This window comes from Lontra canadensis, unplaced genomic scaffold, assembly GCF_010015895.1.
Source record: "Lontra canadensis isolate GAN:19392208 unplaced genomic scaffold, GSC_riverotter_1.0 scaffold176, whole genome shotgun sequence".
Lineage (NCBI taxonomy): Eukaryota > Metazoa > Chordata > Mammalia > Carnivora > Mustelidae > Lontra > Lontra canadensis.
Genome location: NW_022631170.1, coordinates 544,276 through 683,630, shown reverse-complemented (window position 1 = coordinate 683,630; position 139,355 = coordinate 544,276). Strand labels below are relative to the sequence as shown.

The 139,355-nt window shown below is 53.0% G+C and overlaps 5 protein-coding genes and 1 pseudogene across 7 annotated transcripts; 1 reads left to right on the top strand and 5 right to left on the bottom strand.

Moving 5' to 3' along the window:
• Window positions 1-25,709: 25,709 nt before the first annotated feature.
• Window positions 25,710-50,475, bottom strand: TNKS1BP1 (tankyrase 1 binding protein 1). 2 transcript variants are annotated; one of them, XM_032846577.1, is made up of 14 exons: window positions 50,348-50,475; window positions 47,272-47,380; window positions 45,607-46,240; window positions 44,089-44,158; window positions 39,661-39,845; window positions 38,382-39,630; window positions 37,130-37,210; window positions 34,359-36,487; window positions 28,444-28,810; window positions 28,071-28,221; window positions 27,822-27,958; window positions 26,890-27,047; window positions 26,660-26,732; window positions 25,710-26,182 (listed from the first exon to the last, which is right to left on the bottom strand). In XM_032846577.1, the coding sequence occupies exons 2-13, from the start codon at window positions 47,363-47,365 to the stop codon at window positions 26,672-26,674; spliced, it is 5,316 nt and encodes a 1,771-aa protein (XP_032702468.1). In that variant the 5' UTR covers window positions 47,366-47,380; window positions 50,348-50,475; the 3' UTR covers window positions 25,710-26,182; window positions 26,660-26,671. The 2 variants fall into 2 exon arrangements, with proteins under 2 accessions (XP_032702468.1, XP_032702469.1); XM_032846578.1 differs by lacking the exon at window positions 37,130-37,210 and having other exon boundaries at window positions 38,382-39,845.
• Window positions 50,476-51,455: 980 nt separating this feature from the next.
• SSRP1 (structure specific recognition protein 1) lies at window positions 51,456-61,512 on the bottom strand. 2 transcript variants are annotated; one of them, XM_032846441.1, is made up of 17 exons: window positions 61,398-61,512; window positions 60,783-60,935; window positions 59,727-59,912; window positions 59,070-59,175; window positions 58,599-58,789; window positions 58,263-58,493; window positions 58,026-58,129; window positions 57,794-57,922; window positions 57,293-57,514; window positions 56,493-56,565; window positions 55,939-56,077; window positions 55,768-55,813; window positions 53,735-53,864; window positions 53,141-53,311; window positions 52,891-52,979; window positions 52,168-52,354; window positions 51,456-51,939 (listed from the first exon to the last, which is right to left on the bottom strand). In XM_032846441.1, exons 2-17 carry the CDS (start codon window positions 60,834-60,836, stop codon window positions 51,868-51,870), a joined length of 2,130 nt encoding a protein of 709 aa, XP_032702332.1. In that variant the 5' UTR covers window positions 60,837-60,935; window positions 61,398-61,512; the 3' UTR covers window positions 51,456-51,867. The 2 variants fall into 2 exon arrangements, with proteins under 2 accessions (XP_032702332.1, XP_032702333.1); XM_032846442.1 differs by having other exon boundaries at window positions 60,783-60,918; window positions 61,398-61,496.
• Window positions 61,513-63,278: 1,766 nt separating this feature from the next.
• On the top strand, window positions 63,279-88,335 carry P2RX3 (purinergic receptor P2X 3). Its single transcript, XM_032846512.1, has 12 exons — window positions 63,279-63,397; window positions 70,222-70,357; window positions 70,770-70,841; window positions 71,078-71,141; window positions 71,837-71,930; window positions 72,236-72,313; window positions 73,031-73,172; window positions 73,652-73,788; window positions 85,865-85,958; window positions 86,258-86,323; window positions 86,906-86,983; window positions 87,446-88,335. Exons 1-12 carry the CDS (start codon window positions 63,279-63,281, stop codon window positions 87,557-87,559), a joined length of 1,194 nt encoding a protein of 397 aa, XP_032702403.1. The 3' UTR covers window positions 87,560-88,335.
• Window positions 88,336-92,794: 4,459 nt separating this feature from the next.
• LOC116860479 lies at window positions 92,795-96,171 on the bottom strand (annotated as a pseudogene).
• A 5,234-nt stretch (window positions 96,172-101,405) lies between these two features.
• On the bottom strand, window positions 101,406-104,502 carry LOC116860401 (bone marrow proteoglycan-like). The gene is made up of 7 exons (XM_032846457.1): window positions 104,387-104,502; window positions 104,032-104,066; window positions 103,739-103,808; window positions 102,814-103,133; window positions 102,381-102,512; window positions 101,791-101,902; window positions 101,406-101,532 (listed from the first exon to the last, which is right to left on the bottom strand). The coding sequence occupies exons 3-7, from the start codon at window positions 103,794-103,796 to the stop codon at window positions 101,474-101,476; spliced, it is 681 nt and encodes a 226-aa protein (XP_032702348.1). The 5' UTR covers window positions 103,797-103,808; window positions 104,032-104,066; window positions 104,387-104,502; the 3' UTR covers window positions 101,406-101,473.
• A 12,532-nt stretch (window positions 104,503-117,034) lies between these two features.
• On the bottom strand, window positions 117,035-138,022 carry SLC43A3 (solute carrier family 43 member 3). Its single transcript, XM_032846451.1, has 13 exons — window positions 137,952-138,022; window positions 137,003-137,370; window positions 136,634-136,763; window positions 129,986-130,032; window positions 128,082-128,158; window positions 127,763-127,855; window positions 125,512-125,651; window positions 123,928-124,025; window positions 122,842-123,015; window positions 122,354-122,473; window positions 119,297-119,483; window positions 118,541-118,664; window positions 117,035-117,449 (listed from the first exon to the last, which is right to left on the bottom strand). Exons 2-13 carry the CDS (start codon window positions 137,184-137,186, stop codon window positions 117,348-117,350), a joined length of 1,476 nt encoding a protein of 491 aa, XP_032702342.1. The 5' UTR covers window positions 137,187-137,370; window positions 137,952-138,022; the 3' UTR covers window positions 117,035-117,347.
• Between the last annotated feature and the right edge of the window lie 1,333 nt (window positions 138,023-139,355).

Below are 139,355 nucleotides of genomic sequence, written 5' to 3'. Positions count from 1 at the left end.
AAGAGAGCCCTGCTAAAACCCACCACCCCAGGGTGTCTGAGTGCATGTCTCACTCTGGGAGGAGTAACATCAGAGGCTTCATATTAAGGTGGAAATATAATTTGCTAAAATAGTCCAGCCGAGTCACTAAACAAACACATGAGCAACAACAGAAACAAATCAAAGAGGGAGAGAATATCAGTCTCCAGAATTTCTACAATATATCATCACCTAAAATGTCCAGATTTCAAGAAAAAAATTACAAGACAGGCAAAGAAACAAAAAAGTATAGCCCATGCAAAGGGGTTGGGGGCAGGGAGGGTGGGGAAGCAGCAGCAGAAACCATCTGTGACATAACCCAGATGTCAGATGTAACAGACTTCACAATAGCCATTATAAATATGATGAGAGAAGTAAAGGGAATCATGCTTAAAGAAGTAAAAGATGGTGATACAGTGTTCCATCAAAAAAAGACTATCAATAAAGTGATAGAGATTATATATATATTTTTAAAAGAACCAAATGGAAAATCTGAAGTTGAAAAGTGTAGTAGCTGATATGAAAAAATGCACTAGAGGGATTCAACAATAGATCTGAACTGACAGAAGAAAGAATCCATAAATTTGAAGGTATGTTGATAGAAACTACATAATCCAAAGAACAGAGAGAAAAAACAATGAAGTAAATGAACAGAACCTCAAAGAAATGTGGGACACCATTCGGCACACTAAAATATACAAAATGGGATTACTAGAAAGGGAAATAAAGGAGAAGGGGGAAATAATGCAAAGAAATAATGGCTGAAAACTTTTGGCAAGAGTGCCAAGACAATTCAATAGGAAAAGAAAAATCTTTTCAACAAATGTGAGGACAACTGAATATCCACATGCAAAGAAATTATGTTGAATCCTTATCTCACACCACAGAGAAAAATTAACTCATAATGGACCAAGACTTAAATGTAAGAACTAAAACTATGAAACTTCCAAAGAAAACATAGCCATAAGTCTTCATGACCTTGGACTAAGCAACAATTTATTAAATATAACACCAAAAATCACAAGCAGCAACAACAAAAAACAGATATATTGAACTTCATTAAAATCGAAAACTGTGCTCCAAAGAAGACAATCAAGAAAGTGAGAAGACAACCCACAGAACTGGAGAAAATGTTTGCAACCATATACCTGATAAAGAACTTACTGTGTCTAGAATATATAAATAATTATTATACCTCCATAATAAAAAGACAAATAACCCAATTAAAAATTGGGAAAGGAAGGGGTGCCTGGCTGGCTCAGTTGGTTCAACTCTTGATCTCAAGGCTATGAGTTTAAGTCCCACGTTAGGTGTAGAGATTACTTAAAAATAAAATCTTTTAAAAAAATTGGCCAAGGATCTTAATGGACATTTTTCCAAAGAAGATATACAAATGGTTAATAAGCATGTAAAAAGATGATTAACATCATTAGCTACAGGGAAATGCAAAGCAAAATCACAATGAGATGCCATTTCACAACCACAAGGAGGGCTGTAATAAAAACACAGACAAGAGGGGCACCTAGGTGGCTCAGTCATTAAGCATCTGCCTTCAGCTCAGGTCATGATCCAGGGGTCCTGGGATCGAGTCCCGTGTCAAGCTTCTTGCTCAGCTGGGAGCCTGCTTCTCCCTCTGCCTGCTGCTCTCTCTGCTTATGCTCTCTCTCTCTCTCTCTGTCAAATAAATAAAATCTTTTTAAAAAAGACAATAACAAGTGTTGGCAAGGATGTGGAGAAACTGGAACTCTCACACACTGCTGGTAGGAATGGAAAATGGTGCAGCCACTTTGGAAAACAGTCTGGTGGTTCCTCAAAAGTTTTAACATAGACTTACAGTCTAACCCAGCAATTCTACTCCTAGGTATATACCCAACAGAACAGAAAACGTGTCCATGCAAAAACATACAAACGTTCATACAAACATTCTTAATAGCCAAAAAGTGGAAACAAACCCAAATGCCCACCAAATAAAATGCAGTACAGCCACACATCGTATATTATATGACAGTTTAAAAAAAAAGTACTGATATATGCTACAATCTGGATGATTCTTGAAAGCATTATGTTAAGTGAAAAAAGTAACAAAGAATCATACGTTGTATGACTCCATTTATTTTAAAGCATCTAGAATAGGCAAATCTACAGAGACGGAAAGTGTATTAGTGGCTGACTAGGGCTGGGTGGGGAGATGAGGTGGGAAAGGGAATAATTGCTAAAGGGGGGCAGTGAAGAGTTATAAATATGTTCCAAAATTGATTGTAGTGATGACTGCATAACTCTGAGTACATTAAGAACCATTACATTGTTACACTTATGTAGGCAGATTATACGTATGGCATGAGAGGTACATCTCAATAGAGCAGTTATATTAAAAATAAAAGTCAACAGAAAGGATCTGGTTGAAAGGAGTGAAGCAGATAAAGGCAGAAAGGGATAAAGGACAGTCTAGGTGAGGGAGCAAGCAAGGCAGAGTTGGAAGGATTCACTTTTAGCAGCAGGACAGCAGCCCCCCTCCCTGGGGTTGGGATCAGTGCCATTGTTGGGAAGTCTGAAGACCTGGGTTTGAGAATATGTCTCCTATCTGATGGATAAACAGGAAGACTGAAGGGAAGCAGGTCAGAGGTTTGAAGGGAATGGAGGTTTGACATATGGTATCTCTGAACAGTTGCCATGGAGACGTTACCTATAAGCAAGTCCGGCTTCACAGGTGCACACCCTGTACAACTGCATAGTGCCTGCACTTAAAAATGCTCTGTCAACTCCCTTCTCGAACCATGAGAGACTATGGACTCTGAAAAACAATCGGAGGGTTTTGAAGGGGCGGGAGCTGGGAGGTTGAGGGAACCAAGTGGTGGGTATTGGAGAGGACACGGATTGCATGGAGCACTGGGTGTGGTGCAAAAACAATGAATACTGTTAAGCTGAAAATAAATTAAAAATTTAAAAAAAAAATGCTCCGTGTGTGGTTTTCTTCTTTGCTGTCAGTGTCTTGAAATTCTTCATGATTTTTGAACAAGGGGCTCCACATTTTCACTGGGCACTGGGTCCCACAAATCAAGTAACATGTCCCACCCTATAAAGAACTACCCAGAACCCAGTCCAGAATGGCTACACGCATAAAAGTGGCTTCTATTCAGCTGAGAGTCAGAGGGGAAATTACAAAGCTCAGACTTAGATTAACCCCAGAATGAATCCCCAGATCATTTCTCTCCCTACTACTATCTATCTCCCTGGCCTGCTTGCTCTTACTTTACACAGAATTTCAGTGAGAAACTGAGGTTGTGTTACTGTTCAAATCAATTTCCTGGGAAGGAGGAATGAGGCTTCCCCACCCCACTGACGTCTGGCTTGGCCATGTGACTTGCTTCAGCCAGGAAATGTGTCACTTCTAAGCAGAAGCTGAGACCCAGCACATGGCTTACCAGGGCTTATTTTCCTGTTATTAAAGCAGAAATGCCCCAGATAATGGGCTGCCCTTTCGGCCAGATCCTGGGATGAAGATACCATGGGGCAATGCTCCAACTGAGCTAGAACTACAGCGTATGCAAGAGATAGATCTCATTGCTTTAAGCCCCTGGGATTCTAGAGTTATTTGTGACTGCAATGTCACCCAACTTATCCGGACCATTCAGAGTGGCCTCTGTTTTTCAGGACCACATCAGCTCAAAAGCAGCATATTAGGAGATGCTCCAGGGCTTTCTTTCACCTCTAGAACTTGACAATTGTACATATTTGTGGCATTCACACTGGGGAACTCCTGTCTCCTCTGAGTGCTATCCAAACTCCTTCGTCTGTGTTCAGAACTCCCCAGGGCCAAACTGAACATCTTCATCTCCCACGAACCATCCCCTCCAACCCACAGACACCCCCCCCCAACGACTGATCTGCTCACTCACCTTTCCATCTACTCACTCATTCATTCCTTTCTCCAATGTATACTGTTACCCACTTTGTCACAGGGACTGTGTTAGATGCAGAAATGTTTACCAGACGGGGTCTCCCTGCCCCAGGAATTGAGTCCCCAGACCTTGGCCATGCTGTTTCTCTCTGCCAGAAGCATCATTCTGACCCCTCTCTCCACCTTTTGAAGCTGCAGACCCTCCTTCCAGACACAGACGGAAACCCCACCTCCATCTGCTAGCCTGCCCATCACCCCATTTACTCAGGAACATCCTCTCCCTCTTCTCAAATCCTGCACTCATCATTTTCTTATAAATTACTTGGCAATCAGTTAGATCCTGCCTAATGGCCTCTCTTTTCTTGTTCTTTGAAGGGCTATTTAAATCTCATTATTAAAACATTTATACTTTTCTTTTCTCACGTCCTTAAATAGATGCATAGAAGCAGCACATTGCTTAATGCAGACTTAATTAATTAAAGTCGAGTCAAGTGGCCTTATTTATTTCACACGTCTTGCTTATATTCGGCCAACTTTTGACCTAGAAAAATGGCATCCCCCAACCTAACAGTTCTATGGAAAGTAACCTCGTTGGCTTTGGAAGCCTTTCTCTTGCTTTGGTTCCAGGGAAGAATGCACGCAATGGGTCCTGGAAAGGGGACTGCTCCCTGCCTCTTCTGCTCTCATCCTAAACCTCAAAGGCCCCAGCAACCTGAAACTCTACACGACACAGAAGAGTGTTGGTAGGTATTAGGGGAGAGAACTGTTCTGGAAAATCAGCACTTTCCAACCTTCCAACCAAGCCTTTCCCTCTCATCCCAAACTGGGAATGTCTCCAATGATCCAGCAGAAAGACAAGAGAAACCCAAAGAGGGGTATTTGGTGAGCGTCCTCTGTGTGCTGGGCACTTGGGCCAAGAGTTGCTTGTACACATGCTCACTCGATCCTCCCAGACAGCCTTCAGAGGTTGGGTGTCCTCCATTTTCTAGAGAAGGAAGCCGGCTTGCAAGACATGCCATGCCCAAGGTCACTCAGCAGCAAGCACCAGTGTCCCTTTGTCTGGGACATCCTTGTGGCCTGCCCAACTGCAGTTCTTTGGGAGCACTTTCTGCTCTGCAAGGCCTCTCACTGACTGCTCACAACCGTCCCACTCAGTGGGTACGGTCTCTGTCCTGCAAGATGTTGAACCTCACTTCTCCCAACAAGGAGAGAATCACTCCAACAGGGCACCCTGGAGTCATCCCACTCAGCCTGGCCAACTTGGCACAGCCGAGCTGGCAATGGGATGCGCATGTCGCACAGCTGAATTATCAGAAACGGCATGGCCTCTGCTTTACCACTATCATTTTAAAGATTATTATTCAGTTATTTCAGCTAATTAAGCCTTGAATGCTGGCCAGCTCAGCTTCTAGCTCAGAGAGGAAGTGCGGAAGCTTGTGGTCAGCTTCCCCTCCAGCTTTTCTCTCTCTCTTGCTGGGGCAGGAGAGCTCAGGGCCTGCACGGTACGGGGTCAGGGGAGCAAGGGAGGGCGCTCAACCTTCCCTGTCACCACCCATCCCGGGGAGCAGGAGGTCTGGTGTCCACCGCAGAAAAATCCCCTTTTCTCAGGAGTGGGCAGCCTGTTCTCTCCAGGTCCAGCAGGGAAGAGCCTGGACCGGCTTGAAGCCTGGGTTTAAGGCCAGGAGCCATGCACTGCAGTCTGGCTTAGTAGTAGCTGGGGGGTTGCAGAATCCCCTCTTCACTCACCGGCATGCCATGTGATATGTCTCCCAAGCATCTCGAGCAGGAGACGGCAGCCTAGTGCTGTGCCCGTCTAATATGGTAGCCAGGAGCCATGGGGCCCTATCTAGATTTTAATTTCAATTAGGTAAAGTGTAATTACATTACAAATTCAGTTCCTCTGTCACACTGGTCACATACGAGAGCTCTCGGGCTACTGTATCATATAGGCACCTGTAGAACATCTCCGTCACCACAGAAAGTTCTACTGGACAGCCCTGCCCGGTGATGAAGGTGTGAGTGCCCATGTTCGGCTCACGGAGGCGAACCCCAGCACCACAGCTTACTGGGAGTCTTGGGCAAATTGCTTAATCTCCTTATCCTCAGTTTTCCCATCTATAAGATGGGGAATTACAGGGTCAAGCTCACAGAGCCGTTGTAAAGAGTAAATGAGAAATATACGGGAGACGCAGAGAAGAATGCCAAATAATGGTAAAAACCCCATTGTTGGCTCTTATTACACTGAGATGAGGCTCCGGTCTTAGAAAGTGATTTCATAAATGCTACTTTACGAGAATTTTACGATGAGTCGGAGGCAGTCAGGGAGATGAGGAGTCAGCTGAGCCATTTTACAGAGGCAAACTGAGACACAGTGGTGACATGACTTCTCCAACAGATGCCAGAACCAGGACTTAACCTAAGTGAATAACTCAACAGCTAACAAGTGTGGATTCTTTCACGTCCAATATCCTAAAATATCTTGTCACGTCCTGTTTCAGCTTTAGCCTAATCTCATGAGGCCAGGAACATTCCTTAGAACGTTCCTTAGAACCTCTCATGAGTGAGAGGCTCTGCTCTAAACATTCATTTAATCTCCACAACAACCCAATGGAGGAGGTATGCTTATTAGTCCCATTTCAGTGATGAAAAAGGTGAAGAACAGAGAGGGTCGGCAACTTTCCCAAAGTCACACAGCCAGGAAGTGGTGGAGTCAGGACGTGAGAACCCAGAAAGTCTGACTCCAGCCTAATTGGAGAGAAGTCCCACTTCACTCACCCACATCCCAGCACAAGTGAAGGAAGTGGGAAGAGGACAAAACCCCTTTGTTCCCAAAGTCTCTCTCCAGCTCTATCACCTGTGTCCAAGGGGAGAAGAGTGCAAGCTGCTCTCGAAGCCTCAGGGGCCGCGGGTGGGAGACAGAAGGTGGAGAATACAGGAGCCTGCCTCGAGGTATATGGCTGTGACGTGTGAGCCCAGGTGCCTTTCTTTCTGACTTTCTTTCTGTGACTCTCACTGTGCCCTTGTCTCGGTCTGCTCAGGTGGCCGGGACAAACACCATGGACTGGGGGACTCAAACAACAGACGTTTATTTTCTCAGCTTGAAAGGCTAGAAGTCGCTGGAAGCCGAGGTGTCAGCAGGCTCGGCTCTTTCTGAGGCTCCTGTCCTTGGTTTGCAGGTGACTGTCATCCTGCGTCTTCCCTCTGTGCCTGTGTCCAAATGTCTCCTGCTTGTAAGGAGAGTCATATCTCCGGTTAGAGACCTCCCACCCCCAATGACCTCGTTTTAACTTAGTGACCCCTTTCAAGACCCCATCTCCCCACATTCTGAGATCCAGGCCATCAGGACTTCAGCGTGGATTTGGGAGTGGCGGGGGGTGGGGGGGGGACACAATTCGGCCCATGACACACGCTGTCTCGCTCCATGCTGCCTGACCCGACCCCAAAGGTTCTTGGCCCCCGGAGGAGCCCATGGGAGCAGGTTCTGGAGGCAGAGCTGCGGGGAGCAGGTGAAGGGGGGGAAGGTTCCCAGAAGGAAAGAGAAAAGTCTGGGAACCAAATGGTAGCTGAAAGCACCAGGGGTGATTGGGGTCGAACCTAAGCAGGAGGAGGACGTTGGTAATCATCCCTGTTCACTGACTGCCTTCAACACTTCACCTCCGTGAACCCCTTGACAAGCCTGCAAAGTGGGTGTTGTTACCCCATTTCACAGGTGGGAAAAGTGGTACTCCGCTGGGTTTAAAAACCACTGAGCTGGGTGGCTCAGTTGGTGAAATGTCTGCCCTCTGCTCAGGTCATGATCCCGCGGTCTGGGGATCAAGCCCCATATCGGGCTCCCTGCTCAGCGGAGCCTGCTTCTCCCTCTGCTGCTCCCCTGGCTTATGTTCCCTCTCTCTCCCCCCACCCCCATCTCTCTCCCCACCCTGTGAAATAAATAAAATCTTTAAAAAAAAAAACTCACCTAGTGTGAGAAAGCCCTTGGAGTTAAGGATCATGGGTCTTCCCTTCTCAATTAAACAGCCCAATAATCTGTTATGTGTGTCTGGTTGTCTTGTCCCTTCCCACCACAGAACGTTCGTAGATGCTGTTCCCTTCTGCCGAGGATGCCTCCCCATCCCCACTCATCCTGCTTAATTCCTGCTCCTCCTTCCTCTTCGGAGAAACCTCTCCTACATCCCAAAGCCAAGTCCTTGGTTATTTGTTCTAACAGCACCCTGATCCTGCCTGGGACCCAGGTTATTCTGAGAAGTAGGGTCACCTGCTCCCATCAGACTGCCAGCACCTTGAGGTCAGGTTCCATGTCCTTACAACCCCAGTGCCCAGCAGAGTATATGGCATAGAGCCCCGTAAATACCTGTTGAAAGGAATGAATATTACCTCCTCTCAACGGCCTTATTTAACACGCCTTTCCCGCTGAGAACCAGGCTTCCTTTCTCCTCTTAGTTCCCATGACAGTTTTCATTTCATCTCAGCATCTCTTACACTGAACGTTCTAGTTATATTGGTCCCCCTCTCTCAACTACGAGTCTTTGGAGCTAAGGCTAGAGTCCTTTTCATGTTTCTATCCCGGAGCCCAGCTCACAAGCTGGTACAGAGTAAGCAACCCACTGTGAACTGAGAATGGAAATGCCTCCTGGCAGTGAGATCCCCCACCATCCTATAGTGTTCAGACAACCAAGGATGCTTTTTGGAGAACCGGTATAACAATCAGGACTCTCAAATAATTGAACCGTTCAGGTGGCCTTCAGGCATGGTCGGATCCAGGGGCTTGCACACAATGGCATCAGGCTGCAGCCTCTGTTCTATCAGTACTGTGTTTTGCTATATTAGTCTTGGGCAGATTTTCTCCTTGGACTCACTAGCTTCCAGAAGAGCCAAACCCATATCCTCCTCGCTGTGAGTCCTGTGAAAAAAGTGGTTCTTAACTCAAAGGTTCAAATAAAGGTTCATAAACGGAATCCTACTGGGCCAGTTTGGCCACAGACCTATGCCTGAACCAGTCACAGCAGCCTGGAAGAATTGATATTGTAAGTGGTCAGGCCACAGAGCCGGACATGAAGTCACTCCTGCTGAATGGACATATTTAGAGCTAGCTCAGTAACCAGGAGACAGGGAAATGGAAGCTGGATAGACAAGACCCACCACCTTCCCTCTGACCAGGCTTTCCGACACCATTCACCTGTGTGCCCAGGAGGCTGCCGGAAATGTTGCTACAGACTCTTCGATGCTGCTTCCGGGCCTGTGGCTCTGAGATTTCAGTAAATCACCGCTCGGCCCCCCAGACCTGGTGGACTACAAGCCAGAGTCCACCCCTCCCCGCCAGACCACAGTGCCCGGGATAAAGAGCCCACCACCCCTCCCCACCAAACTCCTCACACAGGGGAGAACAGGGCCCCAAGGAGAGGCACTTAGCCTTGATGTGGTTTCCTGTTGCTGCCCTTCCTACCAAGACGTCACTGGCCTTGGCTCCCTTCCTGACTTTGCTATTTTTTTCTAGCTCCTATGAAGGAGGCAGCAAGACTGGGAAGGCCTTCTCCAATAACCCAAGCCTTTCAGGCTCTCTTGCTCTGTTGGTTATAGACTCCCTCACATTCAAAGAATGACTTTTTTTTTTTTTTTTTTTTAGTTTGTTGGATGGGTGGAGGAATCCATCCTAGGTGCCCTCAGGACTCCATCTGTCCTCGTCTCCTACATTTTACCATCTTGGGCTCCAGATGATTGTGAGAATGGGAAGCACTTCTCGTTGCCCTGAAATCGGCCTCCTAGTCCTCACTTAGCATAACAACAACCGAGATTGAACATAGCTACATTTTATCAGACACTTACCCTAACTCAGGCACTGAGCTAAGCACTCACTCGACCTTTACAGCAGCCCCATGGGCTGGTCTGGGCACTATGATCACCTGCAACTTATAGTTAAGCACACCAAGTCTTGGTAGTCATGTGCCCAAACCACACAGCCCATCGATATCAGAGTCGGAGCTCAAAGGATGTGACTCTGACCGTGATGTGATAGGGCCCTGTGGGGAAGTACCCTCAGCCCTATCCACACCTACGTTCTCCTTCTCCCATAGCATGACCCATCTTTACTCACGTTGCTCTGCCTGGAATAGGGTCCTCCCTCCTCCCCTCTGTGTAGACCAAAGGCAGGAAATATATTGGTGGGGGCATTGCTAGGCTACATTGCTTCACCAATTACCCCCCAAATCTCAGGGGCTTTATTCCAACAAAGATCCATTTCTCGTTCATGCCATACACTGCTGTGGGTCAGGTGACCTACCTCTACCTTCTAGATGGCCTCCAGTGGGACAGGAGACACAGAAGGGGAGCACTAGCTCTTAACTGCCTCTGCCAGAAGAGACACATGTCATTTCCACCAACATTTCCCTGACCCCAACCAAGAGCGTGTGGACGTTTGGTGAACACATCCTGTCTTTGGCACAAATTTGCCATGCAGCTCCTGCCAGGGGGCAAGCAAAGGGTAAAGACAGTACAGATGGGAACAGGGGTGAAGGCCAAAGGGCCTGGGTCCAGGCTGGTGGTGGGGAATTGGGGACAGGTGAGTAGGATCTGGGGACTAAGCACGTATCGCACAGTCCAGACCCCAGCTCCAGGTCGTGCTACATTTCTACCATCCCGCTCAGAAGTCAGCTCACTCGTGCTCAGAAGTCAGCCACCACTGAACTTGGCTGAGACTCCTCTCTGGGTCTGGGACTGCTAATGACAGGATTTGACCTGAGCCAAGGGAACAATGTAGTAAGAATAACAATTCCTGACCTTCCAAACTTTAGAGTTTACAAGTCAGACTCACAGCCAAAATCTCATTTGACCTTCACAATAACCTTGTGACGTGGGTGTGTTATCTGCACTGTCTGGTAAGGAAACGCAGAGAGAAAAGAGGTAACAGACCCAAGTGGCACAAAGCCCATGCGTGCTGGAGTCCTCCGTGCCAGCTTTCTGGGTCCATGCTCAGGGCTCTTCCGCAGCTCCACTGCCTCCCATGCAAATTTCGATGGAAATTGACCCCATGAAAATGAACATCAATAGGATTTGGACTCAAGAGCGTGGGTGCTCCGGGCACCATGAGGAAGTGCAGGTGTTGGAGGCAGACAGCCTGGCACGGATCACAGCTCTGTCACCTGCTAGCTGGGTGAGAGGTGGCACGTCGATCCCTCGGGGTTCACTGTCCTCCCCTGGAGAACAAAGAGGAACGGTACCTAACTCTTAAGGTTATGGTGGAGAGTTAACGAAATAAGGAATGTCGAATGCTTAGCACAATGCCTCGCTCAACGTCAGAGCTTCAGAAACACTGAATAAACCCTGAATGATGCTGACGATTCTTCTAAGAGAGAAAACGATGTCAGTACCCCTTCCTTCCTCCCTGGGGCACGATCACGTGTCACTATGTTACACTTGGCTTCTGCCAGAGAGCCCCATAACCGAGCTGCACGTGCACTTCCTGTAAGAAGAGAACATTCTTCAAAAACAAACAAACAAACAAACAAACAGGGGATCAGTCGCTTAGGCCTCGGACTCTTGATTTCCGCTCAGGTCATGATCCCGGGGTGGTAAGGTTGAACCCTGGTGGGGTTCCATGCTCAGCAGAGTCTGCTTGTGATTCTCTCCCTCCCTCTCTCTGTCCCTTCCCCCATCCCCCCTAAAATAAATAAATAAATCTTTTTTAAAAACCACTTTATTTAGGTATGATTGGCATACAAAATGCCATACCTGTTTCAAACTTGATGAGTCTGGAAATAAGTATACACCCATGAGACCATCACCACAACCTACATAAGCCATAAATACCTTCATCTCCTCCAAAATCTTCCTGCTGTCCTCATTGTGTGTGTGTGTGTGTGTGTGTGTGTGTGTGCATGTGCACGAGTGTGTGCTTGTGTGTGTGTGTGTGAGAGAGAGAGAGAGAGAGAGAGATGAGAACACTTAACACTAGATCTACCCTCTTAGCAAGTTTTTAAGGATACAGCAGAGTGTTACTAGCTATAAGCATCACGCCATACAGTAGATGGCTAGGACTTACTAATCAGGTATTAATCTAAACTCTGTACCCCTTAATTAACATTTCCCCATTTACCTTTCCCTCCAGCCCCCTGGCCGCAGGTGCATACCATTTGACTCTCTGCTTCTCTGAGTCTGACTACTTGAGATTCCTCATGTAAGGGATACCATGTAGTATTGACCTTCCATGTCCAACTTACTCACCTAGCATAACATCCTCCAGGTTCATCCATGTTGATGCAAATGGCAGGATCTCCTTCTTTTTCAAGGCTGAATAATATTCCATTGTACATATATGCCATATTTTCTGTGTTTTTACAGATTTATCTTTTTTATTTATTTATTTATTTGAGAGAGAGAGAGAGAGAGAGAGGAGAGGCAGAGGAAGAGGAAGAGGGAAAGCATCTTAAGCAGACTCCCTCTGAGCACTGAGCCCAACACAGGGCTCAATCTCACAACCCTGAGACCATGCCCCAAGCAAAAAATCAAGAGTCAGAAAAACAAAAAAAAAAAAAAAAAACAGAAACAGAAAAACAAAAAACCAAAATCAAGAGTCAGACACTTAATAGTCTAGGCCATCTGGGTACCCCATATATCATATTTTCTTTATCCATTTGTCCATCAATGGAAATTTCAGTTGTTTCAGTGTCTTGGCTATTGTGAATAAGGCTGCAGTGAACATAGAGGTTCACAGAACTCTCTGAGATCCTGATTTCAGTTCCTTTCGCTGCATACCCAGAAGTGGGATTGCAGAGCCATATAATAGTTCTCTTTTTCACTCTTCCTAACTTTTTGAGGAACCTCCATAACGTTTTCTTTGGGGATTTGCCCTGGGCACTGATGCCAACCCCTGGCCCTTCATCTCAGTTTTGCTGCCACCCAGGGGCCATTTCACGCCATGCAGGGTTGTCTCCAAGAATCCCTTTTACGACAGTGGTTCTTGAAAAGAAAGTGGAGGTGGAGGGAAGAGGAAAGTATATCTAAGGATACGGTCGGGGAGCCAGGAGACTATGAGTTGCAAAAGTCCCACAGGTGATTCTGACATGTGTGCCTCCACCCTGTGCTGTCAGGGACCCACAGACTGAGGCAAAGCTCCAGAAACAAGAAAGAGGTGGGAGGGGGAACTAGGACAATCCTGTTTTCACCAGCACCAAGAATGCATGTGAGCTATTGCTTCCAAAGTGTTTCTGCTCCGCCTTGTGGATGAGCCAGTGTTTTGTTTCTCACACAATTCTCCAGCCAGTAAAGCCAGGAACAGGGAAGTTAAGAAATGGCCTTGCCTAAAAATTCATACAGAAAACCACGAGGAGGGACTTGTATCAAATATATATAAAGAACTCTGAAAATGCGATAATAAAAGACAAATCAGAAAAGGGTCTAAACAGACATTTCTCCAAAGAAGATATACAGAAGGCAAATGTGCAAATAAAAAGATGCTGAACATGAGCAGCCATCGGGGAAATGCCACGCAGAACCGCAAAAACATACCACTTCGGACCCACTAGGACAGCTAGAATCAAGAAGACAGGTGTTGGCGAGGATGCAGAGAAACCAAAACCCTCACAACAACACTGAAACATGATGCAATCGCCCAGGAAACAATCTGGAAGTTTCCCAAAAGGTTAAATATCGAGTTCACCTATGACCCAGCAATTCCACTCCTCGACAGAGACCCAGCAGAAATGAACCCCATGTCTACAGAAAAGTATACACATGTATGTTCATGAGCATTCCTGGCAACAACCAAAAAGTGAAGGCAGTCCCAGTGCCTATCAAAAATAATGTGGTGTCACCATACACGAGTGTTACTTGACAATAAAAAGGAATGGGGCACTGACATATGCTATTACACGGATGAATCTTGAAGACATTATGCTAAGTGAAAGAAACTAGTACCTTGTTTGTCCTTCTTTCTTTTTTTTTTTTCCTTTTCTCATTTGTTTTGTTTCTTAAATTCCACATGTGTGAAATCACATGGTATTTGTCTTTCCCTGGCTGACTTAGCATTTTACTTTCTAGCTCCAACCCTATTGTTGCAAATGGCAAGATTTCCCACTTTTATATAGCTGAGTAATATTCGTGTGTGTGTGTACACCATATCTATACCACATCTTTATCCATTCATCTTTCCATGGACAATTGGGCTGCTTCCACAGTTTGACTATTGTAAATAATGCAATAAACATCAGGGGACATGTATCCCTTTGAATTAGTGTTTTTGTATCCTTTGGGTAAATACTCAATAGTATGATTACTAGGTCATAGGGTAGTTCTATTTTTAACTTCTTGAGGACTCCTCATACCATTCTTCAGAATGACTGCACCAGTTTGCATCCCCACCAATGGTGCAAGAGCGTTCCCCTTTCTCCACATCCTCATCAACACTGTTATTTCTTGTCTTTTTCATCCTGGCCATTCTGACAGGTGTGAGGTGGTACCTCATTGTAGTTTTGATTTTCATTTCCCTGATGATGAGTGTTGTTGAGCATCTTTTCTTATGTCTGTTGGCCAACTGAATGTCTTCTTTGGGGAAATGTCTGTTCATGTCTTCTGCCCATTTTTTCATTGGATTATTTGGTTTGGGGATGGTGAGTTGTGTCAGTTCTTTATATATTATGGATACTAACCTTTTATTGAATATGTCATTTGCAAATACCTTCTATGATTCAGTAGGTTGCCTTTTAGATGTGTTGACCATTTCCTTTGCTGTTCAGAAGCTCTCCATTTTGATGTACAAATAGTTTGGTTTTGCTGTTGTTTCCCTTGCCTCGGGAGACCTATCTAGAAAAACGTTGCTATGGCTGATGTCAGAGAAATTACTGCCTGTGTTCTCTTCTAAGGTCTTTATGGTTTTAGGTCTCACATGTAGGTCTTTAATCATTTTTGTGCTCAATGTAAGAAAGTGGTCCAGTTTTATTTTTTTGCATGCAGCTGTCCAGTTTTCCCAGCACCGTTTTTTGAAGAGACTGAGAATGGAAGTGCTTTTGCTACAAACATCTCTTGAATGTGCTGGGGGCTGGATTACACCCTTCCCTTACACATACTGGAGACCATACTCACAGATATTCTATATGCTCCCTGCTTCAGGAGGCTTTGATAGGGAGGCAAATGTGTGTGTGGCATCTTACAGAAGATGCCTTTTTCATTTTGGGGATAGAAGAGGAAGAGAATTAGTTGACAACCAGCCTAAAACAGATCAGGGCAGGTCTGAAGAAAAGAACAAGGATAAGGTCATGGCAGGGCTGGGGAGCATGGTAGGTTCAGGAAAGCAGATTCTCTTGCCAGTTCCCAACCAGTAAGAAGGCTTAACTCTACCTTCCCAGGCCCAGCTGCTTCTCACCCCACGTTTAATTATTATTGGGGGAACAAATTATCCCAAAACTTAGCAGCTTGCAATAGCCATTTTATTAGGCACCTGTATTCTATGAATCAGGGATTTGGACAGGGCACAGGGTAGACAGGTGACCTGAGGGATGACTCGTTTCTATTCCATGATGCCTGAGGCCTCAACTGGGTAGAGGTAGAGACACAGGGCAGATTTGACAGCTGGAGGCTGGAACCTTCTAGCATCCATTCCCTTGCATGTCAGGTGCCTTGCCTGGGTAGACTCAAGATGGACTGACAACAGAGTGCCTACGTGTTGGCCTCCCCATGCATCTTGGTTTCCTTGGAACATGGCCTGAGGGTAGGAAGCAGTCTTCCGAGGTGGCCCAGTGCTCCAAGCACTGGTATTCTCACACGTCAGGCAGAAGCTGCATCACCATTTATGCCTCAGCCTGGGAAGTCCAAAGCAACCTCCCCACCTGCTCTACTGATAAAGATGGTCACAAGCCTACCTGGATTAATGGGCACAGATATCCCGGCAGGAGGAAAGTCAAGAAATTTGGGGGTCTTGTGTCAGGGAAGAGGCAAGGTCAGGAGTATACGTAGACAGACTCTTTGCAGAGGATCTTCCCTGTTTCCATTAGAATCCAGGGAGAGAAACTCTCAGGTATAATACCGAACAAAAGAAGCTAGACACAAAAGAGTGCATACCAGGACCTGAATAGACATTTCTCCAAAGACAACATCCAGATGGCCAGCAGACCCATGAAAAGATGCTCAACATCACTCATCATCAGGGAAATGCAAGTCAAAACTACAATGATATATCACCTCACACCTGTCAGATAAAAAAACACAGGAAACAACATGTGTTGATGAGGATGTGGGAAAAGGGGAACGCTCTTGTGCTGTTGGTGGGAATGCAACCAGAAAGACCAGGGCACCTGGGTGGTTCAGTTGGTTAAACGTCTGACTCTTGATTTCAGCTCAGGTCACAATCTCAGGGTCATGAGATCAAGCCCCGCATCGGGCTCCACACTCAGCTTGGGGTCTGCTTGAGATTCTCTCTCTCTCTCTCCCTCTCCCTCTGCCCACCCCTCCCCCCGGCTCATGCTCTCTCTCCCTAAATAAATAAATAAAATCTTTAAAAAAGAAAATGGAATTGCCATATAATCCAGTAATTCCACTCCTGGGTATTTACCTGAAGAAAACAAAAACAGTAATCTGAAAACATATATGCACTCCTATGTTTATAGCAGCATTAGTCATAATAGCCAAAAATATGGGAGCAACTCAAGTGTCCATCTATAGATGAATGGATAAAGAAGACGTGGTCTAGGGGTGCCTGGCTGGCTCATTCAGTACAGCATTCCACTCTTGATCTCAAAGTCATGAGTTCAAGCCCCACACTGGGCAAAAAGCTTACTTTAAAAAAAAAAAAAAAAAAAAGGAAAGAAAGAAGATGTTGTATTCCACAATGGAATACAACTCGGTCACAAAAAAGAATCAAATCTTGCCATTTACAACAACATAGATGGATCTAGAGGGTGTTATGCTAAGTGAAATAAATCAGACAGAGAAAGACAAATACCATATGATTTCACCTCTACATGGAATCTGAAAAATCAAATAGACAAAACAACAACAACAAAATAGAAACAGACTCGGGAGCACCTGGGTGGCTCAGTGGGTTAAGCCGCTGCCTTCAGCTCAGGTCATGATCTCAGGGTCCTGGGATCGAGTCCTGCATCGGGCTCTCAGATCAGCAGGGAGCCTGCTTCCCTCTCCCTCTCTCTCTGTCTACCTCTCTGCCTACTTGTGATCTCTGTCTGTCAAATTAAAACAAAAAAATCTTAAAAAAAAAAATAGAAACAGACTCATACATATGGAGAACAAATCAGTGGTTACCAGAGGGGAGGGAAGGTGGCTGAAATTGGTGAAGGGGGAGAGGACTAAGAGGTACAAACTTCCAATTATAAAATAAAGAAGTCACGAGGATGAAACACATAGCATAAGAAATATAATCCGTAATACTATAATACCATTGTGTGGGGGCAGATGGTGACTCACTTATCGTGGTGAGCATTTCATCATGTATATAATTGTTGAATCGCGATACTATACCCCTGAAACTAGTAGGTCATACTTCAAGTTAACATCTTTTTAAGAAGGTGCGTACTGTATGAGTCTATGTATGTGACACTCAAGGACAAAACTGATGGCCAGAACAGTGGTTGTCTGGGGGTGGTGTGCAAAGGGGTACAAGGAAGGGAGCCTTCTGAACTCTGGTATGTTCTCTATCTTGATCTGAGTGGTGGTTACACAAATGTGTTCATACCTAAAAAACCATCAAGCTCTACACTTAAAATTCATGCACCCGACACACTAGGTCAATAAAAAAATCTTGAAAAGAATTATGCGGCAGGGGCACTCGCCCTCCATTCCTGTCGCCGCCAGCTTTAAGTGTTGTAGATAAGCAGTTTCTGGGGCATCTGGGTGGCTCAGTGGGTTAAAGCCTCTGCCTTTGGCTCAGGTCACAATCTCAGGGTCCTGGGATGGAGCCCAGCTCTCTGCTCGGTGGGTGCCTGATTCCCCCTCTCTCTCTCTGCCTGCCTCTCTGCCTACTTGTGATCTCTCTCTCTCTCTCAAATCAATAAATAAAATCTTTAAAAAGAAAGGAAGGAAGGAATGGAGGGAGGGAGGGAGAGAGGGAGGGAGAGAGAGAGAGAGAGAAAGGAAGAAAGAAAGAAAGAAAGAGAGAGAGAGAAAGACAGACCATTTCCCAGGCGTCCCCTTCCATCTGGGGGGGTGGAGTCGGGGAGGCTCTCTTCAGGGGCCAGTCGGTTCCAGCCCCTGCTTTCACCCTGCTGCCCCTACTTCCTTCCCAGTTTCAGGACCCCAAAGTCAGTGCTGGAAGGGCCAGGACCTTAGGGAGTTAATTTGCCCCCCTTTTATGGAAGAGGAAAGCAGGGGGCAGGAGGGTGGCCAGACTTGGTGTGTGCACTGAGAGAGGCAGGCAGCCTAGGATGACAGACCTCCCATAACTCCCAGCCCAGGGCGTCTCACACCCCAGACACAGAACCCCGCTCCCTCCCCTCCCTGGGAAGCTGAGCTCTCTGTGACCCATCAGCCAGCTGCAGATTAGTGAGGTCTTTGTACAGCCCTGCCCGGCCCCCTAGATGGGAGTTTCTGGAAAGCAGGAAGGTTTATTACTAGATATGATGCTGGGACGCACCCAGCTGGGTAGGGCTCCAACGGGGTAGGGCAGACAGCCCCCACTGGCCCCTCCTCGGGGTTCTCCCGGATGACCAGGCCCTCAGCTCACCACTCCCAGAATTTCCGGGGCTCTGGGAACAAGAAGAGGAGATGCTTTTGCTTTCCATCGGGACTGCGGAGGCCAGAGCAGGTGCCAGCATCTTTAAGGACTGAAATGCAAGCCTCAACCTGGACAGTCAAGGCCTTTCCTGAGCTGACTCAGCCCTTCCCAGACCATCTACCCACCCAGGCCCATTTACCCGTGTTCCACAGTCAACTCCTGTTACCGGCTAAACTGTGTTCCCTGCCAAAATTCATATGTTGACATCCTCATCTCTGTACCTCAAATGCAGATACCTATGTTTGGAGATAGGGTCTTTAAAGAAGTAACTAAGTTAAAACGAGGTCCTATGGGTGGGCCCTGATCCAATAAGACCAGTGTCATTATACAGAAGGGTTTAGGACACAGACTCTCACGGAGGAAGGACCGCGTGAAGACACAGGGAGATGGCGGGACTGTCTGCAAGCCAAGGACAGAGGCCGGAAAGGAAACCGACCTGCCAGCACCTTGATCTCAGACTTCCAGACTCCAGAATGGCGAGACGTTGTAGTTTAAGCCACCGTTGTAGTTTAACGTTGTAGCCAGCGTTGTAGTTTAAGACAAGTTGTATCTTGTCATGGCACCCAAGCAGACCAAGTCCACGCTCATCATCGTGAGTATCACATCTTCGCAGACAGCCTTTGCCCAAGCTGACCTCCCCACCCCCGCCGGGGTGCGGTCCCTTCCCTCTTCCTCCCAGACTCTGACCAACCAGTTTCCCTGTCTAGCTACCTGCTCAGTGCATCTCCCTTCAAGATCCCCGAGTCAGCAAACTGCTCTGCACAGTCCAGCTCTGTCCACATGTCGCCATTATAATCTCAATGACACCATCCTGGGGGTTATTGCCAGACTTTTACCCCGAGACAGGGGCTGTAGCTGCCTTTTCGCCACATGCCCAGCATGAACAGATGGCCTGATAAAATGTCTGTTGGACTAAACTGAATGGAGGAATTTGCTGAGGGCCTTAGCACAGCTCTGACGGGGTCTCTGGCTACAGGCCCCATGGCTCCCCTTCAGTGCCTCTGCCCTGCTCGCTGCTGCACAAACTCTAAAGAGGCCTCAAAGTCAGTAGGAATTAGCACTGCCTTAGAGATGTACATTCTAAAACAAAAGCTCTGGGGGCAGGGTGGGACCGGGTGTGGGGGGGGGTTGGAGTTTAACCCCCAGATACGGGTCATTAGTGATGACAGCACAGGCTACCAGGGGCTGCCCACCGCAGACTTGAGGGGAGGGAAGTCCTTTCCCACTTTCCGAGTACCCCAAAACTTGAGTCTGTTGTTCCTTCCTGGATCAGACCAGCCCTAACGTGAATCTGAAGGGGTGTGTGTGTGTGTGTGTGTGTGTGTCTGAGGCGGCGGGGGGGGGGGGGGGGGGGACGGTTATGTGTGGATCCTGGGGTGGAAAAGACCCCAAACTCCGATGCATGGGAAAGCAGGGATAGAGCCTTCTGCTACACTGGAGAAAAGAGCATCTGAAGCTCAGACAGGCCTGGAGCTGGACATCTTTGCTGATTCAGTGAGCCAGCAAAGCGGACGTCTGGCTGGACCCAGTGCTGAGCAGGGAACACAGAAGGATCCTGTTTGGGGCCAGACTGGCAGGGGTTAACAAAGAACGGCAGGTTGCTTCTGGAAAACAAAAGCCTGGGTCAATAGACCTGCAGTTGCAGTCTTTGATCGATGAGGGCAAAGGCTCCAGGGGCAGACGCTACCAGCCAGTATCTCTGAATCCTCTAGAACAGAGCAATTCAGGAAATCCAGGCTGAGGCTTGAGAGGCCCTGTGGTCTGTCTGTCCTGGGGCCAACATCCTCAGAGCCCCAGGCTCCCTCTCCCCACCCAGAGGACCCCAGGGGATCAGACTGGAAGGAACCCCAGGCATCCTCCACCTCAATTCTTAATCTGGGGTCCCTGGTTAACAATTCAGCCATCTGTGAACTTGGACTGAGGGGAAAAATGGTCACACGCCTATAACCAAAAATTAGCATTTTTTTCCTATTGTGAAACCAAGCCATCAAACCACAGTAGAATCTGGAGTACCTAGGGCTTTGTCACTAAGAATAATGGCAGGTTTTTTTCATAGCTCATTAGTCATTGCAGTATTCTTAAAACGTTGTTAATATTACCACCTCAAAATTGTAGTACGATTGGACCTCCCACCAGATCTTGTTTTGTGTTACTAAATATATATACCACAAATTTGTTTTTTAATATTTTGATAGCTTTATTTCAGTATCGTTAGTTTCCTTTGTGATACTATGTATTTTATTTTACCGGCCCACCAGAAGGGTCCATGGCACAAAAAGAGCTAAGAACTCCTACTTTTGTTCCATACCCACCATAGATGGGAACTGGGGCCCAGAGTAGGCAATGCTTTTCCCGGATGGATGGATGGATGGATGGATGTGTGGATGGACAAATGATAAAAATACCATTGTAATAACAATAGTAATAACCCTCTCTGACTGCCTACCCTGAGCCAAGCACATTTTTATTTATTTATTTTTAATTTACTTATTTGACAGACAGAAATCACAAGTAGGCTGAGAGAGGAAAGGAAGCAGGCTCCCCACTGAGCAGAGAGCTGGACGCAGAGCTCAATCCCAGGACCCTGGGATCATGTCCCAAGCCGAAGGCAGAGGCTTTAACCCACTGAGCCAACCAGGGGCCCCCAAGCACATTTTTAAAGTAATTTAAGCCTCGGGGCGCCTGGGTGCCTCAGCTGATTGGGCGTCCAACTCTTGATTTTGCCTCAAGTCATGATGTCAGGGTCATGAGATCAATCTCCATGTTGGGTTCCACACTGGGTGGGGAACCTGCTTACGATTCTCTCTCCCTCTGCTTCTGCCACTCCCCATGGCTCACATTCTCTCTCTCTAAAAATAAATAAATCTTTTAAAAAAATTAAGCCTCATGACAGCCCCATCTGGAAGATGTTATGTCCCCACTGCACAGACAAGAAAACTGAGGCATAAAGATGTGACTTACCAAGGCCACTCCATTAGCAAATGGAAGAGCCAGAGTTGAAACCGGCGAGCCCACACTCTGAACCTCCCTGCTCTGTGACTACCCAGGCCAGATAATCATGGCTTGGGGCTTAGCTCTGGAGTCAGAGACCAAGGTCTCAATTCCAGCTCTGCCTCTTGCAAAGCTGCATGACTCCGGGCAACTCACTTCCACAAACATTTTTCTCATCCATAACATAAAGACAGTTACATCATCTCCATCACTGGGTCATCTGTGGACTCACAAGGCATGGAATGCACTTAGCACAGGGACTGGTACACAGTAAGTGCTCAACAGTTCAGTCCTCATGGAGAAACTAAGGCACAGACACATTTAAAAGGGTAATTGGTGCCTCCATGCTAAGAGTTCCAGAAATTATGAAAATAAAAGGCTCAAGGCTAAGAACCTAGATCTCAGCTTCTAGCAAGACCCCTAGTGATCAGGAGTTAGCAAGTGCCCATTGGGACTGGGCTTTTGTTTTGGGGGTGAGGGGAAAGGTTGAGACGGCAAGCACATCTGCAAACATGCCAGAGCTAGGGTCTTCCTTCCAAAGAGCACAGTATGGAAGGGGGAACAGAATACCTTGATAGCAGAGAACCCTGACAGACACTGCCTCGGCCAGCGGGGCACGGCTAAAATGAACAAATGATAGGGGCACCTGGGTGGCCACTCAGTCGGAGCATCCTACTCTTGATTTCTGCTCAGATTGTGGGATCAGGCCCCGCATCGGGCTCCACGCCCAGCAGGGAGATTGCTTCCCTCTCACTCTCTCCCCTGTGTCTACTCCTCCCCTGCGCTCACTCTAATATAAATCTTTTTTAAAAATGACCAAATGACAGGTCATACTCACAGCATGCACCTTCAGTAGAATGAGAATGGCCCTTGACTTCTCCCTCCCGAAAACCTAAAATCCCTTTCTAATCACAGGAAAAACATCAGATACTCTCACATTGAAGGACATGCTACAAATTACCAGACCAGGCCAAGGTCACCAAACTACACCATGAAGGTCATCAAATACAAGGAAGGTCTGAGAAACGGTCCCAGGCTAGGGGAGCCTACGGAGACGTGACAGCTAAATGTTAATGGGGTGTCTGGGATGGGATCCTGGAACAGAAAAGGGGATGCTTGGTAAAAGCTAAGGACTGTGAATGAAGTGTGGACTTGAATAAATAATAATGCATCAATATTGCTTCGTTCGTTGTAGCAAATGTACCATACGAATGTAAACTATTAAAATTAGGGCAAACTGGGCGTGGGCTTAGAGCAACTCTCTATACTATTTCAGCAACATGTCTATAAATCAGAATCCATCCTAAAATAAAAAGAATTCTTTTCAAAAAAATGTTAGTGGTACATCTGGGCGGCGATGTTCCAGGCAGATTTCTGAGTCTTACTTCTCCATGTTTTCTCGGTGGCCCACCAGGAACATTCTGCTTTTGACATCATAAGAAAATTCAGTAAACTTTGTTTCAAAAAAATGAATGAACGGGTGTTTGGCCCTTTGGAGACAGAGCACTACATAAATAAAAGTATAATTAGAGGCGTTTCTCCAGCAGCGATTAAAACCCACTTTATCATTCTGTGCCCAGGAGGCTCTAGCCACGAGGGCCTGGCCCGGAGCCCTCTGCAGGGCAGGGTGGTGTTCCTCTGAGCCCCGCCAGCACTTTTCTGTCTGCGATCAATCAGCGCTTACTGGCAGAGGAAGAGAGGGGGCCAGGCAGCCGGTGCAAAGGTCAAAGGTCTCGTCCCAGGTGAGCTGAAGCTTCTGGCTCAGTGAGACACTAGAGGTAGAGAGATCCTGTCCACCAGCTTCGGCCTGCTCTGGGCCATCGGCCAAGGAATGACTGTTCCATCAGACTGGCCTGTTTCCCTCCAGTCCCCTCGGGACAGGCAGTGACCATGGTAGATGGCTGGACCACATTTGGGGACAGGACACTGGAAGGAGGAAGAGCTAAGTGGGCAGCAACCCTTCAGAAGACTCCCCCCAACACGGGCCATACCACCCAGACCCCAAGGGCACCAAGGGCAAAGGCCAGCTTGTTCTCAGGCTCAGCCCAATCCCCGAACACCAATTCCAGCTCCTGGATCACAGGGAATATGAGGCCACTCCCTCGGATCCACTCCTGTTTGGTTCCCAAAGGCTTCCTCTGTAGTCTGGTATCCAGTTCATACATGGCCGGGCTCTTGGTGACAGCCTCAGGAGCACGGAATAGGGGAGGGATGGTGTTGAGACATTTCTAATGGTGATGAGAGAGGGACAAGGTTCTCTGAGAAGGGATACCTCAGCTTTCCTAACATGTAGGAAAAGGGTTAAGAAAGAGGCTTGATTCCTTTATAAACACACTGAGCTATTGCCTTCAGCCCACAAGGCTGCACATTTATTCTGGTTACTCTTCCAGAGCTCATTCAACTCTTCAGAAAATGCCTTCAGGGCCACCTTTGACCAAAATTGATCAGCTTCCTTGATTGCCCAAAGTATTCCCCAATGCAAGCATCCAAGTGACTTTCAGCTGTTTCCAAAATCCAAATCCAGGCAAAAGACCAACACCACCTGCCCCTCTGAGGACACTCCCGAGAACCCCAGGCATGGCCTGAGAAACAGCACCACCACAAGAATGTTACAATCTCCGTAGTGGTATTTGTCACACACCTGCCTTCACACTCAAAGCTGGAGTGGGTTGCCCTCTCTCCGGGGCTCCTGACAAAGGCCCTGAACCATTCCTCAGGCATCAGAGGAGTGTGGGACACCCCGACCACACAGCAGATCTGCCTCTGCCTTCCCTGAGAGCGGGCCCATCTTGTCTCCCTCCCAGCAGAGCCCAGGCACTGGGACAGCCCCAGGCTCCATTTGTGCCACTAATGAGTCTTAAGTGTTTGGCTTGGGCTCCTGCCAGTCCTACTCCTACAAGGGAAAAGAGAATGGGAGAGAACAGGAAAAAGATCACACCAGCTCAGCTCTGCTAGGCCCCGGGAGGGCTGGCACAGGGGTTGCCCGGCACCAACCCACCAGGGGTGCACCCGGGCACTGACTTGGGGCCCCTCCACCTTTCTGCCCCCTCTACTTCAGAGCTTCTCAAAATGCAGATTCCTGGGCACAACCACTGGATTGAAGGCCTGGAGGTAGGCCCAGGAATGTGCATTTCAGTAAGCACCCCAGGAGACTGTGATGCCTGGTGAAGGTTAAGAACCACTGCTCTAGGGGGGTCCTTGATGGAATTTCAGGCTGCTGTGTATATATGCATTTTACTAGGGAGTCCACAGCTTTGGTCAAATGCTCAAATTAGGTCAATAGCCCCCCATGGCCCCTGAAATAATATAACATAATGTAACATAACATAGCAAGCTAAGAAACGCTAATGGATGGGATGATTTCCCAATTCAGGTGTAGCTCTGATCTGTGACTCAGCTCAGGCCCCACCAAGGAGAGGTCCACAGGGGGCCTCTCTTCTCAGCAAGCATCAGGGAAAGAGGTTGGTGGGCCTGGGGAACCAAGGATGACAGAGAAGGCCGAGGAGGATGTCAGGGCCCAGTGGACATTTCAGAATGCACGGGGAAAGGGCCCTTAGAGATCACAGAAGCCAAACTCCCCGGCAAGAAGGGCTGACTCCCCACCAGCACCCGGGGCTCCTGGGCCACACAGCTAAACGGCACTTCCCAATGCATCCCCCCTGCAGTTGGTGGGGGCCGTTGAACCCTGGCCCATGGAAGAGTCTCCCGTCCCGCGGTCCCTGTGGGAAGGGTCTCCCACGGGTCCTCAGAGGACTCCAAGGCCCTTGCAGAGAGCCGAGCCTCCACAGGGAAGAAGCTGGGTTCTGACAACTGTGAGGCACAGACCGTACCCACCAGCAACCTGCCCCGGACCGCGCCGTGAATGGAAAATAACCCTTTGTGTGTTCAGTTAGAGGGATCTGGGGCTGGTCTGAATCAGCAGTCAGCCTCCTGTCCCCAGTACACCCTCCTCAGGGACACGGAGCCCCCGGGTGCAAGGAGGCAAGCATTCGGTGTCACAGTGCGCTCCTGCTGGGCCAGCGCGAACACCAGCACTTCCCCCCGACGGCCTTGCACAGGGGACGGGGCGCCAGAACCACACACCACAGCCTGGGCAGCACCAATTCCCAAAAAACTTTATTGTTTCAAGTGGCAAAATGTAATTGGTCTCTGTGGGGGCACCTGGCAGGGCGAAGGGAGGCCTGGGCTGGGGCTGGGGCAGGGCTCCGCCCATTACAAAAATCAAAGGCTTTTATAAAAAATGCTATAAATTGGTATCAAAAGAAAACCCGAGGGAGGCTGGAGGAGGAAGCAGAGAGGGAGGTGTGAAGAGAGCGAGGGAGGAGGGACCAAAACCTTCAACCACAAATGCCTGAATCTGGTCAGGAGGGAAGGGGGTGGGGGTGGGGGGGAAACGTTGGGAAGGGAGGGGATACAAAGTGCATAAATGTGCCTCCCCAGACGCTCCTCAGACATGGAAGGGGACAGAGGCTGCAGCCTGGGGCCTGGTGGGGCTCCAGCCATCTCCTCGCCGGGGACCCCACAGGAATGGGCACTGCCTGAGACTGCCAGATGGGAAGGACCTGCAAGGGGGAGGGGAGGGAAGAGGTCAGGAGGGGACACCATGGCAGACAGAGGACCCGCCTCAGCTTCGGCTTCCCAGGCCGGCTCCCCCAGCTGAGCTGAGGGGTAGGAGGGTCCCACCTGGGGCCCTTGAGCCTGGTTAGTACCTCAAGGGGTCCCAGACCAGAAGGACTGGCTGACCCCACTCGGGCCAGCCATGGAGCCAGGACCACATGGGGACCGTCCTTGAGCCCAGGGAGGAAGGCAAGATGGAAGCCCTCCTCCTTGTCCATCCCAGCCCAGACAACACCTTGTTCTGTGGACAAAACCTAAGGGGAGCCAAGGGACCCATCAGTTCCTAGAGCTTAGCTCTACTGAGAGAGAAAGGAGGACAGAAAAGGCCTAGAAGGTGGTACGGGGTATCCTGAACCTTCCAGGTCAGGCCCTGCTCACCCGTGAGCCCCAGACAGAGCCCCAGCCCAGGAACCCGCTCTTACCTCGAGGACTTCTCAGACCTTCTTCTTCTTCAGCTTCAGGGCTTGTAGCCAGTTGGGTGATGATCCTTCTGACCTAGATGACACAGAACAAAGGTCACAAGGCAAACCTCAGGAAAGGTGAACAAAGTGAGGAAGTGGTGGGGAGGGAAACCCACCTTCCAACCGGAAGAAGTGTCAACTTCACACAGTTAATTGAGGCCCACCCGTGGAGGCCAATCGAGGTCACCTACCCTGAGGATTTCTCTGGCTTAGGAGGTAACGCAAGGGGCTTCCCCAGCCCAGGGACCTTGCAGGACTTGGAACGCTGCACCGCGGGCTCCTTCTGGCTCGGCTTGCTCTCTGCAGGCTCCCCCTCCTCAGCCGAGCGGTTCCGGGGGCGCAGCTTAGCCTGGGAGACGAACCCAAGCAGAGAGAGACATCAGAGGAACAAACAGGAGGATTCCCAGAGGGCAAGGCCTTCTCCCAAGAGTACACCATCCCCAGAATCCAGCAAAGACCCCGCTGGAGTCCTTTCACCCAGATGGATAGGAAGTCACTTGAAAATAAGCCTCCAAGAGTTGAGCCACACTCGGCACAGAGCGGGTGCTCAGGTAGATTCTGCTACACTGAATTAAGACTACCTAAACTGGACAAAGTCAGCGGTGAATTACCAGCCCTGTGTCTGTTTACTCCGTTCCCTCTGCCAGGAACACCTCCCTGTCATCACCCCACCATCCACAGCCAACTCCTACATATGCCTCAAAGCCAAGATCAAATAGTTACATGAGGCCGTCCCCAATATACCCTCCCATCTCACACCACATGACCATTAGGAAATAACCTCCCCTCCCCCGCCAACAGGCCTAGCCCTTTCTGTACCTCCCCAGTGACACCTAAGCACCTCCCCCACCTCCACCAGAGCTAATCAGAGACATGGCTTCTGTCCCCACCCCCCACCGCCCTCCGCCCCACATGAAGCTCTAGGACACAAGGCCTTGTTACTCCTTCCATCCCACTAAGCACACAGCACAGGCCAGCAGGCCCCCCAGTGGAGAGTAAAATGACAGGAGGAATGAGAAGAAGGGCCCATGCGATGGAGGGAAGGGTGGAGAGATAGACGGAAAAAAGCGCTGGACGCAAGGTGGCTAGAGGCTGATACGCTGGCTGAAGGATTAGATGCTACCTTTAGGGCTGATGGACTCAGGCCAGGGAAGAGGTTGACTTTCAGCCCCTTGGTGCCCAAGGACATCCGCGTCCGGCGGTTCTGAGGCTCCTCCACCACCTCCTCGTCCGAAGACGGCACCCGAGAAGCTCGTGGCTCTGCAAGGGCCCAGAGAGGGGGCTCAGCACAGAAAGCAAGCCCGACCAGCCCTCCCCTGCACGGCTCCCAGACAGCCGCCACGGACATCACCCAACAACACAGGGGCCCTACCCGTAGAGTCCTGGAACAGGCGCGCATCTGAGTCTGCGGCCTCGGACAAGCCCAGGGTGCCCCCAGGCCGGATGGCCGGGGCCCGGTGTCCTCGCTTGCGCCCCAGGTTGGCGCGGCTCCGGTACATGGCACTGTCAAGGATCTCGGTGTCCTGCTCGGGACAACAGCAACGTCACTCCATTGCCGTCCCGTGGCCCTGCCCCATCCTGCAGGAGCCCTCAATAGCAGCGGGCTGCCTGGAGCGCCCTGTTCACAGGACTCGCTTCCTGCCCCCCGATGGACACGGCTCAGGGCCGAGGGCCGAGGCTCCAGCTACATCACCCACAGGCCCCTCAACAGCACAACCACTGGCCTGGGCTCTCCCTGCACTGACCTCAATGAAGGAGAAGTCCTGACTGGGAGAGCGGGGAGGAGGGCCTTGGGGGGGCCGCCGAGGGGGCCGTGTCGGGCCCTGCTCGCCCTGCCCGACCCCTGAAGGACTCCAGGTGCCATCCACCTCTTCTGTCTGGCTGGCTTCACCATCCGGCTGCGGCCTCCAGGAAGGCAGCGGGTCCCCGCTAGGCTCCGGGGGCTCCCCTTGGTCAGCACCTGCTGTGGCTCCTTCCTCCTCCAACAGGCCCCTGAGGCCCGAGGCTGCTGACTCCCTACGGGCTGCTGCCCTGGAGCTGCTGGCAGCCAGCATCTCCTCCAGCAGGCCCTGGGAGCCAGAGGGCGGGGAGCGGGCCAGGCACCTGCCAGGACTGCAAAGGAGACCAACCAGAGCACAAGGTCACCCGTGAAGCCCCATCTCTCTCCCGCAAGCCCACTTCACAGTATCCATGCCCCCCCCCCACTTTCCCCACCCTTGCCCTCTCCCACATTTCCAGGCTTTCCCAGACTCCTTCCTGAAAGACATAGGGCCCAGTACAGCACAGCACGGAGGGAACAAGGTAGGCAGCCTGGCAGGTTGAAATCCTAGGTCCACCACTTACTGAGGCTTTGGATGAGTCCCTCCACCTACCAAAGCCTTGGGCTCCTCTAACTCTAGAGTCACTGGGAAATGGAATGGCAACCAAAGCACAAAGCCCAGTGTCCAGCCCCCAGCGTGTACCCATCACTAACAGCAACTGTTACCACTGCTACACTGCTACACTGTTACGGGGCTGCTGGGGGCTGCCATCAACGGCCCCCTTCTAGGGGCACCTGCCCGGGTGGTCCCCCTCCCCGGGATGAGCCAGATACTGGCCCATCTGGCCACGCAAGCTCTTGGGCCTTTGGCCCCCACAGGAGCCCTCCCCATGCCCCAGGCTCATGAAAGAGCCAGGGACTCCCAAACATGCCGGGCCTTCGCAGACCACCGTGTGTGTGGACAAGCTGTTCCTGCGCCTGGAAAGCTCCCACACTGCCCCTCCACTCACTCTCCCTGCAGCTCAGTTCCTCTTCAGAAGCTGGCCCGCTCCCCTCGGGCCCACTCCCCTCTGCAGCCCTGCATGCCCTGGGCTCCCACCTGGACCAGTCCCTGCCTCAGAGCCCGTCTGTGAACAACTCAAGGGCAAAAACGGGCCCCTTTTGCCTTTGTGTCCCCAGCACCTGCACCCAGGGCCTGGCCAGGAGGAGCAAGACTAAGCAAATGTTTACACACTGAGAGGCTGGGTCACCTTGCACCTCAACACAGCCTGTGCATCTCCTGCCCGCCAGTCCCTCAAACACTACACGAACACACGCGGCACAGCACACACACTACTCGCACGCCTCACACTACGAGCTGGTGTGCTGGCCAGCTGCCACCCCGAAGTAGGGACACACCCTGCACACACCATAGACCTCCCTCACGGACCCAGTAGGACCCTGCCCCCACAGCACAGCAGAGCCCCCCCCACCCCACCCCACACATGCACACTGATGCCGCGCAGGGGGGCGGGTGGGTGGGCGGTCGTGGGAAAGGCTGGCAGGGCCAGGGCCCGGAAGCCAGGCCTTCGAGAGTTGCCAAAGGGACTGGAAGGGGAAGGGAGTTGGGCAGGTGAGTCAGTAGCGGGCGGAAGGGGGGAGGGCAGGAGAGAACATGTGTCAGTCTGTCCTTCCACAAGCTGCTGACAGATGGAAATGAAAGCGCTCTGGGTAGGGAGGGAGGAGGTGGAGGTGGCAGCAAGGCAGCCGAATGGAGCAGCCTTGGATGGGGGCCAACGCCAGCTCACCCTGCAGCTTAAAATCAGGGAGACCGGAGGGAGGGGGCAGGGGCGGCACCCCCACCCAGCCCACGGCCTCTCCTTGGGGTGCGGCAGACACAATGCCAAGGGCTGGCCTGCAGAGTTTAAGGGGATGTGAAACAGCGGATGGGTGGATGGAAAGATCCACACCCAGAGCAAGCTGGGCTCCCAGCCACGTGGGCAGAGGGCAGCAGATGAGCTCAGTGGGCCCGGGGGGGTGGCCACCACGAGGGGAGGGTGGGAAGAGCACTGGGGAATGAGGCGTGCATCGCCCCTGCTGGTGGGGCTCAACCCCAGCTCAGGAGAGCTTGCCTGCCTCTGAGCTCCCAGAACACCTATAAGCTGAACTCCTCCCCAGCAGGGAAGCAGGAGAGCAGCACAGTCAGGAACCTGTGCTGGGTGCGGCCACTGGCACAGATGTGGGCTCCCTGTACTTGTCCACTCTGAGCCTCAGCTCCTTCCCTGGCAAAATGGGGACCATAAAAGACCCATTCTTCACTGAGTCTGTTGGCAACAAGCTGGAAATGTGTGCCCAGCACACCCATTAGCACCGTGCTCCATTTTTTTAAGTTTTTAGGATAATCGGGGCACCTGGGTGGCTCAGTCAGTGGAGTCCAACTCTTACTTTTGGCTCAGGTCAGGATCTTGGGGGTCCTAGGATGGAGCCCCACGTCCGGTCCCACACTCAGCAGGGAGTATGCTTGAGAATTTTCTCTCCCTCTGCCCCTCCCCCACTCATGCCCACACACACTCTCTCTAAATAAATAAATCTTTTTTTTTTTCTCTTTAATCTGTTTTTAAAAAAATAATCATTGGGGCGTTTGGGTGGCTCAGTGGGTTAAACCTCTGCCTTCGGCTCAGGTCGTGATCCCAGGGTCCTGGGATTGAGCCCCACATCGGGCTCTCTGCTCGGCAGGGAGCCTGCCTCCCCCCACCTGCCTACTTGTGATCTCTGTCTGTCAGTAAATAAATAAAACCCTTAAAAAAATCATCATCATCATCATCATCATCCCCAACACAGGTTCCTGGCCTGGGGACTTGCCCTGTCTTGCACCATCTACACCCCTCACCCATCTGGACTTAGGATCTCCTGAGGGTCAGGACTTGAGCCAAGCCCACCCCACCCCCACCACCATTCCAGGGACAGAGCTGGGGAAGGGCATGAAGCAGATGTGCACACAATCAGCTTGCTGGTACTCAAGGCTCCAAGACCCAAAATGAGGGAGGCTTAGGCCTACAGCTGGAATGATGTGCCTGAAGGAGCACCAGCTGGCCTGGACCAAGAGACACAGGAAATGTGCCCAGAGAGATGACAGCAAAGCTGGGGCCCAAGGGAACATGAAGGAGCCTATAATCGCCAGCTGCGGACCTTGTGCAAGACACACTGCCTCCCTAGGCCTCAGTTTCCCCACTCATGAAATAAGGGGGCTGGCCTCAACCTCTGTGGAAATTCCACAAAGACCCCAAAATGACTGAGAGGTCTCCACGTCACGGGGCCCAGGGGAGGGGTAGAAGATGACCAGGAGGCCATAGAGAGGAGAGGTCAGTCCATGAGCTCTCGGGAGAACCAAGAGAGCAACTCCCATGAGGAAAAGGTGGCCCTAGACACAAAGAAGGAGCCTGAGCTCTCCCCAGGACCCACCCACCCCCATGCTGTCCTTATCACAACTATGCTGGACAGCATTCCAGCCAAGGACCGCCTGCCATCAGGGATACCTTTGTCCTACACCGAGATGTGACAAAAATGTCCCCATGGGCTTCACTTCATGGACAGCTCAGATCCATGCAAATTGGCCAAACATATACAATTACAAGTAGCAAGCATTTTTTTTTTTTAGCAATCACCACATGCCAGGCAGGTTTCTAACGCTTTATGGGTGTCCGCAACTCTTAACCCTGTGAGTAGGGGTAGTAAGTTACTCCCGAGGTACAGACAAGAAATAGGAGTCCCTGAGAAAGAGAAGGAACTTGCCCAAGGTCACAGAGGTGGTGGCTGAATCAGGACCCAAACCTGGCAGCTGGACCTAAACCCAGACTACTCTGAGTTATCCTCAAGGACTTCCCCAGGGGAGCCTCCAAAATTTCCCATCAAGAGCAATTTTCCAGGGCGTAGAATTTCCCTAAGTCAGATGCCCAGAACACCAGCTTCTTGGATATTAGTCAAATAAATCTGGTAAACCTTGCCCTAGAGAAAGGTCAACAGGTTTCCTTAGTCCTGTGCTTTCACCTGCCAGCACGTACTCATGCACAAACACTCGAGGTCTCCTACGTGGCCAGAGTCGGGAGCTTTCCCCAGACTGATGACACAGAAACCAAGAGCGTCTTAAAGGCAGGCTCGAGACAAGCTCAGCAGGCTGAGCCCTGAGGACTCCTTCTCCACTCCTAACTTCCTCCTCTTCCCCAAGCCGGTCCAGCCGCCTCCTGGAAGCCCCCACCCCGGTCCTGAACAAAGGGAAGGATACTCCTGCTCTCTCCTTCTCAAGGGCCACCCAAGCAGAGGGGAAAGGCAGACCAAGGGGTCCCACTCCTTGGCAGTCTAAGACTCTCAAGCACTGTGACCACACCGGACAGCGTTTAGGACGCTGCAGCCAGAAAGCACTGCTCTGTGACCTTAAGCAGGTCACACCCCTTGTCTATGTGCAGACTGGAGATGGTAAAAATCCCTTTCCATAGCACAGGGCAGCTGAGAAGGCCAACGAGGTAAGGGAGGCAGCGGAGCAGTGGGCCCAGCGGAGCAGGGGCCCGGGCACTAGGAATGGGAAAGCTTCCTGAGGCTAATGTTACGAAGTGAGACGTCCAGGAACTCGTCCAAGATCCCAGGAGCCTCCGGGCTCCCCATCCTGTGAACCCGCAGCCTTCGGCACCTCCCTGCGCTCTGCCTGCCTTCCTCTCTCTCGCTCCTTCTCCTTACCCAATGCCTCTCCCAACCCATTGGCTGACAACCCCCACCATTCCCTCTAGACCCTTCCGGGTCCGTCCCACCCCCCTGCCACTACCATCAGCTCCTTCCACTCACCACACGGCCCCCACTCAATGCCTCCCTTTCCCCCTCCCTTGACTGCCCAGTGAGAAGCTCTAGCTTCTTCTTCTTCTTCTTTTTTTTTTTTTTAAGATTTTATTTATTTGACAGAGAGAGATAACAAGTAGTCAGAAAGGCAGGCAGAGAGAGAGGGGGAAGCAGGCTCCCTGCTGAGCAGAGAGCCCGATGATCCCAGGACCCTGAGATCATGACCTGAGCCAGAGGCAGAGGCTTAACCCACTAAGCCACTCAGGCACCCGCTCTAGCTTCTTCTGAAAGTTATAACTTTCTACCCAGTCAAGAGAATAACACCAAATCTCAACCAACAGGAAATGTTAACAGAACAGACGCAACGTCTTTCTAGCCCCCTTTCCAGGTGTGAGATCACCTCAGCTGGTTCCAGAACATAAAAATCCCTGAGACAGGCCGTGGTTGGCTCGTAAAACCACTAGTCTGTTCCTCTGGAAAGTTCCCTTTCAGTCACTCTGTGCACGGAGGCCAAGATCATGGGATGGGGAGCCCTATGACCTTCAGGTTTTTAAACTGTTGCTCTTCTGGGACTGAAGACAGGGCAGGCAAGAAGCACTAAGTTCCTAATCTCTGCAAGAAACAACAAGCGCCACTGTCCTCCACTCCTAACCTGGAGCGGCCCAGGCCAAGTGGACAGAGCCCAGTCCTCCTGCCGACGCCTGTGAAAGCATCCATGTTCCTGGCCCAGGAAGCCCCTCGGCTTTGGGCCAAGAGACCGGAGGGACAGATGCTGTGCACAGTGATCCACCCCAAAGATGGGATCCACACCCTTCCAGCAAAGTGGTGATACACAGCCACCAAGAAAGCCTAAAGCATGGGCAACAAACAACACCTCAAACATCCCCATCTTCAAAACAAGAATCCACCTGTATGTGTATCACACTCCACTTAAAAAAACATACAATTAGTAATCCACAGTCCAAACCATCTTAATTTTCCAAGCCCCACAAGTCCTTGGGGGAAAGCGGTTTCTTCCCTCCTAAAAAAGGCTACACTGTTTCAGAGAGCTGCCACTCCTCCCCCCGCCCCACCCCAGGGATGGGGCTCCCTTACCTGGTTCCAAAGCCAGGGGCTTCTCCTGTCTCCATCCCAGGATCTTCAGGACGGGTCTCCAGGGAAGGGGTGGAGCGGCCTTCACCCTGGGTCTCTGGCCCACTTGTTCCTCCAGGCCCCAGCTCTCTGGCCTCCAGGCCCGGGGACAAGACGCTGTGGTCCCTGAGCCCTGGCTCCGGGCACTGGCTGACCTCTCCCACCCCATGCTCCCTGGCTTCACTTGGGGCCCCCGAAAGCTCCACGTCCCGGAGACCCGAGTCCTGGGTCCAGTCCATCTGGCCCACTCCACATCCCCGTGGGTCCCGAGAACCTCCAGACTCTAGGTCACATGGCACCTCCAAATTCCTTAGGCCCAGACTGCTGCCCCAGTCCACCTGGCCTGCCCCAAGCTCTCTGGGGCTACAGCCTGCCCCCGGGGCCATGCTCCTCAGGCTGAGGTCTGGTGTCCAGTCTGCCTGTCCCACCCCACGCTCCCTTGATTTAAGGAACTCTTCAGCCTCCACGCCCGACCAGTCGGTCTGTCCCACGCCGCTCTCTCTGGGCTGGCTGGGGCTCCCTACCTCCCCGACACCAGCCAGATCTCTGCCCCTCCCCCCGACATTGGAGGTCCAGTCCTCCTTCTCCCCAACCCCAATCACTCTGGGCTCCTCAGACCCTCCAGACTCCAAATGGCCAGCCAGGCCCACATCTCTCAGGCCCAGCTTGTCTGACCAGCCCATGTGCCCCACAGCCTCCTCCCTGACCTCACTTGAGCCCCCAGAGGCCACACAGCTGGACACTTCCAAGTTCCTGAGGCCCAGCTGGTCGGTCCAGTCCACAGGCCCGGCCGGGGTCTTCTCCGGAGGCACAAAGGGGCCACCTGCGATCTGGCCAGAAGGGCTGAGGACAGCACCGCCCGCCCGGTCATCACCGATGATGCCGAACTGGAGGCCTCTCTCAGAGGCCTCCACGCAGAAGTCGCTGCTCCAGTCGCGCTGCCCTGGGCTGAAGGTGGCCTCCGGCTGGGGGACAACGCCACGGCTAAAGTTGTCCGCCCAGCCTCGCCGGCCCACCTCCCTGTCTTCCTGGCCAGCATCGGCCGGCCTCTGGCCCCCTGCCTCCTGGCCGGCACCGCCACCATGCCAGCTGCTCTGGTCTCTCTGTCCCAGTGCCCCGTCCTGGGACTGGGAGGTGCTGGGGCTGAAGAGGCTCCCTGACCCTCTCTCTTCAGGCTGGCTTGCCTCCCTGCTGGTCTCGCCCAGACCGTCTCCACCACTCGGGACCTTCTTCTCAAACTCCTCGTCCTGCTGTTGGGCTTCTTCAGGGCTGAAACCGGCACTCAGGGCTCTCATCCCGAACCCTCGGTCCTGGGGGCTGCCACTGCTGTAGTCCCTCATCCAGGCACTCTTCCCAAAATCCTGATCCGGCTGCTCTGCACCCCGGCTGCTAAAGGTGCCAAGTGAAGAATTTCTCTTCCCAAACTCCTGGTCCTGCCCGTCTGCATCCCGGCTGCCGAACCTGCCAACGTGGTCCTGCCCGTCTGCATCCTGGCTGCCGTACCTGCCGACGTGGTCCTTCTTCCCCAACTGCTGGCTCTGCTCATCTACATCCTGGCTGCCATAAGCACCCAGAGAGTCTCTCTTCCCAAATTCCCAGTCCTGAAGGCATACATCCCGACTGCTGTAAGCACCCAGTGAATCTCTCTTCCCAAATTCCTGGTCTTGGAGCTCCGCGTCCCGGCTAGAGTAAGTGCCCTGGGAATCCCGCTTTCTGAACTCCCAGTCCTGAACATCTGCCTCCTGACTCTGCTGAGTACCAAGCTGGGCTGGTGTTCCGATCACCCGGTCCTGGGCGGAAAGGCCCCCCGGGGCAGACACTCCACTCCCATCCCGGCTGGCGACCTCATCCTCCTGGCCAATGCCACACCTGTTGGCCCACTCCCTGGCACTCCCTTCCCCTGCTGCTTGCCCTCGCTTGCTAGTCCAGTCTCCTTCTCCAAGGCCTGGGTCCCCTCGAGGGCTTGCACTCCTGAGGCTGTAGTTCTGAGAAGTGTCCTGGGACCAGCTGGAAGGACTAAAACTGCTGGGAGGTGGGTCTGCCGCAATCCCAAATTCACTCTGCAGATCTTTCTGGGCCCAGCCAAGAAGTCCCTAGGAATCAGGAAAAAAAGACACAAACACTGCTTAGAGTCCATCACAGTGGGAGTCCAGAATGAGACTCAGCACTGCCCAGTGTCTAAGAACCCCACTCTGGCAATAGAAAGCCTGGGTTTAGATCCCAGCTGTGTGACCTTGAGCAAAACACTTCACCACTCTGGGCCTCAGGGTCCTCACCCTTGAATGGGAAGAATTTCTACTGCATGGAGTGGTTTGGGAGAACGAGATGGTTTAAACCAAACCTCAGCATAGTGCCTGGCTTGAAAGGGGCACCAGATAGGGACAATCAATGATCCCATGGTCATGTTTACAGCCCTTGGGCAACACTCAGCTAACTGCCAAGCGAAAGGCAGCTTACAGTGGTCTTCGCAGGGCTGTGAAAGGCGTCTGCTTGCTATTAGAAGCAATCAAGAGCCAAAGGCCCTCCACAACCTCCTTTCCAAGGAACAATCTGACTCTGCCCCTGGCCCTACTCACCCCTTCCTCCCTACGAAAAGCACCCTTCTGCCTAGCCCTTCCCAGAAAGACCTTCTAGCCCTTGCCTTCATCCCTGGAGAGGACAGGAGGGACAGCCTCTGCCATGGGAGAAGAGCCAGCCCAGGGCTCCCTGCACCCCGCACCCCTACCCCGACTCACTCCTTCAGGCGGGGGAGCCCTGGGCTCCGGGCCGCGGAGCCGGCCAGCCTCATCCCTCAGCGCCACATTGGCTAACAGCCTCTCCAACACAGACATGCTGGGCTCCCGGTCCCCAAGCCCGGCCATGGCCCCTGCCCCCAGCCCGCCCTGGGCTGCTGGGTGCGGCTGGGCGCAGGGACAGGGCTGGGCCGCTCCCCTCGCCCGGACCTGTCCAACGACTCCGGCTCCTTCTGACTCCCGCTGGCACTGGCCCCAGCTCCCTCCACGGCAGCTGCCGCTCTGGCAGCCCCGCCCAGAAGCTAGTTGAGTCACCCAGAGCCCGGACAGACACACCTCCCAGGAGCCAGCCGGGTCTTAACTCCTTCCTGCTCCTCCTCCTCCTCCACCTCTCCGCCCCTACCCCTAGAGGCAGCCTGGCTCCGCCTTGCTTCCAGCCCCGCCCCTACCGGCCCTGGCTGGCCTTGAAAAAGAGGTTTCAAAAAACCACCTAGACCCAGCCCTTGAATTCAGAGCAGCCTGGCAGGGGAAAGGGCACTGGCCAGGAAACTGGCCCTCTGACCACCACCCAGCCACCAACTCGCTGGGTAACCCCGCACGAGGTTCCGCCTCCTCTGGGCCTCCGCTTACTGCCTAGAAGGCCAGTCTTGAGCTCAAGGATAGCGGCATTCTTAAAGCCAACACTTCCTAGACACTCATGATGAACTCTGTGCCGTCCTTAGTGTTTATGGCTTCTCTCGTCTTTGCCACGTGAGGGAGAGTTCATCGTCATCACCCCAATTTTACGGACGCAGAAACCGAAGCACAGAGAAGTAACTCATTCAAGGTCACATGTGGGCAAAGAGCAGGGAACCCAGGCAGTCTGGTTCCAGAGCCCGCACACTGAATGTCTGTGCTAGGTTGCCTTCCACAATCCCATCGGTAAAGCCAGACCGAACACTCAGTGTGGGTCAAGCACTGGGCACTTTGCACACCTTGTTTTACCTGTGGTCCGACCCTAAAAAGCAAATGGTCTTATCATAAAAGGTCTCTGAAACTCAGAGGTTAAGGCACGTTAGCAGGACGGCTCCCACGGGCCCATAGCCTCTGGTCCCCCAGCTCTGCCAGTGAGGCTGGGAGGGACACAGCCCTAGGGGCCTGCCTCATGGTCATATCCCAGCTCTTGACACACAAAATCCACACACTGGAAGAAAGCCCACCCAAGCCCTGGCTTCCACCCCAAGGCCCCCCGCCCTCCCTGTGCCCCCGTCCTCACCTCAGAGCAGGTTGCCGGGGTCTCAGATCCAGCTCCCCGCCTTGTGCTGCCCGCACTAGGTGGTGGCGAGGCCAGGAGCTCATCCAGCCAGCGGGAGCTGCTGTCAGGGCCTGCAGGCTCAGGGGACACGCTACAGGGGTCTCGACGTTCTGTCCTAGATTGGGCGGCTTCAGCCTGGACCAAGGTCATGGCCTCCTCCTCAGCAGGCAACGCCTGCTGGGGGTCCGGGGTATCAACAAAGAGGACACAGGGCTGGTCGGGGGGTGCTGGCTGCTGTTGCCCCAGGGCCGGCTCCAGGACGGGCAGAGCGGCCCCCCTGGTGGCCAGAGGGAGCACGGACTCCTGTCCAGCCAGGGGCTCCCGCTCCTCATACCTCTCCTCTGCCTGCAACAAGGCCACTCCAGGTGTGCCCCCTGGTGTTGGTAAGGGCTTGAGGGGAACGGGGGACTGTGGCTGACTCTCCCCATCCGCCTTCTGGGTTGGGGAGATGCCCGGATCATCCACCTGCACCCAGGAACCAGGCCTTCCTGGCCCCTCTGGAGCTGACCGGGCCCCTCGCCCCTGCTGGGACACCCCTTCCTCTCTGCTGGATGCAGCCCAGTCACCAGCCTCGGCGGCCTCGGCGGCCTCAGTGGCTTCAGTGATGGGGGAGGGAGGTGGGGAGTCCAGACGCCACACCCCGAGACCTGAAGGCCGCGTAGGGAAGGTCCATTCAAAGGACTGTGACAAGCTCCAGTTGGACTCTGTCCCACTCCCAAAGGGACGATCCAGGGCAGACTGGCTCCCCTGGGATTGGGGCAGGGCAGCCAGCGAGCCCCCCAGCTTCTCCTGGTCTTGGCCAGGAGGCCGGAGCACACCTTCAGAAAATCGGCGCTGGGCCAGGCCGATGGGACGGTCTAGGTCACCCTGGGCCACCACATCCCCAGATGGAAACGTCCGAGGAAGATCCAGCAACTCATCCCCCTCCATCAGGGGCTGGGCAGAGGTAGCTGGGGGCTGCTCCAGGCCTGAGACCTTCTCAAAGGCTGGACTGCCAGGTATGGGGGCCTCTGGGGCTTCCACCACAGGGAGCCCTGAGCTTGGGGGGCAGCAGGAGCTCTGACCCTCATTGGGCAGGGTTACAGTTGGGGATGCTGGGGTCATAGGGAGGCAGGGGGAGGGCCCAGAAACCACAGGTCTCTGGGCTTCTGGAAGCTGAGAGTGCCAGGGCAAGCTCTCATCAGGTGAGTGAAGTCGGGGAGACCCCTCCTGGGGTGAGTGAAGTTGGGGAGACCCCTCATTGGGTGAGTGAAGTTGGGGAGACCCCTCCTTGGGTGAGTGAGGTCGGGGAGACCCCTCATCAGGTGAGCGAGGTCGGGGAGACCCAGGGGCTAGGTCTGAGACTTCAGCGGGGAGGCCTGAGCTGGTGGAGCCTCCCTTCTCTGAGGCAGGGCCTGGACTTGAGGGATCCCAGGACTTGGAGATCTGCAAGAGAAAGGTCAAGAGCCATTACTCACTGTCCAGCTGGGGAGGAGGCCCCTGCCAGCCCCACAAAGACCCCAGGTCAGCTGCTTTCTCGCACTCTCACTCCACAGACCAGAGAAGGAAGGCGGGCCTCTCAGGACAGCTAGAAAAGATGCCAAAAGTGATTTACAGTATCTTATGCTTCTAAGATTCACAGACCCACCCCAGGCCCTCTCGCCAGAAAACATGCATAGCCTCACTCATACCATTCCAAGTGGTTCCTATCTTTCCTCCCACCCACCCCAGAGCTCATCTCTGGATCAAAGGTCTGTGGTCCATGGGTCAAGAACCCTGGCCGGACAAAGGGAGAGGGAAAATGGAGAATCTGCCATCTGGGCAGGCGGGCGTTTGCTCAAGCAGGTCTGCCAGCCCAGGGTGAGGGCAGACCACCAGTGGGCGGAGCAGCTACAGGGAGGCGTGTCCACAGGTCCCAGAACTATCCACTACCCCAGGAGGCAGGCAGGCCTTCACTCAGGATTCAGGAAAAGGCACCAAGGGACACGAAAGCACAGGCCTTGGAGTCGCTGGCACTGCATCTCCTAAGCCATACGCCCTGCCCACGGTGGTCACTGGGATCTCAGAGCCTCAGCTCTCCCCTCTGTACGTTGGGGCTACAACATCCATCTCAAAGAATTAGGTCAGAATTAAATAAGATCTGTACACATGGCCTCTTGGGATAAAACTTACAGAAATAACGGAAGCTACAGGACAGAGGTCCGGAAGAGGAGGAAGAGGCAGAGGGGGCACCAAGCACCTGGCATCCCCGCATCCCACCAGTCCACTTGGCCTGTCCCTAGACAATGAAGGAAGCCTTGCTCCTTCTGACCTTTGCCCTCCCCGGGGCTCACACTTCTCCTTCCACACTCTCCAATGCAGTGTTTTCTCTCACATCCCTCAGACTCAGCCTGGGCAGGGGAAGGTCCTGCTTTCTTCTCAAGGCCCCTTCCAGTCCCTCCACCCTCCCTCCTCTCTACAAAACTCTGGATAGGGGGACATCTATCTGGGTGGCTCAGCAGATTGAGTGTCTGACTCTTGATTTCGGCTCAGGTCACGATCTCAGGGTCCTGGGACTGAGCCCTGCACAGGGCTCTGTGTTCAGTGGGGAGTCTGCTTGGGGTTCTCTCTCTCCCTCTCCTTCTGCCCCCCCCACCATGCTCTCTCCCTTCTCTCTCTAAAATAAATAAATCTTAAAGAAAAACAAGACAACAAAAAAACGCCTCCAGTGTTCAACCACACGCTCCTAAACCCTACCACCCACAACCCCTCCCACATTGCCTCCTGAAGAACCCTCGGGCCCAGATCACAGCCCCCTTCCCCAGCACTAGCCACCCATCATAATACGGAGTGGTTTCAATGGCCACACAGGCAACACTTCTGCATCCTGGCTCTCTGTTCCTTGATATCTTCTTGACTTTGTGACCCACCCATCCGAGACCTCCACCTCCCTGCCCTGCAGCCACACCTGGGGCTGGACGTGCCTGGAGAAGAGCTAGCAAGCAGAAGGCTGGGTCTCACCACAGCCTGACCCTCACTCGAACCTCCAGGACCTCAGATGGGTCTCGAGTGCCCAGCAGTCCCCCAATACTTCCCCTCCCCTGCCCACACTCCCAAGCAATGCTTCTGCTGTCCCGCCTCAGCTGCCAGCCCCTACACCTCACCACCTGCACGTGAGCACAAGCACTGTAGTCCCCTTCTATGCTCGTGAGCTGTCCCCGCTCAGAGCTCTCCGTCCTGAATCACAGATCTTTCCTTCTCTACCGACTCATTTCCATCAGCACACAAGCTGCTCTCATTTCTTCTGTCTTAAAAAACAGTCTTGACCTCACCTCTGTCTGAAGCTACCACTCAGTTTCCTGAACGTGCTGCCTACATTCATTAATCTATCCAGAGAGCTCCTCTCGTTCCATTCTCTCCCGAACCCATTCCCAACAGCCTTTTCCCTTCACCATGCCAGCTCACGCTCCTGTCATGGTCACCAGTGACCTCCCTGTAGCTAAATCCCATTCCCGGGGCTCACCTGCCTTGACCTGGCAGCAGCATCCAAAAGTGGATCACACCCTTGTCCAGCCCCAAAGCTGGGTGCTGGTTCCGTGTGACCCCTCCAGGTCTCCCTTGCTATGCCAGGGGCCAGGGCCCTCTGCCCTCTCTACCTCTCTTGCGCCTCTGGTGACCTTAACCTTCCTAGTGACCTTAGGCATCTTAACTGCCACCTGTATGCCAACAACTACCCAGCTGTCCCCCCCTCCATGTTTCCATTTGGATGTCCAAGAGGGATCTCAAATCAGCAAATCCAAAAGCAAACTCCTCATATCCCCCCATCCTGCTTCACCCTTCCCAGTCCCCGTCCCAGCGAATGGTCACCCGACCCTTCCACTGCACAGGGCAAACGCCCTGTCGTCATCTGTGACCCCATGCCAGCTCACTCTCCTAGCAAGCCACCTGAAACCCCGTCCACATCACACCTCTCAACCCCACCAGAGTCGGCCCCCAGGGTCCAGCCACATCATCTCCCACCTGGATTATGCCCCAACTGGCCCTTGCTGTTGCTCTTAGCTCCCTACTACCAACACGACTCTTTACAACTATGCCAGCAGCACGTCACTGCTCTCCTCCACAGCCCTCAATGGCTTCTTCCTCTCCCCAGAGCCCACGCCCTTCCAGTGCCTTGTGAGGCTCCAAGCCATCTGACCCATCACCTGTCACACCTTGCTAGCACACAGCCACTTCCTCTCTGACCGTGATCCAGGATTCCTGGCTTCCCAGCCAGGAAGGTGCCAAGTCCCTCGAACCTGCAGTTCCCTCTGCACAAACACCCAGGCAGCTCACTCCCTTACCTTCGCGGCAAGGGCTCCCCGGTTACCCTCAGCCCAGAGCTCTCTGCCTCTACAGGTCTCCCGCACTTGTCTGACACACAACATCTGTAGGTTCCCCGGGAGGCCTGTGCTCGTGTCTGCTTCCCCTAGAAGGTGAGCTCCCTGAGAGCAGGACAGTGTGAGCCTTGTTCTCTGCTATGTTCCCGGCACACAGCTCACAGCAGGTGCTCAGCAAACATTTGTTGGATGGACAAGGGAATGTGGTCAGGTTTCCATTGTGGGGAAGACGAAACAGCCTTTGACTAACAAGGGCTCTGTGAGCAAGAAGGGATATCAGTTACGTAGGAAACCAGGCTGCGGGGTGTCTGGGTGGCTCAGTCGGTTAAGCGTCTGCCTTTGGCTCAGGTCATGATCCCGGGGTCCAGGGATCGATCCCTGCATCTGGCTCCCTGTTCAGTGAAGAGTCTGTTTCTCTCTCTCCCTCTGCCCTTCTCATGCTTGCTCTCTCCCTCCCCCTCTCTCTCAGATAAATAAATCAAATCTTTTAAAGGAAAAAAAGAAGGAAAAGAAAAGTAGGGTGAGCCTGACTACCCTCTCAGCACACTGTGGGGAACAGTGGGGATGAAACAGGAAACCCCCTCTTCGAAACCCCAAGAAGGCAGCCCAGCCTGGGAGAACAATGGAATCAGGGACCTCAGAGGCTGCTTCAGCCCATGGGCACCTAACCTTGGTGAGCTGTGGCATCGGCACACCTCACACGGGACCAGGAGCGCCCACTAGCCCGAGTCATCACAACAACTAAGTTAGTCACCGATCCTGCGACATGTCTGACACGTCCGGGTAGACAGCTCATCAGTTATAGTTATAGATACTGTAACTGTTCGTAACAACCTGTCTCACGACACGTCCGGGTAGACAGCTCATCAGTTATAGATACTGTAACTGTTCGTAACAACCTGTCTCACGGCCTGAACCATACCTAACCACCGCAGTGATCGAGAACGCTGGCCTGGGAGTCAAGAAATCGGAGTCCCAAGCTCCACAAGGACTCCACGTCGGAGTCCTCCACAGGCCTCAGTGTCCCCATCTAAGCTATAATGAGCTTACACAAATGATCTCACGTGACCCTTCTAGCTCTAAAATACTAGGATTCTGGGGCACCTGGGTGGCTCAGTCATTAAGCGTCTGCCTTCAGCTCAGGTCATGATTCCAGGATCCTGGGATCGAACCCTGCATCAGGCCCCCTGAGAGCCTGCTTCTCCCTCTCGCTCTCCTCCCCCTGCTTGTGTTCCCTTTCTAGCTGTCTCTCTCTGTGTCAGATAAATAAATAAAATATTTTAAAAATACAAGACAATACTAGGATTCTGATTTGTAACAGGAGGCTAACTCACATCAGCAGGTGGGTCCGAGCTGGCTGCCTGAACTACGTCACCGTTGAAGGCCACGTCCAAAGGGGCATTCCTGTGAGGGAACAAGACAGGAAATGAAGGCACAGAATGGAGCAGCCCCTCACTGAGGACAAGGGGAGGGTGGATCAAGAGTCTGCATAAATGACTTTACCACCACCCAAAGTTAGCCCCCTGCCCCAGGCCATTTATTAGTGAGCCCTACCTGGAATCACTGAAGACTAAAATGCTGTGCAGTTTCCACAGAGAAAGCGCCCAGAGAGACAGTCCCCATTCCCCTCCCGCACGTCAAGGGTTAAATGACCCCCACATCAAGGGCTAAATGACTCCCACAACCCACTCCTTCAGGAGAAGCACCCTGCATACCCAGAACCCTCATTGGTTCCCCAAAAGATAACTCCTCCTGCCCCTAGCCCCTAAGGGGTTAACGTCCTCCTCCAGCCAGGGAGAGTACAGCTGGTCCCAGCCACCCTGCCAATACTTCCTGAAGGATTGCAGGGGGAGGCTGGGGGGTGGGGGGAGTGATTTTCCAAAGCTGAAGTTGTTCCTCTTAAGTTATGCTTTGAGCAAGGAAGGGGAGGAAGCCAGAGAGCAGACCGGGGACACGGGTGTGACCTCCCAGAAGCCTGGAACAAAGAAGGGGGAATTGGGGCCCCGACCGACCGTCCAGGCAGGCTCAGGTGAGAGAAGGGCAAGGCTGGAGGGCAGGGTAGGGCCAGAGGCCTTCAGCTTGGGGCTCAGCCCACAACACAGCAGCCCTGCCCTTCAGAGCAGCAAGAGGCAGAGGGGAGCCTCTTCCTCCAATGCCCAGTGCCCACCACCCCAAGGGGCACCTCCCTGCCAGCCTTCCCTTTACACTGGCACCAACTCCAAAGAAGGGAAGCCTACACAACAGTCTACAACCCGGCCGTGACCTCTGCGCCTTGCCGCTCGCGGGCCAGGCATCACGGTGTGCTCACGTCTTATCTGGTCCGTCAGACTCCTCCTCACAGGCAGAATGCCCGCCCTCCGCTCCCCTGCAACACGCACACCAGCACCTGCACGCCGCTCCACCCACGGTGGGAGCCACACTTAAGACAACACGCTGTGGTCTCAAAGAGACCTAAATTCAAATCCGTCCTGTCTTGTACGTGCTAAGGAACCCTGAAAAATCACTTTAGAGACTCAGTTTCCACATCTCTAAAACAGGTCTAATGTTCTCTTCGCTAACTAGCGTGGCTGTTAGCGAGGCAAAGTTCAACTCTCAGTATAAAAACACCTAAAAATAAACTTCCCCGTGCTACACTTGAACTCCGCAGTGAACGTTCATCCACTCTGTAAACAGCATTACAATTATAAAAGGAACATCGTTAACGATGACACCGTCTACAGTGGGAGTGTTTTGTGACTGAGACTCGTCCGTCTGTGCTCACAGAACACTAACCTGAACTAACCTACACGTGAAGGTCACAGTCCCAGATAAGGCTACCCACGTGTCCCTCCAGGCTGCCTCCCACCCCTTACCTCTCCTCAGGGGTCTTGTGATACTCTTCCTGGCACTGGCTGGGAGACTTTGCTGGTCCCTCCTGGGACCACCCCCTGGAGAGGGTCCTACCATCCTCATCCCTGGGACCTGTGGCCACACCATAGGTCCTGGAGCCGTATCTCGAGCTGCCATCATGGTTAAAGGTGAGGCGGGAGCCCCAAAGGCGATCAGGGCTGGCAGGGACCTCCTTCCGAGGCTGTTCCATCTTGGCCAGGATCTCTTCCACTGTGGTGGCTGCAAAGCGATCCGAGGCTGGACGGAAGGGGGCAGGGGCCTTCCGCACACCTCCTGGGGCAGCACATCGGGCTGGGGGTGTCAAAGGGGTCACCTCTTCTTTTGCAGCCTCCTCTTTTCCAGTCTCTCGAGTGGCTTCTCCTCCAGTAGAGGCCTCGGTTGTAGGCCTTGGTGCAAAGGGAAGGGGACGCTTGCTGCCACCGTAGGGCTGGGGTCCTGCCAGCATATTCATCTTCCGGGCAGAAGGCAGCTCAGCCAGGGGACCCCGGGGAGGCCGAGGCCCAACAGGCACCAGCAGACTAGGCTTGGCAGGCAGGGCTGGCTTAGCAGGCAGGGCCCGGGGTTTGGGCTTGACAGGAGGTTTAGCCCGAGGGTCACCTACCAAAAGGAAAGGGTTGGTTGGGGAGCTGTTAGAAGAACCAGGAAGCAGAACTTCATCTCCCACCCTAAGAACTCAGAATGTTCACAACCTTCTAGGTGTAAGTCAAATGTCACCTATTCCAGGAAGCCTTCCTTGATTTTCCATACACATCTCAGAAGCATTTTCTCCCAACTCCAAATTTCAAAAATGTTAGTCAATTCCCTTACAAGCTACAGCTACCTAAGGGCCCAGCTGGCATGTTATTTCTCCTTGTACCCCATTTTGCACCCTCGCACGTGTTCTTCTCAAATGAACAAACAAATGAATGAACAAGAGCCAATAAACAGATGCCAGCCTGCCCACATCAAGCAGCCAGGCCACCATGTCCCCAGTCCAGTCCTCTCCTCTGACATGATACTCTACTATGCCACCACCCCATAGTAAACGACACTCAGCTTCCCCACTCTGTCTCCCCACCACCCCGCTCACCAGAGTGCACACCCAGGCCACCACCCTGCTGTCATCTGCCGTGTGATCAGGAATGCAAACTTACTATTGACCTAAGCCAAAGAGAAGTAAATCTGCTACAGGAAAAAAAAAAAAACAAGACCAGAAACCTACCTTCTACATAAGGCATTTCAATGCCAAGTAAAAGACTTGGAATTACTCATGTCCACGGCCCTTCTCATAGAATCTTGTATCACCCACTCATTGGGTTCAGCCCAAGAAAGGAGTCTAGACAGAGCCAGGAGGCCTGGGTTCAAACCCTCCCCTAGATGCAGGCCATTTCTCCCCAAGACCTCACTGTCCTCCCCCGCTAAACACATGGTTTAGCAGAGAGTCTGCTCTCCTCTGCTGGGGATCTAGGATTGCAAACACTTCCGAAAGGTCTCATGAGGAGTGGACAACCTTCATAACTCATCCTGCATATCCTCAGCATGCCCCCTGCCCTCACTCCCCCACCCCCTCCAAGACAGAGCTGGGGTTCAGCTGCTGCCCCTCCCACACTCCGCCCAGCCACCCTGCTCCACCCTGCACCCATAGGCACCTGGCTCTGAGCCAGCAGATACCAGCTCCTCCTCCATCTCCCGGGGCGGTGGGGAAGCCATGGCTGTGCCTTCCCTGAGAGCGGACACTTTCATCACATGCGGCAGAACCTGCATGAGAATTGGGGAGCAGAGAGGTTGTGAGCTGGTTGGCTGGAGACCCAGGAGGAGAGACAGAGATTGAGAAGGCAAAGGGGCTGGGCACTGGCAGTAGGCTTAGCTGAGAGAAGTCTCCTACTTCTAGCAGAGACAGAGTGTGGGACAGGAAGCGGGAACTTCAGAGGGGGTTGGGGAAGGTCAAGGGAGGTCCCCAGCAGCTGTAGCCTCCTCTCTTCCCAGACTACTCTCTAAACTCCAGGCTCCTAACCCCGAAGTCCTGGAGCTTCAGGGACCCGCCCGCTGCTCCCTCTGGCAAGCTAAGACACCCCACTTACCCAAGGAGCCGGCAGCGCTGCCTGAGGTATCTACTCAGGCGCAGAGCAAGAGGGCCATGAAGTCTGAGGTCTCTCCGTGAATCACCTCATGGGAGACGGGAAAAACCCGCTCCTCCCCAACCTGGGGCTCCGCCCCACCGCCTGCCTCCCCATTCCCGCTCACCCTCCTTCCCCCCTCCTGTAGCTAGGAGTGGTTCCCTCTCCCCCTTCTTTCCCCCTCCTCCTTCCACATCCCTGCCCCACTCCCGCCTTCCCTCTAAGCTGTCTCATCCAAACACGGAAAAATAAGAAATAAAAAGTAAACATCTGGAATACATTTTTTTTTCTTTAATTTCTCAATCGCTTTGGCTTCAGCTTGGAATTTGATGAGGTAAAGCCAGGGCCTAGTCCTGTTGCCATAGCAATGGCCTCCCACTGGATTTCCAGAGCCTCGCCAAGAGGAAGGAGGAGCCGGCCCAGGCCTGGGCTGGGAGAATGGGACAGGACTTGAGAACATCCGGGGGGTGGGGTGGCTTGGGGGAAAAACTCCCTGGGGTTCCCCCTTCTAGGCAGTCGGGGTGAAATAGCCACAGCCTACAAAATGGGGATACTGGGCATCACTCGCCTCAGGGTTGGCCTGAGGGATTTGGAAGGGGACAGAAGAAATTTTAAACCAAGCAACACAGCCCTATGGCAAGGACCAGACGGTGCCCCTTCTCTAAATCTGTATGTAGCAGGGGCTCTGTGGTCTCATACACCAGGATTCAAATGCTGAGTGGCCCTACCACTTTCCAGCTGGTGACCTTAGGCACACTGCTTACTTCTCTAAGCCTCAGTTTCCCTACATGAAAAACGGTGTACCTGAGGCTAGTGGGAGGCCTCTGTGAGACAGTGCATACAAACAGCACAACGCCTAACCCGTAAAAAGTAGCCAGCAAATGTTGGCCAGTGTTAGCATGATTCCATTCAGTGTCACCAATGAGCTAAGATCCTTGGTAACTAACTACCTCCTCCTCTCTCCAGGCCACAGGCTGCCAGCATTCCAGACCATTCCTTCACTCCTGTGGGCCCCAGTCTTGTCACCTGCTCCTCAGACACTCCACCACCTCCTCAGTTCCCATTCTGGCTCCATCCCACCCACGAGACCCCCCCCCACCCCCAGGCTCCAGAGACCTGCCCCTCTCATTCCAAAGGCAGGAGGAGGTTTCCCATCACCTGGTATGCACACAGCCCTAAGGACAACCCAAGCCTCTCCACCTGCAAGGGGAGTGCCTTCCTCAGCACCCACTCCAGCTGGCCTGGGGAGACTGTGCCAAATCCTGAGACAGGACCCCTGGGGCCCAGCCCTGGAAAACCCACCCACCCCTCACGTTTGACCCTGCCCCAGCTTGTTTCTCAGACAAGAGAAACCTCGAAGAGGATAAAGAGAAACCCAGGACCGTCAATTCCTTGGTCAGCCAACTACAAGGGAGCACTGCTGGCTGTGGGTGGGTGATAACTGTGCAGAGCCAGTCCGAGTGTGCATGGGGGAGGGGCACACGCCAGGGAAAAAAAATTTTTTAAAACACAAGATTGTTTCCTTGTCCTTGAACATTATTTCAAGGGACATGGTGTGGGTGGTTAGAAATGGGGACAAATTGGTCGAGAACCGGAAAACCCTTTCACCTGGAGGCCTGCTGGGCACCTCTGCAGTATGAGGGGCTGTAGCAATGAAGTGGGGGGCTCAGTTTCCCCAGGTGAGAGGGGCTGCAGAAGCTCAGAGGCCCCAGCCCGGGAAACCCAGGTGACCAAGGCCGTAGCCAAAAGGTGTAAAATCGCAGCAGCACTGAGCACTCCAGACCCCGAACAGTCATGGGGAGACTAGCTGACCCCCCCCCCCGGGAGCAAAGGCCGCCAGAGGAGCTGGGGAGAGGCTGGGCAGCACCAGGCCGGGGAGGGGGGGCAGGGGCTCTGAGCGCTATCGGCGTAAACGGAGTCTCCCCTATGGACCCTTAGATCTCCGGCGGGATCCGGGGCCAGAGAGGTCGGCGGGGGCAGCACGTAAACTGCTAGAGGAGGGAGGGCCAACGGGAAGACGGAACAGCCCGAGGCTAGGGGCCGTCTGGAGGGGCCCAGTGGGGAGCTCTGGACACAGAGGGGACGCCGGCAGCCGAAGAGGAGGAGGAGAAAAGGGTGGAAGAGGAGGAGGAGGGGGCGGCGGCGGCAGAAGCGGAGGACCTGTGCGCTGGCTGTGAAGCAACCGGCGAGCAGACGAGGGACTGGGGACGCGGACCGGGTGGGAGCGGACTGGGGTGGTTGGGGGCGTGCCGAGGGACCCGGGGGAGGGGGCGAGCGCGGGCCCGGGGAGGGGGAGGCGGGGGTCCCTCCAGCAGCTCCGCCCGCCCCCGGCCCCGCCTCAAGCCCTCGCCCCCTCCCCCCTTTCTTCTAGCTCGGCCAGCACGAGCTCCAGACCGTGCACCCTCCGCCCCCGCGCACACGCGCCAGCTCCCCCGCGACCCCCGCTTCCTCCGCGCCCCCGGCCCCTGCAAACTTTCCTGGTGACCCCCACCTCCACCTCAACCCGATGTCCGGGCAGGATAGCTCCCACTCCTTCCATGCCTCTCCCCCGCCCCCATCCCGGACCCCGCCCCCTCCTTCGCCCTCCTACCCGCCCCCGCTCACTCACGCGCTCCCCCGGGATCCGGCTCCGCTCGGCTCGGGCTCTGCGCCCCGACGCCAGTCCCCGCCGCTGCCGCTACAGCCGCTGCCGCCGCCGCCGTCACCGCGGGACCAAGCCACTGCGAGTCCCGGCGGGGCCCCGCCCCTAACTCCGCCCATGGCCGCGCCCCCAGAGCTCCTCATGAATATCCATGAGCCGGTGGAAAACGGGAGTGGGAAGTCCAGGCAGAACAAGCCGAGCCGTATGCAAATAGGCGCAGCCCCGGTACTCAATTATTTATGAGTCTTGCAAATAAGGGCCTGTCCCGGGCTCGGACCCAGGCGAAACTGACGCAACTCCGCGGCTGAGAACGCTCGGGCAAGATGGCCACCGAGACGACTGCCTAGAGAGGCTACCTGAGGCCAGCCCGCTCGTGCTCGGCAGCCGGCACTGATTGCAGCACCATAGAGTCAGGGCGAGAAAGAAGGTCACCGTTGGCGGACTGGAAAGGCTTCCTGTGGCAAACACCTGAGAACGCACGCGACGTGGCCGCTCCACGTGTATGAGTTCCGACGTGGAGCCACAGTGAGGACGACTGGAAGCTCTGCTTCGCTAGCTGGTCCTCACTTATTTGCTATGTCCCCTTCCTGGACGTAAATTCCTCCCACTCCCCCACAACAAAAGCTTCGTCCACACTCCACACCTTTCCTGCACCCCCATCCACCCCACCCACTCGTCGTCCGTGTCTCATCTCTCCAGGCTCAGGTTTCCATTGCCCCGCGCCGCAAGGAAGCTGGTCAATCCTGATTCCATTATCTAAATTCGTGCAAGACCCTTGACTCACAGGTGATTAAGGGCTGGGCCAGAAGCGGCCTCCCTTCAGCTTGGCTAATGGAGTGGAATTGTGAGAGTGGCTTCCTAATCAGATCAGCTCTCATTTCTAGCCTCTCAGGTGGCCCATCCCGGCAGAGAACTGTGAAAACCAATGCTCGTCCAACCGGGAACAGAACAGGATGTACCTGGAGGCTTGCTTCCCGGCTGGCCGGCAGGGCCCTGCCTGGTCACAGCAGTATGGTAAGCACCACCCTCCGAAAATGGGGCGATACAACAGGGCTAGAGAGAAGGCATTAGGACATGGTTTCCAAAGTCAGTTCCCTTTATTAAATGTTGATTTTTCACAGACCAGAAATACAAAATAAAAGTAGAAATGGGCCCCCGTTAGGAGCTATAGGCCTGACCTCACATGACCCCTGCTGCAGCAACTTGAACAGAAGCAGCAGCCCTAAGGTGGGGAGAACAGGCCCAGGATTCCACCCTGCACCGCACTGCCCCACCCAATCTCTGCCCAAATGATAAAGAGCCACCCTTGGGAAGCAGAGGAGGATGCCTCCCCTGCTGCCTCAGCGAAGTGCATTCCACCAGGAGAGCCTGTCAAAATGGCACAAAACCCGAGGACTACATTTCATAGGAGAAACTGGTACAAAACATGGGTGGGGAGACCGCAGGTGTCACAGAGCAAGCCCAAGGAGAGAGAATTTTCCTCCTCTCTACTCATCAGATCCTGATGCCGAGTCTTCTGAGCTGGGGGGAGTACTGGCCAGCTCCTCTTCTTCAGAGTCCTGAAAATCAAAGGTCTCTTAAGGCCCCTCCCAGGGAGCCACTTTTCAGTGGGGAAGGACCCCTAATCCCATACCCACCCACCCCCAAATGCAGCACTGGCCTTCAGAACCTCCCATGTGCACCCTTCTATTCCACCTCGTTACTCTTACAGACCCACCAACCCACAACCCGACCCTAGACATGCACCCCTCTGCCTCAGGTACCCCTCACCCCCAAATGTGACACACCTCACTCCGCCTTCTCTTCTTTTTGCTCTTGTTCTCTCCAGAAGAGCTCTCATCACTGGACACAAACTCCTTGCTCTTGAAGCTCTCACTTAGCTGCCTTGATGAGGACTTGGATGATGAGCCCCTTGAGGGTGTTGATTTCTTTTCCACCTTCACCTTTACCTTCTTCTTCTTCTTTGACTTGTCCCTAAAGGAGCAAGAGGGGAAAGGGCCTGGACCTTCAAGTTCACCCACCAAAATCAATCCACCCCTAACTTTAACAGGGCTTCTCTCACTCCCAGCCACACTGCCCATCTCACTATAAATGCAAACCACCAGCCGGGTGAGCCCCAAGTGCCCCAAGGGAGAGCCTCCTAAGTAAATAACCAGAAAAATCAGAGGCCAGAGCTTTAAGCGGTCTCATGTGCAGAACTTATTTGACATCCATCCCTTGCTTCATCTCTAAAGTTTCATGTGAATTATGTTCCATCATAATTTTTTGTTAATTCCTCCACACCTTCAAATAAAACTAACTCTCTAGGAAAAGGGCCCCATTTATCCAGTGACCTTAGGAATTCTCTAGCACATTACCCATACTTGGGCAATTGCCTACCCAGACTTGAGAAGCACTGCCCGACAGCAGTCAGAGGTACCTATTATCTTTAACACCCCAATTCTCAACCTAGACCCACATAAATAGATGTCGAAAAACACTTACTGGGCTATTTTGTTCCCAACACTCACCTCTTAGAAGACTCACCCCGGCCCCCTTCATATTCTTTCATGGCTTTTTCATATTCCCTCCTGGCATCCTCAGCCTTCCGATCCCACTCCTGTCACACACAGACACACACACATACCCACGAAAAAAAGAGAAGAATGAGCCCTCTTCCTGATGCAGGCAACATCTAGACAGAAAAGGTGCACCGATGGCCCATCCCTGCCCCCTCTATCAGTTACTAAGTCGCCACCCCTCATTTCTGCTGCCATTCACCTCTTTCTTCTCTTTGGACATTCCCTTCCAGATCTCGCCCGCCTTCTTGGAAAGATCCGTGATACTGATGCCGGGATGGTCTGACTTGATCTTCTCTCGGCTGGCATTGAGCCACAGCATGTAGGCAGACATCGGCCTCTTGGGGGCATTGGGGTCTTTGCCCTTCTTCACCTACATAAAAATCCAAATGCCTTGAGCCATCCATTTCTCACAGACGTCCACCCTCTCCAAAACAAATTATTTAGATCACCTGCTCAGGGAAAAAAAGAAAATGAGAGGACTGAAGAGGCATAAAGCTAGACTGAGAGCTCCCAAGGCCAGGAACCCTGTCTCCTCCCCCTGCACCCACTACCTCACTCACTAGGGAACCCTTGCCTCAGGCTCCTGGGACAGAAGCTGGTCTCCTAATTCAGATCTCCCAGAAGCTAATTAGTCCAAAAGCCAGAGAGAAAAATTTCCAAGATACTCCTCAAGGTCATATTCACTGGCTACACAAAGCAGCCCCAGAAGGACCACCTGACAGGCCCTACTGCTGGTAGACAGGAAAAGGTAAAGGGAATGGCTCCCCACCACCCTTCCACTCTGAGTGTGCACCTCCACAGGCTTCTTGCGGCTTTTTCGGTCCTTGGCCATCTTGGCCTTTTTAAGCTGCTTCCGTTTCTTTTCATCCCGGTCACTGTCACCCTCATTACTAGAGGAGCTAGCTGAGGCGTTGCTGTCAAACCTGCCAAGGAGAGGGGGCTTAGACCCAAGGAGAGCACCCCATGGCCACAGGACAGGAGGGAAACAAGTCTAAAGCGACCTGCCCAAAAAAGGGGAGGTGGGACCACAGGACAGCCTCCTGGCCACTAGTCCCCATCCTGCTTCCTCCTCACAGCTGAAGTGGCTTCAGCTGTCCCCTCCCCACACCTGGCCCCTTCTCCACACCCAGCCGTGGCATCAGTCAGCCAATAGAAGACAAAATAACGAGTGGGCTTCAGCTGCTCTCTTTGCTCATGGGCTGACCCACGCCATCCCATACTCTTGGGGACAGGCACTTGGGTCTTATCTTGCCTGGAACACGACCCAAGTACTCTTCACCACTTCCTTTGAGTTAGCTGTCTTAATCCACCCCAGAGTCTTTTCTGATAAAGAGATAACTACTATAGAAAAGGGAAGGGTCGCCTGGGTGGCTCAGTGGGTTAACCCTCTGCCTTCGGCTCAGGTCATGATCCCAGGGTCCTGAGATCAAGCCCCGTATGGGGCTCTCTGCTTGGCAGGGAGCCTGCTTTCCCCTCTCTCTGCCTGCTTCTCTGCCTATTGTGAGCTGTCAAATAAATAAATAAAATCTTCAAAAAAAAAAGGGGGAGGGACGTTTTTAAGATAAATAATATAATAAAATAAAATCTAGGGGCACCTGACTAGCAGTTGGAAGAGCATTCAGCTCTTGACCTCAGGATTGTGAGTTCAAGACCGCTTAGGTATATATATTACTTTAATATATATATATATAAATACACATATATAAAACGGGAAACCGATCTCAGTCCAAGTCCGTCCATACCCATATAATTAAGTTCTATCGGATAGGCATGGAACTCCTCAGAAGACAGACAGACCTACATTACACCTGTATGGTGCTGGATGATTTTTAAGGGATTTTTGCAAATATCTGCTCACTGACCTTCATAAGTATGTGGCAACCCGAACTAGCAAACTCCCATATACATATGCTAGGCCTATATATATATGTATATGTACGTATATATGTGTATATATATACACATATATATATATACCATGTATCTACATATATAGCTCTACATATCTATTTGGGGTTGCGGGAGGTAAGTTGGGTTTTTTGGCTGCCCAACATTCATTTCCAATTCTTCTGGATAAAGAAAAATTCTTCCTAATTTTCTGTGGGAACCACCTTGCCCCCACTCAGGAGGGGCTCAGTCCACCCCCAGAATTTAAGGGTGGGTACATGCCTAGTTCTAGCACATCAGCACACATCCTGGTAAGGGGCAGTGACCATGCTGTTCACTGCTGCCCTGAGAGAAGAGGCACTTCTGGGTGTTAAACCAATAGCATTAAGCCTGCCCAGAGCTTCATGTGACACTGCATGGGCCAAACTTACCTAAAAATAAGAAAATCAGAGGAAGTAAAACAGAATCCCCACAACTTTTGAGCATCTGGATCCAGGTACCTGAAGCCCACTATATCCCTGGACTCTCCAGTTAGGTGAACTTACAAAACTCCCTTTTATGCTAAAGTCAGTTTGAGTCACGTTTCTGACTTGGCAATCAGGAACCTTGATCAATACAGCAAGGGGGGGGAACCACCTGAGGTCCTAGGTGAGGACACAGAGACTCAACAACTCACCCCAAAAATCACAGCAAGGAAGTGGGCAGGTGCTGGCTCTTATTCCTATTTTCTCCCCACTTGTTTTTTTGGTTTTACTATATGCCTTAGACTTGCAAAGCCCTTGACAACTTCCAAAGCATTTCTGGTAACACCTCAGAAGAGGTCGCTCTTCCACCCTGGGTCAGTAGCTAACATTAAGACATGAGAAATGTTCAGCTATCTTCTGGCCCCTTAAGCTTATAGGCCTCCACCTCACCCCTGTGAGTTGAACCAAAACTCACTCCTCTGCCACGTCTTCCTCCTCTTCACCTGGATTGAATGACTCATCTGAAAAAGAACAGGATGCATCAGCTTTGCCCCAGAGACCCTGCCCCCCTCCCCTGATGCCCAGCTCTGGCCCCAGGCAAGAGCTTGACCGCCCTCGTGCCCCAGCACTGCTGAGGCGAGCCCACCGGTTTCTTCTCCTGAGTCATCGCTGCTGTCATTGGCATTCTCTTCCCGGATCTTGCCCTCTTCCTTCATCCGCTCCAAGTAAGCATCATGCTGGTCCTCATCAGAGTCGGCGTACTCATCGTAGCTTGGGTTCATGCCCTAGCCAGGGAAGAGATGCGAGTGAGGGCCAAATCACCCTGGCGCCAGAACCCTGCACACTCAAAAGCACCCCCCAACCCATGCCTGTGAGTAGGATCAGCTCCCAGAAGACCCTGGGGCTGCATGGTCCACACACAGCGCCGTGCAGGGCCTATGCCCGAGAACCTCCTGCCAACCAGGTTAGTCCAAGCCCCTCCCTCTCCCAGCCCCACTGTGGGGGCTCCTGAGGCAGCGAGACTGATCTAAGGTCATGCTGAGGAAACCTGCACCGGGAAGGGGGGAGGGTCACACGCACCTCTTTTTTCTATAAGGGTAAGAAGAAAAGACAGAGTGAAAAAGAAGGCAGAAGAATCCCCGCTCCCGGCACACCCCCGACAGATCAGAAGAGGCTCATCCTTCCCTCACACACAGGTACCTCTTTGAGTCCTCGGTTTTTGATGTTGAGTTTTTTGGCATTGACAAAATCAAACAGCTTCCCATACTCCTCCCTGTGAGGCGAGATGCACCAGGTTACTAGACAGGCGGGGCCCATGCCCAGGGTGGGCTGCACGCTATCCTAATACCCACAGGCCAGGACAGGTTTTTGGGTCGGGAGGTGCTGACCACGTTACCCAAGCTAACAGCTCGGAGAGCCCCCAGAGGACTGTGGTAAAGAAGGGTCAGACACTAGTCGCAAAAGGAACACGCAGAGTCTCAAGCGTCTGGGAAAGAAAAGGTGGGGAGGGTGTGTACCTACCCACCAGATATGCCCAGAGCAGGGGGGAACGTCACGGAAAGGGACATTTACACCTCTGTGCTAGTCTGAATTTTGTACTTCACAGGGTTGTCGTGAGGATGAAGTGGGAAGACGTTTGAAGACTTTTGGCCCACAGTGAGCACTCAATAAACATTAGCTGCTGTTTTCTCAGGCACAGAGCTCATTCCAGGAAAGGGAGAGATAGCATTTCCTTCATGGGGGGAGTGAAGAAGGGCTAGTACTGAACACATTATATGGGAAACAATTTAAGTACAAAAAGCAAGCCAGGGAGAGGCTTTCAAGGCTGACCACTCCAAGAAGGACCAAATCCCAAGGAAACAAAAGAAAAGTTCTGCTCAAGGCCTGAAAAATTGGGGAAGAGTCATAGGCCCAGAAAGGCTCCCACGCCATGCCAGGCTTCCCAGTAGAGGCTCGGTCCAGACCAGGATTCCCAGGAAGCGACTGGCAGAAGCTCTCACCTCTCAATGCTACTGAAGGTATACTGGGTGCCCTGCTTGGTCTCAATTTCAAAGTCAAAGGAACGAGTAGTGGTGGTACCACGGGCAAAGTTGACAAAGGAGATCTCATCAAAGCGGATGTGCACAGGTGGCTTGTGGACGTAGATGAAGCCCCGCTCCAGAGGATAAAGCAGTCCTGAGCTTGCCTTGTAGGAGCAGGTGATGCACTGAGCTCCTGAGTGCCTGGTGGAAGAGGCGGGGAGCCCAGTCAGTGTCTCCCCAGGAGCAGGAGGCAAAGAGCCAAACGCACATTTCTCAGCAGTGACACACATGTGCTCAGGCCCTGAGGGTAAAACCCACTATGCTGCTCTGATGGAGACAACTGACACCCGTCATGCTCTGACCCAACCAGACCCCTAGGAGACTGTGTTCCCGGCCCAGGAGGGGTTTACCGAGAAGACACAGCATAGCGCCCCCACTCCTGCCCCTGGTCAGGCCAGGATGCCAGGCCGGCACTCTCACCCTTGGAAGTTGCCTGGCACTGTGATCTTGCGGTTGACCAGCGCTTTCATGACCCGGCTAACCATCTCGTACAGGGATCCTGACATGTTCTTAGTGAGCCGGCCCTCAAAGCGCTTCTCCACCTCTTCCCTACAAAGAGAGGAAGGCAAGGTCACCGGTGCTGCTGCCTTCTAATGGCATACCAGTCTCCTGCCTGGACAGTGGAAGGACATGAACTCAAGGACATACTCACTCATTCATGTTGAGAGTCAACGAGATGTCCTCATCCTTGGAGAAGAGGAGGATCAGGAAGTGGTAACGGGTTTGTCCCTGCTTGATGGGGGGATCTAGACTGATCTGGTAAGGAAGAGCCAACAAGGTTTCACAGCAATCAGGGTTCCACAAGAACTGCTCATTAACCAAACACCGGCAAGATGGATCTATTGGGCAAACACCAGGACGAGATCCAGCCCCCATGATTTCTGCTTACCACAAAGAACATCTGGCGCTGGTCTTTGTGGGGAAGCAGAAAGAGACGCAGCACCGTGGTATAGGGGATCTTGTAGTCAAAGGTCTTGCCGTGAAGGTGCAGAAAGGTGGGGTAGATCCGAATGTCATAACGGCCTCGGGGAGTCAGACACTGCAGCTCCCGGAAGATGCAGATGGCGTCTCCAGTAGCCTGGATCACATCCGCCTTAGACAGCACATTCTGGGCAAAGGCCTGCAAAAGTACACGCTGGTGATCAGGCAGCAGGGATCCTGCTTCCAGGCAAGCCAGGGCCTGCTCAGCACCATCTGCTCTCAAGGAGACCAGGGGAGGCCTCACCTCAACAGGGTCCACACCATCCTCCTGAGTGGGCGGCACATAGAAGCGCACCTCCATGAGGGACACCTCTGCATCATCGTTCTGGTGGAATTCCAGTGTCACCTCGTTCTTGCCGGTGGTACACTGGGACACATTGCTGAGGGGTATCTCAAAGACAGGCTGGTCACCAATGTCAAAGGAAAGCAGCTGCCCTGAGAGGAAAGGGCTTATCAACCACAAGCTCCTCCCCTCAAGTCTGCATAAACAACAGCCAAGCCAGACACCCAAGGACAGAGCACTGAACTATTTGGCCGCACTGTACCCCCAAGACCAGGCACAGTGCTTTATACACTATTGGTCCTCAATAAATTTATGATGAATTACAAACTGATAGGAAATCAGAAAGAGTAGCAGAAAACGAGCAAAACAAGGTAAAGGCTGCAACCCATAATCCTACCTTCTTCTCCAAACCTCAGTCTTCCCCAGACTCACCACCAAACTTCACCGTTCCCCAGTTCCAGCCCTTCACACAGAGGTCCTTCTCCATCAGCTCAAGGCGATAGTGAGTTTTGAAGAAATCCGAGAGTTTCTCAAACTCCTGTGGGCAGAGGGGAGACAGAAGTCCCTACAAATCCTTGTGGCCTTAACACAAACATTCTGGGATTCTCTCTGAGAAACTGCCCTCAATCTACCTTCTATCAGAAACCCAGCTGTTGAAAGAAGCTATGGCCAGGGGCTGGATCTCAGAGTTGGGGAGGCTTAAAGTATGGTCATCTCCTGGTCATGGGCCTCCCCAGGCTCTCTGACTTTATACAGGCAACGCTTTAATGAAAGGGAAATTAACATGCAGTAAAGCATTTATCTCAAACAGTTCAAAACAGAAAAACAAACCTCAAACTAAAAGACTAAGATTCTGAATCTGGACAAAGGCAATGAGCAGAAACCACCAAAAAAATGACAATGGTAGAAAACCTTCTGGAGTCAAAGCACAAGACACCCAAGGCTGAACACTGCTTAATGGCCATAATGGCCCTGCTCTGAGGGGCCAAAACTAGCAATTACATGCTTATCAAAAGAGCCCCAACTCTTTCTAGAATACGACACAAGGTGGCACAGTAAAAGGAGGTTTATGGCCACAGGACACCTCACCGATTCTCGGAAGCCGTCATACTTGTAGACATGGCCATTCTTCGTAAGCAGTTTAAGTCCGTGGCCCAGGGCGACACGGCGCCAGATGCCTTCAGTCAACTCGCCGGCCTGGATATTGTCCACTTTGCCCGTCTTACTATTCTTGAAAATGATACCCTGGCGGCTCAACCTCAGCCGGCCATCGTTCTGTTGGGAAAACAGGCCCAAATGCAAGGTTACAATACACACTGTGTATGGGGCACAACGCCTACAACTGGGCTGGCCAGACCCTGATGCAGGACCAACAGATGCAAGGGGCAGGGTGAGGAAGAAGAGACAAGCAACCAGGAAATCTGGATCCTAAAACCAAACCCGGGCATCCAAAACCCCTGCAGGTCCTTAGTCTGCCCTTGGGATAGAGCAGCACGAACAGTCCCTTTCAAACCACAATCCTAGAACTCCTCTACAGACGCTTTTTGAGTTAAGTGGCTCAACTTAGAATTTTTCAACTCTATGATGGTTTTAAAATGACACACATTTAACAGAAACCATAATTTGAGTTTTGAATCTGTTAACTTTTCCCAAGCTAGCAACAGGTGGTACAATCGTCCCCTGATGCTGGGCAGTGGCAGCGAGCCATAAGCTCCCAGTCGGCCACACAATCACCAGGGCTGATCACCATCAACAGTATTTAACAAATTACATGAGATGTTCAAACTTTGCTATAAAGTAGACTTCGTGTTTGATGGTGTTGCCCAACTGTACACGGATGAAAACATTCTGAACCTGTTTAAGGCTAAGCTAACCTACGATGTTCATCAGGTTAGATGTTTTAAATACGTTTTCGACTTAAACAGTATTTTCAATTCACGATGAGTGTTTGGTGATGTAACCCCGTTGGAGGGGCAGGAAGATCTGTATGCATTGCCCTTTGTTGGGGGAAACACCAACTACACATTATCCTCCCGCTCCTTTTCTAAAATAGCAACATCATCAAAGCAAGCTCTTACTAATGGATGAGTGGTCTACTCCGCCTTCCCTCTCTCAGACTTTACTAATAGCCCAGGTCCTTCTTACCATGGAGCCTTTCACCTCCTGATAGACGTCGTTGAACTCCAGTGTTTCCGCCATACTGATCTGCCCCCGTTGGCCTCGATCGGGAGCTGGGCCCCAACTCCTGGGTGGGTGTGCGGGCACTCAGCACGTTGGGAATCTGAATTTAAGAGGGGGCTAGACAAACATCAAAGACAACATCTCACTCGGCCCACGGATGGAGCCAGGTGGCATGCCCTGGCGGAACCTGGGATGTCTCAGAATCTCCTCTGCCTGGGAACCTACAGCGGGCCCTGCAGACCTCAAGGAGTCAGGCCCAGCAGGGGCTGGAGAACCCGGCTTGGAAGAGCGCTTACAGCGGGACCCGACACCGGCTCGGGGCGCTCCACCGGGCGCCATGGCAACGGGCAGCAGAACCCCGGGGCCTGACCCTCAGCGGCGCCCCGACCCAGCTCCGAGCGCAAAGCTTCCCTCCCAGCACTCCCACTGCGCCGCGGCCCTGGACCTGCGGCTCCCCCGCCCCCTAAAATGGATTCGCCCGCTGCCCGTGGATTCGAACGCGGAACGGTCCATCTTGAGGATCCCGCGGGGGGAGCGGGGCCCGCGCCCTCTCGGGGCACGGGGCCGGCGACCACCCACCTCCTCAAGCTGCAGCCTCGCGACGGCCCAGGTGCGGGCGGTGGGCGCTCTGGGGGACGCGGGAAGGGGGGGCGGGGACAAGGGGGATGGGGGGGACGCTGGGGAAGCTTTTCCCGCGTGCGCGGCCCCGCGTCCCGCCACCGGAAGCCGTGCACGGACCATAGAGAGGGTGAGCTGGCTAGAGAGACACGAGCCCGGCCCGCCTACGAGGCGGCCTCCTAGAGCGTCAACCGCGCAGGAGGACCTGAAGGAAGCGGAGCTGTGATTCAACTCGCACCGCGTGGCACCTGATGAGAAGATGGGAGGGTGGAGGGCTGCAAAATTACACCTCTGGGGGTGGGGGGATTACACCTCTCCAGTGGAGGACTAGGTTCTGCAGAGAAATTCTGTAGTTTTCTCTTGTCGGGCTTCCCACGGACGCGTGTGTGTGTCTCTCCCAAGCCGCCCTGCACAGGGGTGGCCCCTGTGGAGTGGTAGAAAAAAGAGTCTGTGGGGCAAGAAGACAAACATTGCGCGCTGCGGAGAGAAATGAGCCGCCCGCACCCAGGGTGCCGGCGTCACGGTGACTGTCCTAGTTGCCCCGGCGCCCAAACACTTCACTTCGGAAAACGCGGTGTGGGGGAGGCCTGGAGGAAGCTGGCGGATGGCGGGGTCAGATTCCCGCGCTCGAGTCAGTCCCCTCAGAGCCCGCCCGGATTCGAAACCCCGTCTGCGCGGCCTGGAGGCCCGCCCAGGAGAGGTGTTTGAGTGTGTCCGCCCCAACCTTCCTTTGCAGATGGGAAAGCCGAGGCCCAAAGAGGATGTGCCCAGGGCCCCAAGTCTCCTTGCCGCCCCGCCCCAGTTCTCCTCTGTCCTAACCACGGCGATCTACATCCAGAACGATGGATGGTACCTATCCTGCATGAAGACATTAGAACAGAATTTTTTTTTTTTTAAGAGTTTATTTCTTTATTTGACAGAGAGAGCACAAGCGGGGAAGCGGCAAGCAGAGGCAGAGGGAGACGGAGGCTTCCCACAGAGCGGAGAGCCCCAGGCGGGGCTCCACCCCAGGACTCTGGGGTCATGACCCCAGCCAAAGGCAGATTCTTAACTGACTGAGCCACCCAGGCGCCCCTAGGACAGAATATTTAAATTCAAGACTTCCCTGGCTATCTGACTTAGTTACGCCCGCTTGCTAACTGAGCCCTGGGATAAGAGAGGGCAGGAATACTATGCTGCTCCCTGACCTCAGGACTTCAACCTCTGGGAATTGGCTCTTCTTGCACTGTCCAGTAACGTGCATTCACCCGCATTCAGTAACTACGGATTGAGCTCCCACTCAATTCTAGGATTTGAGGAAACTAGGAAAGAAGACAGAAACAGCCCCAGCCTTCCAGGAGCGTGTTATCAAACGAAAGATTCAGGGAAGTAAACTCACAGGAAAACAAAGCCGGGGCATTGCAAAGGGTTTTAGGAGCACGAAAGCAGCTGGTGAGCCGGGATGCAGATGCAGCATAGGAGAACGGAACAGAAAGGGTAGACAGAGTGCAGATAAAACATGACTCCCAGAGGGCCCTAGCCAGTTGCATCCCAGGCAATCAGGAGCCGGGGATTGGAGACCCCACCCCTGCCGTGACATCACAGGGAAGTGGGGTGGAGACGAACAAAAAGGGGGTCCCCCGCCCTGGCCTTGGACTCCTGACAGCCCAGAGTGCCAAGGGTAGAGAGAGCCTGGGCACTGAGCAAGGGTTGCCTGACTTAAAAGAACAGGCTCCCCATTCCTCAAGCCTCCTCCAAGCTGTCCCCTCCAGGCTTTGATCTCTGTCTCCCTGTTCTGAGGACCTCCCCCTCCTGAGGCCACCATTGGGTCCCTTCTGAGTGACCCCTGAGTGCTCTCTCAGCATGAACTGCGTGTCAGATTTCTTCACCTACGAGACCACCAAGTCAGTAGTTGTGAAGAGCTGGACCATTGGGGTCATCAACCGGGCAGTCCAGCTTTTGATCATCTCCTACTTCGTGGGGTGAGTCCTGGGGCCCTTTGGGTCCTAGCAGGGGAGGGCTGCTGGGTGTCCCGTCAGGGTTGCTGTGCAGCTGCCTGACCCTCTCCTCTCTTTGAGGAAACAGTCTCTACCCTGTAGTCCAAGGACTGTATTCTGCCACCCCCATCAGGGATCTGGTCCCCAGATTAGTTCCTTTCCCCAGTAAATCCTCTGGAGTCAGAGAGTGGTTTCTAGGCACACACCCCAAGGGGTGGAATTCTTGCCCTGGTGCCAGCCTCCACCAGGAGAGGTCCCAAGTGACCATCTCCCCTCTCCCTTCTTTCCTGCTCCCACCAGAGAACAAACCACCCTCACCTCTTCCCAGTCTCCTCAACCAAAGCTTTGGGGCCTCACAAAGATGAGGGAGCACAGGAAAGGGGAAGGGAAGGCACTAACATGAGGGAGACAGCATGGGTCGATCAGGTCATGGTGGAGTGGGAAGGAGAGAACTGGACTGCTTTGGAATGAGGGATTCCCCTTCTGGCTTGAGGAGATGATGAAAGAATGGGGCGAGAGGAGAAGCCCTTGCTCTTGGAGGGTAGGACAAAGCAAGGTGTCTGCTCCTTGGGAGGGGATGGGGAGACACACGGGCACAAATAACTCAAGGGAAGAGTTGCTTAGGGGAAGGTGGGTTTTCTGAACATGATCCAGGGTCCCTCCTCATGAATCCAGAAGCATTCCCCTTTGTCAGAAAGCATAAATTCTTTATACCATATAACCCATCCTGGGAGCTGCTTAAGAGCTAGTGGTCCGAAAACCTCTCAGCTCCCACCTTTAGAGGCATCCACCACCCCACACACACGTGTATGCACCAAGGGCCAGGGAGCAGACAATGGCTGGGGAGAAAACACAGGTTCCATCCTTCTTGTGGTCATTTACACACACCAGTGGGTACCAGAGATGACAGGCAGAAACCCCTGGAGGTTTTCTTTCCCGGTGTGCAGTCTCTGTCTTGCCTGAGACAATGGCTCTGTGTATGAGAAACAGCAAGCCACTGACAACAGTCATGAGTTAATTGAGTCAGTCAAAGAAGCCATCCGGTGTGCATGTGGGCTGGAGCTGCACGAGCGCAGGCCTCCTTGCCTGAAAGGTCAGAGGAGTGTATGAGCGAGTGTGTGGAAGAGTGGGCAGGCGTGTGGATTAGGGATTTTTTGCTTTGCGTGCTTTGTGGGAGCCAGTAGGACTCATTTCTGTGGCTGCTGTCGGCAAGGCTGTACGTCCAGTGCTCCTCTCAGGGATATTAGAGAAAGCATTCCAGCTTTGTGGTAGGAAAACGGCCTTGAAGCTTACTTCCAACTTCGAGGTTTTGTGAGATACGATGTTTGCAAATGCTCCATGTCCACATCGGCAGAGGCTGGCTCAAAGCTGGTTTTTAAATGTTCCACGTTCACATGTGTATGTGATGCCGTCGCTGTTTATAGCCACTAGACAGTATGGTGGTCGAGGTGAGTCCAAAAGCTGCCTCAGCACATTCCTGGCTCTGCTGGCTCCAGGCAGAAAGCTGATAGAGGGTAGACAGCTCCTGGACCAGCCTGCTCTACTCTCCCACTGCCCGTCTCTCCCTCATCGTGATATGATCTGATGCTCTGACCCCCAGTGCTGGAGCCTGGCCTGCAGAAACAAGCATGAGAGGCTCTTTGGCGTCTTGATATCCAACCCCATCCATCTCTCAGCCTGACAGCTCCCCATGGAGCAGCTCCTTCCAGTTACATCCATGCAGTCTGTGGCCCAGCCCCCCGGCCTGAGCCCCATCTGTGAGCACATGAGCCCATGCACCATTAGGACTCCATGAATCCATTGTCTTTAATTTAGCAGAAATTTATAAAGCATTTCTTCATGCCAGGCATAGAACTTGGGCAAAGCAGAGAGGGCCCTCAACCTCATGGAGCTTACGATGCAAGAGACGGATGTTAATCAAACAATCTCCACAAACAAATGTAAAATTTCAACTGAGACTCAAGACTTGAAGAAGAGGTGCACAGTGCTGGGAGAGCGGCTAGTATGGAGATTCCTGACCTGGTCCAGGAGCCAAGAGAAGGTTTTCTGGAGATAAGATGCCCAAGCCAAGATCTGAAGAGTGAGAGCAACCCAGGAGAAAAAAGGGAAGGAAAAGGGTTCAAGCCAGCTCTGCAAAGGGAAAGAGCCAGGCAAATGGGGACAAGAAAAGAAGATCTCTATGGCTAGAGCAGAGGGAGCAAAGGCAAGGGTGGTTGTAAAATGGGGGTGGGTCACACCCAGCCAGACCTCAGACACCCTCAGAGCTTTTGTTTTTACACAGGGCCAGTGGATGGGAAGTGTGTGTGTGTGTGTGTGTGTGTGTGTGTGTGTGTCTGGGGGCAGGGGCAGGGAGAGACAGACGATGAGATCTGAGTTGGGAAAATCACTCTGGCTAATTCACCAAGGGACTGGAGCAGGCAGGAGGATAACCTGTTAACGGCGCGGTGTAGTCATGTTGAAAGAGACAATGGTGGCCTGGACTCAGTAGAATTTGGAGGATTTTTAATGCTGTGACGTCAACAACTAACTAATGGTTGAATCTCTTCCATAGTATCCCTGCGAGGTAGACCGGATGCAGTCTTAGGCGGCCACATGTAACAGGAGCCAACTGTGTCTCTTATGCATGGACCGCACCGCGGCCGCTCGTTGTCTCCACATGTGCTCTCACCCCTGCACCTGCCTCTGCTGCCTGTCTGGAGTTGACACCACTTCATGCCTGGTGTCCCCTACCCACCCAGGTGCACAGAGAGGCCAGTGGTGTTTCTCCCATGGCTTTCCCAGGGCCCAGTGGCAATCCCCAGTCTCCTCTGTGTGATGGAACTTCCTAAGAGCCAGTCTCTTAAGGGGGTCCTATGGGGAGCAGCAGAGGACACAGGAGATCCTGGGGACTGAGTTTCCCCGAAACTGCTGTTGCACGGCCTGAGCTAGTTTGCAGAGCCTTCTGGAAGGAAGCCACCTCGCTGCAAACCGGCAGAGGGGCATTCCCTCCCATCTGATGCTCCATCATCAGAAGCACCTGTGGCAGCTGATGGTGCCTCAGACCCCTCACAGCCCTGCTTTCCCCATCCCTTCCTCCCCCTGCAAGGCCTGATCCACAGACTCACTATTTGCACAGCTGGCCCATGTGGTTCATAATAGCCAGCCTCATTTCGATTCTTTTTTGTAAGATTTTATTTATTTATTTATTTATTTGAAAGTGGGGGGTCAGAGAGAGAGAGCGGGGAGAGGACTAGAGGGAGAGGGACAAGCAGACTCCATGCTGAGCATGCAGCCTGATGCAGGACTCAACCCCCCCGACCCTGAGAGCACAACCTGAGCCGAAATCTAGAGTCAGATGCCCAACTGACAGAGCCACCTCAGTGCCTCAAGCCTCGCTTTGACTCTTATGAAGAAGCTCAACAAATACAGTGCTTAAACAGGGGAGCTGTTCTAGTTTAAAGAGAAGGGCCTGGAATTCCACCTTCTTGGCCCCCCACCCCATCGTTTCAGCCCAGGGTGGCACCCTGAGGCACCCCGTGGGACACCAGGTGATGAGAGGATGGTGGGAAGACCTGTTGGAACCCCCGTCTTATAGGTGCAGAGAGGAGCGCCACTCTTTCCCCCACCACACCTCTCTGCAACCCCATGATGGGGAGACTGTGGAACAGGACCCTCTGGTTAGAAACCTCGCTGTGACACTAATAGGAGTGGGGCTTGGACAGGTCACCATCCATCTCTAGGTCTCTAAGTATCTGGAAAATGGGTTTAGGAATGCCTACCCCAGGGAGTTATGGCAAGGAGAACATGTCAAGTGCCTTGCCTGAAATGGGAGACTCACTAATAGATGGCAACTATCACCATATCCTAGATTCCCCGGCACACCTCCCCCTTCCCCACCACCCAGCTCACACCTTTCCAAGAGACCCCTCTCCTCCTGGCTCCCACAGTACATACTCCCCACGCCCACTCCCCGGGCTCCTCCCTGACTCCATGGGGGTGGACAGAAGGGTGCCAGGACGCTGCTCTGGCCTCCTTCCTGCACATCCCACCTGCCAAGGAGCTGCCACCCGCCTTCCGCTCTATAAATAATAAACCAGGAACATGAGAAAAAAAATAAGTCAGAGCAGCCGAGTAAATGCCAAGAATTGAAGGCTTAGTCCTGCCCCATCTCCTCAGCCCTGGCCTCTAGAGACAGACTCAGCCCCTCTGTTCTGGAAATGAAGCATCCCCTTATTTTAAGCTGCACTGATGACGTCCTTGGGCCCCAAGGGGCCACAGAAATTCTTCCAGTTATTATTTAACTCAGAGAGAGAACTCTGATGTGGCCTCTCCTACCCCCTGGCATAAGAAAGAGCCTTGAAGGAGGAGAAATGGGAGGAAAGAGGTTCTTCGAGCCCTAGGGCCTTTCCTCCTAAGACTTTCCCAAGGCTGCAGATGTTCCCCTCGGGACCAGCAGGGCCAGCCGCACAGGGACCAGGATCCCATTCAGGATGTGAGGTGGTTCTGAGCAGTCTGCCTGGGTGGGAACCCACCTACCGGCTTGGCAAGTTAGCACAGCACTCCGCGCCTCTGTTTCCTTATCTGTAATATAAGGAGAACAACAAAGGAGTCTCACTGGGTCGGGATAAGGACCCAATGAACCCTTAACCACACAGAGCACTCAAGCGGGATGTTTTGGTTAGATGATAATAATCTGAACCCTGCTTCTCATTGGCAAATGTTCCTGGACTTTAAGAATAGGGTAAGGGGCCTTAAGAAACCGTGTCATTAGATCACTGCTCAGAGATGTGTCTATTCTGTGGCCAGGCACACTGAGGTTCCAGAGGGCATGTTTCAACTCCAACTCCGGACAGAGGTGCACTGAGCTGGGAGCAGGGAGATCTGGGTCCTCAGCCTCGCTCCCTCCACGGTGCAGGGCCCCTGGCTGTGAGCTGAAAATACTCATTTGGACATAAGATGGTGGATGAGATTTCTATGTGACCCAAACTTCCTTATGAGACTTGATGAAAACTCTCCTCTTCTAAAAAAGAAAGAAGAAAAGTGCTGGGAAAGGAAAGCACACAGGATCACAAACGTCCACGCCTCCCCTCAGGCAGGGTGCTCCTAAGAGCCTTCTACAAGCCTGTGCCCCCTCTGAATGGTGCATTCCTCAGGACACTGTCTGCTATAAGGCAGCAACAATAAAACAGGGGACAGGTTAGGAGTTGTCTGTCCGCCACCGCCGGCTGTGACTCCACCCTTTCAGTCCCACTCAAGGGAGCTTTTGGAATTCAAGCGCAGGAGGGAAGCCCCATGATGGGGATAACTCCCAGCCCTCTCACTGAAAACTGAACAAAGAGTCTCTTGCAAATACCAGCCTGTGTGCACGTGAACTTGATGGGCATGTGCCCATCCCACAGGTCACTGTGACCACCAGCATAACCCAGGAGCTGTTCCCCTCTATGAGGACCTCAGAGGTCATCCAATCCAAACACCTCCCAACTGAATGCATCTCCTTGAGTCTTCCCAGGCATGTGGAACTCACCACTCCCAAAACCGTCTGCTCTTGGACAACTTTCTGGGGTTGGAAAACTCCTGGGCTTGTAGTCCCAACTCCCTCCTTATAAAGTCCTCAGGTCAGCTTCCCAGCACAGCACGTGCCCAGCTTTGTGTTCTCTGCACTACACAGTCTCTGGTTCCTTCCTCCCACCATCCTCAACCTTCCTGTGCCTTCCTGGTTAGCAGGCAGAAAATGACCCTTGTCCAGCATTTCCAAAAGCACACTCCCCGATTCTAGAAGAGGTCACCAGTGTTTCTCCAAAACTAAGACTGTGTGCGGCATGTTCTGAACTCATATGACCTTTCTCGTCTGTACAATGGGGACAGCAAGAGCATCTGCCTGCCAGCGTGCTGTCTGGAACGGATAGGACTGGTCACGGGCTGGAAGCCTGCTATGGAGGCGGAGAGCGGCTGGAGCCTTGAGGGCTGTGATGAGAAAGGCAGGCCTCTCACAGAACTGCAAAGGGAAGAGTTGCCTGTAGGCTCTTCTTGCTGCTGGGGAAGGCTGCCCTAGTCCAGGGAGGGAGGTGCCGGTGGAAGGAAGAAGAGAGACCCTCCCAGATTCTGGCCGCGGGAAGAAGGCAGTACAGGTAAATGTCCACTGGGTGGCAGCACGCTCCAAGGAATAAGATTTGCAGCCTCTGCCTCCTACCTGCCCGGGAAAGGCTCAGCCCCTCCCTTCTCCTCCACCCTTCTCTTCTGGCGCCTGCACAGAGGGAGACATCTCCAAGCACCCAGCTCCCAAATGCCTTCAGCGACTTGTTTACTGAACACCTACTATGTGCCGGCACTTAGGATATACCCATGAGCAAAGCCTGGAATGCTCTGGGTCAGAGGCTTAAGACCCTCTGCTCCTTCTCTTTCCAGTTGTCTGCCAAAGAGGCAGCCTCCCAGTCTGCGGGAATGATGATGAATTGACAAAGGGGTGATGTCGCCCTCAAGGGGGTGAAAATTTGTTCTTGAGGGATTAAAAAAATCGTACTCTTCTTATGTGTAAAACACAAATAAATACACATACAGCACATAAGCTGATATCTGTAGTATTAAAATTTCAGGTTGGGGGAGGGGAGAGGTAGGGAAAAAAGTCTACAAATGGTCCTGAAGCAGGAAAAGGGAAAGATGGGAACATACCACTCTAAGCCAACCCAGGGCAAGGCCTCTCACCTCCAGCACAGGCCTTCCCCAGGCCAGACACCCCATGTGGTCTAGTGTTGGGGAAGGAAACTTTTCCCAGCCTCTGTCTGATGGTCCTAGACCCTCCTCTCTTGCTATCCCCTTATTCTCCTGCCCAGGTGGGTTTTCTTGCACGAGAAGGCTTACCAAGTGCGGGACACAGCCATTGAGTCCTCAGTCGTTACCAAGGTGAAGGGCTTTGGACGCTATGCCAACAGAGTCATGGACGTGTCTGATTATGTGACCCCACCCCAGGTATGGTCCCCCATCCCAGGGCTACGTGTGGATGTCCAATGATGGGGCAATGCAAGGAGGGTGTCGATGGGATTCCCCAAACCAGTGGTATCAGTGATCAGTGAAACCCCTCCCCAGTGGCCGGGGGGAGGGCTGCCCTCCAGAGTGCAGCACTAGGCATCAGGACAGTGGGGTCCTTCTCAGGCTCTGCCACACTCATCCTGTGATCAACACAACACAGAGAGGAGCAGGAGAAGCAAGGTGGGTGGTTGGACTTGACTTGAGCCCACCTCTGCCCTTTATTAGCCCTGTGACCTTGGCCAGATCTCTTACCCTCCACCTTAGTTTCCCTACCTGTAGAATGGGGATAACAGCAGTACCCACCTCATAGATTGGTACTGGTGCATTTTTTTCTCTCCCTTCTCCTACCAAGGGCACCTCTGTCTTTGTCATCATCACCAAGATGATAGTCACTGAAAACCAGATGCAAGGATTCTGCCCAGAGGTGAGGGGAGGGAGGGAGGCTGGATGAAGCAAGGCAAAAAGAAACCACTGTGGGTGGGGAGCGGTGGTAGGGAGGGGCGTGGGTGCACACAGAGGCTGGAGTTCCAGCCTTGGAGCTGGGTCTCAAGATCTCCGCCTTCCAAAGGTCCCTGGTTACTGGGAAGCACTGGGAGCCAAAGGGCTCATCCAGGGCCAGCGCAGGGTCCCACACCCACCTGCAGACCTGTCTCCCCACAGAGCGAGGAGAAGTACCACTGTGTATCAGACAGCCAGTGTGGGCCTCAGCGGTTCCCAGGCGGGGGTGAGTGCAGCCCTTCTCCACCCCCTCACAGCCCCAGGGTGTTAGTGGGACCCTGGAAGGTAGCATAACCCCCATGGCGGACAGAGCGGGAGCTGGCCTGTTCCTTGTCATTCTTCCAGCACTTAAGGCACTCCCTGTGTGCCAGACATGGGGGGCTGCCCCTGGAGAAGCTCGCAGCCCAGGGATGGTGGTGACAGACAGGCATGCATGAGGGAGCAAGTGCTATCATGGGGGAACCATGGGCACTGGGGAAGGGAGAGGGATTGGTTCTAGGTAGGGGACCCCACATGACTTCCTAGAGTCAGCAATGTTTTAGATGGGCCCTAAAGGATGACAAGAAGTTGGCAGGATAGAAGGGCTTTTAAAAGGACATTCTAGGCAGAAAGAATAGCTACAGCAAAGACTTGGAGGCCAGGAGGAGTACACTGTGCCCCGGGAACAAGAACAGGGCCTTTGGGGTGGCTGGGTCTGGAGGCTGTCACCTCCCTTTGGCTTAGTCTAGGGGTTGGGAGGAGCAAAAGACGAGAGCTCAACAGGGTTCCTGTACCACAGGTCCACCTCCCCTGCCCTCCCTGTTTGTCCCCTCCCCTGTGGGATCCCTGAACAGGGGGTGGTCCCTGATGAGGGGTGGGGCGGGGATGAGGGAGAAGCAAAGGTCCAAGCAGGCACCCAGCATACGTGGCTCCCCCTCTCAGGTATCCTTACGGGCCGGTGTGTGAACTACAGCTCTGTGCTCCGGACCTGTGAGATCCAGGGCTGGTGCCCCACCGAGGTGGACACAGTGGAAATGTGAGGACCCTGCCCCAGCTCTCCTTTGCCAATAGGGAGAGCTCTGCATCTCTGAGCCTGCAGAGAGTCTCAGAGGAACCCCTAGTAGTGTCCACTCCTGGGCTGGGAAGTGGCCTCAGGATGGCACCTTTCCCTACCTCACCTGCCACTCTCCTCCCCCCTGGCCCTCAGGCCCCAGAGAGGCCATAACCAGGTGCCTGGTGGGAAACGTCCACCAGGAAAGGTGGTCCCTGGGGCAAAAGCCCTACGTTTCTTTTCCCTTTCCTCGTCCCCAAAAGCTAAGACTCTCTTGCTCTCCCCCACAGGCCTGTCATGATGGAAGCGGAGAACTTCACTATTTTCATCAAGAACAGCATTCGATTCCCCCTCTTCAACTTTGAGAAGTGAGTCCCAGCTCCCTCCCTAAAGAAGAAAGCGGGGCACCCATCCCACCCTGCCAGCTCAGTTTCAGAGGGTGGAGAATCCTGTCCACATGGCTCCCCACACTTGCTCACCCTCTGCCCATCTCCCTGGGGCTCCTATTCCCAATCTCCCACCTGGCCTTGACCACCCAGTACTAGGTGGGCTCTGGGGCCAACCTCTCAGCCAGCCTCCCGCCTTGGGGCTCGGAACCCACAGACGGGAGTTCTGCTGAAGGCAGGTGAGGCACAAGTTCAGCCTGGGCCTGGAACCCGGATACCTCCAAAGGTCGGGGCCGAGGGCTTTCTTTTTTCCTCCCACATCAAGCCCAAGCACGGGTGTCCCTTTGCCACTAGTTAGTTAGGAGTTCATTGACTCCTTCACACGCAAGTCCTCGGTGGGCATCAGGCGTGGGCAAAGCACAATGCCAGGCACCACAGAGGTGCTGAGAGAACTCGGGTGTGACTCTTACCCCCTGGGACTCCCAGCCTAGGAGCTGGGGGTATTAGATACCAACACACTCAACCCTGATATGGAGAGAGGGGGATAGAAGTTGCGGGGAAGATGCAGGAACAGAGGTGACAGAGCCCGCGATCGTCCCAGACGTCAGGTCCCAGAGCGCGCTGCCCAGGCGGGAAGGCTAGAGACCTGTGCGGTGCCTGTCTTCCCGCCAGCCCTGGCCTTGTTTCTCTCCTCCGCAGGGGAAACCTCCTTCCCAACCTGACAGCCAGCGACATGAAGACATGCCGCTTCCACCCTGACAAGGACCCCTTCTGCCCCATCTTGCGGGTGGGGGATGTGGTCAAGTTTGCAGGGCAGGATTTTGCCAAACTGGCCAGCACGGTGAGGACCTAACCAAAGACCGGGGTCCCCTTTGGCAGGTGGAGGGTGGAAATACCCGGAGGGCAGAGCAGCGGCCGGGCAGCAGCACCACCTAGTGGAAGCACTCCAGACCTGCAACTGGCGCGGGCCTCACCGTGTGCTCCCCGCCCTGTCCGGAGGGCCTGCCTCCCTCACCCTTCCCGCCAAGCCTGGTCTCCCGTTCCCACCGTCACACTTGACCTTAGAGCGCTGAAAAAGCCCGTACAATGGGAAAGTGAATCCTAGATTGCTGCTAAGGGACGCAGGACAAAAGCAGGATCTAGAGCCCCAAAGGTCCACACCCCTGACTGCCGTATGTTGTTTACTAAGGAATGTCTGCCAAATCGCTTCCCCTCCACGTAGAGAATGGGAAGAACCACGCGTCTGTGTGTCACGACCCCCAGCCCCCACCCTGGCAGGCGGTGGAGACAGCCCTCCTCATAGTTGGACCCTTCCCACAGGGTGGAGTCCTTGGCATTAAGATCGGCTGGGTGTGCGACCTGGACAGGGCCTGGGACCAGTGCATCCCCAAATACTCCTTCACCCGGCTTGACAGCGTTTCTGAGAAGAACAGCGTCTCCCCAGGCTACAACTTCAGGTAATCCCCGGTTTCCTGGGGCCTTGGGAGGAGGAGGCAGGAGCTGTCCTGAAAAGTCACACCTCCAGCAGCCGTGCACATGGGGAAGAAAAGGCCCCACGCACCCCCATCAGGTGTTGGCTCAAAGTCAGGAAGTGCTTTCTGTCACTGCCAGGAGACGGATAGGCCAGGTCCGCAGGCAGGGCACGTGACCAAGGTCTCCCAGTAGAGCGTGGGCTGTGATTCTGAGCCTTTCTTAGCTCCGGCTCGAAAGCCGTCATGTGCCCAAGGAATGCCCTGGCAGCCCTTCTCCGGTACCTGCATTATCTAAGGCTTCTTGATCCACAAAGCAAGGGCTATAGTGGGATCAGTTTACAAGATGGAAAGTTTGTCTTTCTGTTCATAACCAGGAAGTTCTATCTGAGTCACAAATCGCAACTACCATGGTCATGAGTGCTTCCATGCCGTTCCAAGCAAGAGCTCAAGCCAATCTTTCAATATCATCTAGTTTCGATCTCCAATGGCCTTGAGCCATAAGGAATTTTCCCTGACGGCCCCTCCCATCAACCTTGCTTTGAAGAAAAGGAAGAGAAAACCCAGGGTTAACTGTCTGGAACCAGTTGAAGCTGACCAGCCCTTGACCTTCTCCTATCCTAATGTCCCCTGTCTAGGAAACGGCAATAGGATCGTTATCTTGAAGATCCTATCGGCCAATGTGTGAAAAGCTTCAGCCCTCTGTTCTGTTTTGCCCTCTATTTTCCAAGACCCTGAGATTTCTGGGAGGGCTTTGAGGATGTACAATGGTGCTATACACTAAACAGGGGACGTTGGGTAAATAGGCAGGGATCAGGGGGATAAAGTACACGTAAGAATAGGTTTCAGTTACACAATCAAAGAATTAGTACTCAAACTTTCTAGGTGGTAGTGATGTTTTCCAACAGAACGGCAGACGGAAGCAAAAAAATAATCATTTTACCTTTTTCTTACCTTTATTTGTAGTTCTAAAAGTATATGTAAAACTACATCCCATTACACTTTATATTTAATAGTTTAAAATATATATGTATAGTCTCCGGAGAGGAGAATTTTTTAAAATTTGAAAGTGCTTTCATAATCAACTCCAAACTTTAAAAAACCATAGGAAACAACACATATTTTAAAGTAGGTTAAAAATACTGTTCGGCTCCCTGGCAGAAATTGGCATATTTACTCAGTGGGTACATCACAGAGAAATCAATACAAAGGATATTTGTATGGTGTCTTAAAATAGCAACATATTAATAAAAGTCTCAGGATCTCAAATGCAAAGTTTTCATCTTCATAACTTCCCTGTGGCCAGTGGGAATTCTTCAATTTCCCAAATAACTTACTTGGCAGGAGAACGTAGGAAGAATGTTAACTATGGTGAAGCCCCCAACTACGGGTGCCACACAGATTTAGAAGAGGCTCTTTGATCTAAAGAAGCTACAGTGTGGGGTCCTCCACCTCCAGTTCTCAATCTTGGGCTTCAGCTGCCCCTCCACCCCGACTCCCCTTCCCGGATCCCCCTCTGCCCCACCCCACACAGCAAAATGAGAGGTGGACTTGGTCCTAAACAACTTAGGCTGTATTTGGGCAGACAGATCCGAGGACCCCTAAGCCTAACCACCAGGGGCTCATGGGAAGCTGTCGGAGAGATGTGGACCCAGAAAACTAACCCCTTCACCAAAGACCCCCAGGCCAGAGCAGGAAGGGGCAAACCTGCTCGTTTTGACCACCCCCCCGCCATAGTTTAAAAGAATTTCCAGAGCGCTGGCATGAGGGGCTATCTGGCAGCCGTGACGAGAAGAGGGCTCCTCCCAAGCCCCCTAAGGTCCCTCCCCTGGGTGCCCACCCACCACCCTCGCATTGCCTTCAAGCCACTGGCACCGCATGGAGCCCCGAGGCTGAGCTAAGTGCCCACGTTGGGGAGGCCACAGAGAATAAAGGTCACAGCCAGGTTTGGCACTGCTCTGTCTGATAACGGTAGAACTTCCGATCCCACAAATCTCCTGATCTGTGGGCACCGTACTCATCACCCTGGGCGCCGAGGGTTTCGTGTGCTTAGGCATGTTGTTCCTTACCGGCTCTGTGAAGCAGATGCCACAATCCCCCCATTTCACAGACGAGAAAACAAAGACTTGGCGGAATGAAACAAGTTTCCCCAAGTCACACAGCCAGTAGGCGTGGGAGCCTGGACACAAACACATTTTCCTGGATGATTTCCACGCAGCCAGGAAGGCTAGGGACATTCACATTTGTGAATCCTCCAAAAAAAAAAGCCCATTTGGTTGATACTTTCGTTGCTTAAAAACGAAGGACCTGCGGTCCACAGAGGCTAGAGGACTAGCAGCAGCTGGAGGCACAATTCAGGGTCTGGCTTTCTGTCCCCCAAACAAATTTGTCTGCTGCTCCCTCTCTATCAGAGGCCAGAGTTTTTCGAACGTCCTACTGTTGCCATTTGCTCTGGAGGAAATGCAGTCATTCGCCAAGAGTCAGCCTTGTTTTAATCTGCACATTCAGGCAAGAGGCAGTACAGATTCTCATTTCCATCACTAATTACTTCTGCAGCTCCTTTCCAAATGCGCCCCCTCCACCTTGCTTCTTACAGCTCTTGGCCCGGAGGATCAGAGATTTAGAGAATTTGCAGCCACTGAGGACCCCTGGGGTACCCCTAGGCTGAGGTGACCGGTTCACCGCTGAGGATGTGGAAAGTTCAGAGAGGATGTGACTTGCCCAGGGTTACAAGGGTATCCTGAGGAGCCTTCGAGGTCAGCTACATGTACATGTAGCTATAGTTCTAGCTACATCAGTCTCACTGTGACATGGCCCCAGACATGGGCCCCCCTTTGCAAGATGGCTGGTCCCTCATTGACAGCTCCAGTGATTGGAAAGGTGACCTTGTGTTGAGTCAGAATGTGAGTCCCTTCAACTTCCACCCAGATTACCCGGTGCCGTCCACCTAAATTAATCTTTATTTGTGTGATCTCCTGAAACTGCCATCTGTCCCTCCCTGAAACTTGGTGGAAACGTTTTGTTTTTACTCCTCTATCTATTCCGTACGGCTAATTCTCCAGGAGCCACTTTAATTCGGTACTTTTCTGAAGCCTCCTTCCAAGCCCATTGAGAGTGTGGCATGGGTGGGTCCGACAGATTAGTAGTGGGCAAAGGACAGCATTTCTGAAAAATAAGAACTGGCGAGAGTCACCGGGACCCCAGGGGTAGGGGGTGTAGACAAGGGCCAGGTTCTCGCCTCACAGGGAGGCCCTCCATTTGCTGGAGCAGGATTTTAACCAGGGACCGACCTCCCCCAAGGCGCCGGGATCAGGCAGTGGTACATATGATTGCAAGTATTGTGTCTTTGAGCGAGCAGGTGTGTTTGTTAGGGGACCAATGTGAGTCTGTGGGTGAGTGTGTAAGTGTGGCGTGTGCCTGAGTGGGGAGTGTGTGTGTGTGTGTGTGTGTGAGGGTGTTGGTGAATGTATTTGAGAGTGTTTGCATATATGGGGGGGAGATGGTACAAAGACAGATTAAAAATACTGTAGCAGTCAGGGTCCCAGCAGGAAACAGATGGCGCATGCAGAATGGGTAATGTGAGGAGAGTTTAATAAGGGGACTGTTTCAAAGGTGTGGGCAGGGTATAGGGAAACCATGAAGGATAGCGCAGGGCCCAGGACCAGTGACGGGACACAGGTGACTGCCCAGGTCTGAAGCACAGAGGGCAGGAAGCAATTCCCAGAACCCGAAGACACGCTGTAGGGACAGGAGCTGTGACTCGGCCAAGCCACCAGTGGAGGCAGCCTGGGGCAGGGTGGGGAAGGCAGGCACGTGAACCCAGGGATTTCCTCCATGAACACTCAGAGGTCTCTAACCCTTGTATCCCCTGGGTGAATTCATGGACCAAATGCCCACTAAGATGCAGATATCCATCCACATGAGCAGTTTTGCAGGCATTTTCTTTGCTTTAAAAAAGCCAACTTATTTCTACAAGTAAGATATAAAAACATCCTCAGAATAATAAATCCAGGTGATCCTGATACATAGGAGGGACGATGTGGAGACTCCCTCTCCTTCCTCCAATCTCTCTCCCCTTATAGGAAGTTAGCATCTTGGACAGTCTGGCGGGCTTCCCTCCAGTGCTTTTTCTCTGCATTTATGAGGCATAAAACTCCAGGGCTCTGAAGATCTTTAAAAGCCCATCCCCAGACCTCAGATTGAGAGCCCCTAGAGTTAGGTTCGCAAAGCCTTTCATGCCTATTTTGACAGGATTCACAGCTCATGCCCACGCCCCCATAGTAGGCTCAGGAAGACAGAGACGTGCCCAGGATTCCACAGCTTAAGCAAGAGGGACACGGGGACTCAAACCCAGGGACCCGATCGATCTGTAGCCATTGTTTCCGGCATACCTTCCACCGTCACATCGTTTGCAACCGCATCATTTGCAAGCAAGCGGGAGAGACAGGCCCAGCCGTGATGGCGGGAACGAGGGGGCAGAAGCAAAAACGGTGCATTTAGCGACATCAGATCCGTGTTTCTCCTCCGAGCCCTCCGAACCCAGGCAGCTTCGCTACGAAAAGGCAAGGCAGCTTTGGATTTCCTGTCGTGGTGTCTGGGACAAAAAACATTCGTTCAGCCGCTAGATGTTCCTCATGCTGGAGGTGCTTCTAGTGACGGTTTCGTGTTGGAAATGTACCCACAGCAGCTTTCCTGGAGCTCGGAAATTTGGCGTCTTCCCTGCTTCCATGCAGAAACGTGCAGATCAGCAAGATCTTAGGCCAACTGAATGAGATGGAATCGAAAGTGCGCCCTTGGCTTTGAGCATTCTTTCTGCAATCTGGGTTTTTCTCCTTCCAAAAGCCATAGAATATGTGTTTTTAAAAGCAGCCACTTTCCATCATCTCCGCAGAGACACTCAAAGGCCCCTGTGATGGGGGTAGATTTTGCCTGCCTTCGCCATGATCCGTTTTCCTCTTTGTTTAGGTTCAAGTGGGAGGAGAGGCCATCAGAGCGATCCCGAATTTATACAGCCTTTTATAATTTTCAGGTCTAGCCTGGCCCCACGACAACCAACTCTGTTGGTAGGAAACAGCAGCTAACCCTCATCGAACATATCCCAGTGAGCCAGGCAGGTGCTCTTTGCAGATTATCTCATCGACTCCAAAGAGAGAGAATTTTATAGCTGGAAACCTAACATTCAGAGGTTTCATTATCTGCCCAAGACCACACAGCAAATAGTGCTGGCCTGGAATTTCCAATTCCCGCAGCCTCCAAGCCTGTGCTGGTAACCACGAGTATCCTGTAGGACCGGTAGGGTTATCCCCATTTTACAGACAAGGAAACTGAGGCCAAAGAGGTTACTCCCAGGAACAAACAGCTAGCCATCTGGCGCTCAGCTACCTCTTTCAGCTCCATGTCCGTTGATCCTTCCCTGCCTCATTCAAGATGAACTAATAGCAATATTTATAAAAAGACCAACGACCAGTCATTGCTTAAGTGCCTGCCCCTGGAGCTGAAGAGGTTCCCAGAACATGCGTAAGTAAATATGGCTCGGGGTCTTCTCTAAAGGAAGGCGTCCCAGCCTGCTCCAAGGATGTTGCCCCACCCCTACACAGTGAGTCTGCCAGGAGATATTTTCCTATCAGTATAAAATCAACTGTAAAAGTCTATTTCAGCTGGCAAAATCACTTCTCACCAGGCAAAAGCTTTGCGGAGAACACCACTTCCTTCACTCAGACAACTCAAATTCCAGACCCAAGTTTTCCCTCACGAGTCCGACCCAGATCCTGCAAGTTTGTTGCTATTTTTCCTGTAACAGTTACGTGTCCTTGCTTTAGGAAGGAATTTCCATCACTCTATGGGATCGTTTCTAAACAGATGTCTGAGAGCTTCCAAGGGGTTCGTACATCGTGATAAAAACCTCCTCCCTTCAGCAAACGTTTATCGACTGCCGACTTCTGCAAATGTCAGCCCAGCATGGAGAAGCGCTCCCGCGGGCCAGAGCCACCCAGGGCTGAAATTGGGCTGCTCCGACAGGCAGCGAGTTTCCTCTCTCTGGAGGGGTCCAGGCAGCGGCAGCAAACCTCTCGTGGCTAACGAGGGGAGGGCTCTGAAGACGCCTTCCGATGCCAGATTCCGTCAGGCTTTGTGGCTGATACAAATACAATGGAGACCAGTTCCTGTGATCACGTGGAAATGATAAACCTGAACCCAAGAACAAAATATTTATACGAAAAATATTTCGTGCTGGAGCAAGCTGAGAAAAAATAATTATTCATCTTAAGATGAAGCAAAAGTGAAGCAGAGAGAGCCAGGGCTGCGGGGCAGGAGGCTGTGTCTCAGGCCTCGCCGCACATGCTCAGTGTGATTTTCAGCAACTCTCAGCCCCTCCGTGGGCCTCAGTTTCCTCCTCTGTGAAATGGGCTGTTTCGAGGTGATAAATTCCCTTCAAGCTCTGAAAGTCTGAATAAGTGCATGTGGGTGCCTGGGGAAGGTGCTGGCGGCGGCCGAGGACGCGCGCACTCTTATTTATAGACCCTTCACGGCCAAACGGTAGCTTCCGCACTGCCCGGCGCAAGCACATCTGACAATGATTTATTACGGTAATTGATGTTTGTACTTCCTCATTCTTTATCTGTTGCTGCTCGGGGCCCAAGAGATCACGTGCGCGCACGTGCACACACACAAACACAAGTGTCTCAGCCCTGTCAGGCCTCCACTTGTTGGATTCTGGGCTGTGTTGGGCTTGTCCTGTCTGGTCTCAGCACAGGTATCTCTGGGAGAGTCCCCGTGGGTGCGCCCCTCTCTCCGCGGGGGTTTGTGAAGAAACTCACCCAACAAGGGAGCTGAGACACTCAGAGCCTAACGGAGCAGGAAGCCACCCCAGCCCCGCAGCCCCAGCAGGAGGAACGGGAGCCCGGCCGGGAGCTGGGGTCCCTGACAGGAGACACAGCGGGCCACATACCCACCATCTTCCTGCCCTCGGGCTCCTCCAGTGCCCCCATTCCCCAAGGCCCCCCATTAACCAGAGAGGAAGGGAGGCAGGTCAGCCGTGGAGAGTGGTGGGCACACCAGGGACTGTCTGGCTTCCTTCCTCCGCTGCCGGCAGCCAAGCCCGCAGCAGCTCAGCTGTTTTCCCAGGCATCAGCTCTTGCCTGCTCACCGAGGCCGCCCTTGAGTCTCCTTCTGGCTCGTCTCTCGGGGGAGAGGCAGGGGTGGGTATTGGTGTTCAGATCCCAGCTAGGCCCCTGGCAGGCCCAGGAGCTTTTAGAGCCACCGACCAGGCTTCTCTCCAGCCTGAGGAACACCATATGACGTGCACTGAAAACTCTGAGCTTCACAGCCAGCAGCTCACGGAATCCTCTGTCACAAGCCCGCCACTCTCACTAGTACCCCCGTTTCACATCTGGGGAGACTGAGGCTCAGGCAGACGAAGGACTTTCCCTCGGCTTACATGAGCTCATTCGGAGTCACGGTTCAAGCCCCAGGACCATCTCATTCCAAAGCCCCTCCACCAACAGCTGCAGCACCGAGCGGTCGATGTGAGGCCTGAATGAAGGAACAGGTGTGCGAGCCGCCAGCCTAGCGCTCAGCATGTGGTAAGAGCAGCCGCGAAGATTCTCTCTCTGCTCTGCCCGCCCCTATTCCCCTCCCCAGATCCCATCCAGCCACCTGCCGATCGATCGGAATGTTTTCTGCCTGATGCTTCCACCTTACACCGGCTCCACCTGAAGAATGGGAGAATTTGGAGAAGGAGGAAACCCGGAGGCCAGTGTTGGTGCTAAACTCATTCTGGGAGATGTCAGGAATCCACTGCTGCCTTCAGAAAGCAGTTACCCTGCCCGTTACTGCCCCAGGGAGGCCCTCGGGCAAAGGCAGTGAGATCTGGAGCACGGGTCAGTGGTGCAAACTGTGGAGTGCAGTCTGCTGCAGGTACCGAGCGAGAGGCCTGGGTCCTGCAGGGGCCAGAAAGGTAACACAGGATTCCACAGCCTCCGCCCACACTGATAAAGGGCTCTGAAGAAAAAGGAAACAAAGGAAACACCTGATTCACCCTGTTTGCCCATTTCTGTGGTGTAAATACACCCCCCAGGTCAATTTCAAGCTACAGGAGTGAGGTCGCAGAATGTAGAACTGGGATGCGATGCGGGCAGTGTCTCTACCGCCCCGAGCAGGTGGACCCAGCCTTCTCCACCCGTCCCCGTCCTCCAGCCCACCAAGCTCCTGCAGCTTCTTTAGGGACACCATGTCCTTTCCCAGGACAGGGCGCGTGGGCCCTGCAGCCTGGAAAGCAGCCCCCACCTCTGGCCTTCGCACCTTTCAACCCTCCATCCCTCAGGCCTCAGTTCCAACGGCGCTTTTACAGGAAGCCTTCCTTGGCTCACAGCCTCGGTCAGACGGTCTTCAGTACATGTGTTCTTCGAATGGTGCTCTGTCCTCTCCGGCCCTGACGTCAGACTTTAGCTATTATGGGGGTGTGTTGTTATTAATATTTCTTTCCCTCAGATGAGAGCAGACCTTGCCAGGGTATCAGTGGGGTCTAGCACAGTGCCTGGCATAGGGTAGGTGTGCTCTGAGTACCTGCTGGGCCCTAGTGGATGAGTAGGAGTTTTCAAGGCAGGAAGGGAAGGAGAGGGGAGCAACATGGGCCCAGGCAAGAAGTCCGTGTCTGTAGGGTGTGTTCAGGAAACCCGAGAAAGCAGCCGGTGTGGTGTGGCTGGCACTCCTTGCCAATAGGCAAGGAAGGGGGACTGGGCCGGTCTGGGTGTCGGTGGTGTCGTTATCACCAACCATGTTTCTCAGCCAAGAAAACCAAAGCTGGAGAGGTAGGAATCAGGGGATTTGGGAGAAGTCAGGGCTGGCCAGGTTGTCCTTCTGCCCATGCCCTTTTCAGAGGAGGAGGCTGGGGGATCCTTCCCACACTCCATGGCTCTAATGTTCTCCTCTGAGCCAAGGACACTAGGCGTCGAGACCCGCCTTGCCAATCCAAAAGGGATCCCAGCTGGAGAACTGAAAGAAATCAGCCACAACCTAACAGAAATCAGGCAACAAAAAACAGACTAGAATGCTGGCTCACAGTGTGAACTCTGGCACTGGACTCCCTGAATTTGAATCCCAGGTTCGGAACTGACTGTTGGGTTTGCAGACCTTAGACAAATTGCTTAATCTGTGCTATCCTGCTTCCCCATCTGTGGAATGGGAAGAACAACAGAATTCAACTCCTTGGGGCTGGGTCTTAAAAGAGATGGTAAGGGTTAAAAAGCACTTGGTACAGTGCTGGGCACATAGTAGGTGCTCAGTGTGTGCCTTCCCTCCCTGAGCACTGTTCTTCCTCCTTTCTCCCTCCCAGGAGGAGAACCAGTCCCTGCCAACCCTCCTGTGAGGGTGGGTGGTTGGTGAGATAATGATCTTATCATACTTATTGCCTCTTGGAAGGCAGGTGCTGGAGAAAAACCAAGTCCGCTTTGGTTTTTCTCCCTGTTCCTTCACATTCCTCCCCAAGATAAATTTAGCCAGCCTTCGCTTTGAACACAGTGCCCAGGGTGCTGACTTTTTGTTCTCTGAGTCGCTGTGAGAGCATTCTTCACGGCTGCAGCCCCAGGCTGGAATGCAGACTTCGGGAGCACAGTCCTAGCCCCTGCCCTGCCCCAAACACCTGTGACCGTCTCACCACCACCCCCGACCCTCCCGGTCCCCGAGGACATCGGGTGCCACATCTCCCAGGCAGGGAACCTGAGTTCTCCAGTGACGTGAACAGAACGCAGAATACAGAAGGACTTGGAGATCTGGCTCCTTTCCAGCCACCCGGAGCTCAGAGGCAGCGTTCAGGGTTAAGAGCAGAGCCTGGAATCCAGCTCTGGCCAGTTACCTTCTCCTCCCTCTCCCCACCTGTAGAATGGGTCCCCTGCTGGTACAGCTGGACCCACTCCATTCTGCTGGGCCTGGGAAGCCCTCTGCTGCTGCCACCCAGACCATAACCTACCACAGCTTTAAAGTTGGCCCAGCCCCTCGCCTCTCCACTTGTCCTCCAGCTCTTTGGTTCTTTGGCTTAGGTAGTTGGGCTTCCTTCGGTCTTCTTCCTGGGACCCATTTTTACTCTGGGACTCGGTCTCAAGAAGATCATCCTGCCTTCTCTACCTCCCTCTTTGGCTGCACTGTCTACAGGACACACCTTCCCAGGTCGGGCACCCCGGGGGGACACTTTACCTCACTGACTAGCTTTCAGGCTTACTCTTCAGCCCGGGACAGCAGGTGCACCGTGTGGGCACACATGCTCCAGCCATGCCCAGGCACAGGCAGTCAGGAAACATGCAGCCCGACTCCTTCCTGACCCTGTTAAAGTCTTCTTCTGTTCCGACCCTCCGATGGCCTGTGGATGCCTCCCACTGCGGAGCCCACCAGGAACCGGAGGGCAGGGAGCTTGATGGAGGCAGGATCTGCACAGAAGGGCAAGCAGAGAATGGGTGTGAAGGGACAGCCAGAATACCAGGATCGCGACAGTGCCTGTCTTAAAGGGTGGGTCTTGGTGTTTACCCCTCTCACTAACAGACCCACTGAGGGGTGCATGAGTACCCCCATGTCATGGACATGAACAGTGATACTGTTCTGAGTCACATGAAAGGGGTGGAACCAGGATTTAGACTCCTTTCTTCCTTGCTGCAGAGTTCTGCTCAGCCAGAGCAGACAGTGGCTGACACTGTATGAGTTTCGATGACTCTTCTCCAAAATGACCTTGCTCCCATGCCTGTGACCCCTCTGCTGTCTGTGCCCTTGAGCCGAGCATTTCCCTCTCCCTGCCCGAATGCAAATAGCCCTGGGAGGGCTGTCACAGTCACGGACACCTGCGGGGAAGGAGACTCCTCTCTCTGTGGGAGAGGCCTGGGAATCCAGGCATCATCGGAAACACTGAAGGGGAGACAGCTGGCACCAAATAAGAGCCATGTCAACCCCACAGAGTTATGGGGCTTTCCGAGCCCTTTCACTCCATCGTCTCACTTAACCCTTGCCGTGCTTCTGGGATCCTGGCGTCAGGAGCCTGTGTCGCCGCTGCGGGTCCATTGTAGTCCCAAGACATTACACTTCGATGATTAGTCTAGAGTTTTGCCTATGATGGGCGGGGCCATAAGGGGCGTGCACTGGCTTCAGGCAGACACCATTTGCACTCCTAGCACTTGTGAAGCCACAGGCAGTCCCTTCGCCACCCCTTCCCCGGACATCTTCACAGTGAGGTGCTCATGCCCCCACTTTGAAGATGATCATTCTTACCTGTCCCCCGCACGGCTCCTGGCACCCAGCAGTCCAGCCAGAGAAGGGGTAGAGGATACAATCTTGGGCAACTCTAGCATTAGTCTCAGCCCCTGGGTGACCCTGGACTAGTCTCTTAACCTCCTCAGAGCCTCGCTTGAAAAATAGAGCAATCACATCCCTATCCCGCAAGGCTTTTAAAAACCGCTCTATAAATGTATTTCTTCAACAATAATAACAGCCAACAGCAGTAAGCATTCCCTGAGTGCTTACTGTGTTCCAGGCACTGTTCTAGACCCCTGGGGTGTGTGCTTTCACTCAATTCTCACAGCACCCCTGTGAAGCAGGACTTCCATATTATTCCCAGTCATAAAAGCGGAAACTGAATCTCAGAGAGGTTTAGTTACTGGCCCAAGGTTGCACAACTGGTAAGTGGCAGAGCCAGGCTTTGAACCCAAGTATGCTGACAAGCCTGTGGGGAGGGGACCATCTGCAGTGAGTAAAGCCCAGGGATACCCAAACAAATAAAACCGAAGAAGCCTGGAGTCCAGCAAGACTCAGACTTTTGTACACACTAGAATCATCTAGGGAAATTACTTAAAAGGCAGAGTCCTGGGCCCCAGGCACAGAGATGCAGGTGGGGCTGGGAAGCTGCCTTGGTATCAAGGCCCCAGGATGACTACACAGAGGGTCAGCTAACCACACAGGGAGGACCGTGGCTGGTGTCCAGCAAACCACTGGTGAGATGCTCAGTGAGTGAGAGCTGTAGGCTCCAGAGGACCCCGACGCTTCAGGGAGGAGCCCACAGTGGGACCCACGTTCCACCTCTGGTTTCCAGGTTTGCCAAGTACTACAAGATGGAGAATGGCAGTGAGTACCGCACACTCCTCAAGGCTTTCGGCATCCGCTTTGACGTGCTGGTGTACGGGAATGTGAGTCCTTGCGCCGGGCAGATGGGGGGAGGACAGGGAAGGAAACCCAGACCAGTCTTGGGCCCTCAAGAGCCTCCTCCCGGGGTGGGGGGGCAGGGTCCTGCCACTGACCAGCTCTGAGAGCATCCGTGAGTCACATCTGTAGTCTCTTCACTGCTACGGTCAAGGGTTGGAGCCTCCTGGTCGACCAAGAGCCCTCTGCTCCACCATCTCTCTGGCTGGGAGTCCTCCTTCAGCCTCAAGCCTCAGGACCTCGTGCTGGGCTCTCTGCCCACCCGCTTTGGTCTTTTTGCTTGCAGGCTGGCAAGTTTAACATCATCCCCACCATCATCAGCTCTGTGGCCGCCTTCACCTCCGTGGGAGTGGTGAGTTCAGCCCCTTTAGCCTCACACAGGAGGCCCATCAAGGTGGGGCTCCAGGTGGGGGTCGGGGTGGGGGAGTGGCCCAGGTATGATGCCCTGCTTCTGCCTGGAATGGAAAGTCCAGCCTCTGGCCAGGTGCCTCAATCTCCCTCATCGCCTCCCTGCTGGAACACCTCCAGTCACAGAGAGCTCACTACCTCCTGCAGCAGCCTCCCCAACTGCGGGAGTTTCCACCTGGTACCAAGTTCCTGCTCCCCCACCATGAAGGTGAAGGAGGAGACTCCAGGGTTCCACAGACCAAAGGAACTGAGCCCTGCTCCCAGGGACTTCTACTCCCTCACCCTCTGCTTCTCCCACCAAGTCCTCTCTCTGCATCTTGGTCTGCGGTCACTGCCAAGAGCTGAGAGGTGGGTGATGGAGGCATCCTGCAAAGCCCCGGGACGTTTTTCCAAGTGGAAACATCAGTCAGGTGTCTTTGGAGGACTCGCCCAACCCTTGGCCTGCTGTCTGCCTGAGGGCAGTCCTCCCCACTGCCCAACTGCCTGTGCTTCCTGCCACACTGAGCCCGCCCTGCCTCTCCTCCAGGGGACTGTGCTCTGTGACATCATCCTGCTCAACTTCCTCAAGGGGGCCGACCAGTACAAAGCCAAGAAGTTTGAGGAGGTGAGCTGGAGGGGAGGGGTGGGGAGGCATGAGAGGTAGAGAGACAGTGCAGGGACTAGCTGGGCACCCCTAGACCCCAGGGACTCTCAGTGGCTCCCCCTTCTGGGGGCTTCTTAAGGGGATTCATGAGGCCTCAGCGCAAACTGGGGGTCCCAAGGAGAGGGAGTTGGCCAAGAATGGGCTCTGCGGGGCGGTCTGTGGGTCATCACTGCTGACGGCCCGATCCACTCACTGTCCCCTCTCCATTTCTGGGGCAGGACAAATTCTGCCATGGGTTAGCTCAGGTTTCGGTTGGCCCATGAGGTTCGTGGTTGTTCAGACTGCTGGCATCACACAGTCTTGCTGGAGCTCCCTGATAATGGGGCCCTGAGCCTCCACTGCCGCTTCTGCCAAGCGGCGTCCCATGGCAGGGGGAGTCTTGCCCACAGCTAGAGCACGATAACACCAGCCCTTTGCCTGCAGGTGGACGAGATGACGCTGAAGGTCACGGCCTCGGCCAACCCAGAGTGCTCCAGCGACCAGACCACCGAGGAGAAGCAGTCCACAGATTCGGGGGCCTACTCCATTGGCCACTAAGGCCTCTGCCAGGGCCCCAAGCTCATCCATGGGCTCCAGGCCTCCCGATAGGGCACCCCACCTGGGCAAGGAGGGATGGACAGGGGAGGGGCTTTCATTTCTGCTGCTCACCCCAGGAAGCCATGCTGGACCCAGGGGTCTGGGCCTCCCAGTGTTCTGGCAGAGAGGTAGTACCCCCTGCTAAGACCTCCATCTCCCTTCACCCTTTGCCTTGCCCCTGTCTGCCTCCCAGGACCCCCAGGGCAGCAGCCCCTGAGTTGTCCCCCTTCTGAAGAGTAGAGAGCATAATAGTAATAGCAAGTGGCCGCAAGGCATTGCCAAATGCCGGGCAGCGTCACACACATTATCTCATTTAACCCTTAGAGTCATCCTATGAGGTAGTTATTAGTTTCCCTGTTTTGAAGGTGCACTGAGGCCCCGAGAGACTGAGTCATTTGCCCAAGTCCACACAGCCAAGAAGCAAGAGGACTGGGATTTGAACCCAGATCGAACTCCATCACCCACACCCCACAAGAGAAGGGTGAGCTCCCAGGGGGTGGCCGCCCCTGCTGCTTCAGCCTCCCCCATGGTGACCAGGATTAGGTTTCTTTTAATGAAGAGTGAGCCCCATGCTTTCAGCAGGAACTCAGGCCCTGGTGTAGGGAAGACCAGTGAGACAGGGATGCGGGTGGACCTGACTTGGGTGGATCCCCAGTTCAGAAGGAAACAGGAGGCATGACTTAGCTCTGTACCCAGCCATGGGTCTCTCTCTGGGACCCCCACATAATCCCACACATCGGGACACCCCCCCCAGCAGTGGAATTAGGCCCCCCACAGAGTGGGGCATGATTCCCCTGACCCAGGCCCTTGTCTCAGCGGGCCATGCTCCTTTATGACGCTGGTGAACAGGCTCCAGGGAGGCCCGAGGCCCTGGGAGCAGCGGCCAGCTAGGCTGCCCCCCCACAGGGTTCTAATAGGCAGTCAGCCTTCAAAGGCTAGAAGCTCTCTTGTCCCTCTCCCCTGTTTACAGATGAGCAGACTGAGGCAGAGAGGGGAAATGACTTGGGTCACACAGTTAGTGGCCAAATGAGAACCCAGGTGTCTTGGCAAGAACAAGGGGCCAGAGAGGCCACTGGGGGATCCTCTAGTCCACTCACACCTCTGTCAGCCTGGCGCCCCCTCCCCTTGCTGGGCTCTCCCCTGTGAGAGGCAGAGCTCAGGAGCAGACCCAGTTCTTCGGAAGCCTGAAGCATATAGTTTGGGGCATCATCTCAAAATAATACAAAATTAGGTATTAGAAGGGGCTCATGCATGAGGGCGGCCCTGAAGGACGAGTTTCATTAGCCCCACAGTCCATCACCTCTGGAAAAGTTGGAGTGCAGGCATGACCATGTGGCCTGAGCTGCAAGGACGTGCCAGGAGGTGGAGGGCTGCTCCCTCTGCAGAAGGTGCAGGGAGATGGCAGGGAGGGGCAGGGGCAGCTTTGGGAGTCATTTGGAAGGGACTACTTTGGGAGCAGTGGACACTTGCAAAGGCCTGACCCCAGTGATTCCCCCCTCCGGGGAAGAAGAGGTCAGATTCCATGACGGGAGGCCCGTCACCCCTTCCCTGCTCGGCCTTCGCCCCCACCGCATCCTCAGGCTGGTGGGATCGCTCTTCCCCGGGGTGGCCTCGGGCATCAGGCAATGTCCAGAGATCTGACCAGCAGAGACGTCAGTGGAGGCCTCGTTCTGCACCCGCGAGACCCACAGGCATCCCAGCAGGAGTCGCAGGCGTGCTCCCTGCAGAGGAGACCGAGGCAACCGTGTCCTCTTCCTCTGGACGGGTGTGGTCCTCCCGCGCCTGGGGCAGCCACTCCGCCTGGCCCGCCAGCAAGTGTGTGAACTCCGGACAGCGAGCCTGCCGTGCGAGCCACAGGAGCCTGAGCCACAGCCTCTGGGTGCCAGATTGGCTGGGCCCTGCTGCATCGTGGCGGACTGGGCACGGTCCCCAACCTGACCACACGCCAGCCCTGCTGGGCTTGCCGGGGCTTGTCACTAATCCTGCTGGACAGAAAGAGAAAACTGGAATCCACGGAAGTTTGAACCGGAGCGCACACTCACTCCCAGCAGTCGTTGTGTCTGTAATTACTCAGCATAAAAGCTAGCATTTAGAGATAACTCACCACGGCTGAGCATTGGGCTGGGTGCGCGACAGGGGGGTCTACTGTGACCCTCCTTTAATAGCAGGGGCCTGTGGCTTGGTAAGGGGGAGAGACTGAGCCGGCACAGCTGGGCCCCCAGCCCCAGGCTTTATGGCTCCGGAGTCGACTTTCTTGACTTCTAGGCCACGGCTGTCTGAGAAAAACCAGGACCCCCGTGGGCCCCTTCTCTTCTGGATGTGTTGAGCTAAACCAAGTGTCTAGGCAGCAGTACCAAGAAATCTGCAGAATCTCACGGTCTCATGTCCCAGAGTGGGTCAGACAGCCCCCTCCCTCCACCTGGTGGCGATGTCATCCGAGACACATGGAGGCCAGGTCACAGGGCAGGGAAAGGGGGATGCGAGGCTTGCAGACCCCAGGAAGTTCAGGCCCCGAAGAGCTTACAGCACGTCCAACCCCACTGCACTGGCCAGGCTGCAGCCACAAGGAAGACTGGGAGACAGTCCTCCTGGGTCCTCAGCAAGAGGAAACGGTGCACACGGCACCCTCTGCCCCATTATCCCCCTCTTGCCCACAACCCATCCAGCCCACAGCCACGGATAGCTACACCCTTCCCTTGTGTGTTCCTTCGCACAAAACCTTATTCTCCTCGAGCGACCCATCAACCTCCCAGGGGTTTGAATAGAGAACACCCTCAGGAGTTTCTTCTCCCAAGAGGATTGCCTTTTAATCAAGGGCTATTCAAGACTGAAAGGCCTTAAACAGCCAAAGATATAAATGCCTAATGGTTGAAGTTCAGGCGCAGTGACCAACATGCTGCACACTTGAGCGATAGCTTATCTCCCTCGTCTTGCCTCCAGCGAGCCTCAGTCTGGCGGGGTCTGAGCCCCTTTCCACCCCCATCTCCTGTGTCTACTGGGCTACCGTCTATACTGCCTAGAGCCAGACAGGCTACTGGTGTCGACTGCAGCTCGTTCCCCACCCAGGAGAGAAGGGGAAGCTGATAAAAGCCAAAATACTGGTCCCAGAGCTCCTTCTTCGGATCTTCCCTTACCAACCCTCCTCCCCCTACCCACAGCCGATTCCGCTGTTCTTCTAGAAGCAGAACATCAAGAATTAGCTTGCTAAAGTATGCAAGGAAGGGAGGGGGTGGGGGGGCCTGACCTCCAGGCAGCCCTCTTTCTTTGTCCCTGGGAAGACCAACATGCTGTGATTAGGGGCTTCCTGGCTCAGTGTCCAACCAAGGCAGATGGACAGACCCCTCTCCTGAGGAGAGGCCTCTGTACCTAGAGGCAGTCCCTGGGCCCGGCAGAGGTGACAGTCAGTACCCACGCCTGTCATCCGGCTGCCAGGGGCCTGCCCGTGTTCAGGGACTCGTCTCCTGCTTTGTTACTACCTCCTTTCCCTGGGGGTCCCCATTCCTATCCTGTTCCATTGACTCTGGCCCCTTTAGCAGCAAAGCCCATCTGAGAATATTATTCTTTTTGTTCCTGAAACTCTGCAGACCATCACATGCCTGGACCGATACACACATGCACACACAGACATAGACCTGTACACGTGTGTGCCACACACACACACACATACGCACACTCACAAACCCACTGGTACACACATGTACAGGCACACACAGGTCCAGGAGTGTTGGGGGGCAAAGCTATATGGGCGTACACAACACCCAGGTGTATCCATAAATATACAGAGGTTTGTTTGTTTTTTTATCCCTACTTTTTTTTTTTTAAGATTTTATTTATTCATTTGACAGACAGAGATCACAAGTAGGCAGAGAGCCCGACGCGGGGCTCGATCCCAGGACCCTGAGATCATGACCTGAGCCGAGGGCAGAGGCTTTAACCCACTGAGCCACCCAGGCGCCCCTACAGAGGTATTTAAAGTGTGCTCAGCACACAGAGGCACACGGACTCGTACAGTTTTGCGTATTTATAGATAGACACTCCCATGTGCGGGGATAGACACAAGCATACAAGGATTGACTCTTGTACACACCAAGATGCATATACACACATGTACGTATGCACTCACAAACACACTTGTACACTCTCCCTGCACCCTGTGTGGAACTACACCCTTGGAAAATATGTCAGTAGATCACATAGCTAGCTAGCTAGCTCTGTGCCTTAATCTCTCTCCCTCTGCATCCCCACCCCCCGCCCAACAACGCAGGGCTCTCTGCCCTCCTGATACCCAGCTCAGGCCTGAGCTTCCTGGTTATCAACCCCAGCATCCTGCCTGGAACAAAGAAAGGGAGCACCGTTCTCCGTCCTTGGGGACAGTGAGGTAAGGGAAGGGTCTCTAGAATAGGGACGGGAGCCTCACCACTACCTGATGCTACAATTTTTGCCCCAAGGCCCTCCCACTGAAAGGCAGCTCCCATCTGAGACTGTGTTCTCTCTAGGGAGGTCAGCTGGGGATGGGGGAAAAGGAGAAGGGATTAGGGTGGGGGACACACCTCAGAAAGGAGTGGAGGACCCATCTCAGGAGCCAGGGACTTTAAACTCACCCACAGGGGGCTGGGAGAATAGAAAACAGGGGCCAGTATCTGAGAGGCCAGGAAGACCCAGAGCTAGAGGAACCAGCTGCCCTAGAGGAAGGGACTTCCTCCCTCCCACGTGGTTCCCCAGGTGGGATCTCAGTACACACCATGCGCACAGCAGTTCTTGAATGGGTGCAGTCCCCTCCACGTTGGAAAGCCCTTCCACACTCCCCCCCGCCATCTTGCACCCCATATGGGAGCCAAACAAAGCAGGAGGGCCAGTGTCCCACTGCGCACCAATGAGGAAGTCCTCCAGCAGTGGAAGTGGAAGAGGCTGGGCAGGGAAGGCTCATGGGGAGCCCACCAGCCCACTGGGTGCCCGGCTGCTCCCTCTAAGCTTCCCCACCTAGCCCGAGGCTCCACTGGCAGTCCTCCAGCGCATGCAATAATGAGATGGAGTTGGGAAATGCTGTGGGAAGTCTGGGTTTTTAGCCAGGAGAGGCTGGAGGACAGAGCCTGGAGGGGGTCCAGGGACTGCCAGGGGAGGTCTGAAGGGAGGGGGCTCCGAGGCAGGAGCTCCACACCTCAGGCTTAGAAGGAGCAGACGAAGGGCAGACACCTTTCACATGAAGTTAGCTGCCAGCAGTGGAAAGCATGGTGACGTCAGCAATCACCTGTGTAGCGAGCGGCCCTCCTTGCCTCCTTGGCTGGCCAGCCGGGACCAGGACTATCAGGGTGCTTCCCACGTGCCCCTTCTAGCTAAGGTGCACCCAGCTCTTCCCGGGGGAGGAGGGAGGTAGTGTGCTAAGAGCTTCATGAATTAGCTGGTTAAAGTATGCCTATTGCACATGATCGTCACAATGACCCCAAAAGATAGATGTTATTGTCATCCCCATTTCACAGACGGGAAAAGTGAGGCTTAGTGGAGATAGTAACTTGCCTGGGTCTCGGCCTGCAAGAGGCAGAGCCGGATGTGGATGGCGGCAGGCTTACTCCAGCACAGATGGTCTTAGCCTTGGAGCTAGCTCCCTCACATCTGGCTTCCATGCGGCTCAAAGCTGGCGACTTACCCATCAGCCAGCCCTAATTCCCGCAGCTTTCCTTCGTCCTTCATCCATACCTTACGTTCACATCTCCTCCTCTCCTCTGTCGCATCAGTCACTCCTCGTGGCCCTCATATCAGAGGAAGGATAACAGCCCCCCAGCCCCAAGCCTAGTGCGGTCGGTGAGGCTGGAGAGTCCCCATCTATGTCCCATACAGGGTACCCCATCACCTGGTTTTGCTTTGAGGGGATCCCTACATTTCAGCCCTCCTCATAGAGGATGTGGCTTCTCCGGCTGGGGGAAGGTGTGAGTTTGGAGAGGTATATTCAGAGAACTCAAAGGGACAGTGTGTGAGAGTGTACCTTGCCACTGCTTTCCCTTGCCCTGGTCCCATCCCCCCTCTCCTCTGGTCCATAGGGCTACATAGTTGCCTTTCCCATTCACAGGCTGCCTGAGACCCAGTATCCAAAATTCCAGCATCTCCCATCAGTCCATTGAAATCTCTGGCACGGGAACTAAAGAAGTGATAGGCTGGGTCATAGGGCATAGGTCATAGGTCAGAGAGACAGACCTGGGGCCCCAGAGAGGGCCCACTGAGTGCTCCTTTCCCCTCTCACCACCCACCCAGTGGGGAGCCAGATCCGCAAGAGACCCATGCCTGAGAGTTTACGGGCAATGTCGATGCAAGAGCGGCCAGCACTCCTGCATCACACAGAACACGATTCTCCATCTTCACAGTGCATACAATCTCCTGGCATTCTTGTTAAAATGCAGATTCCAATTCAGGAGCTCTGGAGAGGGGCCCAAGATTGGGCACTTCTGATAAGCTACCCAGTTTGCCGATGCTGCTGTCCAGGGACCACACTCGAGTAGCACATTTCATGGCATTTATTCATCCACAATCTGAGAGCTGCCTTGAGAGAGGGGCTCCATTTTAGAGATGAAGAAACTGAGACTCCAAGGGAGTCATTCAGCTAGTAGGTGACTAAGCGGGGCATGGAGCCTATCTCCTGACTCCAGTGATGCACCAGGAAATGTTCAATGGCCATCTCCAGGGGAAGGGGAGAACACAGAAAGCAGGAAGAACCCTGATTTACAATCGCCCATTTCTTTGGTGTGCGTACCTCCACTGGGGCAGATTTCAAGCTACAGGCATGAAGTCCGTGAGCGTGGAGCTGGGATGAGATGCCCAAAATCTTTGGTCCCCCAGACCCAGTCCAAGCCAGCTCCAGTGCCACACTGCCCGCCGCTCGAGGCTGGCCTCAAGGGCTGAGATGCGGCTAGACGCCAGCAGGGGTCCCTGGAGACAGTCAGAGAGAACTTCCTGTCCCCAGGGAGGTTGGTGCCTCACCTACCCAGCCCTTAAGCATGCCTCCAATCCAGGCCTGGCCTTCATTGACCCCTCTGGCCATGCACAGGACGTGATGATCTGAGTTGGAGTTGTGTATGGAGACAAGCACCTTCTGCAGACATTCAGCAGAAAGAAGAAAATGTAGGGTAGAGAATTCGCTGGTTTTTCTCAAGTCTCTGCGTCTCCAGGAGAAAGCTTCTCATCTCTTTGCAGGTCAGAAATCAATGACCTACTTGCCCTTCTCAATCCCATCTTGTGTCCCTTGATCAGGAGCTTTTTGCAAAAACTAGTAATACTCAGAATAATCAAAACTACTATTGATTGAGAGTTTTAATGACCCAGGGACTATTCCAAATACTTCCATGTATTATCTCATTTGATCCTCAACCACATCCCTAACAAGATGGTACTGTATATCTCCATTTGGCAAACAAAGACTCTGAAGCCCCAAAAGGTGAGCTGACCAGCCCAGCAATGGAGCCAATGTCAGGCAGAGCCGGAACTGAACACAGGTATATCAAATACCAAAGCCACTCGTGCAGACAGTGGTTCTTAAAGTGCAGACCCCAGACCAACAACACCATCATTACCTGGGAATTGTTATACATGCAAACTCTCAGGCCCTGCCCTAGATTTGCAAAGCCAGAAATGTATTTTAACAAGACCTCCAGGAGATCCTGACATACACTAGGCTTTAAGAACCACTAATCTCAAAGGGAAGAGAAGGTTGAATCTGATCTCCTCCTCACCTCCAGTCCTCCACTGTAACCTCTCTGCCACTTACCTGAGCGTTTACAAATTTCTCAAGGTTCCGCACCAACAGGAACCAACAAGTCTTGCACGCAGGACTGCCTGGACTTTAAACTTTGTCCACTTCCTTGGGACACTGAAAGTCCTTGTCTAGGGCAGCTGGGTTGGAATCCATGGCCTCCTCACCCTCAAATGTGTCCCGATAGCCGGAAGGCTTGGTCTCCTCTCCTTCTGACTTAATCACCTTCTGGGTGAAGGCAGAGTCTCCCTCCTGCTCCCCTAAACATTCCAGATTCTGACTCAGGTCTGCCTGTGTCTCCCAGCTGTCCAGATTGGGAGCATTATTCTCTGGGGAGAAGGGGTAACCTAAAATCAGCTCAGGGGTCTCCCTTCTTCCAGGACCATGGACAGCTCTGAAGGCCGACACAAGCTTTCTTAGAACCACCATCTGTAACCAATACTGGAAGGATCTCCTTAGCATGGGGTGAGGTGAGAACACTTGGGTCATAGACACAAGTGGGTGAGATCCTGACTTCTGGCTGACACCTCAGGTGTGTATTCTGGGAGGAGGCACCTCTGAGAAGCCCTCCATCTTCACAGGTGGTGGGGTTTTCCTGTGAAATAACCCTGGCAGAAAGTTTGGGTGACAGTTCCGAGTCCAGGAGAAATCTAATCAGAGATGGGCTGGGTCAACCGAAGGGGGGGCAGCTGTGGCCCTGGCCCTGTGAGGCAAAATACCTGCAAGAAAGAGGAGAAAAAAGAAAGGTTGGTGAGATGGGAAGGGGAGGCTTACCCAGATGGAGAGCAGCAACTGTCCCCAGCAGGAGAAGGGGCAGGAGCAGGGGGCCTTTCATTTCCACTCAGGCTTGGGATAGGGACACAGCTCCCCTTCCCTCCTTGTGGGTGTCTTGTGTGTCTGCACAGCCCCTGGCAGACGGGACAAAATCCTTGTTTAACCAGTTGATTAAGGGGCAAAGATTGGTTAGAGCACTCTTTCCTCCCCAGAGAACAGGCACTGAACTGGAGAATTAGAAAAAGGACGTGGGATGTCAGCTCAGGTGCAAAAGTCCCTTTTTCCTGAAAGCCCCATCCCTGCTCCCCCAGACAGCCCTTAGCTCAGACCCTTGCCCCTGCAAAAATGGGCCTGCTCTGAGTCAGGGCCACTATCATTCATACTGGAAAACAAGGGGAAAAGGATGGTGGCCACGGTGGTCCTGAGGACGGGCTTCCAAGTGGGTCAAGCACTCACCTCTGGGAGTCTCAGGCCTCCACTCTCAGTGCTTCTGGCTTTTGGGCCCCAGAGGAGGCTGGGTCAAGGCTCTTATGCTGGGCTTCTGGGGAAGCTGGAAGAGGCAAGGATGATTGCCCCCTGCTGCGGGGGAGCATAGAGGAGCTGATAAGAAGAGTTTTGCTCAGTCCTCTCACCCTTGAGAACTGCTGTCTTTTGGGACTGCGGAGATCTATGTCCCAGGGCTCTCTTCCCATGTGGGTATCCAGACACCCTGGTGTGCTCAAGAGTACCCCCAGCTGACTGTTGTCTAGGCATTATTACTGCCCCTATAGTGTCCTAGTCTGAACAACACTCCTTAACCCCAGGAGCAGCCTTCCCCTGGTCAGTATCCCAGCTAATGAGGTGGGGAATCCCAGGGAGCTGGGAGACCATGTGGGGAGGAGATAGGAGGCCAAGGGAGGCTCTGCCCTCCTGAGCACTCACTTATCTCGACCAAGTCCTCTATATGCATCACATCCCTGAATCCTCATCTTCACCTCATTCCATGAGAAGGTACACTGATCCTTACTTCACAGATGAGGAAATGATATTCAGAGAGGGAAAGCAACTTGCCAAGTTTGCACAGGAAGTAGGAGAACTGGGATTTCTAAGTCTTTTTGGTTTGAAACCCTTGTCTCTCTCTGATTCTGTCTCAGTCTTTGTCTGACTCTCTGTCTCTCTCTCTCCTTCATTTTCTTCCTTTCCCTCCCTGTCCTCTTCCTTTTCCCTCTCTTCCACATCTTTAATCTCCCTCTCTTTCGCATCTTTAAAATTTTATGCTCATTTTTTATTATGTGGCTCTAGATCAAGGTTCTCAACCTTCCTGCTTGCAGTGAAATAGTTCTTTGTTGGGGGCTGGGGGTGTCCTGTGCATTGGAATGAGTTTAGCACTATCACCTCCCTGAGTCATGACTATCAGAAGTGTCTCCATACATTCCCAAATGTCCTCTGTCACCCCATCAGCTTCTAGATCACTGATCTAGAACATGTAAAACATGCCATTTTGTCCAATCTCAAGGCATAATCTTATGGCCAGGAGGCAGCAGCCAGAATGGAAAACTTCATGCAGAGTCGTTGAGACACTCCAGGCCACCCTTCTCCCCACCCCCGCTCCCCATCTCCCACCAGCATTCTATCACCACCAGGGGTGGGACTAGAGGGATGTGAGCAAGGCACTTGCCTCAGTTGCAAAATTGAAGAGCCCACTAAAGAATTCATTAGTCAAGAGAAACACTATTTTAATGTGATCTTTATTAAAAATCAAAATACATGCAAAAAATCCACAATTAACAAAATAGCAAACTTTGAATCAATCAAGCTCTGGCCAAATTCATTGCAGTCCAAGAAGAGGCCACCAAGCGCTGAGCCCTGATTTTGCTGGATGTCACCACCAAGAGCTAGAGGACTTCTGGGGGTGGGTGTCTGTCTCAACTCTGTGCCATCCAAACACAGCACATATTTGATTCTTGGATTCCAGCCCAGCACACCAGTACCCAGAATACCAGATAGGTAACCCAGAAGGTGAAAAGGCCTGAGTCCTCCCCTCCTCTGTGCTCTCAGGGGACCTACAAATGGAGAAGTATCTGAGAGCTCATTTCTGCGCTCAGTTGCAGAGTAACGGTCTTGCCCATTATCTCCCCAGCCCAACAGACTTGACTCTCAGCTTCTCTTCCTGACTCAGGGTCTGGAGGCTGGGTCAATTTCATGCCCCCAAAACCTGGTCCAGATTTTGAACTTGAGATCTCCCTAGTGGGAGAGCTAGACCCCCTCCCATTTTTCTTGCCCATCCTGAGCCCAGCCAAGGATATCATTTCCTTAGTGTTTGGGGTGACCAGTAAAGACAGCTTACACCATGATAAGCTTTACATGTGTCTTTTCATTGGAACATCCATTTCATAATGAGAGAATGGCTTCTCAGAGTGCTTAAGACACAGCAAATCAGTGACAGGCCTAAACCCAGACCTTCTAGCCTCTTAGCCTCCCCACGGCTCCCTTCCCTCTGCCTCCTCTCACAGACCTCTCTCCTCTGCAACTTTTCCCTCTTCACATTCACCCTATTTTCTTTACACACAAACCCTGGGCAAAGATAGTCCATTGACTTCAGTGACTAGTGAAGCTTGTCTGAATCCAAAATAATACTGTTGAAGATCCACCATGGACCAAACACTATGTTCCATTAAGGCTTTAATCTCCATGATCCTACTTACTTAATTTTTATAATCATTGTGCAAATTAGGAATTGTCATCTCTAACCTCCATATCTACTGCACGAGAGTTTAAATGCGTTGACACAACTAGTAAGAAGCGGGACGTGTGACCCTGTCAGATTCCCACATCCCTGCTTTCTTTGATAGGCCCAACTGTGTTAGCCCCAGACATTCTAGCCGGTGGGGCCAACATCTCCAGCAGACATGAGACTCCAATCCTCTGGCCAACTGTTTGCACTTCTATTCACAGGATCCAAACACTGCCTCTTGTCTAGAGATTTAGCCCTGCCCCACACTGTGCAGAGGGCGGGTCTCTCCATCTTGAGGGACAGCGTAGTGTGATGTATCCTGGAATCCTGAGTCCAAAGTCAGCCCATCTGTGGCTCCATTTTCTCCTCCAAGAGCAGAGGCTCGTGGCGGGACCTCCATCTAATGAGCCAAATTCCCAGAACAGTGTCTGGCTCATGGCGTTGGGAGGCGGCCCTTGTCAGGAAGCCAGGACTAGAACTGCGACCCCAATCAACAAGTAAGCACTGTGTGTTGATTGAACTCCTGCTCTGTGCGTTACATACTGAAACGAACTCCAGGGACTCCGTCCTAAAGATGCAAGTTGCCTTCTACAGAGCTCAGTTAGCATCTTGTTGGAGATGAAAAATGACACACAAACCCACATTTGGGGTTGCAAGGCCAGTCCTCTTATTTCATTTTTTACTTTTTTACAATTTTTCTTGTGGACATATAACATGCATCCTGTAAAATGTACTAGAGGGTGGACTGTTCAGGGGATTTTCACAGAGTGAATGCACTCTTGGAGCCATGCCCAGATCTAGACCCAGAATGTTCCCAGGCACCCAAACGCCTCTTTCACGGCTCTTTCTTGCATGAATCCCCTACAGGAGATCTCCATGGACTGGAAGCCCCACTTCTGTCACAACACACAGCCCCAGCAGACGAGATGGATGAGGACCAAGACAAAGTCCACCTCCACTTAGCATAAAGCCTGGCACCTAGTAAGTGCTTAATCAATGGGAAATAGTGTTACTCTTTATTATGCATATTGGAATAAAGGGAAGCCATGCTTTCCCACAGCAGAATATAGTCTATAAGGACAAGGAGTGCAAGGTCTACTTCAGCGGCATCCTCTACAACATGCAGCCCCAGGCTGAACCCAGAAGAGTGTTCCAGAATTCCACCATCTTTGAAGTCAGCAGACTGTCACAGAACAGCAGCTATAATGGGCTGCAGTCTGATTTCTGTCTTTCTCAAATAACTGTGCAAGCTTGAGCAGGCAGCTTCCCCAGTCTGGGCCACACTCAAAAAATTCAGGTTCCTGATTTGCCTCTGGGAATCTGAAGTCACCTGTAATTCTATGTATTTGAAGAGTCCTGGAGGAAAAGTCGCGTTAGGGCATTGACTCCTTATTTTCTGCTAACCTCCTTGGTGGAGTAAGGATTTGGAATGCTTTCCTTCCCTGCCTCCAACTGGTACTCCCCCTGTCCAGCTGGGTTGGAGTCCTATGCCCCAAGATGAACTCAAGGGTAAGGGAGTGTGTCCTGCCTCTCCATGGTGCTCCAACCCTAGGCGACTGTGTTCTGGAAGCAATCAGTGCTACCAGCCACAGGATCCTAATGGTTGAAAGAACATTCAACCGTAACAGAGGGCTGAGTCACAACACTGGCCTCATTTAGAGGTTCTGCCTTGGGTCTGTCTTTGCATAGGCCCGTAACTTCTCTGAGTCTGGTTTTGTGCAGTGGGGTAATAATTATCGATCACACAATGTCAGCAGGGGGTACTTCATGGGTGTGCAATAAGCAGTAACAATTAGTAGATGTTGTTGTGCTTCTATTATAAACAACTGTGTGTTCCCGAATGGCTGGAAGCTGGGTCTTCCCAGGTCTTATAGAGAGTTGGACCTACAGCATGCTGTCTTATATTGGGTTTCCCCAGAAACAGGTCCTGAGACAAGGATTTGAGTGCAAGTGGCTTATTTGGGAGGCACAAGGACACTTGTAAGGAAGAGGACAATTCAGATGGACCACAGGAGACAGCCAATAACATGTGCGTTACAAAGCCAGCTGCCTCCTCGGGTAACTGGCAGTTGATCCCCCTGGGAAACCCTAGGAAACAGTACCCAATACCTGCCTTAGAATTAGTCCATTTGAAGGGCAAGAGACTGGGACACTCGTACTTCCACTCCTGCCTGTTGTGGACTGTTCCCGGGGACATGTTAATTCCCTGGCCCATTAAGGCAACCGCACTCTGTGGGGAGGAGGAAAGGTCCCTGCATTGGAGATGCCAGCACAGGACTGGGAGAGTGAGTCCAGCTGGAACGAAGAAGACAGGTGGGGTCCCGACAGCACCTGCTGTGCACCTGCCAGTAATTAGAAGTCGTGTGAAGAGCTCCCTGAGCCCTTTCTTCCATCTTCAGGAAGACCCTGCGGACCCCACCCCATGCTCCAGCCGCCTTGCTATGAGAGACAATGGAGTGGGGAGGGCAGTCATTGCAGGGCAGAAAGTTCGTGGGTGGAGCTAAGCAGAGAGAATCAGTGACCGGAGGAAAAAGAAGTCAGTTTCAGGAAAGCAGTTTTATTGCTGGGGACTGGACGCAGGGGCAGCAGGCAGGGGAGGGGAGGCAGCTTCCCGGGAGTGGGTGGCTCCGGACTCCTGGCTGGGTCTCCCTCAGTAGGAACAGATGAAGGGGAGGTGCCTGCGGCAATGAGTGCGACGCCAGTGACCTCCTGTGAAGGCAGAACCGGAAGGGGCTTTCAGCCTCTGGTTCCCCCTGACTCTGCCCCAAGAGGGCCTCCCCCCTACCACCCCGCCCCACTCCTGCCTCCTTAGAGAGGGAGTCCGAAGACTCAGCAGACCCCCGCCCCAGGCACAGGCCCCTCCCAGCGCCGCTTCTCTGAGCCCCTCCCATCCCACCACTGCGCCCCCCCCCCCAAACCCCCCATCGACCCCCGCCTCCCCATCCTTCATCCCTACTCCCACTTCACCTCGGGTACACAGGGCCACACATCTGCCACCCCTGGCCTGGGGCTGGCCAGCAGCCCAGTATCCAAAGTCCCAGCGACTGCCATCAATCCAGCAAAAGCGTTTCCAGAAACCCTGGAGGAGGCAAGAGCAGAAGACGTGGGCGGAGGGGCACACGAAGGAAGAGCAGATAGGCAGACCTGGAACTGTCCAAGCCTGCATTTTCCCTCGACTGCTGGGCCCTGATGGACACTGTCATGGTCAGCTGCAATGCTGACCCACAGTGATCATCACCATCACATTCTATGCATAGCAGTGATGCACTCATCCTTCTGGCCCAAACCCATTCCAGAGATGCAGAACCAGACTGACTGTCTCACCCAAGTCACACAGACAGACAGACAGAGGCTAAGCAGAATTTGGCCTCAAACCTCCTCACTCTGAATCCTTGGTTCCTCCCAGTGCCTGGCAGCCTCCTGGGTATCTCACCCCAGCTGTCTGTCTGTCCCCAGTTCTTTGGAGGATCAAAGGGGAAGCACAGACAGAGCTGCAGCAAGGTGAGCACTGGTTGAGGTCAGCAGTGCTCCCCACTTAAAGCCCGGACCCCTCTTACACAGCCTACGATCCTGCCTCCGATCCAGACTTGGCCCTGGTTGAGGCTTCTGACTGAACGCTGGAGTCGGCGATTGAAGTAGATGTTGTGGATAGAGATGAGGTTGCCCCTGTAGCATCTCTGGCAAATAAACTGTGGGACAGGAGAAAGGAGAAAGGATGGAGTGACCCCCTCAAAGGAATTCGTGCAACCTTAACCCTGGGTCTCCAAATCTCCAAAATCCATCCTCTCCACCCCCATGCCCACCTCCATGGCCATTTGAAGGCTGGAGATCTGTTTCCACGGGCCGCTCCCCTCTTACCCTGACACCTGGGCAGGCCCAAGGCCCTGCTGACACCCCCAGGCTCTTCAGTGAGGCAGATACGGATGCAGAGGCTGGAGGCATCTGTCCCCACCCCTCCACAGGCCTTGGCTTCAGCCCCAGACCACTCACCTGAGCTGAATAAAATCTCCTCACCCTCCTCACCAGGAGGAATCGGGGACAGTTCTTGCACCCAGGGCTGTCCTCCAGTTTCACCGTGTCCTCTTCTTTAGGGCACTGAAATTCCTCATCCTCTGCGTCCAGGGCTGGGGCAGACTCTACAGACCCGTCCTCCTCAGGGGTATCTTCACTTCCAGAGTACTCCTCCTCGTCTTCCCTGAGCAGCGTCAGCTCCCCTGGAGGGGCCTCCTTTGCCTCGTTTTCTGGCATCTCCCCATCCTGAGGCACGGCTTCATCCCCTAAGAAGCTCTCAGAGTTAGACGTCTGAGTCCCTGGCAGAGAGAAAGACCAAGTGTCCCTTCTTCACACCTACCCCTGTTCTTCCCCAGCACCACGGACAGCATCTGCCTTGACCCTGGGGGCGGCAAAGCCTGGAACACAGCCAACAGGAGGAGCCTCCCCCTCCCCATTCTCCCATAAGAGGTCATGGTGTTAAGAGCAAGGACTCAGATTCAGACAGCTGTAGGTTTGGGTACTGGTTCCATCCCCTATTAGCTTTATTTTTCCGTTTGCAGTATGGGTACACAATATTACGTACCTCATGGGGATGCTGTGATGTTTAAAGGAGATAATGCATAGAAAATGCTTTAGCATGACACACTCAGTGAGCTCAAGGTAGAAGGAAGCTATTATTATATTCGTCATTGGTATTGGGCAGAGAGGACAAAATCAAAAATCAAAATCACAATCAAAAATGTCACAACAGAGATGCCCTGAGGAGCCCCTTCGGCTCCTGACTGTAGAGCCTCTGCTCCTCCAGGTGTGCAAAGATCCTGTTGTAGGGCAGGGCCACCGAAGGAGGTGGTTCTGTGGCTGTGACCCCATCTACTCTAGAAAGGAACAAAGTGGAGCGAGACTGAAGGACAAGGAGACTTACCCAGATGGAGAGTTGAAACTGTCCCCAGTAGAAGAGCCAGAAGCAGGGGGACTTTCATCTCGGCTTTCTTCTGCAATGAAGAACACAGCTTGTCTCTCTCTCTCTCTCACACACACACACACACACACACACACACACACCCCTTGGGAGTGGGGTGGAGAAAGAGAAGGTATGACGAGAAGCCCCTGAAACTCCAGGATGCTGGGACCCTTTCTGAATGGAGTGAGGCAGACCATGACAGGCAGCCGAGGCTGGCTCCCCTGTGAGCCCGCATGCAACGAAGGGAATATTACCTTTATTGGTTTGTACTGAACGGGCCCCTCAGAGTCTGTGAAATGAGAGAGAACCAAGAATCAATGACTGTCGGCCTTCCCAGGAATGAAGGGTGCTTGGCTAGTGCGTCCCCGCCTCACTGCTCTGAAAGCCAAACACACTCCCACGTCCTCCACGCTCTGCCTTCACAGCCGAGGAGGCCTTAAAAGGAGTATGAAAGGCAGGGATGAGAAGTCTTGCCCCTGCCAACCCCTGAAAGCCACACGTAGTCCCAGCCAGCCCTCCAGAAGCTCTCGGCCTGGGCCAGAACCCTCCCCGGAGGGTGAACACATACCCCCCTGAAATCAGCTCTGTCGCGAGAGGGAAAGCACTAACCTGCCCAGAGGTCTTCCTGCTCCTGTGGGGTTCACAAAGCTCAGCCTCTCCTTTGACATTTTATAGAGGGGTCTCAGAGGAAGTTCCCCAGAGAAAGGAGGGTTTCCCCAGCCTGAAGGAAATGAGAGGGCTGATAAGAAGTGTTTCCTCACTTCCCTGGAGAGCCCACTCATCTGCTTCCAGATTCTCTCCTGACACCCCTTTCGGGAGCCTGAGGGCCGTTCCAGGCCTGCCTGGAACCGGTGGTTCTTGTCCTGGGGCGCACTTCAGAATCTCCCAGGGAGCTTTTCCAGAAGACACAGCCCCTCTGCTTCACTAATGGGACCGCGGACTGCCACAGGCATTTGGGAAATAAATCTATTAAGATTAAAGGCATACCTATCACTTGCTCATTTTCACTCTTTGGAGACCGTTCTTTGGAAATAAAAGCACCTATAAGTAAGAACACTTTTTACAAAGTTGCGTATTGCTTTTCCATTTGTAAAAACAGAAGTCTCCATGAGACCAAGGAGCTGGCTCTCCTCTGAATGGATAGGCGGTGAACAGAAGGGAGGGTAACAGGGCGTTCCGGGTGTGAGGAAAGGTGTGGTGATGAAATGACCTTGGCATCAGCACAGGACAGTGTCCATTCTCACTCAACTAAAGTTAACAGAGTACTCATTGGAAGGGGGTGGGGAAAATGGAGTACATCCCATCTTTTTTTTTTTAAAGATTTATTTATTTATTTGAGAGAGACAGAGAGAGAGAAAGAGAGAGCGTGAGTGGAGGGAGGGGCAGAGGGAGAGGCAAAGAGGGATAGAAACAGATTCCTGCGGAGCGCGGAGCCTGACACATGACTCGATCCCATGACCCGGAGATCACAACTGGAGCAGAAATCAAGAACCTGTCTGTTGTTCAACCAACTGAGCCTCCCACGCACCCCAAGTACATCCCATCTTGAGCCAAAGAATGGAGAGACCCTTTCCCCCACGCCTGCTGGCTTAAGGAGACAGAATGCAGGAATCAAGGACATGACTCAAAAACAAAAGAGACAGGAAGCTTTGAAAGCTGCTTTCGCTCACCCCCAGCCCCAGGCCCCCCGAAGGGCCATTCGTCTGTTGGACAAAGCTACTGCGCTCAGACAGGATAGGGCTAATTCTTGGAGGCCAGCTGCTCTCAGGCACCCCAACCCGGAGGGAAGTCTCTCCTTTAGGCCCCACAATCCAGGTTAGCAGCCCTAGAAATTCCATTTCATCAACATCCACTGGGGGGTGAGAGTGGTGGCTGAGTGTGTGGGTTCGGCAGTCAGAGAGTCCAAGCTGGAACCTAGTGTCTACCACTTCATAGCTGTGTGACCCTAGGCAGGTTCCTTAACCTCTCTGTACCTCATTATCATTGTTTATAAAGTGGGGACAACTATCCCTACCTCCCTGGGTCATCAGAAGGAACAAATGAGTGTGTTTGTGGCGGACTTGCTGTGGGCCGACCAGCCCCCTCTCCGCTTTCTGGTTTCTAGAATTCTACTTCTGGGAATCTTGGTAGAGGGCAGGCCTCTCATTCTTGAAAAGAAAGTGCCAAATAGATTCCTAGCCTCCCTTGCAGTTCAGGCATATGACTGGGGCTCCATCGAATGGGAGCATCCAGTCAAGACTTGTCCTCCAGAGCTCGTGATGGAGAAGTAGAGGCCAAGAAGACCTCTCCTGGCTGAGCCAGTGGTATAGACCCAGTTCCTGGGGTGGCAGTGTCCACGATGCCAGAGCAGGGATCCAGGGTCCAGGCCCTACGCTGACAGCCACAGGGTCTGAATCACAACAGCAGTGGCAGCCAGGGCCTCCCCACACCCCTCCTAAGGCCTGGTTTTGGCCCCTGGTTCTCTTCCTGCAATTTTATTGAACTACCTCATTTCCTTTCAATAAATTCATTTTTCTGCTCTATATCCAGTGGGGAGAGGTTCATCTGCGTGCCCCAGAACCCTGGCTGAGACAGATGTTAGCCCAGGACCTGGCATGCCGTCACTGCTCAGTCAATGACAGCTGCTCCTGTGAACAGGTCTAGAAGTGATCCAGGTCCCTGGGACTGACCCACATTAATCAAACTCTCAAGAGACCAATGTCTACATCTGGTGCCAAGGACATAATTTAGGTTGACCTGAACCCACTTAGGGCCTTCTGACACACACATTCTCTCCCTGCCTCACAAGCTACAAATGTTGCTAAATTTGTGTCAGTTTGTCATACAGCATAGAAGAGTAATAAGATGTTGTGGAGCGGCAAGACCTGTTCCTTCACAGGAGGAAATTTATACTTAGTGCAATTGGTGGTAGGGAGTTGGCACGGGGGAGTGTCCCAAAGGAATGGGCTTGAGAATTTCCTGGAAAAGAATCCGGGGTCAGCAGTTCAAGAAATATGGAAAAGAGAAAGAGAGGTTCAGTCCAGGCCAGAGGTCCCCCCACGTTCTCCCCCTTAGACCATAACAAGCTGGAAAGTCCCTTCTAGTTCCAAGCTCTGCCCCTACAGCAGTGATGTCCTCCGGGAGTTAGACCTCTGGGCGACCAACCACCTGATAACTGGGCTTGGCCAACATCCCTTTGGGGCAGATAAGATAAGCGGTGGCGAAAGACCTAACATCGTCCCAGGGCTGAGAAGCTGGGAGATAGGGACCCGGGCCATTGCTCTGTGAAATCAGCCTCACAGCAGCCCCTCTGACCCTTCCATGTGTGGACACACCAGCGATGGACACTGACCAAGACTGCTAGAGCTGGAGGGGTCCTTGGTGATGACCCAGTCTAGTCTCCACATCTCTGCCATGGAGAGTGCCCCCTATTGGACTCAGATGTCCCCTTTCCCAGATTCACTGCTCTCCCTGCTCCCACTGAGAGACGACCTTCCATCCCCTCCAGGCACCTCCTCTCCCAGACATTGAGTACTCACCATGAGGTGGGCAACATTAAGTCTTTGCAGTCTGTGGCCTCCCAACCCCACTCGCCACCCTTCAGTATCTCCCCAGTCCACCGACTTCTCACCATGTCTGCTGCTGCCTCCCTAGCCCGGGCTGCTGTGTTTGATGACATACGTCAGAGCCCGTCGTCCCCATGCTCCCCGTTCAGTGTCTTCCTTCTACACTAACAACTAACCCAAACTCGTGCCCGCTGCCTATAAGTGCTCGTCTGGCTCTTGCCGATTTGCCCGACCTCAGTAATGGGAGTGATCTTCTCATGCTGAATTCCGCTCCCTGGGCCAGGCTGGGCGCCTTCATAATGGCTCCTTCTGTCTCAGCTCAAAGGTCACCTCCTCAGAAAAGCCTTCTTGAGAACTCTTTCTAAAGAAACCACCCCCGGTCAACTAAATAAATAAAATCTTAAAAAAAAAAAAAAAAAGAGTGCCTGGGTGGCTCAGAGGGTTAAGCCTCTCTGCCTTCAGCTCAGGTCATGATCTCAGCGTCCTGGGATGGAGCCCCACATCAGGCTCTCTGCTTGGCAGGGAGCATGCTGCCCACCCCCACCCCCCCACCTGTCTGCTTGTGATCTCTCACTCTCTCTCTGTCAAATAAATAAATAAAATCTTTTAAAAAGAAAGAAACCCCCCCATCCCACTCTCACATCAAGTTACTTTGCTCCATATTGTTCCATGTATTTCCATGTGAGCATTTGCCAAAATCACATGATCTTGCTTATGTATTGGTTTCTTGTTTATGGTCTGTCTCCCTCAGGAAGAAGTAAGTTCCATGAGAACAGGGACGTTGTCTTTCTCATATACTGCCTACAACTCTACCCAGATCACATAAGTTTTCCAATTATATGTTGCATTAATTAATCAACTTAAACTCTACACCTGGAGAAACTCCTGCTGAGTTTCGTTCCGAGCATAAACCCATTAATGTTCTGAGCTCCACCTGCCATGGGCACAACACTGACCCAGCCTCTGTGTTCTGGGACATTCATGTATTTATTGGTTCATTCACCAAATACTCAGAGATAGTCTCTAGCTTAATGTAGCTAAGACTGCTAGACAAACAGAATGAATCTATTCACCAGTAAAACATGGCATTGTATTGAGTGGACACTTAGAAGGACAGAACTTATACACACTGAAAGATACAAATTCTCAGTGCTACCGGCAGGCAATCAGAGAGGGCTTCCTGGAAGAGGTGTTGCTTCAACTGGGCTCAGAAGTGCTAATAGACAAGATAGGAGAGGCAGAAGAGGAGTAGGAGGCCTTTCTAGAGACCAAACCGTGCCCTGGTACTGCTGGAATTGGAACCAGGATATGAATGATTTGGTGTTTCCTAGGTGAAGTCAAATCATGAGGGGCTTCTCTGCTTTGCACCAAAGCCATGCTCCTCCGACAAGCGGTGTAGACTTGGTGGCTGGTTCTTCAGCCCCCTCCTACACCTCTACACCACAGTAATCTGGTTTCTGCCTGCCCATTGCTCCACAGAAACTACTCTTGCCATGGTCCCCACTGACCACCCAACTGCCAAGCTCTCAGACCTTCTTCAGCTCTTATCCTACTTGACCTCTGTCATACATGACACCTCTTCTCATCCTCCTTCTCAGAAACTGCCTTAGCAACATTCCTTCCCAGTTTCTGCTGGTGGTCTCCTCTTCCTCTTCTAGAAAGTTAAACATTAGCAATCACCTGGTTTCCTGGCGCCTTCTCTTCTCTTCTCATCTATGGCGCCATCTCCAGCTACCAAATATGGACCAACTGCTCTAACCACAGCACTGCTCCTCGCCAGGTCTGGCCACCACCACAGACTCACATATATGGCTCCTTAATTAGTTCCCAATGAATGTCTCACAAGCATTGCGAATTCAACACATGCCAGACTGAATTCACCCCTACACACACACACACACACACACACACACACACACACACACACACTACTCTCCTGTGGTCCGTTTCCCAAGAGAAGCCACCTCCTTGCACCCAGATCCCCACGCCAGGACACTGGGGCCATCTCTTTCTTCAGCATCTCATCAACTCCCAGCACCCCTCCTCTGGGGCTTTCCCAATCCACTGCCCACCATCTTTCACCTGGATCATTTCAATGGCTCCAAATTACTTTCCTTGCCCCAGGCCTTACCACCTTTCCCTGCCCCTAATATTTTGTCCAGAGGCTACCAAAGTGAGCTATCTAAAATCCTCCTGTTTCCCTCTCACGCATGATCTCTGTGGCGTCATGCTTTCTCATCCAAGAATCCTTGGCTCTTTCTTTGGAATTTCTCATCCTTTCCTCCCTAACCACTGTTCCACCCCTCCTCTTTGCCTACCTTTCAACCAAGGACTGCCTCCTCTATGAAGCCTGCCCCGATTCTCCCAGGGAGAGTTAGAAGGGAGCCTAGTCAAGGCTCATCTCTTTCTATCCCAGCCCCATCCCATCTCCCAGCAGCTCTCGTCTTGCTCTGTCTCCCTAGCAAACAAAGGCATGCCCACCTGCCTATCTAGGGAGCCTGCACAGTCCTGGACATGCACTGTGGGCTCTATCCATGTTTGCCGGAGAAGTGAATGAGCAACGGAAAGCCATTCTTGTTTAAGATTGCCACAGGCTGAGCCAGGCACATCTCCCCAAAATGGGATCACAGGCAGGAATTTTAGTAACAGTAACAATGTCACCAGTGAAGTCAGGAAGCTCTTTCCACGGCCTCTGTGCCCTATGTGCTCCCTGTCATTTACTCTCATCAACGATCCTACGATCCTACAAGGTGGGCACACTGTTATCTGTAAATGACAGACAGAAGGACTGAGGCTCCGAATGGGTAATTGTCAGGGAAGCATCAAAACCAGGATTTGAGTGGAGGGCCGGCACTCTTCCCCTCTGTACCCCGGTCCCCCATGTCAGCACACGACTCACACGAAGCACCCCCACTCGTTCCCCAATGTGCATGGCAGGTGGTGAAGGATAAGTGATGAGATGGAAAGCTTGGGAACAAGTTCCCTGGAATTGAAAAGACCCTGACCCCCCTCAGAAGGCTCCTCAACCCACACTCTCCGTTTGCCCCTCTAGGAGCTAAGTTAAGGATGACAGCCTCATGGGCTTTGGGGGGCACCTAACCGAGAAGATGCTCATGCAAGAATCCAGGAAGGGCCTGGCAACCACTAGGTCCTCAACAAACGGCAATCCTGGACCGTATCTGCATTTTAGGAAGAGAGAAAGCAAGGCCTGGAAAGGTGATGTGATGGTCCAAATTTCATGTAGTAGCAAATGATGGTGGCTTGTAAAGGAATTTTAAGTCTTCCGCCATCCACGAGGAGAGATTTCTCAGCCTCTTTCATGTACACATCACTGCGTGGGACAGACATTTCACAGCCCACCAAGAGGAGCCAGGTCAGGAGCTCCCGGAACCCCAAACAGTAGCTTTGCTCTCCCCAGTGGAGAGCTCAGAACAAAGACAGAGCTGGTGATTGTGATCGGAGGTTCATTGGGTGGGAATGGCCTAGGGTGGGAGGTGGGGTGCCTGTGAGGTCTGTGTCCAGAGCGCTCACCCAGCAGGAGGACATGGATGGGAGAGGAGGGCAGGCCATGGGTCCTGGGGTAATGGGCTTTCGGGTTTGCTGGTCTCAGCACAAAGCTCACCACACACCCACTATCCCAGCAGCAGCTCCTGTCAGTTAGCTCCTGGAAATGATGGAGAGCACCCCCAGGGAAGGGGAGCTGGGGGCCTCGGGCTCTCCTCCGAGATGGGCCTTCCTCTTTTGGCCAGCCGTAAGAGGACAGCATTTGACTCCAGTGTCTGCCTCTCCTTCCCTCCCCATTCATAGGGCGGCCCCAGAAATACCCCACACTTCTCCAAAACCTCCTGGTCCAAGTTACCCCACAGTTTCTACAAACAAGTCCCTGTGAGTGGGGACAGAGTCTCAAAGTCTCGGGGCTCCTTCTGTCATCCTTCCTCTCTTCTGACTCTCCCTCTGGGGGTGTGTGTCTATCTGTCTGTCTCTGTCTCTGTCTCTCCCTGTATCTCCCGCTCACTCTCTCATATCTATCCGATATTTCTGGAGTCCCCATCCTATGGAATATAGGTGGCAAACCCCCTGAGATATAGCGGGTAGTACAAGATACACTACCTGCCCAATGGAGTTCCCAGACAATGGAAGACACATGCTAATTTTCTTTTTAATCCATATGTTAGCTGCATATGGACTACAGCTATGAGCTCTAGGGGCCAGGCTCCTGGTACCACGGAGGCCCGTCCTAGGTCAAGGGCTGGAGAGTAAGGCAGGCATTGCTGAGGGCTGATGGACTGGCAGCCAACCATGGACGTTAACTATGGCTGGGTGGGGCATGTTCCAAACAAGGAGAATTAAACCATTTTTGTTTCAAATAGTGCATTTGGGGGCACCCGGGTGGCTCAGTCAGTTAAGGGTCCCACTCTTGATTTCAGCTCACGTCATGATCTCAGAGTCCTGAGATCGGGCCCAGCATCGGGCTCTGTGCTGGGCATGCAGCCTGCTTAAGGTTCTCTTGCTGCCTCTGTCTCTGCCCCTCCTCCCACCGCACTCTCTCCCTCTCAAATAAGTAAATAAATAAATAAACATATAGTGCACTTAGCTTTTACTATGACTCTTCATTTATAAGAAGAAGTAATAGCAGCTCTTAATGAAGACCTACTGTGTGCCAAGGCCAAGGACTTTTCATGTGGAGCCTCACTGGTCCTCCCCAGTCTCTGGGGTCGGCACTGGAACCCCGGTTCAGGAGAGGGAACAGGCAAAGGCAAGTCTGTGCCTGGTTCAGGGGCGCCCAGCCTGAGGAGGTAGGAAGGCAGCGCACGGCTGTCCGTCTGGCGGTCTGTCTGCCCATGCTCTCCCCTGGCCCCAGCCATCCCTGGGCTCTGGCAGGAATACACTGCCCTGCCCCTGGTAGTTGACATTTCTGCACTGACTGCTGGAGAAACAAAGGGTAGAGCAAAAACTAAACATAAAGATTGATATTTCTCATTGACTTTGGCTTAAGATTTTGGGTAATTAGTCCATTTTTTGTCTCTGAAGTTTCTCATTCTACACAATACAAGGGAATCTGTATTGTTTTAGGCAGAAACAAGCCCAGGCAAATGCTTGCACGACGTTTTCTGTCCTGAACCAAGACAATGACACGTTGACCCCAGCAGGAGTGAACCAGGGCCACTCCTCACTCTGCCCTTCCCCCCGCCCCTCCCCCGCCACCCCCCACCCGAACTCACAGAGGTTACTAGCGGCACCAGAAGCCAGACAACAGCCTGCTGCTTTCATTAACCCACATAATCCTTACAACTCCATGATGTAGTCCTGTTGCTACCCCATTTTACAGATGAAGAAACTGAGGCGTCATGAACGGAAGTCCCAGAGCTCGTGTGGAGAAGAGCTGGAGGCTCTTGGACTTGTCTTGGGCCAAGCCTCTGCCTTTCATTTTTCCCCATATTCCCTCCAGTCCTCCCACAAGCTCCCCAGTGTTCCCCATCTCCACTACAGGGGAAGAACTGAGGGGCTGCAGGGCATGGGGTCCTCGAGGTTCCACAGCTGGCCAGTGCCTGAGTGGCCCAGAGCCCTTCCCATGCCCCCAGTACACGAGTCCACCTGGGACCTGGGAGGGAACACTGGGCCCAGGAAACAGAATGCTGAGGGACCCATGGGCATATGTTAGAAAAAAAAAAAATTAAAACCTGTGGGGAGTGGCTGGTGCAACCACAAGTTGTGGTCCTGGGTTTAACCACCTGTCCACAGCCCGCCCTATGGTGACTCATGGTGGCCTCTGTGACTCAGACTGCAGCGTGTCCGGGAGTCATCAGACGCATCCCACCTCAGGATTCCTCATTGTCAAACAAGGACTGGAGTGTGTGCCTTGAAACCCAAGGGGAAGGGTCCTCCCAAATATGTTAGAGGAAAGACTCTATCTCCTGGAGTCACACCCAACACATTTGGGAATCATCTTCCCCTGGGCTGGCAGGAAAAAGAGATCCAGGAACAATCTGGGGTCAGAGAAGAGGGCAGCAACGCCTCTAGCTAAAGAACAGTTGGAACCAGGTTAATGGACGATGATTCATGGATGCCACGTCAATCCTTAGAAACTCTCAAGGTGGCTCTGTCGATATCTGGCCCCGAGTTCTATTCTACCTCCCCTCCCCACCCACTGGCCTAGGCTGCTTTCATGGCTCACTGTCATCTGGGACCCCCAGCTCAGGCAGCAGAGGGGGACAGAGTGGGGCGTAACATTCCAAGATGTGTTCAAGGACACACCCCAGGGTTGGGCGGTTGGGGGATAACTGAGGGGGAACAAGCCAGAAGATGGGGTTCTAAGCAGCCGTGCACAATGGCGTTTTGGTCAACTATCTGATGACATAAAGAAGAGCTTATTTCCATGACTGTGCGTACACAGTCGGAAACAGGCCAACGTGTTCACCGTGGCCATTTCTGAGCAATGCCATTAACAATACCTCTTTCTCAAGCACTGTATATTCTGATCTGTTTCACAACCACTATACGTTTCCTACGCAAGAACGAATGTAAAGAAACGGCAAAGTCTAAAATGAACAGGACCTATGAGTCAGATCCAGATTTTTTTTTCAAGATTTTATTTATTTATTTGATAGAGAGCACAAGTAGTCAGAGAGGCAGGCAGAGAGAGAGGAGGAAGCAGGTTGAGCAGAGAGCCCGATGCAGGGCTTGATCCCAGGACTCTGAGATCATGACCTGAGCCGAAGGCAGCGGCTTAACCCACTGAGCCACCCAGGCGCCCCAGATCCAGATTTTTTTTAGTTTTTTTTTTCAGAGTTCCGAAGTTCATTGTCTATGTACCACACCCAGTGCTCCATGCAGTATGTGCCCTCCATAATACCCACCACCAGGCTCCCCCAGATTTAATTACCTACTCCACAACGTGCTCATTTGGATGACCTTGGACATGATGGCCCACTTGGAGCCTGACCTTCCTTGTTTGTAAAATAGGGCTGGAGAAGGAAGACTGTCACCCCAACTTCCCAGTCCGTGCCTTCCCCTGCTCTTTACGTGGCAGGTGTTCTCCTAACAGAAGAGCCCTCTGCCCCAGGCTCGGCGCCACGGCCGAGGTGGGGGGCAGATTTACAACAGCCCCTCAACCCTGAAGCTGGGAGCCAGAGAGAGAGGTTGCTCTCGGAGCCGTTGCGGAGCCAAACCAAAACTTGCAAAACCACTTTGCTCCTTTCTTCATTTGAAAGGGCGGTTGGTCTCATTTGAGGAAGCAGGTGCAGGAAGGTGGCTCCCGCAACAGAAATTTGAGGCTGTGCCCTTGGGCTCCTTCTCTAGCTTACTCATTTTCCCCAGACATCATCTCTGACTCTCTCTGGATAGAAGTGTTCTCTGCACTTCCTGGGAATCCAGACACCTTTTTTTTTTTTTTAATAACAGCTTGTGATATAATACAGCTACGATATAAATCACCTACTTAGTGTACAATTCAATGGCTTCCGGGATATTCAGAACTGTATCACTCCTACCAGCTTTAGAAAACTGTCGTCTCCCTGAGAAGAACCCCTTCAGCCATCGGCAGTCTCTTCTCCTCCCCCAGCCCTAACCCTAACCCCCAGTCCACTTTCTGCCTCTGCAGATTTGCCTGTTCTGGACATTTCACAATGGAGTCGTGCTGTCTCCTGTGACTGGCTCTTCCACCCAGCATAACGTCCTCGTGGCTGAAGCGTGTATCCGTTTCATTCCTTTTTAATGACAAGCAATATTCCATTATAGGCATACACCACATTTTATTTATCCTTCACCAGTGGTGGACACCAGGCATCCTTCTCAAATTTAATATATCTCCTATAATGATAGCAGCGACCCTTGGGCACCTGCCATATGCTACAGGCGCTTGACCCAAGTTCTAACCCTTACAACAGCCCGGGGAGGCAAGGCTGTTTCTCCCGTCACCTGATGAAGAAACCAAGATATTGAGGTGAAGTGGCCCATCCAAGGTCGCACTGGTGACAGAGCAGGAATCAAAGATGGGTTGGCCTAGCCCCCACCCCCCGTCCATGTTCTTCTCATTGCACCACAGTTGTCCCCTACCCCCGTGTGCTCTGCTCTCTCTTTCTAGTTGGCTCTGTGGCCAGAAAAAGAAAGAATCCTCTCCTTAGGGATGGTCCATTGAAGGAGCCCTAGCAGGCACCACTGGGGGGCCCAGCATGCATTAGTCACCGAGCCGGGGGGCCACCTCGTGGGGCTCATTGCCCAGGTGATGAGACATCATCATGCAAGGAGACAGGTGCTGGTCCCCGGGAAGGGTAGGACCCAAGGCTGGGAATGCAGGGCTGCTGGAGAGCCTAAGGAAGGATTTTTAGAGGAGACAATATTTTGAGCAGGACCCCTGGGGACTAGGCAGATGGCCCTGGCAGAGGCAAGCCTACACTGGGGAATGGGTGTGCTCATAGACCCAGAGACCAGGAACCTGGGTCCACAGGGATGAGGTTTGTCCTCTTAAATGCAGGCTGGGAAGAGTAGCGGAGAGGTTGGAATCACACTGCGAGAGCCTGCACGCCAGGCTGGCGTCTGAGTGGTGTTCTGTGGGCAGCAGGAAGCCACCGGAGGCTTGGAGCAAGATAACAAGGTAAAAGCCATCATCCGTGAACACTCTGGTGTCTGTGTTCAGACCCAGGTTCCCAGGCCCCGGAAATGATCCTTCCACAGTTCACAGCAGAGCTGGCTTCAGACGCCCGTGCATCTTTGTACCCCCAGCACGTAGGACGGGACCTGATGCCCCGCAGCGGCTCAATAAACATTTATGGAATGAATGAATGAATGAACGAATGAACGAACGAAAGAACCACTCAATCAATCAATCTGCCGGCCAGCTCCTCCCCATCATTGGCCTCTCCCGGCTGGGCTTGGCGGAGTGTGTTCCAAATTCTCCCACCTCGCCCACCTCTCCTCTTTCCCTCCCAGCCTGTCACCTTCTCCCTGCTTGCTACCCCTCTTCTTTCTGGTCATGAGTACAAAAAGGAACAAATGCTCATGTATTCCCACCAGGTGCTAGGCAGCAGCAATTTTTTTTCTAATTTTTATTTATTTTTAGCAGCAATTACTTTAAATCCTCACAACTGCTCTCAGGGATAGAAATGATGAGCTGCACTTTGCAGGTGAGGAAATTGTGACTCACGGGGGTTACAGGACCTGCCCAGCTGCTGAGCGGCAGCACTGAGACTCACGGGGGCCTTCGGACCCCACGTAGGGCTCTCAGCTGGAGGTGCGGTGTGCTGGGGTGGTGGGAGGGAGGAAGAGGAGGCACCGGAAGGAATGGAGGGAGCCTAGGGACCAGGTGAGTGGATCCGGGTCTGAGGGCGTCTGCCCCACTACTGGGTCCAGGGCGCTGCAGCCAGATCCCCACGCTCCACTCCTGCGTCCAGTCTCCCAGGCAGGACGACTCTCAGGGGCGCACAAGCAAGCATACACACACACATGCACACATGCACGCACACTCACATGGCAGCCCAAACCCTAGAAAGCGACACTGGGAGTTGCTTTCAGCAGAGAGGTTTTATTTTTCTATGAGATTACTCCCCAGAGAAATGCTTTATATGATGCCCAAATACAGACCCACCTCTAAGTGCCAGGCGTGACGGCCAAGGCCACAACCAGCTCACTCTCCACCCGGGGGTTTACCTGATGTGAAGGTCTCAGCACACACAGGCTTCACAGCCAAAGAGGTCCAAAGAAACAGGTTACACCCTTCCTCCCTCATCTCATCACCTCCCCCGAGACCAAGTGTCTGCCGAAGTCATGCGCTTCCTGCTCCAAAACCAGGAGCCACCGTGGGCCTTGGCTCTGGGCCTATAGGACAGCAATCAGTGTGACAACGGACAGTCTTTTCCTGCAAATCCCAGTGTCTGCTAGCGGCTAAATATGTCTTAAAAAAAAAAAAAAAGTAATGGCTAATTAATATATGTAGCCTGGGCAGGTCAAGTGCTCCTGGACACAGGGTCCTCAAAGGTAGGGAAAGATTAACAGAGCATTGTCAGGGCTGAAAAGCGACAGCTTCCAAGCTAGGCGGCTGCAAGAGAGCTCCTTTCCCGCCGACACTCCCAGTACACCATGAAGGGGTGGATAAACGTCAACACAGTAGCAAGCACCAGCATCACATTCACCTGGCAGGGGGCAGGGAGGGGAGAGGGGACAGGTGAGGTCCAGAACTCTGAGCGGCAGCCACCACCACCAAAGGGACCAGAATTTCACCAGGTGCAGCCTCCCCATTCTCCTCAGACACTACGGGGCCCCAGGGAAAGCCTTCAGTCATTTTTCACTCTGCCCTGTGGAGCAGAGTAAGGGAGGAGTCGTGTGCCCATTTCACAGATGAAGAAACAAAGGTCTCAAGAGCACTCAACGACCTGCTCAAGGTCGCACAGGAAGCTGGGGATAGTCACTAGAACACGGGTCTCCTGAATACAGTTGGAATTGTCTGACACCACAACCAAGAAATTCTCCCTGGTTTTTAGTTCAGTTCTGTGTGTGTCTCCCAATGACTGACTTCAACTCCTGCTCTACACGTCGCTGATCTTTTTTTAGATGAGGCTGAGAGAGCTGTGCACTGGTCAGAATACTGAATTCAAAGTCAAAAGACTTCTGCTCCTTAGCTACATGCTTCTGAATATGGAAATCACAGAACCCCAATCGCTGAACCTAGGTCTTCATTCTACAAAAAGGCGGAGAGCCATGCCCACTCCCTCCTCCCAGGGCTGGGCCCACAAGCACCCCTCCAGTGTGGGGATGCAGGGGTGATATTACAGAGCTCCGGCCCCTCAGACCAACAGTGGGAACCAATGCCTAGTGCTGCCCCAGAGCCAGAGCCGGGCTCAGCCCACACTCACCACAAGCAGGAAATATCTCTAAAATCTTGGGTTTTTACTTGGAATCGGTAAGAATTTTACATTCTCCTCCAGAATATGTCTATGTGTTTCCCCATACATAAAAAATATTTTCTCCCCAAATTTCCAATGATATGGACCCTCTTAGAAGCTATGTCATGTTAGTCTTATGGCTTTGGGGACCCCTGCCATAGGACAGGGTACTCTGCCACAGTTTGAAAGAAAACTAAGGATGTAGCCCTCTGCAGAAATAGTCCTGCAGGAACCATCTCAGACAGATTTGGGGCGCCCCCTGCTGGGGCCCCACTGACGTGTCCCAACCTGGCCTTGCTGGTCTAAGGCCAGGGCCACACCTCCCCATCCCTAGTACTCACGTAGAATGGGTCATTCTGGAGGGGGCCTTTGATGAAGGTAAAGATAGGGAACTGGAGCAGAGACACAATGGCTGATAAGGCCATCACCAGCCCAAAGAGCTTCCCAAAGTGCTCTGAAGGGAAACTGGGGAAAGAGACAAACAGGGTACCAGTGAGCTCCCAGGACCTTCCCTCCAAGGAGGAGCCTAGCCGTGGTGAGCCTGGGCCAGCCACTTGCTCCCAAGTCTCCTGTCCTAGGCCTGGCTTCACCCTCCTATGCCCATACAGCCCTTCCCCCCTTCACCTTGACTCAAGCCACAGAACACAGAAAAGTCATTGTGTGGAGACCCAGACACAGGCTGTGCCTGGAGAGGTCTCAAGGGAAAGACAGACACATAAACATCACTTTGTGCTGCGTGACACATGCACTAGCGAAGGAAGCAAGAACAGAGCGCCAAGGTGACGGAGAATAAGACACTCTTTTCCTCACTCTTCCCTGAATTGAACCAGAAATGGGCCTTGGAGGGTGAATAGGAGTTCACCAGGTAGATAAGAGAGGCAGATAGGAGAGCTGATCTGAAGGTTTAAGTTCATGAACATTCTATCCCTCCCACCAACTACTAGTTCTACCTCACCCTCTACACCTGCTCCCAGATACTGCCTCCCTCACCAGACCACCCCCAGGTCCATTCTCACCTCCTGACTTCTTTCCCTCCGGCACACCTCCCATTGCACCAGCACATCCCCTGTAGGGTAATGCAGCCCAAGCCCACTTACGCCAGGGTGAGGAAGGCGGCATTGCCCCCGTACAGGAAGGAGCGGCTGATCACTTGCAGGATGAAGGTGACATACTGGAGGGGCAGGATGGGCACCGAGGCACAGAGGGCGAAGCCCAGGCACAGGAGAGACGTCAGGGCCAGAGAAGGCACTGCGGAGCGCAGGGCCACTGTCATGGCTGAGGACCCTGGTTGAAAGGGAAGAAGAGGCTTCGTGGAGGCAAGCACGGAGGAGGGCAGGGACAGGGCACAAAGATGGGAGGAGGGGCAGAGCCACCATCCACCAACCGTGCAGGCAGAAACTCTCCCTCCCACGTGCTCATCTCTGATGCATCCGCGAGCACTGATCATTCACCCCCTAAATGCCATTCAAATGCATCCACTGCTCTCTTCCCCAATGACTCAGCCTGCTGTAGGTCTCCAACAGCTCATGGCTGGATCGTGACAGTGGCCTTCCAGCAGGGGCCACGTGCTCTGGCCCCCTCTGCCCCACAGCCAGGTATGCCATGGCACATGAGGGTGACAGCATCCGACAGCAAACAGCCCCTGACCAGCCACTGCCTAGGCCAGGCTCCATCCACATCATTGTGATGCCATCACGGGACTGAGAGCCAGCAGGGGGGACGGAGGAAGGGAGGGGAGGAGGGGCGGTGGCATCAGCAGGTGTATTGGTACTAATAACACAGATACTGCGAAGCCAAGCGTTATGCATAAAATACATTTTTAAAATGCTCTATATGTGTATGTGTGCGTAGTGGGCAGCACACAGCAGACCCACAGACACTACACATTTGTAGCATCATTAGGAGCTACGACCTTCAGAGGAAAAGACGCAGATATAAAATCAAGAGTAAAATCAAAGTAAGCTATGAATTAAAATATCAGTACATCTTACCTCTCTGTCCAAGGCCTAAAAACACAGACGACCCAGCAGAACTGGAAGCCCAAGCAGCCAGACTGCAGGCTTTAAATACCGTTTCCCACTTAAAGGGACCCAGGACGGCTTGGGGAAACGGCTGTTTCAGGCCCGGGGCGGGAAACGCACCCCATGAAACAGGCCTGGCCGTCTCACTGTGCCCGAGAGTAAGATGCTCTCTACAGCTGGGGACGTCGTGTTAAAGGACGCTGGTTCTGGGTTGGTGACATACCCAACAGCCAAAGTCAGACCGATAGGAGCATACAGAATCATCACGACTGACACGGATTGGAACGCCTCAAATATATTTAAAATGAGGCTTTAAAATGGAAATGGCATTAGGGGCACCTGGGTGGCTCCTTCCGTTAAACGTTCAATTCTTGGTTTCAGCTCAGGTCATGATCTCAGGGTCGTGAGATCGAGCCCCGCATAGGGCTCCGCGCTCTGTGTGGAGTTTGCATGAGACTCTCTTTTTCTTTCCCTCCACCCGCCACATTCATGCACTCTCCCCCCATCTAAGATAAATAAATAAATCTTTTAAAAATAGCAGTAATAATAGAAAAGAAGTGACATTTAAAAGGAAATCAGTTAAATAAAAGAGAAATGGCAAGTCATCCCCCTGGAGGTTGCTAGGGCACCAAGCCGTTATTCTGGAACTGGTGAAGGAAGAACTGAGCATTTATTTCAGAGGACGAAGCAGTCAATAGGGGAAAGCTTGTCCTTCTAGAGGAACCGCAGCAACCAAAAGCAGAAGGAAAGACAGAAATAGAAGATCTCCATTTTGCAATCCTAATAAAATAATGGATCCCGGCAGTGATCAGCCATAGCTACTAAAATCATTACCCGTGCAGCTGATGGGAAACTCTGTCCTGGGTGCATCAGACTGACAACGTCTGGACCCACGATCAATCCTAACATCGTAAGAACAGGGACAGTTGGGACCGGGGGCCCTGCCGCCAGGAGCCAGAGGAAGCCCGCAGCTCCACCTCCCAAGCCTGCTCGCCAAAAAATACTCAACGGGCATCTCCTTAAGCTTCCAGTGCGCCTGTTTACAGGAAATACCCAATCAGCGAAACATTTTTCAGTGATACCAAAAGATGCCAAATCCAATCTGGAGGAAATCTGATAGAACAAATGACCCAGTTTCTCCGACAAACAGCCAGAAAAACAAAAGGGGGGGGGAGGGGACACCCAGATTGAAATAGAAGGGAGTAGGGACACATCAACCAAATATATGGTGTGGACCCTGCGTGCACCCTAATGTGAACAAACCATAAAAAGGCGTATCTGAGACCCTTTGGGAAATCAGAACAGGACTGCGTGTTAGAAGGCATTAAGGAATTACTGGGGGTTTTTTTAAGGATAATGATATTACGGTGATGCTTCAATAGAAAGGGCCTTATTTGTGAGAGACACAGACAGAAGTATTTACAGACGAAGTGATCTGATACCTGTGATTTGTCGTAAAATACTCCAGCAAGGGTAGGAGTTGCTGCACTGGGTAAGGGGGGTAATTGAGCGCCCCTCTGTTCCTCCAGTAGCATCCAAGTGTTGTCTCCATGCTCCTAGGCACGGCCACCTGACTTCTCACCTCTCCCCCCTAGTCAGCCCCTTCTCCTCGGCATCCCAGCCCACTTGAGTTCCTCTCTGGGATTCTTCAATATTTTGCTTTCTCTTCATCACCTTGACCCCACTGTATTCCTGGGCTGCTCTCCCAGGGCCTTCCTCTTCATCTCCTCACTTCTTGCTTATCCTTCAGACCTCGGCTTAGAAGCCACTTCCTCCTGGAAGCCTTCCGGGACTGCAAACCCACCCTCACCCAGAATAGGCTAGGTGCCCTTCTCTGTGTCCCTATCGCCCCCTGTGAGCCAACTTCGTGGCTGGCGACACGTGATTCCTCACCCTTCATTCTCTAGACTGAGGACGGCCTGAGAACGAGGACCTATCTGTCTGGTCCATGGTGGAATCTGGAACAACAGCAGGCACCGACGGACACTCCATGACTAGTGGATGGAGGGATGGATGGACGGACGGATGGATGGATGCAAGAAAAGGATTGAGAACAAAGGAGAAGGGGGCTCTGGCCATGCATGAAGATTCCTCCCTTCCTGGTTCCCCGACCCCCTACAGCCCAGGCCTCACCTTTATCTTTTGCTTCCTTCTGGTACTTCTGCTTGAGCCGGTCCATGAGCAGGCCGTTCCAGGGGGCACACAGCACCCCAAAGAACTGAGTGATGGCAAAGGCGTTTGTGTAGGTGCTGACTGCAGAGGGCAGAGAGGGCCTCGGTGGTAAGACGTTTCCAGCACTGCCTTACAGGAGAGGACTCTCTCCCAACCTGCCCCCACCCTGCCTGTCCCTCCTCCCCACATCCCTGCTTGGAGCACACACCCCTGCTGAGCTCAGCACCCTGGCCTCCAGGATCCAAGCCCCCAGCTGGGTGCACAGGTTGGCTGCCCTCCGCCCCACCATGATCCAAATCCCCAGCTGGGTGCACCGATGGGTCGCCCCCTGCCCCCACCAGGACCTGAGTCCCCGGCTGGGTGCACAGGTGGGCTGCCCACCACCCCCACCAGGATCTGAGTTCCCCGCTGGGCGCACAGGTGGGCCGCACCCCACCCCCACCACGTACCTAGCACTCTGTCGCCTCCCGCCAGATTGGTGAGCAGAGAGTTGAGGGTGCCTATGAAGAGGTAGTGCCACAGCTGTATCACAGACAGCCATACCAGGTGGCAGACAAAGCGCTGAGAGAGTGCGTGGCGCCAGAAAGATCGGGGCTCCTGCTGCTTCCCAGGTTCTAGTGTCTCTGACAGGATGGAAGGATGTGGGCATGGATTATGAGAAAGCAGGGGAGCGGGGTGCGCAGGTCCGGCTAAGGAGCGAGCTCACCTCCTCTTCCTCCCAGACCGCAGCCGGCGTGTTCCCAGCACGGCCGGCAGCCCACTCATCCCACCTCGATATCTTCGTCATCCAGCCCCCACCACAGTGACACATGCACGCCCTGCTCTGTCCCGCGGAACCACGGTCTCCCTTTCACAGCTTGGACTCAATAATACTTCCTGTACCAGCACTTTCTCAGCCAGGATGGTGACGAGAAAGACAAGGAGAGGAGAACGTGGACATTCAAGGGGAAGGAAGTGTCTCAGCAGCCCCACGTCCCTTCCCCTGCTTTCTGTACCGGGATCCTGAGTCTGTTCTCGAAACGGGGCCCTGCCTCAGTCCTCAAGGTCCAGGTAGGACTCTGAACTAGCTGTCCTGTTCCTCACCCAGGGCTAACCAGCCGTGATTTTAGTCTGGGGGTCCCCAGAGGCATCTGGGTTCTCCTCTTCCCAGAGCCTGGCAAGTTCATGCTTCCCTTGGCTTTGTGAGCATCCCAGAATCCTGTTCTTGCTTTCACCCTGCCAGCGGTAGTTTGTGATGTTTGTAACCAAAAACCCAGAGCAGATGGAGCAGGGCGAGGAGGCAGGGAGCAGGACAGAGGCATGAGGAGCCGAGGGGAGAGAAAAGAGGGACAGAGACAGAAGACCCAGAAGCTGTGCCCCTCTGTGGACCCTCTGTAAGAGGGGTTGGGGCAGGCGTTGAGAAGCCCCTACAGGTCCTCTGATGGACCTTTCCTGATGCTGCTGTGTCCCCGGGGCAGCTCCGGAGGCAGAGAACCAGGCCGGCCCCAGGGAGAGGGCAGGGCCTGAAGGGCAGAGAGTCAGCCAGCAGGACTCACCTTCCTTTGCTGAAAGGAACTCTTTCGACTGCATTTCTACCTGATCGGACTCAGCTGCGTTCTTCTCCCCCTCGGTGGTGTCATTCCCGGAGCACAGGCTGCAGACACAGGAGCCCCCAGCCCAACCCAAGGACTGTGAGCTGAGCCTGAGAGTCAGGCCGCAGGAAACGGTGCAGGGGCTCCCAAAGTTCATCACGCTTTGGACACACCTTCCAGCAGCCCTCCTGCCCAGACCACCACCCAGACCAGTTAAATCAAAATGTCTAGGCATGGAAGCCAGGATTCTGTATTCTTTTTTTTTAAGATTTATTTATTTGTTTTAGAGAGAGAAAGAGAGCACCAACGGGGAAAGGCTGAGGAAGAGGAGAGAGATAGAGAAGCAGAGGCCCTACTGAGTGGGGAGCCCGACACAGGGCTCAATCTCATGACCCCAAGTTCATGACCCAAGCCCAAATCAAGAGTCAGATGCTCAACCCAGTGAGCCACCCATGCACCCCCCAGGCTTCCATATTTTTTAAAGATGTCTAATGATTGGGGCACCTGGGTGGCTCAGTGCGTTAAGCCTCTGCCTTCAGCTCAGGTCATGATCTCAAGGTCCTGGGATCGAGCCCTGCATCGGGCTCTCTGCTCCGTGGGGCGCCTGCTTCCCCCTCTCTCTCTGCCTGCCTCTCTGCCTACTTGTGATCTCTGCCTGTCAAATAAATAAATAAAATCTTAAAAAAAAGTCTCCAGTGATTTTAACTTGCAGCAAATTCTGGGAGCCACTGGAAACGTGGGAAGAACGGGCCAGGCTGGGGTTTGAATCCCAGCGCTGCCTACTTCTTGCTGTGGAACCATGGCTCACACTTAGCTCTTCTGAGCCTCTTTTTCCCTCATTTAGAAAACAGAAATAAGGATATTTATCTGAGAGGATTATCATGCAATGCAAACAGAGGGCACCAGGCAAACAGTAAGGGAACAATAAATCCATGCCTCCCCCAGCACCCATGGTGCTGCCTGCAAAACCGGTCACATGTCTTCTCCTCCCCTGTTCTCCAACCTCTGCAATGGGTCTTGGCCACTCAACGGGGTCCCCAGCCCCTGTGTCTGGGCTGGCCCAGGAGCTGCTTCCACCAACCCAAGGTGGCAGAAGTGATGCTGGGCCAGTTCTGAGAAATTCTGTGCACATCTGCACAGTTTCTTGGAACCTGGCACTAGCCCGATGAAGGAGGAGAGCCATATGACCCAGATCTTTGTCACCCCAAAGGACTGTCAGACAACCCCATGTGATTGAGGCCATCCTCACCACCACCCCAGCTAGCCCAACAGATGACCAGCGGCCTAAGCAAGCCCTGCCAACACCATCCAGGCCCAGTTCTGATCAGCAGAACTAGCTGGCTACCCAGACTCACAAAAACAGTACGTGCTCAATGGTTAAGACCACTGAGCTTGGGAGTAGTTTGTTACGCAGCCACCGCTAGCTGATGGAGGCCTGGCCCAGCGTTGCTGTCCTACATCCCACTAGCCCATCTGTCCCATGCCTGGCTTCCCACCTCAGGTCAGGCAGAGGGCTCGGGCCCATGACCACCAGACCACAGTGCTTACCCGTAGCGGTAGTTGGGGGGCAGTGGGTAGGGGATGTGGCCTCGGGGCATCAGGAGGAAAGTACGCACAACATGCCAGGCACTGCAGACAGAGAGGAAGATGAAGGAGGCCCTGAGGCTGACACCATGCTCATAAAGCAGCTGCAAAAGAAAGAGGAAGACAGTCAGCATCACAGCCAAGTTCATGGCAACACTGTTCACAACATTCAAACAACAGGAGCAAAGCCAGTGTCCATTTGCAGATAAACGGGCAAAGGAACTGTGGCCTGCACATATGACGGGACAGCATTCACCCCCAAAAAGTCCTGACACAGGCCACAACACGAACTCGAGAACACCATGCTGAAAGAGATAAGCCAGTCACAAAAAGACGACATGCTTCCACGTCCAGGAGGGGCCCAGAGCCATCCAAGTCACAGACTCAGAAAAGAGAATGTGCTTGTCAGGGGTTGGAGGGGGTGGACAGGAAGTCACTGTTTAATGGGCACAGAGTTTCAGTTTTGCAAGGTTGCAAAAAGTTCTGGAGATGGAGAGTGGTCATGGTTACACAATATAAATGAACTTAATGTCCCTAAACTGTATACTTAAGAACAGTTAAGAGAAGCAATTTTATGTTCTGTGTTTTACCAAACGAAAGAGTCAGTGTAAGCAGCAGGGGCTGGAACCCCAGCCTGTCACAGGCTCTAGCCCTCCCTCTTGAATGCTGATCAGGGACACCTGACGTAAACAGAGGCTCACCCTCACCCCGAGGCTCGACCAGCGTTGGGGAGGGGGGCGTGTCACCGACCCCCACAGCCTTGGAGACTCTCCTAAAGTGCCCTCTCAGAGATCTGCGAGCCCACTGCTTTTTCGTTTTATGTTTTGTTTTTTTTTTTAGTAGCAGCAAAGTCCTTTTTCTCAAAGAAAACTTCACACAAAAATTCAACTTATGAAACACATTAGTGGGAAGTGGCCCCAGTCATCTCCCCCCCATGCTCCTTGGCGACCACCTAACTCCGCAGATAACCCCTCAGGGTTCCTCCACATCCAGTTTGGAAACCACTGAGCTAGCCCACCTCCTCCTTTTATAGAGGATCAAAGTGAGGTCCAGAGAGGTGCAAGGAAATGCTCAAGGTCAGAGTCAGCAGCAACAAGGTCAGATTAAACTAAGAACTCAGATCCTGCTCTGACGCTCTCTCTCCTTCCAACTCTAAAGAGACAAAAGAGAAAGAAAGCACGCCCAGGGGAAGGGGGGAGAACCAGGAAACTGGCTCTTGTACCCATGGTAGAGAGGCTTGAGTAAGTGCCCGTGGGGGTCTGGGTGACCCTCAATGCCAAAGTGCTCATGGGACTAGGCTAGCTAGTGTCACGTCTTGTAGTGACTCCCAGAGATCCTCTTCTCTTCCCCCATAGCCCATGGGCTGTGCCAGCTACCTCTGGCCTAACACAAAGCCTGGAGGGAAAGTCCTAAATTGGTCAGCTTGAGGTGTCGAGGACCCACATTATCTGATTTCTTTCACTCACTCATCCTTAAAGTCCTCCAGCTGGTGGCCTCATAATCACAGTATGGCTGCCACAACTCCAGCTATCACATCCTCCTACCACAACATTCAAAAAGAAAAAGTGGGTAGGGGGACCAAGAAGGAAGCCTTTCTTTCAGTTCTGCTCTCACCTTCCACCAGGGAAGGAAAATATGCCCTAAACTCTGTATAGTATGACCACCTCTAGCCATCACTAACCAGGGGAAAAGGGATTGCCCCCGTTGGCTAAGGTCAATCAGGATTCATCCTCTAGGCTGGGGACCACACTGCCCAGATGGAATTATTAGCAATGAAGAAGGCAGAAAGGCAGTCAGGTAGTGGCCACTAAGAGCACTAGAACAGCCCATCCCCCTAATCCCCCCAAAGCAGCCTTTGAAAGAGCTGGAAGGACCTCTGTGTCTGCCCCTGTCACTCCCATAGGCCACCTCTCATGTTCTTGTCCAAACCAGAAGCTCACAAGTGCAACACCCCCTTCCACGGAGCTCCCAGCCTCTGCCCAACACCGGCCCAAGTGCATCACAGCCTCTCCCCCAAAATCCTAGACAGCTGTTAAGAATTTAACCACTACCAGGTGAGGCTTCAGAACAAGACAGGTCCAGGCTCGAGTTCAAATTCAAGTGTCATGTCTACTGGCTGCAGGAGGGTTGACGGAAAGAAACCATGTGAAGTTCACAAGACAGGTGTCTGGCGCACGGAGGCATGTTATACATGTTTCTCCCTGGTATTTTTTACCTTGATGACAAGGAAGACTGCCGAGGAGGAGTCAAACGCCCCGTTGTAGAGGGTGATGATGGTTGAGCGGTGTTTGCCAAAGAGGTTCCCAACCTAGAGAACATAGGAGTCACTTACTTCTTCCTGAGCCGGTTCTTCCAGTCCCCAGGGCACGTGCCAGGTCCTCATGATACCCAGACCCGCCTCCATCCGGGGATCCGCCGTCCTGGCTTGAGCCAGCCCCGCTGGAGGTGGCCAATGCAGAAGAGCTCTTCTCCCTCCCCCCACCCTCCACAACCTGACCTCCAGCCAGGGGCCTGTGGTCAGGACAAGCTCACACCTGCAGGTTGGTGATCAGAAACAGGATCCCTCCCACTGTGAGCATGGGCATGGCCAGGAAAAGCAGCAGGGCTGAGTCTGGAAGAGAGAAGTGGGGCAGTGTCAGGGCAGCAAACATGGGGTCCCAAACTCTGGCTCCCACCTGCTCCAAATTCCCAACAATCCTGGGAGCAGGGCCCCAATTCTAGCCAGCCTGCTAGCATTCTTTGAGGACCTTAAGATAGTGGTCAGGGTTCCCCCAAATGTCCCTGCAGAGGGAGCCTTCAGAGGTCTCCTGGGCCCAAAGGCGATCCTGGATGGCCGGCCTGGTTGTCTGGATGTCACGAGAGGCAAGATTCAGAGGGAAACCACTGCTCCCTTCCCTCATTAAACCCCAAGCAGCCCCTCCATCCATGCGTGATACAGTTGGAGAAGCCTGGATTCGGCCCCCAAGTGCTTCCTGTAATTCACAGCAGGACTGGAGCTCGATTCGGAATCTCTCACTCAGTCCCCTTGTCCATTAAATGGGAATAACAGTCCTGGCTCTTCCCATCTCACGGGGTGCCGTGACAGCCAAGCAAGAAACGGCCATGGATTGTGCTTCCCTGGTCCCTTAAACCTAGAGTGCCTCCCCCGTGCCAGGTATCACGCTTGGTCAGCATAACCAAGACACCAGAAAGAGTGCTGCCCACCACAAGTCTTGGCGAGACATCTCTCTGCCATCCATCTTCTCCACGTGATGAAAGAAGAGGAGAATGAACCAGCCTGAAATTCGCAGACTTTGGGAGTATTCTCTGTTCACCAACAAGTAAAATTTCAAACGGAAACTTCTGACTACAACAGGGCTGTCAGTTTTTGCCCTAATACATAAGCATATTTTTTTTTAATTTCGGTTTGTTTTTTTTTTTAAGTAAAGGTTACAGGAACGCCTGGGTGGCTCAGTGGGTTAAGCGGCTGCCTTCGGCTCAGGTCATGATCCCAGGGTCCTGGGATCGAATCCCACGTCGGACTCCTTGCTCGGCGGGGAGCCTGCTTCTCCCTCTCCCTCTGCCTGCCTGTGCTCTCTCTCTCTCTCTCTCTCTCTCTGGCAAATAAATAAATGAAATCTTTTAAAAAAATAAAAATAAAATGAAGGTTACATAAGGATACACTTTAAAATATAAGTTTTTTTTTTTTAAATAAAGGTTATTTTTTAAAATAACCCTCCTTCACACTATCATTTTGGTTTTTTGGGGTTTTTTTAAAGATTTTTATTTATTTATTTGACAGACAGAGATCACAAGTAGGCAGAGAGGCAGGCAGAAAGAGAGAGGAGGAAGCAGGCTTCCTGCTGAGCAGAGAGCCTGATGTGGGGCTCAATCCCAGGACCCTGGGATCATGAACTGAGCCAAAGGCAGAGGCTTTAACCCACTGAGCCACCCAGGTGCCCCGTCTTTTTTTTTTTTTAAGATTTTAATTTATTTGACAGAAAAAGAGATCACAAGTAGGCAGAGAGGCAGGTAGAGAGAGAGGGGGAAGCAGGGGAAGAGGGGAAGCTCCTCCTGATGCGGGCTCGATCCCAGGACCCTGAGATCATGACCTGAGCTGAAGGCAGAGGCCCCAACCCACTGAGCCACCCAGGCGCCCCTATCATTTCGTTTTTAAGAAGAGAACACATTAACACACACAAAAGGAAGGATATAATCTTTCAAATAAATTCTCTCTGAAGCAGTCTCTTCATTATCCTCATTTTTTCGCATTTCTCAGTTGACTACACTGGTTTCATAGACCACCAATAACCCCCTCAAAGATCCTCTTGAGCTCAAAGCCTGTGGTTCTCTGAACGGCTGTGGGGGTCAGGGTGTCCCGCTCATCACCTTCGGCACCTGACCCACCTACCAGGTGCCCCTAAGCTTGGGTCCCTCCCACCCACCTGACAGCACTCACCTGCAGAGGTGAAGGCTATGATGAGTATGGCGCTGGTGTAGAGAAATCTGAAACACACAACGGGAGGTGGAAAACGTTGTCCAAAGGACAGAGGAGACAGAGCCAAGGTCCTCCCACTTGGGATCCCAAAAGCCAAATCCCTTGGAGAACGGGATTAGTGCCCCCGGCCTCCAAGGCAAAACTTCTGAGTTCTAATTCCTCCTTGCTGTGTGACCTTGGGTAAGGCACTGCCCTTCTCTAGGCCTCAGGAACCTTTTCTACAAAAGGAAATGAATGGACTGATCAAGAAGTTCTAGGGCACTGTGATTTCAGGACCACAATGCCAAGGTTACAGGGATTTCATAGCAGTTTGGATCCTACAAGGCATGGGGTAAGAGAAGCAGTGTTAAGTGTGATATTCTTTTTTTTTTTTAAGATTTTTATTTATTTATTTGACAGAGAAAGAGATCACAAGTAGGCAGAGAGGCAGGCAGAGAGAGAGAAGGAAGCAGGTTCCCTGCTGAGTAGAGAGACCCATGAGGGGCTCGATCCCAGGACCCTGGGATCATGACCTGAGCTGAAGGCAGAGGCTTTAACCCACTGAGCCACCCAGGCGCCCCTAAGTGTGATATTCTAATTTGTAATAGGAAATATGCATTCGGTCCCTATCCCCAGGGCCTGACACAGGGCTCTTAAAACACCTGTAAAGTCTTCAGTGACAAGAGCACTAAGAGCATCTTTGTTCTGATCAGGTGACTCTGGGTGGGCTCCTGGATGGCTCCTGGTGGGAGCTGGTCGCCAGAAAGACCAACCCATAATTAGACACTTGGAATTTTCGGTCCTGCCTGTCTACTTCTGCAAAAAGAGGAAAGGGGCTGGAAATGGTTAATAAGTGACCAAGCCTACAGGAAAACTTCTGGGCTGGTGTGTACAACCACCTGCCAGGAAGATAACACAAAACTTCCTGTGCCCGGGACCTTCCCAGACCTCACCCTACATATCTGCCCATCTGGTTCTTTATCCGCATTCTTTATCATATCCTTTAGTAAACTGGTAAACATATGCAAATGTTTCCTTGAGTTCTGTGGTTGTTCTAGAAAATAGTCCAACCCAAGGGAAAAGAGATCATGGGAACCTCTTGTTTGTAGCCAAGTCAGACTGAGGTTGTGGGTAAACTGGGGACCTACCCCCTGTGATGGCATTTGAAGTGGGGGGCAGTCTATGGCACCCGGCCCTTAACCTGTAGGATCTGAGTGCTCGCCAGGGAGACGGTGTGAGAACTGAGTTACACTGTAGGACATCCAGCTGGTGTCCAAGAATCATGTGGTATGGGGAGAATCCACATACCCACGTCATGACTGGATGTCTCAGAAGGGAATTTTTCTGTTGAAAGTCAAGGAGAAATGCAGGAGGAGATATGTAGGATTTTCCAATAGAGTTGGTGGCAGTGAAGTGGGATTTGCTAGAACCGCCCAAGCTCAAAGAAACATGTACTTCGGGGGTGGGGGTGGCGGGATGAAGAGCCCTGGCTCTTGGGAGGCCACGGGTCACGCACGGCAATCAGTCACTAAAGGGAGAAGTTACCCATTTGGAATTCAAAAACAGATCCAGCTCCCGGGGACAGGGTTCACGGGATGCACGGGAAGTGCAAAGTAATAAGCAAAAGCTGGAAATATAAGTGCCCGGTTACTGTGACCCATAATAGCTAACATGAAATTAAAAGACAGTGCCAGATCAGCCCTGCATGCTAGACCAGGGTCAGATGTAGGTCAGTGTGAGTTTGGCCATTAGCCTCGAAGTCACCCCCAAGGAAAAATGATGCAGAGTCACTGAAAGTCCCTCTAAGACCTCTGGTCCCCAAGAAGGTCACCCGTGTGGGAGGATGACAAAACTGAATCCAGGCGGGGGACAGCGTCGTGTGAAGTTGCAGCTACATTTTGTGGATGGGTATCTCCAGCTTCCCAGAGAATATTTCCTGAGTTGGAGTGGGAATGTGACCAATTTGGGGGCTGTGGTGTCTTGGGTTTTGAATGCTGCAGAGTGGAAGGGCCTGTCCAGGGTTAATGGAGGACCTAGAGCTCACTTGGGATCCACACACAGGGGAGATTATTCCTGGGGGCGCCGATAGAGGCCGCTGTAAGGTCCTGTCCCCCTACAAAGGGAACATCCCAGATGGCGCAGCCCCTATGCTTTGTATGCAAGCCCTGTGGGAGTGGCTTTACGGTGACCTGTGCCCAGGTTGTGGTAAATGCTATGGTGAAGGGGGCCGCTTTCACATGGGTACCCTGTAAACCCATTGCTGCAAAAACCAGTATCCCTGGCTCAGTTTCCCTTCCGGGTCTTCTAGGTGCTAATAAATATATTAGGTTAATTAACAAAAGAATGGGGACAGGCAGAGGGGAGAATCAAGAGACTGGCCGTAGAGCAGAAATTTTTACATGGTTATTAAGAATAAGGGGACTATTGGGGAGTTTGGGTGGCTGTTGGTTAGGCCACTGCCTTCGGCTCATGTCGTGATCCTGGAGTCCCGGGATCGAGTCATACATCGGGCTCCCAGCTCTGCAGAGAGTCTGCTTCTCCCTCAGACCTTTTCCCCTCTCATCTCTCTCTCCGAAATAAATAATTAAAATCTTAAAAAAAATATAAGGGGAATAAAGCAAATATTGATGGGAGTAGAACAAAGAGGAAGCAGGAGAGTCATGGGATCATCTTTGCTGGGTGGAAATCTCCAGATGGTTATAGAGATGTAGGATAGATGAAACCAACAGCTATTGAAGTTAAAAAGAAGGTGTTAATACAGCACTGCCAAAGGCTGGGTGGGCCAGGGGGACCCCTGCCAGCCCCCAGCATTAAAGTGCCAGCAAACAAGTCCAGTCTGTTTGCCCCCATTTGGAAAAACGTTAAAAGCCAGAAGACAGAGAGGTCACAGTGAGAAACCCAACCAGCAATTTCTGGGGGCAATCGTTAGACAGATTCACCAGGTTCCAGACTGACAGAAGGACCAGGCTGCCTTGACTCTACCCCTCATCTTGGCCCCAAAGCCTTTTGCACAGAAGTGGCCAAAACAGGCAGGGGGTGGAGAAGAGAAGTTCCCAGGGCTCAGGGGAACCTCACCCACTGAGGCACCAAAATCTGCTGGTAAAGCCTGGCCACGGGCTTCAGTTAGACGAGGAGCACATAAATCTATGAGTTGGTAGGCTTATGAAAGCTGCAGTGTTGAAACACACTCTCCGTAAAGACGTTGTGTCTCCTTTCCCTGATGTTTCACAATGAGAGACTACGTGTGGCTGGGAGCATTTCCCCACCTAATGCTGGAAATCACCTGCTGACCAAGTCCTAAGGAGGCTGCAAGAAGGAAAGTCAGGGTTCCTGGAAGAAAGGGAAATGTTTATAGGAGAATTGGTATGTTTGAACAGGCTTTGCGAGAAGGGGCTGTATCTCCTTGACCCTGGATCCTGGGGCTGGACCCTGGGTGTGACCAGGGAAGGCTTTTCCCGCCAGCGCTCTGGAACAGGAGGTGTCTAAATCCTAAATCCTCCTGTCCTGTCAACTGGACATGTGCGCTGGGAACCAGTGAGAATGCCCGAGCCCTGACGGTGTAGGATAGAAGGCGGAGTACCGGTCAGGGACGAAGGCCCTATGCCGTAACCCTGTGGGGAGCCCACACGGGGGCTTATGGCAAAAGTCTGTGGGCACCTCCCAGCAGCAACCACTGGGAGCTTGGACAAGAGAATTTCCATTTCCAGGGCATTTATCATCCTGCTATCAGACATTAATTGAATCCACACAGCCGAAGTACCTAAAATGATCTTCAAACATGAAAGACCCACGATGTCCAGGATGATATCGGAGAAATGCTCCAATGGGGATGGCCATGGCAAGAATTCCAAACTGAAAATAGCAGTGGTGAGACAGGATCGTGTTGCCTGGGGAATATGAGGAGGAGAAACCACTACCAGGGAGCCTCTCCCCACCCAGGACCGACTCTGGAATGTGTGGAGAGCAGGCGGCTGGATTCTACTGCTTCTCGGAAGGTGCCCTACAAAGAACCCTCCACTGGCCAGCACAGAGCTCCCTGGCTGTGTGCCGAGGTGAATGGACAACCACATCCTGTTTAGAAGGCTACTTCCCTGATCCAAAAAGATAAAAACAGATCAGCTCGGCGGGCTGCATGATCCTAGGAAAGAGACCTACCGTGGAAAAGGCCTCTATGTTCGGGTTCTTACAGAGCTGGGGGCAGTGGCCCATGGCCTTGCCATTTGGTCACGCAGGAGGGAACTAGAAACCTGGCCAGACGGGGCACAGCCCTACAGAAGTCACTGTAGCATTCGAGGGGTGCATGAAAATGGGAGAACAAGTATGTTCAAACAGGCTGTCTGTGAGTGGCTGTCTCTCTCACACAGGGAACGGACATGGTGTCTGAGTGGGGAGTGGTTCCCTTTTTGCACTGTGGTTAGTGGAACCCTGCCCCCTCATCATGCTGAGGTCACAGGACCAGGCTGATAATACCAGGACTGGAAGCAGAGATGAGTCCTAAGCAAGAAAACTGTTCTTAACCACTGTGTTACGATTCCTAAGTGCCTTCCCTCTATCTGCCAAAATTGGAACAGGGAACCGGGAAGGCAGCCATCTTGCCTGGTGGGACATGGAGCCCGCTTAGTTCTGAGCCTCCGTAACCTCACCCTACCTGAACGGGAAGACACTTGCTGGATGAGTATTGCAGACCGGCTCAGTGGCCAAACGTAACACCCCTTCCAGAGGCAGAATAGTTACTGGTATCGATGGAGAGAAGGAAAATCAGAGAGTAAGGGGTGAATAAGTAGCTTCTATAAGGAGGGAAACAAGTATTCTGTGAACACTCGGAAAGAGGCTCAGGGCAAGACAGGATCTTGTCTCTTCCCTCAAGTATACTGGATGCCTGAAGGGTGAAGGAATGTATTGCTGAGATCACTCCTGATTTTGGAACCTCACAAGATCAAACAGAAGCCCATGAGCTTAAGTGGCCCTGGGAGACCTTTTCAGATGGTCTGATGATGGACTGGATAGTTATCAATGACTGAATGTGTTTCTGTTAATGGGCCAGGACCTTTCAAACTTTATGATTGTTTCTGCTACAAGGGATCGGTGTTCGAAGACCGGGGGCTACCCTGTGATACTGTGGCTAACACAAAGAAATACATATTTGGTCTTTGTCCTGGGTCCCTGACACAGGGCTCCTAAAACCCTTGTAAATTTCCATGATAAGAGCATGAGAGCATTTTTTGTTCCAGTGGGGTGACTCTGGTAGGATCCCGGATAGCTCCTAAATGGGGACTGGTCACCAGAAAGAGCAAGCATTGGTCAGGATTGGAAGTCTGGCATTTTTCGGCAACACCACCCCCCCACACCGCACTTCTATAGAGAGGGGAGAAGGGCTGGAAATGGTTAATAACTGATCAAGGCAACATGAAGAAGACTCCACAAAATCCCAATAGGATGGGGCTCAGAGAGCTTCTGAACCTGTATGCTTTCATCTGTATCCTTTATCATATCCATTCATAAACTGGTAAACACCAGTGTTTCCCCGAGTTCTGTGAGCTGTTCTAGCAAATAATCCAGTCCAAGAGGTAGGAGGTCATGGGAACCTCGGATCTGCAGCCAAGCCAGACAGACATGGGTAACCCAGGGACCCACCAACTTGCCATTGGCATCTGAAGGAGGGGGCAGTCCTGTGGGACACCCCAAACCTGCAGGATCTGACACTCTCTCCAGGGAAATGGGGTCAGAATGGAGTTACATTATAGTACATCCAGCAGATGTCAAAGAATTGCTTGATGTGGGGGAGAAACCCACACACGTGGTGACCAGATGTATCAGAACTGATGTGTTCTATGTGAAAGTAAAAGAGAAACACAGGACAGACAGTTTTTCCTAAAATGCTAAGGCTGGAGATGAGGGAGGGGGCAAAGGAAGGGGTGGGAAGAAGAGGAGACAGGGAGCCAAGGACAGACTGAGATAAAGTCATTCCACACCCAATGGCTTAGAGAGCAGGAACATACTTTACCAGCCAGCCCTCCAGGCCCTCTGTCTGATAACTCAGTTTCCATACATCTGTCAGGAGGCACCTGCTCTAGGTCTATTAAGGCCTTGGCAGGCCACTGCTTATCGCTGAAGCTGGCCAGCTACTGCGGCATCCTGTCTGAGTGAGATGAGGTCCCTTCCCCTCTGTGAAACCCCCACTTCTCTTCTCCAGTCAGGGGGTCAGGAGATCCCACCATCAGGGGTACCCAGGAGACCTTACTAGGTCTCTGGGGGATGACATGGGGGTGGGGTGAGATGATAACGGACCTGGATGTGAGGCCTGGTAGGATCCCTGAGTGACAATTTTCAGTTCCGCTATTCTAACCCAGGCACCAAACCAGCCCTTAAAGAAAATCCGCCTGGGCTCCAGCTCAATTCAAATACACAATCACAAGGAACAAAAGAAGAACAGGGCAGAAGCAAGGGGAGTAGGGGTGCAAAGAAAAGAATGGATCTAAACAGTCCACATCCTGGGCTGTTTCTGACAGTTGCTGGGACCGGGCTGGGCAGGGCGGCCCTGTTGCCCAGCTGCGTCTCCCCCAGGCGTGGCTACTGCCAAAAGAATTCCTCTTGCCCATCTGTGCCCAGGCCCGGGCCTTTGGGACTTACATGGCTATGAGACGAGCCACGGTGGTCTTGAACCTGTCAAAGATGAAGCCGGCTGGGAATGTCATGAAGTTGTTCATGAAGGATCCCAGGGTGAAGATGAGTGAGAACTTCTCATCCTGGGCTTTGCAGTCTGGAGGAGAGAAAGGGAGATCTCAGGGAGCTGAAATATGACAGCCCCTAGTTACTTACCCCTCAGGGGCTGGTACTTCCAGGCACCTGCTAGACCAAGACTGGGGAATTGGTAGGGGGAGTGACACTCCTTTCCTCTCACCCCAGAAAAGCTGGCACAAGGTGGAGGGGGGTGCAGAATCCCTCCCACCATTTCCTACTGCCTGGGAACCAGACTGCTTTCCTAGAGGAGTCCCTTACCAGCCTGCCTGGTAAGATTGCCCATCGGCCCGCCATCTGGTTCACATAGCTCCTCAAAGTAATGCTCTGTTTTGAAGACGAACACCAGCGATGCCCAGCCGAAGAGGACTCCAGCAAAGCCAAGGCATTCCAGGAGCCCGGTCAGCAGGGTGGCCACTCGAAGGGGCAGACCCTGGCTTGGCATGGCCTGAGGCGGAGCCGGTCCCCAAATCTCACTTGGGGCCTCTCCGGCTGACCACCAGTGCTTCAACGGCTGGCCTTTGGGCCTTTGGAAAATTCCTCCGCCAAGCCCTTCTGTTCAAGTAGGCTCCGGTTCTGCCTTTTTCCCCGGCCTGGGCAAGAGACAGCGGTGGGCAATTCTCTGGATCCTGTAAAAAGCAAGCAGAGGTCGCTTAGTACAGGGGGCTTGCGGGAAAGACAGAGGGGGACAAAGGTTCTGGAAGAGGTGCAGAAAGGGGCCAGCTGCTGGAAACAGCTGCAAAAAGCCTCTCTAACCCACAATGGCAGCACCTGGGGACGCAGAAACGGAGCCTGATTCTGAAGACTGTCCACAAAAATAGAAACAGCGGTGAGTGGCGCGGGGCGGGGGGACACTTCACGGACGTCCTCGCAGGCTCAAAACCACCTGTCAAAGTTAGCTGTCTCGTTTTCTCCGGGATACCAACAAGGGAATAAAAGGTCCACGGGAGGTTGTCGGCTTGCCCAAGGTCACAAGGGCTAGTTCACCACGACACAGACCAGTCTAAAGCCAAAAACACCCAACTCCAACAGGACCCTCCATGACCCTCTGCGGAAAGGGCGCCCCGAGGTCCGCACCCCCGCAGCCCCACGCGCCCCTGCTCCTGCATGCGCACCCTCTCCCGCACGCGGGCGCGCCCCCACCCCCCGGCCGGGCGCCGCGGGGATCCCGGACCTCCCACCCCCGCGCCTCGCGGCCCCGGAGCCCTACCCCGCAGGCCTCCTCGCTGGGACTCCCGGCGCCGCCCGCGCCCCGCGCCTTTTGGATTCGCGCCTCTCACCCCCCCTCCCAGCCCCGCCCTCACCCCCCGCCGCGTCCGGAAGGGCCCTGACCCACGGGGCGGCGTCGGGGGAGGTCCATTGCCCCGGTTCCTGGCACTTCCTTTCTCCCCCCGCTCACCATCTCTCGCGCGCTTTTCCGCCCAGGCCTGGGATCTTCGCTCGGTTCTCTCTCTCCGGCCGCAGCCGCGCCTGTTTCCATCTCTCTTGATCCTCGTTCAGCCTCCTGGTCCGTTCGCCTCTACGCCTTCCCCTAACCAAATTCGTTTCAAAAAACTGTGCCTCACGTGGGGAGACCCACGTAGGCGAGCACAGACGCCCAGCACACACGGAGGACGCAGATGGCTACCTGCAGCCGCGCGGACGCACACACGCGCCCTATTCCAGTGCTTTACCTTGCCCACTTGCGTGGCCGCAGAATACATGTTTACCCATTTGTCCACCAGCACAAACCCTGGTCCTCATCTCCCGCTCCCAGGGCTGCCAGCAGCCGCCCCACCCCACCCCGCATAGAATCAGAGAGCCAAGGACAGCTTTCCAGAACCCACACCACTGCCCTCCCCCTCCCTGGTTTCACCCCCAAAGATCCCTTTGATTACTCCCTGCCTCACTCCGAGCCCAGGTTCTGAAAGATTTTACCCGCCAGACTGCGTTGATTAAGTATTCATTCATTGCTCCATTTTTTATTAATCAAAGACATATATAATTGCCCATTGGAGCTTGTGATCAGCGTGAGAAAGGCAGCAGAACCAGCTGGGTTCCTATCATACCGGCCCAGAACAAGTGAGTTGACAGCTTCCTTGGCCTGTGCGGCTATTTCCCCCATCAAAAGCTGAGTTTGGGGGAGCGCTTCTCGCATATTCCACGCAGTCTGCCGACCTCCGCGCCCCTCCTTCTAGATTCACCCTGAAGCCAGGGACTCAAGCTATTCCAAGCGCACAGTTCTTTTTGGAGAGAAAGAAGAGGTTAGAACCTGGGATGGCCAGAACCAGAGAGAATTTTCCAGATCTCTACCACAGCACCGAGGATAAAGAAGGTGTGACCACCAAAGGGACTGACTGCATGAGGTAGGAGCCCTCTGGGCCTGGACCCAGGGACTCACCGCTTACACGACCCCAGGCAAGCTCTCTGGCTGCCCCACCTGCACAATGAGGACTGCAGCGCTTTATTATAATATTTGTCAAGTAATAGGAGGTGAGTTTGTCAATTCCTTGCAAGTATGGTAAGTAGTGGCCAGACTGCAGATGGTCCTGGGTCCCCACCCCTCACCTCCCCCGTTTCCAGATATGAAAACAGCCAGAGAAGCAGCTTTAAGGGAGGACTTCAAAGGAATCTG

Coding starts and splice junctions, on each gene's coding strand:
- TNKS1BP1 (XM_032846577.1), bottom strand. CDS start 47,365: ATGAAAGTGTCCGCTCTCAGGGAAGGCACAGCCATGGCTTCCCCACCG. Junction 28,222..28,443: donor AGGACTTCTCCTTCATTGAG/GTCAGTGCAGGG, acceptor TGTCCCGAGCAG/GACACCGAGATCCTTGACAG. Junction 27,959..28,070: donor CCTGTTCCAGGACTCTACGG/GTAGGGCCCCTG, acceptor GGGCCCTTGCAG/AGCCACGAGCTTCTCGGGTG.
- SSRP1 (XM_032846441.1), bottom strand. CDS start 60,836: ATGGCGGAAACACTGGAGTTCAACGACGTCTATCAGGAGGTGAAAGGC. Junction 58,790..59,069: donor GGGAACGGTGAAGTTTGGTG/GTGAGTCTGGGG, acceptor CTTTCCTCTCAG/GGCAGCTGCTTTCCTTTGAC. Junction 52,355..52,890: donor CGGGGTGAGTCTTCTAAGAG/GTGAGTGTTGGG, acceptor TTGCTCCTTTAG/GGACAAGTCAAAGAAGAAGA.
- P2RX3 (XM_032846512.1), top strand. CDS start 63,279: ATGAACTGCGTGTCAGATTTCTTCACCTACGAGACCACCAAGTCAGTA. Junction 73,173..73,651: donor TTGCCAAACTGGCCAGCACG/GTGAGGACCTAA, acceptor CCCTTCCCACAG/GGTGGAGTCCTTGGCATTAA. Junction 85,959..86,257: donor ACGTGCTGGTGTACGGGAAT/GTGAGTCCTTGC, acceptor TTTTGCTTGCAG/GCTGGCAAGTTTAACATCAT.
- LOC116860401 (XM_032846457.1), bottom strand. CDS start 103,796: ATGAAAGTCCCCCTGCTTCTGGCTCTTCTACTGGGGACAGTTTCAACT. Junction 103,134..103,738: donor AGTTTCAACTCTCCATCTGG/GTAAGTCTCCTT, acceptor TCTCTCTGCCAG/GGACTCAGACGTCTAACTCT. Junction 101,903..102,380: donor GAGGCAGGATCGTAGGCTGT/GTAAGAGGGGTC, acceptor TGCCTCCTCCAG/GGTTTCTGGAAACGCTTTTG.
- SLC43A3 (XM_032846451.1), bottom strand. CDS start 137,186: ATGCCAAGCCAGGGTCTGCCCCTTCGAGTGGCCACCCTGCTGACCGGG. Junction 123,016..123,927: donor GTTCCTTTCAGCAAAGGAAG/GTGAGTCCTGCT, acceptor CCATCCTGTCAG/AGACACTAGAACCTGGGAAG. Junction 122,474..122,841: donor GGGAGGCGACAGAGTGCTAG/GTACGTGGTGGG, acceptor TGCCCTCTGCAG/TCAGCACCTACACAAACGCC.